The sequence below is a fragment of the Lineus longissimus genome, chromosome 6 (assembly GCF_910592395.1).
Source record: "Lineus longissimus chromosome 6, tnLinLong1.2, whole genome shotgun sequence".
NCBI classification, from domain to species: Eukaryota; Metazoa; Nemertea; class Pilidiophora; order Heteronemertea; family Lineidae; genus Lineus; species Lineus longissimus.
In genome coordinates this window covers 7,509,194-7,653,372 of record NC_088313.1, presented here as the reverse complement: position 1 = coordinate 7,653,372, position 144,179 = coordinate 7,509,194, and the positions used below count along the sequence as shown (strand labels likewise).

Sequence of the window (144,179 nt, the reverse complement as noted above, 5' to 3'; positions counted from 1 at the left end):
TGGGTATCTGCTGGCACTCCGTGAAAGACACTTGGCCAAAACGCCACGAGGGACAGTCGAAAGCAACAAGATTGCAGTAGGCGACATTGTGCTCGTGCATGATGACGACAGGAAACGATTGTTTCGCTGAAACAATATTGGCGAAAAAAGACATTTCAATTTCTTTTCAGGTTTAGTTTTGTTTGCGCCTTCTGCCATTGTATTCTCTAAGCCCTCGCGATTTCTCGTATGTTGAACGCATTTCTTCACTTTGCCGCGTCAGTTTTCTTCTGTGCCAAACCCCGGGCACAACAACGAGTAAAATGGCACTGGCAACTTGCAAAAGTTACCAATTTGGTTCGCGGAAACGGTGGACTGGTACGCAGTGCTCAAACCAAAACCAAATCCGGATCACACTCGAGGTACGCGCAGTGGAACCAGTCACTGATGCCGATGTTCCCGACGTAAATGATCAACCTGCCAACACGGACACTCAAACTCAAACTCAAGCTGACAATCCTCCAGTCAGGCCTACCCACCAGGCCGCCAAACTTGCTATGAGCATTATGAGAAACTGGATTCCCTTGCTACGACTTGAAATCTCATGTTATATTTTACATGTTTTTGCTTTGCAGTGAAAAAGACACTTTATGAAACGGAGTTTAGGCCAACTATAGGCTGATCGTTGACGTTTGCATTTAATTGGACTATGCAACTTATAATCGAACTTGACGTATTTAGTATTAGCATTCTATAGATTCGTACTATTTTCGTCGTTCTTTGCTCTAGATTTGATAAGAATAGGACGCTTGCAATAAGTGCCAGACTTGGCACCAGTTTGTTTACTCTTTGTATTTAGTTTGTGGAACAGTAACGGAGTTCTAATTGGAACAACACATTTATCAATGAGTAATCTTTTTCTGCGGCGCGGACAATGCCGGGATTCCCGAGCCACGTGCTTACAGGCTCCGCCTCCTTTGCCTTAGTAAACCAATCGTGTAACATCTTATATTGTAGCATGTGATATATGTTTTACCTCTTGTCAAAATAAAGTTAGTTCTACAGTTCTACATTACATTGTTTTCCGTGTTGCCCATTCCTAAGATCTCGATACGTTGAACGGAATATCTACATCGAACCTGAACTTCATGTGCAAATTAAGCCACAGTTCCGTTCCGTTTCTACTTTACTACATTCAGTGTTGTTCATGTAACCTATTGTACCTAATTGTAGCGCGTATGCGCATAAGCAGTAACATCATGAAAGAATAAACTAGTAAGGACTTTGAGACAGCGTCTCCCGTTTTCCTGCCCTTGCTCCGACTTCACGGTCTCCCTCCGTGTCTATATACGACATAAATGGCGACGAAGAACCAAAGAACGTAACTACGCAACGTGAGAACTTGAAACGCAAGTGTCCTCGAATGTACCCATGTCACGCCAAAGGTTCTATACGCACAAACCAAATAGTAGTGAGAACATTGACAGTTTTATAACACGCCTAAATACAGTAATCAAAGATTGTGAATTTACAGGAGATGAAATTGACAACCAAATCCGAGACCGTGTCCTGCTGTTTATCAGTGATAAAACAGTAAAAAGTTGACTCTAGCTCGCTTAATTGAAATGGTGCGATCCTATCATGACAAGGAAGCCCTAGTTTTATCGACTGATTCAGCCAGTGCAAGTGCAAAGTTTATCGAATGGAAGGGTGAAAGATCTAAGAAGTCACATGACACTCATCATTCGTTACATCATAGCCGATGTTATCGTTGTGATAAGCCGGGTCACATGGCCAAGAACTGTATATGTTCTAAGACCACATCTGCGGAAAATGTCTGGTGATTACTTTGGGTTTAACGTTGGTCACTCAACTGATTCTGTTCGTACTAACCAGCCAGAAACCTTCAACGTGCAGATGGAGAACTCTACTATTCCGATAATCGTCGATTCTGGTGCAACCTGCAATATTATGTCCGAACTTTCCAAAAGATCAGGATTGAGTGTAGTAAAGACTCGCTGATTCGCAAGTGCAGTGTGTATACATGTGTATACATATGGGTCAAAGGATCCACTGAAGATTTGGTGTAGAACTGCTCCGAGAGTTGAAGTTGGTGAAACAGAAAAAAACGGTCAAAATGACTTCTTTGTTGTGCCTAGGACAGACCAGCCAGTTTTGCTTGGAAAATCAACAGCTCTAGATTTGGATGTACTCAGAGTAGGCCCGCTCAAAAGCGAGGTGAATTCTTGCACATCAGTTGATTGCCAAGGTCAAGAAATCTTACGAAAACTCAAAGATGAATATCCTGAGGTGTTCAGTGGTGTAGGATAACTCAGGAATTATCACTTGAAGAAATTTAGGGAAAGAGATGCAAAAGCTAAATTCAAACAAAAAGAATATGCAGACAGACCAAGAGTTCCTGAGAATTCTTGTATTGGACTAGTAGACAATGACTTGTGGAAATAAAATTTCTTTCCAAATAAGTTGACACCTCGATTTGAACCAGAACCCTACACATAAGGAAAGAGGTTAGTAATGCAGTAAAGTAACAATATTAAAAAGGTGATATAAGATCAACAAGTCATATAAAGATCTCCTGTTACTGAGGTAATTTCTGGGAATACCAGGAGTAACTTGGAAACAGTCCCTGAGGACAATTTTGAGACAAATGTCGGCGAAATTTCAGATGTAATTGTAGATGAGAATCCTGAGCAAATTCCTGAACTTGTAGTTCATGGAGCCTCTCAGATACTCCTTCAGTAGCAGTTCCCCTTGTCATGCTTGTATACAGAGACCCTCCAACCATACTGCTTGGACAGAAGACGGTCAAGTAGAATAACTTCGAAGCCGACTTAGATCGATGGATAGATACCCTCTTTACATCGATGTAAGACCAGTTCATTAGGCTTAATGCATACGCCTACCGCGAGCACAGGGCACTATACCGTTTCACTCATTGGTCGAAAGTTGAATGAAGTAGGTGTATTACTAGTAGAAGGACAGATTGGCCTAACGAGACACATAGGATATGCAAAGCGCTCGCGTTTATTGAGGTTTGCGGTCTGAGTTAGCGGTTTCAGTGCGGTTTTGCGGTTTGGGTCTGTTTGATAGATCAACGTTAACCCTTTCTCACATAAAACGCGTTGGAGTGGGCATCACAGGCCTTTTGGGAGCTCTACCAGCATCGCTTCAAGACAGCGACGTTTCATGCATTCAGGTTTATTCAGATTGGCTTTCATCCAATCTTAATTCATCTTTTTTTGCCTTTATTCATTGTTTTTAATTTTTTATTTCTCATTTCTGTTTTTTTATTTTTTTATTCATTATTTTGGATTTTTATTCTGGTCCGGTTGCCGATTGTCTCTGTTGACCCGATTGCTTACTGCCCTGCTATCTCAGGCTCAAACACATCAGGCAGATTGAGGAATTCTACCCCCTGTTCGTCTTCATCGTCGTCATCTGGAACTGGGTGTGGAACTGCGTCTATGTTCTGTGGGCGTAACGCTTTCTCAAATCCATGCTCGACGACCTCTGGGCTGATCGCTTCCAAGGCACGGCTGACGATGTTGACAACATCTCTGAGTCCAATTGGATCACACTGACCTGCTTCGTTGGTGTTTTCGGTCTTCCATGACTTCCATGCTTGTCTGGCGTGACATTTGAATGATCTCATGACAGCCACATTCAGGGGTTGTGCCAAAGATGTGCATCCGGCCGGTACAAAGTTGAGTCTGCCCCCTTCTGCAGTGAGACGATTCCTGAAGTTCTCCGTTCGATGTACTCTGAACTGATCGTCCAAAGGTATGAACTGTTCAGCATGGGCCTCATGGACGTATGGGATGAAGATTTCGTCAAGCCAATGGTGAATCGTCTCCTGTCTGACCCATCCCGTGGCGGACGATGTGACCACAACGTTTTCGGGCAACTCGTCCTCTTCCAGAGCTCGAAGCGCGCGAAAAAATCCTCTTCTCGGAAAGGTGATGTGGGCTCGCATCTTATCGCCATTCGCCGCCACGCAAAGTGTAACAGAACATCACAGCTTTGCATTCTTCCTGGAGGTTCGTACATAACAGCCTTGCCGCCTTTCTCATTGAGGGCGTACATTAGGCGGAGGTCAACAAGGAGGAAAGTCTGGTCCATGTTGAAAAACAGGCGCATTGGTATACCAAAATTTTCGATGGTGTTGGTTATTTCATCGCGAAAGTTTCGAACCAAGACAACGGCGTTTTCTGGAATGGTGGTAGTGTTCTTCGTGACTTTTCGCAGGCTGATGTCCTTCCTCTTCATAAAAAGTTCCACCCAGCCGTTAGATACATGGACATCACGCATAAGTGGTTTTGCCTCTGTGGCGAGTTGTCGGCGCTCTTCTGGGAGGGCATCCCACCAGGTCTGGAATAGTTGCACGGCCTTCTCCTGGACATCCTGGATCACAACAGGTAGACGTCTTCGCCGAACATCCCGGAACCAAATTCCTAGTTGGTCTTCGACCTCAGGCCAGTAACCAATCAACCTCTGCTTCACCTTTCGGTCTTTGCCCCGGTTCTGCTCCTCCTTCAATTCCAGGTCATGACGGTTCCACCTGCGAAACGTCTCAAAAGGTATGTTGGGGTGGTTGGCAAATTCTGTCATCGTTCGCACAGTGCCATTTCCAATGGCAACCTTAAAGTCTCGCAGGTATCGCAGCTTCTCCGACACGGAATAACTACGCTTTCTTTTAGGCAGTGGCTCATCCATATTTCTACAAGTTGTAGGCAAGGCAAGAAGAGGTTTCCGACAGTACCCAAACTTTATATACGCCTGAAACCTGACTGATTACTCAATAGTTTTTGCCCTTTTAGGCCTACGTGATGTCCCAACTAAAATGCTAAGGTAATTCTCCCGGATTCCAAACTATGGACCAGACATTGTTGTTCGAAGTTCCTTTCTTTCAATCATCCATTACACTTAGCAAACAAGCCTTGATATGCCTTTTTCACGCTTTTTAAGGTACTCAAATTTTGAAATTAACCACCCCGTAAAAACCGCCTTGATATGCCTTTTTTACGCTTTTTAAGGTACTCAAATTTTGAAATTAACCACCCCGTAAAAACCGGTGGAGTATTTTGTGGGACACTCCGTATTATTCCGCCGCGGCACTCGTCCGTACAAATGACGCAACCCTATTAGGTCACCTGCGAAACATACAACAGCCCCTCTAAAACCTAGGCCTGCTGTCCAAGTTGACAGTCTGCTGCTATTGGTCGTTACCATGCGGGTATTGTGATCCTCTACTACGTACCATCATGAGGTGGGTTTGGCCTGAATATTAGGAACCAGTGGTTTGTCGATGAAAAGACAGTATATCAATAAGTTGAGATTGTTTTCCAATTTAAATAGTATCGTTTTAGTTAAAGTTGTCATGTTTCAATGATGTTAACGGTTAGAATTTGGTGTATAGAAACTCCCAAATTTCAGTCTAAGCTGAATAGATGAGGTGATGTTCCCTTCTAGTCAGGAAGCTGAAGCCTCAAAATGTTGGTCCGCTAAACATGTTTGTTAATGCAAAACTGCTATTCAAAACATAGTTGTCAAGAGTACGCGCATATGAATATGACTATTGACACCCCGATTCCTTCCGACAACCTTGCGAAAATGACCGTTTCCATGGTAACCACTCTCAAAAACGTACATCTTTGTCAATGTTAAAAACGAACCAAGCAGAAGAAGCATCAACTTGCTTTTAATGTCTATTCCTATGATACATTAGGTCGACTACCTATTAATCACCTTTTGAATTTTATTCGAGGTCAAGGTCAAGGTCGGGGTCAAAGGTCAAGGTCAACCTGAAATTATCTTTTTAAACTGAAATCAAGCAGTGTCAACAAAATGATAATGGACCCGGAACGTAAATCAGCGTTTAAAACCAAACTTTTTGACTTAAGAAAATATATTCACTAATTAGAATTTCAAAACCAAGCATAAAAAAATCCAGTAACTATTGCGCGTCCCTTTGTTCTAACCGTCTATTGTTGGGTGACACTACTTCACTACATTCAGTGTTGTTCATGTAACCAATCTATATATTAATACTAGAACTGGTAACAGAGTTCCCTTTGTAATCTATGCTGATTTCGAAGCGATAAGCACAACAGTCAACGTCAATGGTAATACAAATCGGACAGAGTTTAGAGAGCAGTGCTCAAATGATACTGATACCACTAAAAAACTATTCAAACAGATTGCTTCAGCAGTTGGAATTTACGTTCACTCTGACTATCCACAAATCTACGCCAGTGAGTATCTCTGTCACAGGGGTGCTGATGTAGTTGACGTTTCTGTAACTGGTTGCTCAGAATGGAAGAGACGTTCTCAACTCTACTGAACTGCAACATTCCTCTCATCATGACAGACGAAGATTTGGTGAGATATTCCAAAGAAACAAACTGTTACTACTGCAATAAATTTTTGGGTGAGGACAGAGTTCATGATCACAATCACTACAATGGAAAATACAGAGGTGCTGCTCACAACGCTTGCAACTTGAACGAGAATAAAGCCATGTTTGTCCCAGTGTTTTTTTCACAATCTCAGTAATTACGATGCTCACCTCTTCATCAGAGAATTGATGTCTAGATCACACAAGAAACTGAAGCTTCTTGCTAAAAACGCAGAAGAGTACATTTCATTTGAGTTAGGTTGTTTTAAATTTTTAGACTCTTACAGATTCTTACAGTCTGGATTGGACAACATCACCAAATCGATGGAAGATGGTGACTTTAAGATAACAAGACAGTCTTACCCAAATCCTGACGATTTTAAACTATTGAGGAAGAAAGGATCGGTGCCTTATTCATTTTACATGTCACATGAAAGTTACAGTGTTACTCACTTAGAGAAGTCTATGTTCTTTGATGAATTGAAGAATGAAATGGCGGATGATTCAGTTTACCTAAAAGCCAAAGACATATGGGATCATTTGAACTGGTGACAGATGGAGAAAGTGCCAAGAACTTCATGGCAAGTCCCAGGTTTTCATCGATTAACATCTTTGACGAAAGTAGCGCGGCAATTTGTATGAGGAAAACATCAATGAAGTTCAACAAGCCAATCTACATAGGAGCTGCAGTACTAGAGTTGTCCAAGCTGCTGATGTATGAATTCTACTACAACATACTTCAACCTTACTTTGGTGAGAAAAACCTAGAACTTCTTTATTTGGACACGGGTTCTTTCGTTTTGAAGATCAAAACTGACGATTTAACAGCAGACCTCAAAGGGTTAAAGGATCACTTCGACTTCAGTAATTACCAAAAGGATCATCCTCTTTACGACACTAGCAAGAAGAAAGTGCCAGGCCACTTTAAGGAGCTGGGAGGAGACGAAATGATAGAATTTATTGCCTTGAGAAGTAAGATGTATGCGTACAGAACCAAGACTACGTCTGGAGAGCAAGGCTCGACTAAAAATTCAGAATAAAAGAAATTGAAGGGAATCGCTAGTAATGTAGTGAAGAAGTCTATTACATTTGATGACTACGTTGATTGTCTTGAAAACACTAAGACTTTTAATCACAAAATGCGTCATCTGAGGTCAGAAAAGCATCAAATGTATCTGGAAGAGATGGACAAGAAAAGCTTAAGCCCTTTCGATGACAAGCGTTTCATCTTAGAGGATGGAATCTCTACATTGCCTTTCGGCATGTACTATGAAAAATACATTGATTACAGTGATTTAATGAATGTTTAACTAATGAATGTTTAACCTTAATGAATGTTTAACCTTAATGAATGTTTAACCTTAATTAAATCACTGTAATTAAATCACTTTAATTAAATCACTGTAATTAAATCACTTTAATTAAATCACATTAATTAAATAGAAAATGGACTTCATAATTTTTGAGAATGAATGCGATGAAGCCATATTTGAGCTTAACTTAACAGACCCATTGAACATAAAATCGATCACTTTAAAATCAATTTCATTCTTTAACTCTTGGTACACTGGTGATTTTCTAACTGGGTATGGTAACATATTAATGAATATTTACTTCAAAACTAAAACCATAAATACTACCAAGATAATGCATGATAGACATTACAGTTTAGCAGACTTCTGTAGTTCTATTCAAAGAACATTTCTAAAGAGAGGAATCAATCATGTTAATTTCTACTGCGACAAAAGCAATTACCTAATAATTGAACTAACGGAAGATAAGGTATTCAGATTAAGGGAAGAAGATGAAGGGTTCCAAATGGATTATCGAGTGTGAAATAAAAACTTAGGTTTCAAACAAACAAAATTTGAACAAAAAGGAAAATACTACTCCGCCAAGCCACTTAACTTTTACAGAAAAGAACTATTCTTAAGATCAAATTTGGTTGACAAAGCTAAGACCCTCTACAACAATAAACCTTCTGACATTTTATGTAATTTTCCTGTTGAAGATGGTGATCAGGTACAATACCAGAGATATGAACTCAATTGTAAGAAAATAGTGAACAAAAAATGTACAAATCAAGTCAAATTTTAAATCACTGATGAGAATGGTAAAATAGTTAATTTCAGAGGGAGCTCAGTTACTTTAAATTTTTCACTTGAAACTAAGAATAGTGTGTTTGAGTAATTCTACTCCATTAAACTAAGATTACATGTTTTAGGAGTTGTGTAACACCCTTCTGGTTTACTTCCTTCTGGTTTACTACCCTTTAATTTGTGTCCTTCTGGTTTACTACCTACTAGTACTTTCTTGTTAGTTTTAATCTTAGGATAGCAGTAAATGATGACTGCAAAACCAAATGCAGCTAAAATGACATACAGTGTTGTACTCCCGGAACTTCCAGTATTTTCAGGCTTATCGAGCTCTGGTTGATTATGAATTCAATGAAGTGAACTTTGTTCGGGTTCATCTTCTTTCCTGGGTTCATCTTCTTTCCTGGGTTCATCATCTTTCCCAGTAAACCTCTCCTTTTTTGACTTCTTGAATTCCTGAGATCTTTTACCTAATTCTCGAGACCATGCAATTTGTTTTTCTGATCATGCTCTCTTAAGGGGCTTTTCACTCTCCGTCACTCGTGCTATGCTCTCGATCTCTGCTCTCTGGACTTTGTCCTGTACTTTGTCCTGATCCACTTCCATTTAATCTTATGAAATTTTCATGTTCACTAGCAGATTTTGTTTCTTGACAATGTCCTGAAGTGATCAGTGTTGATGAGGCAAGAGCAGTTAGTGCACCCATTCTCAAACTCAACCATCCTAACCATCTGTCCAATTCATTGGTAACAATGTAATCATTTCTTAGGTCTTCGTACAGCTGGTCTTCGTCATCAACAGGCAAGAAAAACTTTGTTAATTTAGTGTAAGTTTTTAAGACTGTCTTACCCAATGAATCGTTAAGTCTGGCAGCCATCTTTGTCTGGTAGATTCTATGGTGTTTCAATACTTCCTTCTCATTCATTGCGTCTAAATCATTAAGTGTAAACTGTTTATTTAGGAAATCCTTGCTTTTACCTGTTGCCACCAGAGCTTCGAGGTCTTGTTTGGCTTTAAGGCCATTTTCAGTTAAATTAGCTTTAAGGCCATTTTCAGTTAAATTTTGTTGACAGTTAGTTGTCACTAGTTGAGAGCTAGGGTTAACTAGACCTTGACTAGTGTTAACTAGACCTTGACTAGAACTGACTAAATTTGAACTATTTAACGCCTTGTTAGAAGCTTGTTGCTTTGTTGTGTAATTCTGTTGGTAATTAGCAGTGTTCTGTTGAAAGTTAGCTGCATTATGTTGGTAATTATTTGAAATGGGATTAGCTGGATTTGAACTAGAACTAACTGGATTAATTACTCCGATTTGTTTCATTTGCTGCTCAATTATCGTTGATGTCTGATTATTCATTTATTTGAGCGGAAAATCCCTTCCAGGAAAATCCTTTACAGGTTATCTCGATCTTGCAAGGTCTAGACTGCATGGTAAAGGGTAACATTTACTGATATCTTGCGCCTCTAATGCCTTCAATAAAATTTCACTTTGTTTATCGATTGCTTGTTCATTTTCATATTCAAGCCTGTAATTTTTGAAGAAAATACTTCCTAAGAAACCAGACCATAGTGATCTCAAATCATCCAGTCTGGCCTTATCAGTTGGATTCGGTTTCAATACTACATAATCAATTTTCAATGCTTTAAATGCTTGGTGTAAAAACAGCTTGTAATTTATGTTAATTTTAACTCCCCTGTAATGAAGATATTTGAGGAATGCCAAAAAAACCATTCTGAGATCTGTGAAATTTTCTTTGGTCAACTGAGTTTTACCAATTGCTCTGTTAATGAATTCAATTTCTAAATAAGTGTCACACTCTAGACCAGGTAAGACATCATTGGGTTTGAGTTTAACAATACCAAATCACAAGGCACTCAGGACTATTTTTTCATAGCTGGCCGCACAGAGCCATTTTCTTGGACTTGAGAAGTAAACCTTAATCCTACTTTCAACAAAATGTTTCATATCATTTACGAATAAATCTGACAGACGTGTCTGGCCAAGGTTTATGATGATGTAGTCAAAGTAACGTGTTTTGTTCTCAATAGTGATTTCTGGATTCTTAAAGTCATCACTGTAAGTGGTCGAATTGCAATTCCTGCAGTACGTGTAAAGTTGCTTGGCGGGTCTGTCAAAATTCAGTTTTTTCTGGCATTCAAAAAGTGTCTATCGTTTGCAGTTACGGCACAATTGAGCATCACTTCCTGTGAATGTATCATACTGTTTCATAGGCGTTACCTGGTTCATAGGTGTTACCTGGTTCATAGGTGTTACCTGGTTCATAGGTGTTACTGTAAGATCGAGCTCTGATCTGTGCACTTTGTCCGGATCTTCTTCAGAGATTGTCATTAATGGTTCAACCCTTGGTCTAATGTAACCATTTTGTTTCATTTGACTGAAATACTGCATTTGACTGAAAACGAAGTTTTCATCACTATGACTGAAATACTTCTCTAAAGAGACATAACTGTACATTCTTTCACTCATGATTTAGAATAAAAAAAATCATTAAGTAGTAAAATTGCTTTTATTCTTGTGACATTTCGCGGACTTGACCAGTAGATATCTGTGTCCATTTGAAGTGATGTGATGAGTTAACTTACCCGAATTACCTGTAATTTCCTTACATCTAAGGCGATAAATCTTATTCATATTTAATTATCGAATTAATTAGGGATTATTGAGCCAATTTGTTTGTCACTGGATTACTTGAATTTCCCTTCGCGGTTAGGCCAAAAGTTAGCAGATGGCAGCACTGTTCACTTATTTGGTTAGGCCAAAAGTTAGCAGATGGCAGCACTGGCGCAATTACTGTTAAATAGGTGTTAAATAGGCATATCTGTCATTGATCAAGTAGAAAGTTCAATAGCCGAGTGGATAAAGCATGGAGCTTCCACACCTGAGGTTATGTGTATTGAGGTTATGTGTTGGCGTTTGTTCGTTTCCCGGTGAAGGCAACATCTGAAGACTGGTTTTAGTTGTGGATAATAGAGCGGGCTTAAACTTATCACGCCGTGATAAGTTTTTATCCCACTGGCATAAGTAAGTAATAGGGAAACTTGTCATTTTATCCATGTTACGTTTTTTGTATTGGTAGGTTTTGGCAAGATGGCATCAGCTTACCCCCTGTGTTTACAGAAATTATCCATGTTGGGTTTTTGGTAGTGTTTGTAGTGTAAAACTTAGTTTTCTTGCCAAATTTCCATGAATAATGATGAAAACGAAGTTTCTTTCCCAAATTCCCAGAAAGGTCGTAGGTAAGTCGTACATGCGTTTCCCTATTACTCCTATCGGCCGACAACTGATTTTTATCCACCGACAACACTTATCGACCGATAACCTTATCGGTGCTTTGAACAACCGGGCCCAGTTCTTCATCTTTCTAAGTGGCGGTGGAGGCGTTGGTAAAAGCCACACCATCAATGCGGTGTATCAAGGAGCAATACGTGCACTACGTTCCATCAATCAAGACCCAGCCAAACCAACAGTCCTCCTAACAGCATCAACAGGAAAAGCAGCAGCAAATATCGCAGGCACCACCCTCCACTCTGCATTCGCCCTTCCAGTACGTGAAAAGGGCAAGCAGTTCAACTACCAGAAGCCGTCTTCACAAAAACTCAACACGCTCAGATCACTCTATGCTCACCTAAAGATCATCATCATGGACGAAGTGTCCATGTTCGGCGGTCAAAACCTCCAACACATGTCAACAACTCTCCAACATATAAGTGGAGACAAAACCAAACCATTTGGTGGCATCTCCATCCTCGCCGTTGGCGATTTGCTTCAACTCAATCCAGTAGGTGATAGAGCCATATTTGCACCAGCCCTAAGCAGCCAATACGAAACACTCAAGAAGCCCCTGTGGAATATATTCTCGCTCCACGAACTCACAGAAATAGTACGACAATAAGGAGACCCCCACTTTGCCGAAATACTCTCCAGAATCCGCACTGGCGAGATGACAACTGCAGATGTCCGCACATTACAACAATGCCAAAACCAACAACAACACAACAACGATGTTGTCCACCTATTCCTGACCAACCAACAAGTACAAGACCACAACAACCACGTCTACGAGAGCCTCAAGAATACCAAGATCACCATCATGGCGCAAGACAGAAAAAAGGATTTGCACACCCAGGCCGTTCCAATATCAGTAACAGATCCAAATATATACCATACAGGCAATCTACCCAAAAGCCTCAATCTAGCAATCGGTGCCAAAGTTATCCTCACCAAGAACATTGACATTACCGACAACCTCGTCAATGGCGCCACAGGAACAATTACAACATTTGACATTGATCAATCTCGCCCGCTCGCTGGAACCATCTACGTCACCTTCGATGATCACCACATCGGCAAAGCCACCAAGGTCAATCCCAAAATACCATCAGCAGTGCCAATACAATCCACCACATCCAAATTTACTCTTACTGGCAAAGCCCCAGTACCAGTTGAACGCAAACAGTTCCCACTATCACTAGCTTATGCACTCACTGTCCATAAATCACAAGGCAGTACATACCAGAAAATGGTTGGAGACCTGACTACAATCAACCAAAGAGGCGTTCCACAAGGCCTTGTCTACACTATGCTCAGCAGAGTAAAAACAAGAGATGGATTAACCCTCGTCAACTTCACCAAAGACAAAATCAGAGTCAACGAAAGCACCCGAATCGAAATGACACGAATGCGTCAGGAAAATCCATTCATATGGACCCACCCTCTGGAAAACAGAACGCCAGATATGACAACTATCGCCCACCTCAACATCCGCAACCTCAATACGAACATCAACGCCCTCAAAGCCGAACTCCAACTCCACCCAGTACCAATCATCTGTATCACCGAATCTCACGTTCAACCGACTGCCACTGACGACCTTCACATCACCGGATACAACGATCATCACTTCTACACCACACATGGCATCTCAATCTATCTCTCTGCAACCCTCCACGGACAAACCACTCAACCTCCCAAGTCCAGGACTGGAAATCGCAACCATACAACTACAAGTCAAAAACGAACCAACACTACTCGTTGCATTATATAAACCACCGACTCAACCAATCCAGACTTTCCTACAACTACTTGAACTATACATCAATAGTCTACCCAAAGGACACCGTCTTTTCATCTTGGGAGACTTCAACATGGATCAACATTTGCCAACCCACGACATCCTCCCACACCTGATGCACAACTTTGGACTCCACCAAACTGTACCAGCCAAAACCCACTCGCAAGGAGGAATACTTGACCTTATATTCACCACCAACAGGCACCACGCAGCACAGTCATTCCCAGTACCCTACTCAGATCATCACATCATTATTCACAATGTGATCTTATTTCTGTTCCTGAAAAGTTGTTTTCAGTGTATTTTCTCCTTGAAATCGATCACTTCAGGTACTATTACTGTGCATACCTAGCTAAATTAGTGTCTAGTTTCGTCTCTGATGACATTTATTTCGTAAAAATCGCTGTTTTTTTCTAAAAAGGTGTTTTTGCGGTCATTTTGGCTGTTTATTTCGAGGGTACGGTAGGAGGTCATCGTTCACTCGATAACTCTTTTTAAAATGAAATAAAAGCGTTTTAAGATACATGATATGAATTGATATTAATATTCGTTAAGTGGGATTGTCGGTGGACGTTCATTGTTGAACAGTTGTGCTGGAATTACGAAAATATATCGATATCGTTGAGAGTTCATTCATTAGGGGCCTGTTCTCAATTTTCCTTACAACGCCTCTGGCACTGGGCAATTGCCACCATCTTGAAAAGCAGTGCCGCGGATGGCTATCGCATCGCCACTACGCATGAAAAAACACGATGGCTGCCCTGCGCTGCATTGATAGTTCGTAATAAATTCACATAAAAACACACCAGAAGATCTCCGATTTTATTTACAAAGATCATATTTTGTTATTTATTGATAAAACAAGCCATTTTACCACAGCAGGTGACACATATTAGGCCTGAATAAGACTTTAGAATTTGAAGTGGTGGTGACGATGCCGATATCCAAGATGGCGGAATTATACCAGTGGTCAAATCTCATCTATTTTGGGTAATTGCATCATTATTTCTTTTTGTGATTGGTGATTTTGGACGTTCATTGTTGAACAGTTGTGCTGGAATTACGAAAATATATCGATATCGTTGAGAGTTCATTCATTAGGGGCCTGTTCTCAATTTTCCTTACAACGCCTCTAGCACTGGGCAATTGCCACCATCTTGAAAAGCAGTGCCGCGGATGGCTATCGCATCGCCACTACGCATGAGAACACGATGGCTGCCCTGCGCTGCATTGATAGTTCGTAATAAATTCACATAAAAACACACCAGAAGATCTCCGATTTTATTTACAAAGATCATATTTTGTTATTTATTGATAAAACAAGCCATTTTACCACAGCAGGTGACACATATTAGGCCTGAATAAGACTTTAGAATTTGAAGTGGTGGTGGCGATGCCGATATCCAAGATGGCGGAATTATACCAGTGGTCAAATCTCATCTATTCTGGGTAATTGCATCATTATTTCTTTTTGTGATTGGTGATTTGTAAAATTGAGAATGATTGAAAAATCAGTATTTTTTCACCCAAAGGCATGAGTGAACATTTGATAAGTTTATTGTGATTTAATTGGTAATTTGGTCGACATTTTGACAATTATATTTAGCAATATTTCGATAAATGCGGACCTGCTTCTTCCTCTTTTCGTAGTGACGGTGTTTCGATAACTCAGGTCAGTTTCACGGCAAAAATAAGTGGTAGTTTTGAAATTCGAATGTGCATTTATTGATGTAACGATAAAGTACATTTCCGAGAATAATTAGTGAAAGTTTCAGTAGGTGTCGATTTTTGTAAAGTAGTGTATAGGCGATGGATTGGCTCAGCCATGTGCTCGTCGTGTCAGCGGGGCGCAAGCCGTCATGGGGGATGTAGGCTACACTACAATGCACGTGATTGATGGTTGAACATTCACTCTCGTTGACAGTGTATTATTGAAATATTTGATTGTGATGATGGTGTATTGTACTAGGCCTTGCATGCTCCCAACGTGTGGCATATTTCACATTGATACTACCAGTATCAATTACAAAAAAATAGATTGTGAGTAACAATAGGCCTACAATACAATCAATGCCACATGTCATGAGGGTGGGAACGGGGAGGGGGGGGGGTAACTGTCTCGACGTCCCGTTAGGAAAAAAGGCTTATCCCGTTTCCCAATATGCAATTTTAGCCGAATCATGACGCAAAACACAGCTTGTCTCGAATCCCGCTAAAATAAGGGTGTCTATCCCGAATCCCGACAGTTATTTTTGGCCCATCCCAGTGTCCCGAAAATACCCGTTCTCCCCCTCATAAATAGTAGACCATATTGTCACATTGATGTTTTCTTTCATTACAGTTAGACTTCGAGATCTACATTTTCGACAAAGGCCTGGGGCCGGTTGCACAAAAGAAAAAAATAGTTAAAAATCACTGTTAGTTTATCTTGGCGTTAACTTAACTCCAAAAAGTTAATTTGGGTTGCAAGAAAGAAAATTATTTAAAAGTAGCGTTAAGTTAACGCTAACTTTAACTGACCTCCTAACCCCAAGATAAATCCCTATTTTGGAGTTAGTTGAAACAAAATGGTGGACAACCAGGCCCTGTTTGTGGCTTTCCAGCCATTATTTCAAGCTCCACGGCATTTTAGAGAAAGAATCAACCACTTGGAGTTCTTCAATGACAAAAAACTTTTTAAAAGATACCGTTTTTGCAGAGAAACCATTGTTTTGATAGTTGATATGCTCAGGGAGGACATTGAAAGTGCGACCAACAGAAGCCATGCAATTTCGCCTGAGGTGCAAGTCTTGATTGCTCTCCGTTATGTTGCATCTGGAGCTTTCTTTGAAGTTATTGGGGACACTTTCGGTGTAGACAAAGCGAGTGTAAGTCGTGTGGTGCACAGGGTGGCTGGCCTGTTAGATGCTGCACGGGACGATTTTATTGTGTGGCCCCAGTCGGTGGAGGAGAGGCGTCGAATTCAAGCTGGATTCTATGCGATCGCACATTTTCCCAAAGTATTGGGATGCATCGACGGCACGCACATCAGAATAATATGCCCCAGTGAGCCACGTCCTGATGCTGATCACATCCCAGAACCAGCCAATGCTGCTGAGAATGACCAGGAGATGCGAGATGACCAGATAGGCCTACATGCTCCTGATCCTGCACATGCACCTGCACTGCCCATGCCTGCAGATCGCGAAGGCGAAGCCATGGAAGAAGCAGAACAACCCGCGCAAGTTCCTCCAGCTCCAGCCTACGAAGCATCTTTTGTAAACAGGAAGGGATATCACTCCATCAACGTGCAAGCAGTGGTTGACGATAAGGGTAATTACTTTTATAATTATACCTGAAAACATGCTAAATACTAGGGCCAATATCCATGATATCACAACAAGCGCCACATCCTCGACATCATGACATGCACCATGACTGACATGCCTTTTTTGGTAAACGAACGTTGACCAATTCCATGATTGCCTGACCAACAAAACATATGGAATGCCATTTATGCAAAAATTATCTCTTGTACACTGTTGCTCATAAAGATAGAATACGCATAGTTTTTGTATTTTTTCATCGTTAATTGCATAGATACTTGTTGATGCTGAAATATGTTGAATATAATAAAATACGGAGTGGTCGTGTAATAATGATCAATAGCCCTCCTAACTAAAATGATACATTTCCTTTTCAGGAAAATTCACCAATGTAGTTGCACGTTGGCCAGGGGCAACCCATGATGCCTTTATTTGGAGGAACAGTGACCTTAAAGAGCACCTGGAACTGACAAACCCCAGAGGTGAAGATGGACTGTTGCTAGGAGATAGTGGATACCCTTGTATGCCGTATCTCATCGTCCCGTACGGAGCACCCACAACAGAAGCCCAGCAGAGATTGAACACTTCCTTATGTGCCACAAGAGTGAGGATAGAACATGCCTTTGGAGTGTTAAAGAGGAGGTTCCATGTTCTCCATGGGGAGATTCGTATGCAGCCAGACCGTGTAGTTAAGATCATCTCTGCCTGTTTTGTCCTGCATAATATTGCAAAGATGAGAGGAGAACGTGACCCCCGGCCAGAAGACGACGACAGTGATGACGAAGAAGATGATGAAGATGATGATGAGGAGTATGCTGGCCCAAACTCTGGCAGTGTTTACAGGGACTACCTCGCCAATCGCTACTTTGCTTAATTGACTGTGATCCACTGCAACCTGAGTGAGGGGATATATCAAAACAGTGGAAGCTACAGCCAGTGAATTTTCCAATTTCAAACTTAAAAACTATAACTATATGTATTGCATAATCAACACTCGCGTAAGAAATATACCATAACATTTTCATCATGTCACTGACACTGTAGCTTCTAATTTTGATACATTCCCTTTGTGTTTTAAATAACTTGATATTTACTATATATTTACTATTTAATATATTTAATATTTAAAAAATTCAAATCCTATAAACAATAGATACTATTTACACATAAATTTACAGTTCAATGCCCGACAGACCCAAGAACTCCTTTTCCTTCAGCAGAGCAATCTCCAGCTGTAGCTTTTCTATTCGAAGGCCAGCCTCTTTCTGAAGAACTTCCTGAGTACGTGTTGTGGCCTTCTGCGTAACAAGAGTTGCCTCAAGGACCTCAAGCTGCATGTTAAATACATCCTGCTGAGTCTTCTGTCGGCACATGGCGTCTGTCAGCAGACCCTTCGCATGTGCTTTCCTGGCACCTAGGAGAGAATGAAACACATTATGACGGGTTAAATGGATCACACAGCACTTCAATTTTGTCACTTTGTGAACGGCCAGAGCTCATTTTAGCACATTTGATTGATTCATGTAGGGACTGCTTAAAATCAAGAAAGGCTTTCGCCATTCTAGAGTCCCAACTACTCACCAGTGACTTTGCACAGTTTGGCCTTCTTTTTGGCTGGAGATTTTGGGGCAGTCATTGCAGTGGCTGTCATCGTCTGTTGAGAATCTAGAATAAAAAATGACAGTTCGGCCTATATGATGATAAATATCAAATCACGAAAGGTCACAAAATGTTTTGCAACCAAAACTCTGGCAAATATAGATTCAAATATCCAAAATGCAAATGCCTTGATATATGAGGTGTGGGCCAGGCTATCAGCATCGATGCAGTATTAGACCCCGGGCCTAATAGCCTACTGAAAGACCGAACCTGTATCTAATAGCATACCAAGAATTATTGTGGCTCCCTCTATGTGTGTTTCGTGTGGTTGACGATCAAAGGTTGCCACAACCACTGCATCTGAGCAGTCGACATCAACATCTGCAGCTTGATTTACTGAAAAATTAAATGAAATTATCATAAAAAATAATTTTACTATTTCTAAATTAAAGACGCATGATGTCTAACCGGGTCACTACAGTCGCTTTCTGTTTCTCAGTAGGCCTACTTGTATTTCTTCCATTGTATACCGGTACCAATGTAATGTATCATAGTCTAAGAAATACTCGGCTCTTAATTGACATGGGCATATTTATCATCGAGCTTCCAGCACCTTTAAATTAAACTTACCAGGAGTCCAACCAGCCAGATCAGGTAATGTAACAGGGAGGGAGACTGCTGCTGTAGCCTTTATAGGTGTGGTTACTGAAAATATTAACAAATGAAAGTTTTAAAGTTTAAAGGGAATGAATCACATAAATTGGCGGGAAAAATCAATAAATTCTAATTAAATCCATTGAAAATCCAAATTTCTATGGATATTCCATTAAAACAGGGTGATGTCAGCTTAACAATAGGCCTAATGTGTACAATTGCGATCATTTTGTTAATTCTTTGAGGTAATTCACATGACTTATTGAATAAATTAAAAGTATTAACAAAATATTTATATTGGAACTTATTTCTGTTTCACCCTGTATAGTACTATTTGCAAACTTTGCGTTCCATACACTTACTGGGCATGCTCAGTGCGTTTAGAAATATGGAGTCGGGAAATTTGCAAGCGCGTATTTGGAGCAGCGAATAACCACATTTTCTGTACTTTTGTGCAGTTGAACTACCTTATCTGCTGATGAATTTGATTTATAGAGCTATGAGGTCAACTACTATGGTACTATTTCTAAGTGACGGTCATGAAAAGCTGTACTTTCGGCCGCTTGAAAAATGCATGCATGCACTGTCATGTCAGCATGTACACATGGTCGCTATACACACAGGAAGTCCAACAGAAATGGCTGGCAGAGTGCCAATATCGATGCAGGCACCAGACGACATACTTTGAACTTAGCCAGGGTAGGGCCGAGTTGAGCTTAATTCCACCAATGTTTTTGAAGATTGACATCAGGCAATGAAATCTAGACCTATGTAAGGCTTAGGCCTATGTTCAGAAATATATGCTGGTAGAAGTAGATAGCGTTTTATGGCCTAATTAGGCTAAATCGGAGCCTGGTGTACCTACCTGCAGACTCAAATCCACCAGTGATGCCTCTGAATGCTGCGTCTTTTTCGAATGTTTCTATTATTCTCTGCAGTGTAGGGTCGGCCTGTGGCATCTTTCCCCCTCCGCCAGTCCCTCTCTGGTGTTTTTGCTGCAGGGAATGGATCTCTTTCGCCTTTGAAAGCTGCTGGTTCCATTTTTCCCTGCAGTTATCCCCGGTCCTTGTGGCCACTCCCAAGGAACTAACCATTAGGGCAATTTCATCCCATTTGTTTTTTTTCATTTTGTTTGTCACATCTGACGAAAACTTGGATCGCAAGATCCCAAGTTCATTTATGACAACATCGGCTAAAACTTCGGCTTCTGAGTGTGAAAAATTTGGTTTTCTCTCCCTTTTTGTCTTTTGAGATGAATGATTCTCTATGGAGGCAGCCATCTTGCATGTCTTGCTTTCAATATGAGGACCAAATGCATTATGGGAAATGTCCCTAGCAACTAACATTGATTTACTTAAAAGTAGCGTTAGTTAACATTGGGCCTAACATTGATTTGTGAAACTCAATTTTAGCGTTATGTTAGCTAACGCTAAGTTAGGGACTTTAACATAAAAAGATAAACTAACATACTTTTATCACCATAACTTTTGTGCAACCGGCCCCTGGTGTATAAATATTACGTACTTGATGAAGGTAATATTAATTTCTTCAAATTTGAAGCATGACATTAATGGGGTACCAGCACAACTTCATTGACTGCTACGTGGCGCTGGTGGTAACTAAGGTATTGCATCGCTCATATCACTTGAAAAAAACATTTACCCTAGTTACGACCAAAGCTGTTTAGCAGAGGGCGATACCTCATCAGGAGCGCCACAATCATATCATTGGTGTGAAAGCATTTGTATGAAGTTTTTCAGTTCTCAATGTGTTCAAAACCTTAATTGTGAAATTGTGCACTTCGAATTCAAATTTACGTCACTACGTTAGTTTGACATCCATTGATGTCACGGTAATTTCACTGTTATGCTGTGCTGCTTTCAGGTTTAATGACACGAATGAGTACAAGTACATTACATATTTTCGACGAAGGCCTTCTGTAATTTCATACGCTTCTTACGGTTAGTATTGATTCATAATTTCTAGTAAATGAAACGGCCAGGGGCCATTGTGCTCACCGTATAGATATTTGGTGCTTTGTAATTCATCCAGATTAAGAAACATTGTACATGTATAGTATATAGGTCAAACCAAAGTCGGTATGACATGTGATGTATCGTTGCTTGGAGTAAGTACCATAATAATATCATCAAAAACAAGTCAATAATAAACGAGATATTGCACTTTTTACCTATTTTAGTTTTGGCCTCCTGGTGGCCGAGTTGAGTACCAGATCAGATCGAAATTCGGTGTCCCAGGTTACATGACGTAGGGAGTCATGTGTATCAAATTTCAAGTTCAAAGCTTTAGTGGTTAAGAAACGTGCCATAGTTACAATCAAACGACAAATTTACGCCATTTGACCTCTGTGACCTTGAAAAGCAGGTCAGATCAAAAACTCATATGATATGTGATGTATCCTTGCTAGGAGAACCTACCATAAAAATGTTATTGAAAACGAATCACTAAAAATAAGCAAGATATTGCACTTCTTACTTTTTCCATTATGGCCCCCTGGTGGCCGAATAAAGAATCAGATCGAGCCAAAATTTGGCATCAGAGGTTATCTGATGTAGGGGGTTATATGCACCAAGTTTCAAGTTCATAGCTTTACTGGTTAAGAATAAGAAACGTGCCATAGTTTACACTCTAACGGCCAATTTACGCCATATGACCTCTGTGACCTTGAAAAGTAGGTCAAATTGAAAACCCGTAAGATATGTGATGTATTCTTCCTAAGGTACCTACCATAAAAATTTTATCGAAAACAAGTCACTTATAAGCGAGATATCACACTTTTTAGATTTCCACTTTTGGCCCCCTGGTGGCAAAGTTGAGAATCAGATCAAACTGAAATTCAGCACCAGAGGCTATGTGATATAGGGGGTTATATGTACCAAGTTTCAAGTTCATGGCTTTAGTGGTTAAGAAACGTGCCATAGTTTACACTCTAACGGCCAATTTACGCCATATGACCTCTGTGACCTTGAAAAGTAGGTCAAATTGAAAACCCGTAAGATATGTGATGTATTCTTCCTAAGGGTACCTACCATAAAAATTTTATCGAAAACAAGTCACTTATAAGCGAGATATCACACTTTTTAGATTTCCACTTTTGGCCCCCTGGTGGCAAAGTTGAGAATCAGATCAAACTGAAATTCAGCACCAGAGGCTATGTGATATAGGGGGTTATATGTACCAAGTTTCAAGTTCATAGCTTTAGTGGTTAAGAAACGTGCCATAGTTTACACTCTAACGGCCAATTTACGCCATATGACCTCTGTGACCTTGAAAAGTAGGTCAAATTAAAAACCCGTATGATATAAGATGTATATTTGCTATGAGTACCTACAACAAAAGTTTCATCGAAAACAAGTCACTAAAAAGCGAGATATCACACTTTTTAGATATCCACATTTGGCCCCCTGGTGGCCAAGTAGAGAATCAGATCGGACAGAAATTTAGTGTCACGGGTCATCTGACCTAGGGGGTCATGTGTACAAAGTTTTAAGTTCATAGGCCTAGCGGTTAAGAAACGTGCCACTGTTTTTGAACTAGGATACGACGGACGACGACGACGACGACGACGACGACGACGGACGACGACGGACGACGGACACTGCGGTATTGTATAGACTCCCCTACAGTGAGCCAAAAAGTTAATTTTGAAAGTGAAAAATATGTTACAATACAATAGACCTGCAAATACCATATACGCAAGTTTTGAACAAATATCACACATATTCCCCAGTTGACTTGTGATGATATTGATAATGGTGGTGGTGGTGTTATCATGTACATGGCTTCTAACGTAGTAAATGTTTTCTTTTCAGCAACATTCAATAGATTTATTTACTGTATTATCATTTCGACCAAGGCGAATTCGACACTTCAATTACACAAGGTTAGTAACTTTTGTTCACAAAATCCAAATGGAGGCAAATACAGAACAATCAAACTTAGTCATTCAAGTCAGTTACTGAAGCACAGTGAAAACTGTCGGGAGCAGTGCAACTGATGGCATGTCAAACTTCCAGTGACTGTCCCTGTCCATATATTTCAAGACAGTACAAATCTTGTAATCATTTTGTTTATGCAATGTACGTTATTATGTATCATTTCAGCACAATCAAACTTAGTCATTCCAGTCAGTTACTGAAGCACAGCGAAAACTGTCTGAATTAGTGCTGCTGATGGCATGTAATTACTCTACTACCACTACCAGTGACAGTCAATGTCCAAATATTTTCAAGTGTGCGAAATTAGTACTCGTCTACTTCTTAGTGTTATTTGAATGCAATGTATGTTATAAAAATATTTTTTCAACACTATATCAACATTCTCATTCCTGTCAGTTTCTGAAAATCAGCTAAAGCAATCGCTACCAATGCAGCTGATAACAGCAATTCTTTTTGTTCCCAATGCCCATCCATGACAATATATTTCACGCATGTGACAATCATGTAATCATCCTGTTTTTTGTGTTCTATTCATGCAATAAATAAATTCAGTATTTTCAAATCATTGGTGCTACAAAACTATTCTCATTATAGATTATTCATATTTTATAAAATGCTGTCATGTCAAATTTTGTGTCATATAAATCATTATGAAGTCGGCATTTTATATACAACTTTTGTACTCCTCCTAAATAAACATACAAATCTTGTTTTATGTAAACTTTGTATATGTGACCCGTCACAGCAAAACCAGGCGCATGTCGCTCTGAGCTTGGCAGGTTGAGACGGACTGTTTGTTCATTTATCTATTGTCTGCCTTTTGTAAAATATGAGCACATCAATTTCTTCCATTATCTCCTGGTGTCATTTAGGCTCATCTTCTGTGCGACATGTACCTGGTTTTGCTGTGACGGGTCACATATTCTATAGATATACAACACTCTAATGTCACAATGCCTCTCTCACTCGCTTTTATATAGCAAGATGTATGAATAAACATGACACACCAACTATGTACAAAATTGCTAACAAACTGCACCATTTGTCAGTACACCACATGAAATACAGAGATATGTCTTAATTCTAATCTTTCATTAGCGACACCATTTCTTACCCGAGTGCCTCCTTCATTCATACATCTTGTACTTTAACTCAAGATACCCATCTTTGAATATTTTTAGTATACCAAGTACTACAATGTCAATGTATTGAAGTCATGTTCTTGTAGTGTTATTGGCTTTCTATTATCTTGTCAAAATACAACTTGGTTCTCGCAAAATCTCAATAAAAACAAATGCTATTGCATGTATTGCATATTCTAACAGCTATCCACTGTATCGATTTATCCATCATCTGTACTATTTGTCACAAAAATGTTATATTATGTAAATCATATTTCATTACATAATGCACACTGCCAATTACTGCTGAACCATTCATATGTCATTTAAATAAATAATTTTTAACTTTTTAAAACCGTCTTATAGTACTGTTCTTGTCACTTAGCTGAACCAATTGCTCTATAGCATGAAATTTCCAGAAATGCGCCAGGGACTGAAAAGTGCTGTTTTAACAGAGAGGTGTCCTAAACTGAGAAGTCGAGTTGAATGGAAACAACCAATTTGGAACCAAAAACTACTGTCCTTATTAAAGAGGTTGTCCTCAATAGAAAGGTGTCCACAAAAAGTAGGTCCACTGTATATGAAAGTACAAACCCTGGTACATGTAGTGACATCATCTACTCCTCGATGTGGACACCTGCAAATGCAGCGACAATGTCACATCAGTTATTTAATTCATCGTCCTTTGTGCAGATGGCACCACCCATCAAGCATGTTGGTGACGAATAGTGTCGCAGCATTTCGTCACCAAGCTTACACGAAAATGCACTGTCATTCATTCAGCCATAAGTGTAAGACTGTAGGGTTGTTTCCAACCAAAACATGTTCGAAATGTGTCAAGCATTCGGAACACCCAAAGACTGATTAGAGAAGTCAAAATTGAATGGAAACAACCAATTTGGGACCAAAACCAGTGTCCTTATTGGAAAGGTTGTCTTTAATAGAGAGGTGTCTACTAACGGAGGTTCCACTGTACAGAATGTAGGAACCCTGGTTGTGACATTGTCCACTCCTCCAGCTGCACACCACCAAATCCACAACAATGTCACACCAGTTATTTAGTTCATCATGCTTATGGTCATTGTACTTTCATCTTATGTAAAATGTAACTTTTTACACGGTTTCAATAAACGATTTGTAATTTGTAATTTGTAAATTATAAATTTCACTAATAATTTGACGCCGCCAATTCCACTGGTCTTCGAAATACGTAAGCTACACTGTTGACGACTATGACACTCCTCACAAACCACATTGTGAATCAGACGCCAATAGGCTTGTCTTCACTACAGTCTAATCGACCAACGTCCATCACCAGCCACTCCAGGTATATTATTATCATACTGTTATAGTAAATTCTGTATTACCACCATGATTTCACCACTTCATCAGTTCCATGCTCTCTAATCACCATTTCAGACCCAAGGACTTCCTTCCAAATTTCAGAAAGCCCATACATTCCATTTTCAGACCCCCAACTCGAAAACACCACCCTCCAACAAACCATCCCCTCAGCGGGGGACACCGCATCTACTGATGCCTTGTTTTGGACTTATAACGATTGATAACCAGCTATTTCCCCCTGACGACTGAAATATTACATTATTCTATTTCTATAAGGTGTTCTTGTGAGATATTGGAGTAATCCATCCCCATAAGCTATCGTCCTGCCACAAAATTATAAGAACATGCACATGAACAATCGTTGTGCAGTGGACATGTGGATGTGACGGTTTCTCCCCATCCCCCGGGATCCAAAGACAAGCCCAGTATTATCACCCAGCTTGATGTCCATAATATAAGGTCTCCTGTTATGTTGCACCATGGTGGAATTAAAGGTGGTCGCTTAGGGCATATCATAACTAGGAGGGGATGTTAGTGTCTCACCAAGCTTGATGTCCCTAATGTAAAGGTACTGTTATGTTGTACCATGATAGAATCCAAGGTGGTCGCTTAGGACAAGTCACAACTAGGAGGAGATGCAGTCTCACCAAGCTTGATGTCCCTAATGTAAAGGTCCTGTTATGTTGTACCATGGTGGGATTAAAGGTGGTCGCTGAGGGCATATCACAACTAGGAGGGGATGTTAGTGTCTCACCCAGTTTGATGGGATCCTAAGTGTTCGCTTAGGACATGCCACAACTACGAGCTGGAGGGGATGCCCAAGGGATGTACGTATAATGAAAAACTCAATATTTAATTTGATTGCTTATTCACATATATTTACAACAACATTCACAATACATCAATGATCTAGAAAATAATGACAAGGCCAGAAGCAAAGACAGGAATATACCACCAGAGATTCACAATGCTAATGCACGCTATAACACACTGATTGAATGTTAAAACTAGTCTTGTATTTGTCATAGGGATAAAAAGATAAATACTGGTACATAACAAATCATACAATATGTAGGCAACGAAATGTTAAAACTGTCACTACATAATATTAGTCGGTGCCCAAATAAATAAATGTATCTACATTTTCACTGAGTGCCCGGTAAAAATGAGTTGATTGAGCAATAAAGTTTGCCGGCATGGAGAACTCTGCGAAAGCAAGAGACAATGAAGTTCCTTAAGATTGCAGGGGTTGCAGGGGGTGTCAAAGGGATCCATCCGCATGAAAGATCCCAAACGCCCCTGAGCCCAGCTTAATGGAGTCGAGGTTAAGAAGTACATGTACTACAATAAACAGTAATGCTAACTTTATTGACGTCAATAAAGTTAGCATTAGCATTTATCGTAGGACTTCTTACCCTCTCTAATATAAATAGGAGTACAGTTACTGAAATACTCTGAAATAGAGCAAGGGAATAGCGGGAGAAATACACCATTCTGGATACATACAATGTTGATGTTAAAACACTTCATTTTGCACCAAACATACATGTACATCACAATCACAGACTGAACAAATGCTTATAGCAACTTTGACACATCCTTTCATTATTGTTAGCAGGACATTTTTTCAAACCAGCAGATAATTCTTTGCGACCATTCCAAAACCTTCTTGCACGTTCGCTCACTCTTTTTTAAATTGTCTGGTTTGACAGAAACAGAATCCCCCACATTGAATAAACAGGTATTGTCTGGCTTGGGGACAGATTGTCGTCCCTTCGATTTCCGACGTTATTTGCCACAATACCGTTTATGGCAGCCTGCACCGACTTTTGCACCCAACAGCTTCGGCTTTTTGTTAGGTGGGCTGTCATTAGAACACGGTGATGGCGTCTCCATTTCGTAGACAAAACAGGACCTGGAAATATAAATATACAGATTTGAATATCATGAGTGTGAGCAGAACTAAGTTTCTGATCCAGACGTACTTTTAATCATATTGATGCATGACTGTCGGTTTAAGAACTGCTTATTCCCCCCCCCCCCCCCCATTGCATTATTTGGCTGTCAGGATTATGGGCCAGACAAGTGACTTGCCCGACTGAAGGATTCACTGACATTTTTTTGCTCCAATAATGGCAGTGAATTCCTCTTTATTTTGACCGTCAAAATTAGGCCAACTACCTAGGCTTTCTCGCAAAAAGGCAGTTAATTGTCAAGTTTGACCAACGTTTCTGCAGTCACAGAGCAAACTAGTATTGGGCAATTCGCCTAACAGCAAATTGCAGACCATATCCCTGGTGAAAGTATTTTGTCATGTTGAGAAATTAGGTTTGCACCAGGATATAACCAGATAAATCCGAGGCAAATAACCCTGAATAACCAGCTGAATTAGGTTGTGACAGTAGGTGCATCATAAATACTAGAATTAGCGATGGTTCTGGGACTGCAACAACTCAGCATATGGATGGTCAGAATCCAGCAGACAACAAGCAAATGTAATCTGAATCTCAACATCTTTCGTATCTTTTGATGAGTTTTCTGGTCGAGTGAGGGAAACCAGTTGGCCATCTGATATGGCTGGTGGGGATGAAAGCTCCCAATGTTGGGACGACCAATAATATATTGCGTCTCCACAGTATTTATATTATAATACCTCCCTCCATGCACACATGGTTCTGCTGCCAATTTTTTCTTCAAATGATCTAGGTGTCAATCATGCACTTGTGGGTACTGGCACCACGCAGGTAACTTCTGATCTGATCTTAAGTGGCAGGTTTTTGGTGCTTTGTCCTGGTGCTCATTTTTAAGATGACAAAACACTATCACCAGGGATATGGTCTGCAATTGCTGTTAGGAAAGTCACAACCTGGGGACAAAAAATAAATGTGATTTAGACTTCGCATTCCTTTGAAGTGTAGGTTGCAACATCCCAGGTCATTGATGCATGCATGGTCACAACATAGGGGCAACCGGGAATCATGGCAAGGATTTTTACAACCATTCTTTTGAGGTGTAGATTGTGATGTGAGGGAAGTGTCTTGATCTCTACATAAAATTCCTTCGACATGGTGCAACAAACCAGTCCAGTAGATATATACATGGTCATAGCATACGGCATCGAGACAACCAGTATGCAAGGTTACGGCCAGGCCTAAGGGGTATGACCGATCAGCACTAAGAGTAAAAACGTAAAATGCAATAATATCTTTTTAAACTAACTGCCACAGTAGGTTTATTTATTCAGTCTTTTTGAAGTAAAAGTATTACAGTGAAAAGAACGAAATACGGCTGGAATATTATACTGGTTTGTCTTCGGACGGCAAATTCAGCACTGCACCGATGTCAAGGTTAAGACGGTTATACGACTTTGCCTCATCAGCTCCTCGTGGTCAAGGCTCCTATATCCGTGACTGATGCGGTCGCAGAACAGAACAGATGCTGATCATCCCCGTCACTGCGTCAGGCTGTAAAACAGAGCGAGGAAATATTTTAACTTCACCAGAAGTTTTATCATTCATTATTCAGACCAACAGACACTGACTACCTGCTAATAGTCTATGAATTTCATTGTCATAATTCAGAACAAACACTTATCACCTTTGCTGACAATATTTTCAGAAGGTGTGTACATTCGTGTGTCCATTTACACTGCACGTGTATACGTGCTTTACTGTACATTTCTACAGGAGTGAGCAGGATGTACAGAAAAACGATCTCCAAAACTGTTGCTTTCAGCACTCGCGACACGTTAAGCGAGGTTTTAGCAATTATTTTCAGTGAAGGTATATCTCATGTGTAGAGTCTGGGTGATTTTGAGACATTCTTAGGTGTTTAAGGCGCACAGTTTGATGAAACTTGCCCGAATTCGTAATTTTTTTGATGAATGTATGTATATCCGCCATTGCGGGGATCTGGAAACTTTCGGATGACAAGTTTGCCTCAAAAGATGGACGTGCTCCCTATAATCACCAAAACTAACAGCGAATATATATTCTTAAGATCCTTTTCTTGACCTCTGATGAGTTAATTTTGTCTGATGCAGTGTTTCAACACAAATTTGAGGGCGATTACATTCACGAAAAATCACACTCACCCAGTCTAGAATGCGTAGACGAAATGTCTGTTGGCTCTTCCATGTAGCGGGTATCCTCCCACCTGTTCAGGTCGGGACAGATCAACGTTGAGCAACTTGCCTAATTGGTAAAAACGCGGGAGGCAGTGCTATTACCGGAACGGTTCAGAACCGGCGATTTTCATCAAAAATCACCCGAAAACTAAAAAAGTAAGCAACAGCTGCAAAAATAAAGTACACGTTGTTCGTTAGCAGGTTATGAAACGTAACCTAACCAAATTTCAGGTCGTTCCGTGCGGCAGTTTCGGAGATACGTGTCGAAAACCACATCCCTCGGGTCCTGGCGATCGGCTCAGTAAAAACAATAGACCATATCCACGGAGTTGTGGATATGGTCTAAAAAGAACATGTACTAAATTTGTAGAACCATGCAGTCAACTTATACCAAAGACTACAGAGGCACTACTTTATCAACACCCTGTACAAAAAAATCAAAACAAGCCACACTAATGTGGGTCAATGGGCAGTTCCATTTGGAAAAAGGTGAATAAGCTAGTGTGCATGCAGAACACTGAAAGAAAATTATGTGTTTTGAGTGTATGAAGACTAAAATCATTAACAACAAACTGAATATGTTTTCCACAATAAAAAAACTAGAGTCAATTATTGATTATTAGAAAATGAAACGGCCAGGGGCCATTGTGCTCACCGTATACATCTTTTAGTAGGCAGGATCATGCTTAGTTTAGAGGTGAATATGGTGAACACAATCAGGCATGAAGACTTTTTTTAGATGTGTATTGATGTCAAGTAATAAGACAGGGCAGTATATATAAGTTTATGATCCAACCAATAATTGTCTATGACATCAACAAGATCAATATCGTGTGATTGCTAAGAGTCCCTGCAATAAAAAATTCATCGAAAAAAAGTCATTAATAAGCAAGATATTGCACGTCCTACTTTTTCAGTTTTGACCCCCTGGTGGCCAAATCAAGAATCAGATGAGGCCAAAATTCGGTGTCAGAGATTATCTGATGTAGGGGGTTACATGTACCAACTTTCAAGTTCATAGCTTCAGCAGTTAAGAAACGTGCCATAGTTACACTCTAATGGCCAATTTACGCCATTTGACCTCTGTGACCTAGAAAAGGAGGTCAAATCCAAAAATCGTAGGACATGTGGTGTATCCTTGCTAGAAGTCCCTGCCATAAAAATTTTATCGAAAACAATTCACTCAAATAAGCAAGATATTGCACTTCTTCCTTTTTCCATTATGGCCCCCTGGTGGCCGAATAAAGAATCAGATCAGGCCAAAATTCGGCATCAAAGGTTATCTGATGTAGGGGGTTATATGCACCAAGTTTCAAGTTCATAGCTTTACTGGTTAAGAAACGTGCCATAGTTTACACTCCAACGGCCAATTTACGCCATATGACCTCTGTGACCTTGAAAAGTAGGTCAAATTGAAAACCCGTAAGACATGTGATGTATTCTTCCTAAGAGTACCTACCATAAAAATTTTATCGAAAACAAGTCACTTATAAGCGAGATATCACACTTTTTAGATATCCACTTTTGGCCCCCTGGTGGCAAAGTTGAGAATCAGATCAAACTGAAATTCAGCACCAGAGGCTCTGTGATATAGGGGGTTATATGTACCAAGTTTCAAGTTCATAGCTTTAGTGGTTAAGAAACGTGCCATAGTTTACACTCTAACGGCCAATTTCGCCATATGACCTCTGTGAACTTGAAAAGTAGGTCAAATTAAAAACCCGTATGATATAAGATGTATATTTGCTATGAGTACCTACAACACAAGTTTCATCGAAAACAAGTCACTAATAAGCGAGATATCACACTTTTTAGATATCGACATTTGGCCCCCTGGTGGCCAAGTTGAGAATCAGATCGGACCGAAATTCAGTGTCAGAGGTCACCTGACCTAGGGGGTGCTGTGTACAAAGTTTTAAGTTCATAGCCCTAGCGGTTAAGAAACGTGCCACTGTTTTTTAAATAGGATACGACGACGGACGACGGACGACGACGACGGACGACGGACGACGACGACGGACGACGGACACTGCGGTATTACATAAGACTCCCCTACAGTGAGCCAAAAATCAAGAAAATGTAAGATACAAGTCAGAAAAGACAAAAGGGAAAAGATAAAAAATAATAAAATAAAAAAATATTTTTGGCCGTCCCTGACCGGGGTTTGAACTCACGACCTTTGGATTGCCACAACACGAAAAACACAAAACATGCAATTTCGGCCATATCTGTGTCTGCGTTGTGACCTCTGTGACCTCGACAAGTAGGTCAAATTATAAACCCATATGATATATGATGTATCCTTGCTATGAGTACCTACCACAAAAGTTTTATCGAAAACAAGTCATCAATAAGCGAGATATCACACTTTTTAGATATCCACATTCGACCCCCTGGTGGCCAAATTGAGAATCAGATCGGACCGATATTCAGCACAGGAGGTTATCTGATATAGGGGGTTATATGTACCAAGTTTCAAGTTCATAGCTGTGGCGGTTGAGAAACGTGCCATAGTTACGCTGAAACAGCCAATTTATGCCATTTGACCTCTGCAACCTTGAAAAGTAGGTCAAATTAAAAAATTGTAGGATATATGATGTATCCTTGCTATGAGTACCCACCACGAAAGTTTTATTGAAAACAAGTTATTGATAAGCGAATTATCACACTTTTTAGGTATCCACATTCGGCCCCCTGGTGGCCAAGTTGAGAATCAGATCAGACTGAAATTCAGCACCAGAGGTTATCTGGTATAGGGGGTTATATGTATTAAATTTCAAGTTCATAGCTGTGGAGGTTGAAAAACGTGCCATAGTTACACTGAAACAGCCAATTTATGCCATTTGACCTCTGTGACCTTTAAAAGTAGGTCAAATTAAAAACCCGTATGATATATGATGTATCCTTGCTATGAGTACCTACCACAAAAATTTTATTCCAAACAAGTCATTAATAAGCGAGATATCACACTTTTTAGATATCTACATTCGGCCCCCTGGTGGCCAAATTAAGAATCAGATCGGACCGAAATTTAGTGTCACAGGTCATCTGACCAAGGGAGTCCTGTGTACAAAGTTACAAGTTCATAGGCTTAGCGGTTAAGAAATGTGCCACTGTTTTTGAAACAGGATACGACGACGACGACGGACGACGACAGACGACGACGGACGACGGACACTGCGGTATTGTAAAGACTCCCCTACGGTGAGCCAAAAAGCATGACAATGTAGATGTCCAATCACACCGCCCCCCCCCCCCCTGTCAGCATAATAAACCCGACCAACTACCTTGAAATCGGGACGATTTTCGCGACCTCGGTTTCAAATGCATATTTCTGCATAAATATAGCAAATTAACTTTTCAAATTAGAAAATAATTGAGGTAGCGATATCTATTAATATTGAAAGTAACTCGTTTCACAATATAATAATCGAGGGAGTTCGATGTTGGACGATTAACTTGGTACCTCGCATTCATCGGCGTCTGCAAGCTGGCCATATTGTTTTTAACCGCTGCGAAGTTCCAGAAATTTCTGACTAAGCGCACGTTTTAAAAAAAAAACCTACATTGAGATATGTAAAACGGTTGGGGTATTTAGTATCTACAATAATATTCCTACCTTGTTATCTGGTATTGATGAAATTCGGAAATCTGCAACTTGTTAAAAATTCGATAAAAACCGGCAAATTGTCACCGTTCCGTCATTTCTGATCCGAATTTCGAGAACATTTCTAGCCGGGAGAGATGGCACGTGACCAACGTGGTGAGCCATTCTAAAAGGCCTTAGTCACAGTATATCATTGTTTCTAATACAAAATACATTACGCCTCGTTTTGATCGGAGCGGTCTTGGTATCGTAACCAATGACCGCCTGGGTAGGTATAAAATTCTTAATTTTAGCAGACGAATTATTTTCACCAAGAAGCAACGACTCAGCCCCACAAAACAATGTCAAGAACACGAGATTTTGAAGTATTCCCCGGTATATTGGGATTTGTGAAGTAGGGAGGATACCCGAGGACTCTTTCGAGGTCGTCAGTCAGGATTCAGAAGAGGTCAAAGACGAGGAAATGGTAGAAATCGAGCTAGCAGACTGGGAATTCCCTTGCTGCGTGACGTCATCTTCACAAGCAACAATATGGCGGAGTTCCGGACACCAGGCTGGATCATTCTTTGACGAAAACGGAACATATATACCTTTCAAATCGTATTTAATTTGTTTAATTTTGAAACCTTTTAGAATAGAAATTAATACCTCGCTGTCGGTCATTGGTTGTATAATCAAGACCGCTCGGGTAGACCTCAAATTACGTCCAAAACCCTCGGCGAAGCGCCTCGGGTTTTGGACTGCATTTTCGGTCTACCCGAGCGGTCTTGATTATACAACCAATGACCGCCAGCTCGGTATTAATTCCTTAAATCAAAACACACGTATCTGTTTGCAGCGCGTCTATGGGGGTGCGCTCGTGTTTGGAACGATTCCAACGCATTAACCCTTTACGCCGGATGTGTATTGCAACATGAGTATTGTTGGCAATGTTTACACAGTAGTAGATGAGCTTATCGAGCTGACCAATCGGTGGGCAGTAGGCCTCTAGCCAGGTAGGATCATTTCGATGTCATGTAAAGGCTTAGCTGAAACAGCTGTGAGCGTGTTCTTTTTTTATATTTCACCGTCTGAGTTTTTCTCGAGAATCCGCAATTGGCATGGCCTACACGGATGCGAGCCGAACATGAGGCGATAACTGACAACGAGCTGAATTATATGCTGATCAGATCATTAAAAATTTAAAGACTCAACATCATCACATTTTTGGCAATAGTGGCAATTGTTGGTCATTAATGGTTTTCTGCTTGCGACACCTTTCTTACAGAACTACTAGGCATCCCATTATCCAAAACCAAACACATGGTGAATAACTTGGCAAACTCTATCCAACTCGGGCGAGACGACATCACTCTGGTTTCTCTTCAATCCCACGCATAAATCTTTCGCCCTTTACTAAAGATTTCCGTGGAGAGGATTCGAAGATGTCATACTCTCATCGGGCCTTAGGATTTTACGAATCAAGGAGAGTACGAACGTAAAATCACGTGTGTTGGAGGATTCGTGTTTCGACAGCATCGTGCTTCTGCTTATGGACATAGGACTTGAGGATAATTCGCTAGTGGCTCTTTACCAAAGAGAATGATCTACGGTATATTACGTTGTGTTTTCCACCATAGAGGAAGCGGACATTTTTGGAGGACTCGGCACGCAGGTTTTTCAAAGAAAAACGTATGAATTCGCCTTAATTGCAGAGGAGAAAATAAACCTCCGAGTTCATTGGCTACCCTCGTTCATTAGCAATGACTTTTTATGGGAATTTTTTGGAGACTTTGGAAAGGTATTATCAGTCGTAAACGAAGAAGTATGTGTGGAGGATTTGAGAATCCGCTCAGGTCTCCGCACTGTGACAATGATTGTAAGCGACCGCTCGAAGGCCAGAATACCTCATAAAGTAAGAACCGAAGACAATTATGCAATGCTTATCACATGTAAAGGTAGACTACCCCTTTGTTTAAAGTGCGACACTATCGGACATACTAGACAAGAGTGCAAACAGACCTTAAGAGGCAAAATTGGAGCTACGCGAATGCCGTGAGAGAGGTCCCAAGACCGAAACCCCCTCTCCCACTATACGACCCAGACATTGAAGAAGGTGAAGAAGAAGACATCAATATGTCACAAAATAACCACAAGCAAAAAGAGGAAGAAGCTGTCGATGACCTCCTAGATTTGATCACAAATATACAACCCGTTGCAAGATCTGTATAACGGACCACTAAACGAGAAAAGGAATGCTCCAGATGAACCCCCCCCCCAAGAATGCCAAAAAAAGCAGCGTGCAACACCAATGAAAACGGCCGATTCCCTGGAACTACAGATACCAGAAACCATCCAGTGCGCCTCTCCGCAGGAGTGTGTGGTTCCAGAAGAAGAAATCAATTTAGTTACCAAGGTAATACCAAAGACAGACCGATTCACCCAACCTCATACCTCAAAGTGATCAACTAGTAATAGTCCCCTCACCCCCCCCCCCAAACACACACGCACACACGCGAGTAACCAAGACGTTCGGCACCAACCGCGCACCAAGCACATTTGTCTCAGACCTCGCATTTCAGGTGTATGGTCTCTTGAACAATAGTCTCTAGGAAGGGGTGGAGAACAAATGTAACGATAATTCCGACAGGTCTAACAAGGACAATCAAGTCGCATAGGTTGCACTACACAGTGGGTCGGGGTCCGTTTTGCACCCCAAGAGAAACGTAGTTCTTAAGACGCAGGCCGTTTCCATGTTCATGAATGTGTCCAACCGGTTCCAAATACTATTTACTTTGACGCCGTGGTCTTAGTTTCCATGTGCAGAGAGATCTTTGCCGATTTTATGAGCCTAAAATCTGTGCCATTTGAAGCGGGTCTCAATCCCCAGTTTGGCATCAATATGTAACATACCTTCCATCTGCCACGCGAGGTTGGGCGTAGTTGTGCGAGTGTCAACTATGCTCGTTAAAATTCTAGGCCATATAGCGAAAAAATAGCCGAGATGACCCCATGTTTTCACATTAAATAAAGAAATGATTAGGCCTCAGCAGGAACTGAAAGACTACCTCGTGTTGGTTGCCCGGGGCCTATTTGACGCTGCCCTTGGCGCCGACCTCCGCACTGTGTAGTGCCACCATATATATCCACAGGGCCGGGTATTTCACCGAATTCAGCCATGACTCAGGTGTAAATTAAATGTTCACACTTAGCTCGAGATGTTTAGTTGCAAAGCAAAGTAAATACACAGATGTCACTACTGACCATGATCCAAAATGTCGATCGGCTTGAAAACTAACACTGGTTACCATTTGGGAGTCTCGGAATCGTGCACAGTAAGCCAACTACTGTTAAAACGGCTGGATAATATACTGTGACAGGTATACTGTCGAAAATATAATTACGTCACAGGACTACTGTTATAATTAGCCGACCATATCACGTTGATTACACCGGTTCTCGTCCGATCACCGAAGTTAAGCAACGTCGAGCGTGGTTAGAAGTTCGAAAAAAGTATCAAAAGATTTTTGCACACGGCATGCACTTTCGCTCGTCTCCAAACCAAAAAGGCAACTCCTCCGAAAGGAAACAATTGGAAGATGGCTAGTTAAAACTCGAGTAGACGAGAAATTTCCTCGTTTTTGTGACGGAGGACTTACCAAGACCAATAACAATTATGATACATTAGGACGGAGAACATAAAAGTCTGGGCCCAATTCCATAAAATCATTCTAATGTTAATAACCCTTGGCAACATTCCAAATGCCTATAGCTAGTTGCTTGTTAGCAATCAACAATCTGACTTAGAACGGTGCTAATGATTAGGAAGGACCCAAGAGCATTGTCCGTTTAGCAAGCAACCTCACCCAAACCATTCTAACTTAGTACCAGTATGTTACTAGGACTTAACAGGATTTCAAATGCCTTAGTTGCTTACATGCTCTTGAAAACAATCAACTATATTACATTCAATAAAACCACTCTATGAATCATTCTTACTATTGGCTAGAACGTTGCGGCTATTGAACGATTATGTACCACAATATCAGTTAAACTCAACAATAGGGCAAGGTTTAAAATCGGGATATGCTGTGGAACGCATTGGTTAGCAATGAACTATCCCCATTCTATAAACCATTCTTTGGGATCCGCCTTGTAACCCTTTCAGTGTAACTTGCAGAGTTTGAATGACTAAAGCCCGCAGCACACTAGCCGCCAACTTTGGCGACAAGAAGCGTTCAGCTGACGCCTCTCGACGCCGAAGTTGGCGGCCAGTGGATCCCGGTCAGAGCACACCTGCCCCAGAATCAGCGTCCAGTAGCGTCTTTTCCGCAACTTTAGGCTGCCATTTTGAAATCATATGACATCAAGACGCATACTGATTGGCCATAGCCTCGCCGCCGACGCCAATTCAGGCGGCAATCCGTAGCACACCTGGCTTCTTCTTGCGTTCAAACGCGGCGACACGCGTCAAAAATCAAACATGTCAGATATTTGGCGTTTAGTTGCGGCAAGTCGCGTTCGCCGACGCCGTTCGTAGCAGACTAGGGATTTTTCAGGCGTTCAGGACTCTTGCGGCAAAAAACGCCAGTGAACGCCGAAGTTGGCGGCTAGTGTGCTGTGGGCTTTAGGGGCCTACCGCAGGGCCCATATTCATAAAAGTTCTTAAGTGTCAGCTCATGGTTGGACCATGCAAAAGGTGCTAAGGTAGGGGTCGGCCAAAATCAATATAATTTGGTGGATACATACATTTGGGTTAAACTCCAAAGAATATGCAATATTAGCCAATTCCATTCAGAGTACGTCCCAATATTTGGTCCAGGCCCCAGGATGTCCATTTTTGAAGGATTTAAAGGGGTCGTATTTGATTACCCTAGACAACAAGAGGCTCAAGGGCCTGGCGCTCAGCTGGATGACCTAATAACACAGGACTGAGGGTGTAAATACGTCCCAATATTTGGTCCAGGCCCCAGGATGTCCATTTTTGAAGGATTTAAAGGGGTCGTATTTGATTACCCTAGACAACAAGAGGCTCAAGGGCCTGGCGCTCAGCTAGATGACCTAATAACACAGGACTGAGGGTGTAAAGTAGTAAATATCGGCTCTATACTACTGTTTGAAGGTCAAGAGAACACGTTATACCACTAAAATTTCCAATGCAGAGCTGCCAGCTGGATGAAATATGATTGAACTAATCATCCATGGTATGTAAATATTACAGGAGACAACGGAAGATATCCCTAGTTCAGTATGTTATATCGGTAGCTTTACAGACAAGAAATGTCAGAGAGGATGTGACTTCTCCATGGACAACTGTAGTATGTCCAGGCTGGGTTGTACAGCACAAGGATACAAAATGCTGTCTGTAATTGAGAGGTATCCTGATTTAACAGAGGTCAAAATAAATAGAAATGACCAGTTTGGGACAAACACCATTGTCTTTTTTTTAAAAATAAGGTTGAGATAATACAGGAGTCAACAAAATTAATTTTATTGAGAGAAATTGACCTGTCCTGCAGGTGATTGGAATTTACAGTACAAAGGGTCGTTTTTCATGACATTGTGCTCTACTGCGTATCCCTAGTGAGTCGATCGGGAACCAATCTATTTTTACTAGCATTGTGCTCTACTGCGTATCCCTAGTGAGTCGATCGGGAACCAATCTATCCGTGGCTCAGACAGGTTCAAATTGGCTATATCTTGAATGGATTGAATTGCGATGAAAATCTATTGCAATAAAGGAGCAATGTCGAAAAGACAAATTAATCAAACCAATGTCCACAGATTCGGACCCTGCAATGGCGTGATGTATGCGTGCATATAAAAGTATATCAATTGGTCCGATAGAGATGATGAGGCAATGTCAATATGCCTCGTTCCTTAGTCAGCAATATGCCCCTTTTTATACGGAGAAGGAGAACCCAGATAGGCCTTCACATGTCGGCTTGGCTCGAACCAACTGTACTATCACTACTATAACTTTAAAATGCGTGCTCCTTCACATGTCGGCTTCCAAATGGCTCGAACCAACTGTGCTATCACTACTATGACTTTAAAATGCGTGCTCCTCCTACATGTAGCAATGTCTTGGGCAAGGCACTTAGTCGACAGGCAAGCTAGAAGTTCAGCACCGTGAGCAGGTCCTTGATAAGGCCATGTCAGGTTCAGCGCGCCTCTTCAGATACATCAAGTATTGAAAGCTGTGGTGAGCACATAAAAAGACCATGGTCACCTTAATTTGAAAATCCCTTCATAATCAAGGGCTAGCTCTGACTAAAACAGCACCCATAAACAATAGACCACCAATTTGACCCTAGCTCCTAACTGCGGGAAAACCCAAGTCCAGCAACCAAAAGTACCAAAAATACATTTTTGTTTACATTTGAACTGCACACATGCGTTTGTTTACAATTTCATTTCCCGCGAAATCTCGAAAATCAGATGAAGGAATGAATGAATGAATGAATGAATGCAATCAAACCAACAGATAGCGCAGAAAGATTTATTTACAGTTATTTACATATTTATACATACAAATACACCAGATCAAATGATTACAGGGAACTGAACAATACGGGTTACAAACAAGGCTGTCGCTCGTTCGGCTCTTACGCGTTTCTTTTGTCCAGGTTTACGTGCCGTCGTAGCCGTTCGCGGAATGCGTAATTTCCCATCAGTTGATGTTGTCATCGTTGTTTCTAGAGTTGTCTGTTGCTGTTTCGAAAACGTAACGAAACGTTTATATCTGCGGCTGCGTGCTTCTTCCGTAAGCGAGCCCCTGAATACTCATGACGCCATGCTGAAATTGGAAACCCATCTTGCCAGCTCGTAGTTTCCTTCTCCGTACATGGCACGTTTCTCATCGATAGTTTGTACCTTCACGATGTTGCGTACGTTATTCATCGACTCCGAATTGTTGTTGGTCCAGGACACCGGTATGCAGGAGTTTCTAATTCGTGGGATAACGACGTTGTCTTTGATGCGTTCGGCCATAGAGTCAAAATAATAGATGAACGATGGCACACTCTCATCAATTTCGGTTCGAATAGTTCCCAGGGCGTTGTCGAATTCGGGATTTCTAAGTCGGTCAGTTTTCGTTTGGTATTTTCCTGTAAGTGCCGAGTGCACAGTAGGAAAGTTAATACGGGGAATGTGTCTGTCAATGCTTTCGTAAGCGCCTTTTCTTCATCCGAGCCCATGATGATATTGGAGAAGTCCAGCGAAGAAGCATCCACGTTGCATTTTAGATTTGCTTGGAGATGTGAAAAAAACCGCTGGTGCGTGACGTAAGTGCAATCCCAGTGTAATTACATTGGTCCTAAGAAAATGGGCGGTGCTTGTGTTGACGCACGCAAAAGTTTCGTATTCTTGAACACTGTCGTCGTGAGATATGCGGGTCCCAAATTGAATGTCCGGTCAATACCAAGCACTGACCCCGATTTCAAAGCTGACATCATTTGTAGAAGTTGCTCTTCCGTGTAAAGGACGACGCCCGGTGGCTTCCCTTTCAGAGTGACGACCTCTTGTATCATCGGATGATCGTGTATCTGGCTCAGTATACAATAAGTTCGGATTTTATCGGTCTTGGGCCTAGTTTACAGCCAAAACCAAGCCCACAATAGAGTTGTCCTCTGAAGAGAACAGTTCTAAAATACAAAAATCCCAGATCACGGTATGCTGTAATAATGACACAAGTCATGTAATAGGTGTGATCAACATGATATAACTTGAATTAGGCATAATGTCGATTACATGTCAAAAGGGAATGAGTTAGGTGATGTTTTCAGTCCTGTTTATCGATTATGACCAAACATAGGCCTACACAAAATAATGAGTTTTCTGAATTGCAGATTAAACCAATAAGCGACCATGGCAGGTATTTATAAAACTCAAGCATTTGCTTTTACTTTGATTTTCAAGCATTTACTAGCCCCCGTATTCATAAAACCCAAGGAAAAGCTTTTACTTTTAAGCTTATGCTACAAGCAAAAGTATTTGCTTTTAAGTGTGCTAGCAAAAGCTTGAAGTCTAAGTGTTTGCTTCATTCTATATTTATAAACTTGAGCATAAAGCATATGCTGAGAAGTAAATCCTTAGAATTTTCAAGGTAGCTTCAGACCAAGCTTGGACCTTGAACTGATCAGATGTTTTGGAGATGGCAGCTTTTATGCAACTTGCGGGGAGGCGCCCAAAGGAGTACAACCCAAGAAAATCATGTCGCCCATCGTTCTATCGCCTATTCTATCGATTTGATGAGCAAAACGTGGAATGGATGGCTGATCATTTTTTAAATGATACTGGAGAAACGCGTGGTGGGGCACTCTCGGTGCAAACTCAAATGGAGACTTTCCTCCGATATATATCGGACCCTGGGTTCCAGTTGGGTGTTGCGGAGGATGTTGGAATTTCTCAACCCACTGTTTCGAGAACATTCCACAACGTACTTGATAAAATTATCGACAAATCAGGACTATGGATACATTTCCCGAGTACGGTGCAAGAGATGCAGTCGGCAATGGATACCTGGCAAACAAAGTACGAGATGCCGTTTGCGATAGGTGCTGTAGACTGTACCCACGTCAGAGTTCTGAAGCCACAGGGGCGCCATGCTCATGGCGACGAATACGTAGGCCGCAGTGGCAAGGCTACTTTAAATGTCCAGGGGACTTGTGATGCGAAAGAAATGTTCACAAGTGTTGTAGCCGAGTGGCCTGGATCTGTCCACGATAGTAGGATTTGGAGGAATTCTGAAATTTCTCATCGTTTGTCAACTATGAGGACGGAGGCATTACTGTTAGGAGTTAGTGGACATGGCATTGCCCCCTGGCTTCTTACGCCTTACGAGAATCCCCAGCAACCGGAGGAGCAAACGTACAATCGAATTCACAAGAAAGAATGTGTCATCATCGAACGGTGCTTTGGACAGGTGAAGAAACGATTCCCAATACTGCAGGAACAAGTGAGGATACGCCTTAATCGGGTTCCCAGATTAATCGTTGCTTGCTTTGTTTTGCACAATGTTGCCAAATACCTAGGGGACGGGGATGACGACTTTATGGATGCAAATGATGACTTAGCTGAAGGGAATGGCGATGGAGAAGATGAGAATGATGCACGCATCAGGCAACTCGGCCAGCAAAGGAGACGGGTTCTTTCCGGTATCCTCCATCAACAGAGATGAACTAGTGTGAATAAAATTGCATCAAGATAACCCGTTATGTACATGATCGTGTTCGAAATAAAGGTTTCCTGCTATTCTTCCACCATCCGCGTCCCTCGCAACCCGAAAAACCTTTTTTAAATACGCGATGTTTCGCGAGTCTTTATTATTCTCCAGAAAACCTTTATTTCATATGAGTGTAGCATAAATATATAAAGCCAGACTATGTAAGTGACTATTGGTCAATTTATTATTCATCATCACTAGCGTGTGACATTCGCTGAATCTGCATCCTTGCGACCTTCAGTTGCTGTAGTAAAACAAGACGCTGTAACTCAACATGCGAAAGATGCTCTGTTTCATTAGTTTCACCATCCAGTCGTTTTGCCTTTTTCTGTGGCCTTGGTGGGATGGCCGATTTCTGCTTCTCAGCTGCGCTGCTACTTTCTTGAGTCGTTGTGGTCGCACTTGGAGGTGTGGATTCAGCCGATCTTTTCTCCCCACGAGTTATTGCATTTTTTGTGTTTTCACATAGTGCCCCCTGGTGGCCTAACTGTAAATGAGAACATGCTAGATTTTGAATTCAAAATTACCAGTCATCTGTTCTTGCTACCAAAAAAATTCAGCACGCTGTGACCAATAATAAGTGAGATATCACACTCTTTGTGTTTTTGCATGACGCCCCCTGGTGACCAAACCAGTAACGTTACAAGGCTGAATGTCGGTTCATGAGTTACTGTCACCTAGGGTACACACGTACAGAGACTGGGATCAATACCTTCAGTGGTTACGGAATGTGAACAATTCGTCATTTTACGCGAACTTTGACCTCTGTGACCTTGAAGAGAAGTTCAAGGTCATAACCCGTACAACATATTATGTCCCCTCTCAAGAGGTATGTGGCGTAAAAATTTCAGCAAGCTGCGATCAAAATTGTTGGAATTATTGCATTTTTGTGTTTTCACATAATGCCCCCTGGTGGCCAAACCATGAGTGAGATAACGCCAGATATTGAATTCAAATTTGCAAATCCCCTGTTCATACAACCAAAAAAATGTCAGTGAGCTGTGACCAATATTAAGCGAGATGCGAGATATCACACTTTTTGTGTTTTCCCTAACGCCCCCTGGTTGCCAAACCAGTAATGATATGAGGTTGAAAGTTGGTTTATGAGTGACTGTCACCTAGAGGTATACACGTACAGAGACTGGTATCAATAGCTTCCATGGTCATGAAATGTGAACATTTCGTCATTTTACACAAACTTTGACCTCTGTAACCTTGAATAGAAGGTCAAGGTCAAAACCTGTAAAATGTATTATGTCTCCTCTCAAGAGGTATCTACAATAAAAATTTCAGCAGGCTGCAACCAATATTAACTGAGATATCACACTTTTTATGTTTTCACATAACGCCCCCTGGTGGCCAAACCAGTAATGATATAAGGTTGCAACTTGGTTTACGAGTTACTGTCACCTAGGGGTACACATATACCAAGACTGGTATCAATAGCTTCAGTGGTTACGAAATGTGAACATTTCGCCACTTTACAGTACACAAACTTTGACCTCTGTGACCTTGAAAAGAAGGTCAAGGTCAAAACCCGTACAATATATTATGTCCCCTCTCAATAGGTATCTACAATAAAAATTTCAGCAAGATGCGATCAAAATTTGCAGAGTTATTGCATTTTTTGTGTCTTCACATATCGCCCCCTAGTGGCCAGTCCGTAAGTCAAAATGGGATGAAACCTTGACGAGGCACGCCTACCCACCAGGGGGAGTCTACATATGAAATATGAACTTCCTAGCCCAAGCCGTTACTGAGAACAGCTCCGGACAAACTTGGCAGCCGCCCGACCGCCCACCCGCCAAGGGGACGACAATACCCCTCTGCCCAATTCGGGCTGAGGGGTAAAAAGACCTAAAATGCAGCGTAGCTGCAACCATGGAACCAATTGAATATTCAACATCAACCAGTCCAGAAAAAATGAAATGGCCAGGGCCATTGTGCTCACCTCATGTGGAGGAAAGATGGATAAAGAGCATGGTATTGTGTCATGTAGTGCTAGGTTTGATGTAGGTCCAAGCAATTACAATTTCCCCAAAATGGCCAATTTACAGTACATTCGACCTCTGTGACCTTGAAAAGTAGGTCAAATCGAAGAAGACCCGGGTGACACATTGAATGTTTGTAAGAATTAGATGTACCTATGATATAAAATTGGTGCCAATCGGGCAAGTCATTACTAGGAATAATGGCATTTTGATGAATTTAGGATTTGGCCCCCTCCCTGGAGGCCAAACAGCAAATCAGATCGCACCAAACTTCGGTACCTGAGATCACCTGACCAAGGGGTACATGTGTACTTAATTTGTGATCAATAGTCATTGCAGTTAAGAAACGTGACATAGTTACGGCCTGACGGCGAATTTACGTCATTTAACCTCTGTGACCTTGACAAGAAGGTCAAATTAAAAACCTGTGTGACATATACTGTATGGTGGTTAGATGTACCCATGATATCAAATTGGTGGCAATCGGGCAAGAAGTTAAGGAATAATCACATTTTTAAGGTTTTTGGATTTTGCCCCCTGGTGGTCAAGTGGTGAATCATATTGGACCAAACTTCGGTCCCTGAGATCACCTGACTAAGGGGTAAATGTGTACCAAATTTGGTATCAATAGCCATTGCAGTTTAGAAACGTGCCATCGTTACATCCTAACGGCCAATTTACACCATTTGACCTCTGTGACCTTGAAAAGGAGGTCAAATCAAAAACCCGGAGGATATATGATGCACCTTTGCTAGAAGTACCTACCATATTTTTTTCAAAATTTCCCGACTACTATTGAGGGAGATATTGCATATTTTCACTTTTAACGTTTGGCCCCCTGGTGGCCAAACCATGAAACGAATCGGACCGTCATTACATAAGGGTACATGTGTACCAAGTTTCAACTCAATAGCTCTAACAGTTACGAAACGTGCCCTGCTAACGGACGACGGACGACGACGGACGACGACGACGACGACGACGACGACGGACGCCACGGTATGGGATAAGCTCACCTCTGCTAAGAGGTGAGCTAAAAATTGAAAAAAGCTGTCGTTGTCGACAACACTGGTTTTTGCAAAATAATGGTCTATGCACTAGATCAGTTCTCAAAGATCACTACAGAGACATCATTGATCATAACAAATTTTCTTGCCAAAGACGATGAACTCGTCATCACTAAAATGTCCAGAGTTGCAAAGACAGCAAAAATGACCATACCTGCTGACCTTCTCACCCAGGCAAGGAATACCCTTCAACCCACCAACGTACCAGTCAGCCCAATAAAAACAGTACTAGGATCACCCAACAGGCAATTGCAATCAGTGACAGGTACAATTATACATGTAATATATCTCACTTATGTTATTAATTTGCTGCTCCTCTCATCACATACATTACACTTAAAAAGTATAAAACACCACCTATAAATTGTAAGTTGAAATTGGACTATACAAACATCATATTAAGTCAGTTTCCTTTACCATAATCCAATGCACAGCACTATAGATTGCTTCAGTGCATTACTGCACACACATCAAAGGAATACCTGACAACCATAGCAACTGACATCTAAACATGACAAAATAAGTAAACTTGTTTTCCTACAGCTGACCTCTCTCCACATTCCTAAAGCCCATTTCATGAATGTCATAATTTGTTCATAGTTCTTTTTTGCAAGCCCTGCACATTGTCAAAATGTGCAAGTATTATTGAACAATATGACACATACCATTTTGCTAGTTCATAAAGCCAATTTTTCTTCAGCAAAACCCAAAAAATATCATATCACATTGTGGCAGCCCTAATATTGGGACACATGTAGTAATTCTTCTTTTACTCTGTATGCATTGACAGCATTTTGAAAACATGGAGTTTGGGCAACATGTATCCCAACATTTGTCCTGAAATGTGTCCAGTGTATACAGACCTTTGTATGTGTACATTACACTTATGATGACAGTGCCAATTTTAACCTCTCAACTAAACACATTTTAACTTGTATTTTAGGATGAAGCTACACGAGAAATCAATGACTCCTTCAATAACATTGTTGCAGTACGAAATATCATCGTACAAGATGCAACAGGCAAAATTGATGTTGCCCAATGGAGACAGCAGGCGAATATAGATATTCACATTGGGGACGACATCACAGTCACGAATGCTAAAACATCTCTACGCAATGGCTGTATCAATTTGAATTGTAACACAATCACCACCATCAAAGTATGTATCCCCTTCTACCTTTCATCAACATAGTTTTGTACACTTAAATTAAAAATGTGCTAGAATGCAAGACTGCCCATGTGCATAAAATGAGATTGAATAAATAACACATTGAGAAACAAAGCACTTTTCATTTGATAACATGACATAACATTTCTGGCTATAACATTTACTATATAAAAAATATTTTCCCTGACATTATAATTGATAGGCACTGCAGACATATCTATTACTGCTTTAAAAACATTCAACCAGCACAGACACCACAAAGCACAAGCAGACCTACCAGGACATGCACCCCAGGCAACAGCAGAATTGCAAATGACCTTGAAAGGTCAAACTTCATGGAAGGTCATCATGTTGCATATCATTCAGGAAAGGAAAGGAAATTTTCTCTTCTACCCCTTGCTGTCATTCCATGAAAATCTTTCAGTAATGGGAATCAGAAAAAGTCAATGTAAAAAGTGAGTTGCCACGGAATGACCCATTTACACCAACGGTGAAAATCACCACAAATAATTACTTACTGCAACTAATTAATCTTATCTCTTTTCCAGAAAACCGACAAACCAGTCACACCTGTAGAAACCACATTCATCGCTGTAGAAAGTATTACAGCCGAAACAGCCACACTACTGGATGAGATGCTGACATCATACCAAATACCTACAACCATACTAAATGACTATATTCTACAACTGGACAACCCCACTCCAACAGAGTGCGAAACTGCTTTGTTGCCACTACTCCCGCTTAATCTACTGACCATCCGCCATGGCACAAATATCACACGTATTGTGGACAACTGACCATCCGCCATGGCACAAATATCACACGTATTGTGGACAACATGGACACTGAATAATCAAGCAATCATCACCATATTGATATCACTCAAGTGTTCTGACATCTACTACATCAAGCAATAGGATACCTCATTTCCACATATGAACAATAGGGAGCGCTGTGAACAACTGTACCAGAAATCCTATAACATTTCCATTTGGTATTTCAATTGTTGTTGCTTATTTCAATAATCATTCAATCAGTGCTGGTTTCGGCTGAAAAGTCTCATTAGTATAACCAAAAATAGATAAGAGGAAAAATGAGCAACTCAGAATTCGAGAAATCCCAACTTCACACCTTATCAAATTCTACATAACTGCCAATTTTTTATTAAAATCTGTTGAGTACTTGTTGTTTAAATGCAAAATTAGTCATTTGTTTCCTCAAAAATAGCTCGCGAACTGACTACGAGGTGTTTGCTCAACTACTTTTATCACCAAGAGAGGGCCAAAATAAACAATATCTGCTTATTTCTACTCAAAGGAGGGATTAAATACATGAATTTCTACATCAGCTCTCCATTAGAACAGGTTTAAGTAAAATACAATGTTTGAAACCTCTGTAGGTACCAGAAATCAGCAAATATTGTTTATTATGGCCCTCTATTGGCGATAAAAGTAGTTCAAAAACTACCTTCTAGTCAGTTCGCGAGCCATTTCAGAGAAAACAAATTCATGAAATACTAGTTTCGCATTTAAACAACAAGTACTCAACAGATTTTGATAAAAATTGGCAGTTATGTAGAATTTGATCTGCATTTAACTGGTGCACGCTAAAATATTACAGTTTATTTTGTTTTGAAGTTACGTGTAATCTAAGGTGTGAAGTTGGGATTTCTCGAATTCGGAGTTGTTCATTTTTCCTCTTATCTATTTTTGGTATAACATACATTCATTTATAACTGTCATAATACAAAGACAATCATTCACATATTATTTAAATAGAAAATGCATTTAAGGTACAACTGATCAAACTGTCCCCTGTAATAAAACTTGGAAATCAGCTTCCCAATAATTATACATATAGCGGTTACTTACCTGTCCATTCTGTATAATTTTGTCTTCCACTGGTTTGCCACATTTAAATGCTTACCACTATAACTGTTAAGCTGGTATTTAATTAGTCCCCCACCCTCACAGTAGGTGATTTTCCTACAGGACTGATCAACCTGCTTAATTCAAGTACATGTATAATCTTTCTTGTCCCACATTATTTCAGGAAGTATTTAATTTTTGTTGTTATTTTCTGAACTGTAAAGCAAGAACTTTTCGTAACAATAAATATTGTAATATTGCAACTATGCACAATTCGCAACATTCCAAATATATCTGCATATAATAAAACTATAATTTTACTAGACTAAAACTACATTTTACCTCCACGATAAGCTTCAAAAATATTGGTTTTCAAAGCAATTTCGACGAATCTCTCAAAAAATCCTTGCTGCAAATATTTACTGCTTTACAGTACATACATTATCATGCATAATACACAAACTTATATTATACATGCCAAACAGCACTTACATATTTGTATTTCTATTTCTTGCATGCCAATAATTACTGCCAAAATTTCTTAAATAATTCTTCATCATTGTACCTTGATTCTAATCACTTGCTGGCCAAGACGATCACAAATACAATAAATCTTTATTTTCTTACTCAACATCTTCATCTTAGACTCATTTTGTGGTCATCACCTATCCCAAATGTACATAAGTGCACGTACCTCCCTCAAAACCATGCCCCAAAAACTTCCTGTCAACATAGCAGGTACCCCCAGATATTAATTCGGCAGAGAGTTCGCTGGCAGTAGCCAGCTCTAGTTGACATTATTATGACAGCTGTCCTTTCCTACTTGCTTGCTTTGATTTCAGAATAAGACTAGATCAGCAGGCAGCAGCTGATTGGGGTGAATCATGAATAAAAGATAGGCCTAACACTGTGCCCTGGTCTTGGATGATATTAATAAGATGATTGGTAGGCCTACATCTAACATGTCCCGGGGTAATAACATGTGGACTGGAGTGGAGCCATGCCACTTGTTCCATTATTAATGTCCTGTCATTCCATTTCAGAACAAGCCAACCGGAACATGCTGCTGATCAAGATGCTGAAGGTCCTGCTCCCCCTCCACAGCCTGAGCCACCGGCAGAAGAAGTGCCCGCTACGGCTAAGACGAAGAACATGACTAGGCCTACTGCTAGTGCTAGCCTAAGGAAACAAGCAAAAGCCACCATAGTGAGAAGTTGGGGCATTGAGTGGGTTAAATTTGAGGAGGATGAGAGTGGATTGGTCAAAACTCTTTGGTGCGAGTTGTGCAGGAAATACTACAAGGAACAAGGTGGGAGTGAAGTCATCAACGATGGACAGCTGCAACTGACTAATGTTTTTGCCTTCTCACTGGGTACATCCAATGTGAAAAAGGATACGGTGCCCTTCACCGACTTAAAAGCATTAGTTCAAACTGAGAAAAAAAAAGTCATTATGGTATACAGTCCCTATGTCACTTCCAAGGCCTGTAGCAATTTTATTGCGGTAATAGGAGAGGGGATGGAGGAAGAACTCCTGAAGGCCCTGAACACCAAGCCCTGTTATTACTCCATGCTGTTTGATGGTTCGACAGACTCGGGGAACAACGAAAAGGAAGTTCTTGCCGTGAAATACTTGGATCCGAACGATTTCAAACCCAAGATGAGGGTACTAGGGTAAGTGTCATACAGTGAAGTGAATGCTCAATTGACCTGTCTACAAATGAAAAAATAGCTGTACTCAGTCAGACTGTGCTGCTACTAGGAGGTGCCATCTCTCTCCCATGGTAGTCTAAAGTAATTATTTAATTGAGCTAGACAAAGTTAAGTAAATTGTAATACTAAGTCTTCATAAAGATTTATGAGATCAGATGATGAGAAGTTATCATCTATCCTATCTTTTTTCAGTATTTGCCACCCAAGTGAGTGTGATGCGGAGGGACTTTTCACAAGTCTGATGAACAAGATGAAGGAAAAGGACTTGGATATCACTCAGTCGTTAGTAGCAACAGCAGCTGAAGGGGAGTCCGTGAATTTTGGCAAGGATGCCGGGGTGTTGGTCATGATTGAGGAGGAAGGGGTGCCATGGATGGTGAAAGTGCATTGCCTTGCACACCGCTTTGAGCTCTCGTTGAAAAGTGCCTTTGAGGGCAGCTACTTCACTACAAAGGAAAGAAAATAGAATACATGTAAACAGGAAAAAAGACTCAAGTTTTATTTCAGCAGCATAATCCTGCTGGAATACACATGAGAAACACTGTCACATGTACCATAGGTCTAGGATGCCAATCCCACAGGAGACGCATAACATTTCAATAAATTACATTGTATATGTATTTTTTGGAGGAGTGACCAAGTCGAACTTCATTCACCATGATTACTGGAGGACAGATAAAAAAACTCAGAAAACTTGAGAATATAATCTATACTGAATTTTCAGACATTTTTCTCTCTTTTGTTTTTGCAGATAGACGACTTGATGATGAACCTGTAATATCTATTTAAGAGGAGCTGGAAAAGATGGAGGAAATTTCGTGAGCTAGGTCACGTTCTTGGTAAAGCGGTGGTGAAACCTGTTTGTGCCCAAGGAACGAGGTGGGTGGATCATCGTAGGAAGGCGGCAGATGCTTTGAATCGCAATTATGACACTTTAGTGGCATTTTTTGAGGACATTGCATCAGATGAGAGGCAAACGAGGCAGCCAACCACCAAGAGGGCCAAGCGGCGAAAGTCAACAAAAAGGAGTGACATAACACCAGCAGACAGAGCAAAGTTCAAGGGGTATTTGAAATTGATGAAATCCAGGCGGTTTGTAGTGTCACTAGCCTTCTACAGAGACATTCTCTTGGACTTGTCTGAACTGTCGCGTAGTTTGCAAAGTACGACATTCCTATCACCGGTGTCCGGTCTCTTGTGGAAACCAACATAGCTCTTCTTGAACAGAAGAAAACCAAGATGGGTTTCAATTTGCACACAGTGCTGGGTTAGATAACTGCAGGCAACGGTTTGTTCAGAGGATACCAGTTGACAGGTGAGTATAGTGATGATGCTCTCAAAGAGATGCAGCTCACAACCCTCACAAAGGTTATAGAACATGTAGAGCTCAGATTTCAGGATTTTGTTGATACTCATGTGTTTCTTGCTTCCAGTATTCTGGATATTAAGAACATTCCTGTCCATAATGCGGATGTCGGTGAGTCAGAAAGAGCTCTAGCTGAACATGGGAACGAGCAGTGCAGTTATCTGCTCCAACACTTCACTGATATTCTAACTAAGCAAGGCTGTTGTCTTGAGAAGGTTCTACCAGATTGGATGCTCTTGAAGCACACCGTTGCTAGAAGTGATTCCTTGCGTTCCTTGTCATATCTTGATTTCTGGGCTAAGCTGTTCCAAGAACAACGTGCAGAATATGGCAACCTTCTTCATTTGGTACATATATTATTAGTGTGCCCTGTTGCTACTGCATTTGTGGAACGTCAGTTCAGTGGTATCAAGAGAATCATGAGGGACTGGCTTTCCACTCTCGGTTTGCGGACCATAGAGCACCTGCTAAGGATCAGCACCTCTGGTCCCAGTGTCGAGAAGTTTGATCCAAATCCGCATGTTGATAGGTGGTGGCAGGGAACAAAGGGTGGGAGGTCCCGTCGGCCTAATAGTAAACCCTATGGTCCAAGAAAGAGGAAGGTGAAGCAAACTTCATCAGTAGGACCCCGTGGTCCGTCAGTTCTCACTGTCACTGATGATGAAGAAGAAGATGATGAAGTGGCTGATACCAGCAGACTGACACATTCCTCTGCTGAGACAGAGGGTCTGGGTGATTTAAGGTTGTTATTTTCAACAAGCAATTCTGGTTCTGAACCTGAGTCAGAGGAGGAGCAGCAGCATGACTCAGAATCATCTGTTGAGTCTTCCAAGTCTGATTCGGATGATGATTGTACTGTTGTTACTGTTAGTACTGATGAATGAATGACATTAATTTGTGGCCTACATGCAATTGATAATTTGAATGTAAACATGGTAAATGGCCACCTAAGCCGGCCATTTATTTAATGACTCGGGACAAAATTTAACTGTCAAGTGTCCAGTCCTAGAATTATGTTCTTTTGTTATGTATTTAAATTTTAGTGGCAATGCCCACGCCTAATATAGTATCATTGCAAGGTAAGTGATACTGCCTTTGTGAAAGTATTTTGTTTGTAGTTAGCATAATTGATGATTGATAATCATTTGACAATATCGACTATTTGTGACTCGCTCTACCAAAACTAGGCGCTTGTCGCATCTGAACTTGCCAGGTTGATACGGACTTGTTGTTCATTTCCCTATTGTAGACCTTTTGTGAACAAAACATAGCTGACCGGTGTGACAGCGGATATAGTCCCCCTGGAGTCATAGTCCGGTAGCATTGTATTTGATCAATTAGGCAGCATGATCTATTGTACCGCTAACCCTAACCAAAACATTTAGCAATGCGGGCTATTGTTACACGGACTATCAGCCCTAGGACTGCTATCCCTTTCACACCGGTATTGAATTGTTCAAGTTTATCAAGGCTTTTGGCCTGGGTAGCATGTTGTTTTGGTAGAGCTGGTCACAATTGACCTGTTTGATTGTTTGAAGCAAGTTCTAATGAATTTTAAACTTTTACCTTTAGATTTATCCAACAGAGTCATTCCCTTGTCATAATGTTGAAGACGGATTTTACCATTCGGAACTTGTTACTGTTGCTGAAGCAATGCAGTCGCCCAAGAAACGTCGCTTGAGCATTTCTGGTACTGTCCAAAATGAACTGTTTTTGTGGAAGGAATGTATGGATCGAGGTACATGTAACATGTCACTTGAAGTTGAAGTGAAATCATTGCCGATTGGCCTAGTTGTTTTAATTTCTCATTTTAGCATGAATGGCCTATGGCAATGTTGGCAAAATGACTTCTGCATCTGATATAGAATGCTGGCATGGCAAGTAGGTTGCAAGTCTTTGGCAGCGGTCATCTACATTTCATGACTTAAAAAAACCCTTATTCTTTTTTGTACTAACAAGAACAATTAACATGAAAATGAAATTTCTTATATTAGCCTTCAACCTGCACTTTCATATTCATGTCAAGAAATTGAAAATTAAATAGTGTGACAGTCAGGAAAGAGCAACTAGAACTAGAATTTTGTTTCTGTACTAACATGCAAGAAAAGTAGAAGCATGAACTTTGATGCAATAGGTGTATGTACTTATTAATAAGTTTATTTACTATTCAGGTATCATCTCGATATGTCGGAAACAACTGGTCACGGCGTGATGTCACTATTGCTGATCAAACGGGCAGTGTGCTTTGCAAGCTTTGGAATACGTTTGACACTTTGTTCGAGATTATTGAGGCGAACTTCTCCAGCTCGGTTACTTTCAAGTCGACAAGTGGGGTCAAGATACCTCATTGAAAACCACACAGAAAACTGAATTGCAGGCAAGTTTGTAATGTTTGTCATGATATACCAATCAAGCACTTATCACAAAAGTAACAGATATGTCATTCATTTCAAACTTGTGAATGATAATTTAGTTGAGTTAATTCGAAGAGTTCCAGTAACTTCGTCTTAGTTCAGTGAATGAAGCAATAGCAAACATGATCAATGGCAATTGGAAAATCGCTATAGAGGTTCTTCATTGATGTCATATGAAGACTTTACCAATTGTTTTGCATTGCATTGCAATATTGAACTCCACGACGTAAGGGAAATGCATTAGCATGTGAAGAACCTCTATAGAAGGGTTACCACGGAGCAGTAGTCAAGAGCTTAGTAGCCTAGTGGTTAACACCGCTGGCTACCACGCAATAGAACCCAAGAGTGTTTATGCAAGGACAAGCAAAAGATCCCGCATGGTTGGACAGTAGCCGGTGGACAGTGGACTCTATAGTATCCGGCAAAGCCCAATGGGGTTACGACACTAGTAACTAGATATAACGCGATCGAGGCAGATCGCAATGTATGCCCCCGCTCCGTGAGCACCAATGTCCACAGGTCTGTCACTAAACTGGTTTTGAAGTTATGGGGTGTAAAGGAAAGATGGTAGCCTGGCAGTCATGTTGGATATTGTGTCAGGTCATACATCTATAGGAAAGCTCCCCTTCACTAGGCCATTACACCACAAAAGTTTCAGGCTTTCACTCGCTCAGTTCTGGAGTTATGGGGCAGAATGCGAAAAAACAAGATGGCGGCCTGGAAGCCATGATCGATTCTGGATCGGGTCCACAATTGATAGAGAACCTCCCCTACACTAGGTCATCACACCACATAAGTTTCATGTCTTTGAATCAACCGGTTCTTGAGTTGTGGGGGAATGCGAGAAAAAAAAGGTGGTGACCTGAGGCCACGATAGCCCAAATAGTAGAGAATCTCCCCTACACTAGGTCATCACACCACAGGAATTTCAGGTCTGTCACTTTCTTGGTTCTTGAGTTATGGGGTGGAATGCCAAAAACCAAGTTGGTGGCCTGGCGGCCATCTTGGATATCGGGTCATGTCAAAAATCGATAGGGAACCTCCTCTACCCTAGGACATCACACCACATAAGTTTCGGTCTGTCCCTCATTTGGTTCTTGAGTTATAGGGCAGAATGCAAAAACAAAGATGGTGGCCTAGCGGCCATCTTGAATTTTGGGTCGGGTCCAAAATCGATAGGGAACCTTTCTTTATCTACCCATTACACCATAGAAAATAGAGATCAGTCGGGCCACCTGTTCTTGAGTTATAGTCTGGACTGCAAAAACAAAGATGGCCTCCTGGTGGCCATATTGAATTTCGGAGCGCAACAAAATCAATATGGACCCTTTAGAGCAGGAGCCCAGGGGGGTCAGCCTAGCTGAAATTCGAACCAATTTTCCTGTGCGTGATATTGCTGTCAGCATATGACATTACATCAGAATGGAAGTCTGGAGGGCATCTGGTAGTGGGTGTGGCTGTGAGGGCTGATACAATGACTTAGTATTATTGAGCTAGATTAGCTCAAAAGTGTACCGAATGCGAATGATGTCTGAGTTTACCATATGCATCCAGGAGTTATTAGAAGGGATTACCAGACATTTTTGGTGGTGGGGTACCCCTGCCAGACTTATGTAACTGCCCCACCCAAATTGAGCTAGATCAGCTGAGATCCGAACCAAATAAAACTACTTGGAATTTGTTCATCATCACCCTAGGTATCATGAATGAGCATTGCCAGACAGTTTCTATGGTGGGTTACCCCTGACAGACACCCAAAGGGCCACACCCAAATATTGAGCTAGATCAGCTGAAATCCGAACCAAATAAAACTACTTGGAATTTGTTCATCATCACCCTAGGTATCATGAATGAGCATTGCTAGACAGTTTCTATGGTGGGTTACCCCTGACAAACACGCCCAAAGGGCCACACCCAAATATTGAGCTAGATCAGCTGAAATCCGAACCAAATAAAACTACTTGGAATTTGTTCATCATCACCCTAGGTATCATGAATGAGCATTGCCAGACAGTTTCTATGGTGGGTTACCCCTGACAGACACGCTCAAAGGGCCACACCCAAATATTGAGCTAGATCAGCTGAAATTCGAACCAAATAAAACTACTTGGAATTTGTTCATCATCACCCTTGGTATCATGAATGAGCATTGCCAGACAGTTTCTATGGTGGGTTACCCCTGACAGACACGCCCAAAGGGCCACACCCAAATATTGAGCTAGATCAGCTGAAATCCGAACCAAATAAAACTACTTGGAATTTGTTCATCATCACCCTAGGTATCATGAATGAGCATTGCCAGACAGTTTCTATGGTGGGCTACCCCTGACAGACACGCCCAAAGGGCCACACCCAAATATTGAGCTAGATCAGCTGAAATCCGAACCAAATAAAACTACTTGGAATTTGTTCATCATCACCCTAGGTATCATGAATGAGCATTGCCAGACAGTTTCTACGGTGGGTTACCCCTGACAGACACGCCTCAAGGGCCACACCCAAATATTGAGCTAGATCAGCTGAAATCCGAACCAAATAAAACTACTTGGAATTTGTTCATCATCACCCTAGGTACCATGAATGAGCATTGCCAGACAGTTTCTATGGTGGGTTACCCCTGACAGACACGCCCAAAGGGCCACACCCAAATATTGCGCTAGATTGGCGAACCAAATGAAACTAACTGGAATTTGTTCATTATAGAAGAAGATGAACTTGGCCAATGTTTTTATAGCAATTCCCTATTTACCTCTGTGCTGATCCTTTAAATTACCTTCTGGTATGTTACCAACAAACATTTCAATAGGCCTGTGTTCCTAACAGGAAGCTGAAACTGTAAGTAAGCAATAAAATTATTGAACTCAAAGCAAAAATTTCTTAGAAGCTAATCCAAAATAAAAACAATTCACAGATCAAAGCATTCTTTTGTGATTCATTCTGAAGAACATCTGGACTTATAACTTATACTTCCTGTGCTTTGGCAACCTCTTTGACTAATTGATATGTCAACATATTTGTATGTATATCCAAACGCTTTAACGGTTTGAGAACACATAAATCTTACTTACCTCTTAAAGGAGTCGATGTCCAAAGTATTCCATGTTTACGTCAAATTGGGAAATTTGGACTTCACAAAATAATCTGCAACTGATGAAAGTTTAAAACAGCCAAGTCTTGCCTTCATGAATTCTTCCTGTTATAATTTCATTTTTCAGCAATATTTTCCATACACATTAGATTTAATCTCAGCGACAGGTTTTCATTTTCGCATTTCTATTTTGAATATCAGCACATGACTCAAAACAGCTAATTGGTAGTCCCACTCCTTTAAATAAAGCTTCGTTCGTTTTTCCATGGGTAAACGCGGGAAAATGTTTTTAACATGCCAATCCTGTGATCCTATATATTTCAAACACGTGTCCCCCAACATAAAATTCGGGCGGTAATGCCGATACAATGTTGCTTACAGCATAAACATTGTTTCAGGTTCGCCTTCTTGGTAGCAATGGATCCGGACAAATCTTCTTCCCAATCGGGTGAAAGTCAAATTGCTGACCCTACTCTAAGCCGTGATACTAGTCCACCTGCAAGTGAAAATGTTCATGAAAGCAACATTGACGAGCCATTGCAGAAAGAAGATGATCGTTCATCTGAACCTATGCAGGAGGTATATATATATATCATAATACCATAATATCATAATACATCACAATAGTTTTACTATTCAAAGTGAACCATTGCCTTGGATTCCAAATCATGCCCTGTTCTTCTCAGGGTAATGAAACCCTTGCCTCCAAGTGTTTGATCTGCAATGAACCTACTGAAGATGACAACAAGTTAAAGACTTATAGTGATAAAACGGGACAATTATTAAAAACTGCGGCAGCTGTTCGAACCACCCATGTGAGTGACATATACGAAGAGGTCACCAAGATGATCATGAGCGGTGATGTGTACGGGAAAGTGTACCATCCCTCTTGCCATCGAAGCTACACCGCAGTGAAGAGAACAAACGATGGAGCCAGCACTGAATCTCAACCCAAGAAGCCGAGGAGGGAGATAAGAACAAGCAGCGCTTTGCCGGAGACAGGAGCTCGTGGCATCCTGAAAGTACAATGTACCTTTTGTGGGAAGCAGAGAAAAAAGAAAAAGGGAAAGGAGGAAGGGCTGACTTTAGCGGCAACTGGTGGAGGCTATGATACACTAGTCGAACGGGCTCCAAGGTCCACAAATGAACGTTTCAAGAGTTTGATAATGGGTGATGTTGATCTTGTTGCGAAGGAGGGTAAATATCACAAGTCATGCAGAGTTCAGTTCATGCACGAAACAGAAGTAGCTGGGCCTAGCGATGCAACATCCCATAAATTTCACAAGAGAGCGTTTTCATCGCTCTGTCAGTTCATTGATACGGAAGTTGTCACAAGTAAAAAATCATTGCTTGTGGCAAAATTGTTGCATAAGTATAAAGCAGATTATACCAACAACGGAGGCAATCTCCAGGACATTGAGGTAACACAAACCAGAATTTGATAAGAAAGGTTAAAGATAAGTTTGGAGACAAAGTCCGGGTTCAACTAGCCGACCAACGAAGGGGGAACTACATTTGTGCTTCGACACTCTCTGACGAAGAAGCAAGGATGCAAATATATGATGATGCTAAGGAGCATGAAGAAAATGAAAAGCTGCGATGGGCTGGCTCCCACCTCCGTTCACTCATAATGCAGCTACCCAAGTCAAAGACACCTGATCCTGCCACAATTCAGAATCTAAAAGAAAGCGCACCAGATATTCCGAAGCAGCTAGATGTGTTCTTCAGAAGCCTTTTAGGTGGTCAGACAGCCTCATTCCAAGGTGCACAGATTGGTGCCATTGACCGAAAGGTAACATCGATGGCATCAGATGCTGTGTTCAATGTAACACGCGGCTCAGTTAAACCCTGGAAACATGTTTCAATGGGACTTGGTTTGCAATCATTGACTGGATCTAAAGCTTGCAGCACACTGGACGCCAACTCCGGCGGCAAGGCGCATTTTTTGCCGCAGGAGTCCTGAACGCCTGAAAAATCCGTAGTGTGCTACGCATGGCCATATCGGCAGGGCATGGCTTCTGGCGCCCATGTGATGTGCACACCGTACTCTCTTCATGACTTGGGCTACTCACACATTCTGACTGTCATTGTTGTTGCCCTTACAATACATGCATAATATACATGCTATAGGCCTACTGGCATGGACGCCATGGTGCTGTACCCTGGTGGTTTATACTGGCTTGTTCATTGGTAGACTCGTTGGCGCGGCTACGGGTGCCCATTCATGGCCATGGGGCTAGCTGTGTGGTGAAGGTTTAGTGTAGTCATTGCCATTTATTTGAGCTGTTTAACTAACAATAGGGTGCTAGCTGTACAAATTAAATGTGTTCATCTTAGCCCTGCCATCATTTTGCTTGCCCCATGTAATGTACCCAACATTACAAAACTTCATACTAGTCTTTATAACCTGATAAGTTGACAGAAAACTATATACATGTATATGTCATTATTTCTATGTGAATTTACCTATGTTTCAGAGAAAGAAATCAAAAAGAAAATGAAGAGCTTGCGAAATCAATACAGCAAGGCAAAGAAGCCACAGCCAAGTGGGAGTGCTCCTCGGGTGAAATGGATTTTAGAGAAACTCAAATTCCTCGAAAGATTCATCGGGGTGAAAGTGACAACAACAAATTTGGATACAGTTTGTGTATTTTATTATCTAGAATTCCGAAAAAACAATTGATTTTATTTAAACACTACTAAGTGGTGACTATCGCGCAAAATCAATGCATCTGCTATCATAACTTTTCTGTGATGTATTCTAGGGCTAGGAGCATTGGGAGAACCAATACCCCAGTGTAGGAAAAAGAATGCGCTCAGATAACCATTTGCTAAGTGAAACTTAAGTCATCATGTACTAGTGCTTAGTGAATGTGGTTTTCTTGCCAAGCTACTTTCCCCGTCTCTGAATTAAAGAACTCTTTCAAGAACGATATTTGCTCCTTTGCTGTGGCTGTTGCATTTCTTGCTTGGGTGGGCTCTAAGTCAGTTAGTTCAGAAAGATTCCAGCATCACCACTTCTTCCAGTGGCCCCTACATTTACGTAAAGAAATCTGTAGTTTGCATCCAACAGTGCCATGAGAACAACACTGAAAAAGCCCTTATAGTTGAAATAGGTGGATCCACTGCATGTAGGATGAATTATAGCAATATGCTTGCCATCTAAGGCCCCTAAGCATAAGGGGTAGTTCCACTTTGCTTCATAATCCTTGGCCACAGCTTGCCACTCTTCGCTTGTTTTTGGAACCTGTAAAAACATGAAAATCAAGCTTATTTAATAAGCGTGTCGTATTCAATTTCAGGTGTCAAAAGCCAGTGCCGGAGATAGCGGAACAGATGAAGACCAACCAAACACGGGTGGTGAAATGCTTCAGAACAATAAAGATGATGATGCTGATGATGATTTCCCCCATGATTATGATTATGACTCCACTTTGGATGCAGAGGATGACGTACTAGTAGCTAAATCGAAGTCAACAAAGTGTCCAACCAAAATAAAACCCAGTCGGAGGGCAAAGAAAATAAAACGTGATGAGCAACAATTTGAGATCCTAAAAGGTTTGGCTCAGTCACTATCAGAACCTGATCCAAAGCCAGAAAATACTGAGAACAAGGCTGATGAAATCACAGCATTTTGTAGCTATGTTGAGCAAAGCTTGCGAAGCATGAGCAACAGAACACAAAATATTGTGAAGAATAATATCCAGAATACTATGTTTCAGGCTCAAATGGGCATGTTGCCAGGCCAACAAGTCCAGCAAATGCAACAAGGCCAGCAAGTCCAACAACAGAGTTTTACATCAATGCTCAATTCTGAACCAGGACCAAGCTACACAGAAATGCTTAGGCAGACAATGCCGAACCAGTCTAGTTTGGATGCATAGGTTACCTTAAGATAGACATCTTTAAGGTTCTCATAGATGGCCTGGCAGGTTTCTCTGACTATCCCTGAAATTGTCCTCTCTCCCACACGATATGCGAACATCAGGCTTCTGAAAGTTTCTCCTGTAAAAGTATAAAATAAGTGAATAGGTTCAGCTAAAAGCAATACAAATTCAAATTCTTCTGAGGCTACTAGAAGTTTATTTTATGTTCAGAGTTTTTAAAATTTTGGTTTATTGTTATTGTTATTGTTTAATAAAAACATTTGATATGTTTTTAACTGAAATATAGTTTGTCTGACATTCTTCATTCTTCTGGATTTGCAAAACATGCCCATGACTCATCAGAATTACATGTACATGTAAAATTATAATTTATTCGCTTCAATTTCAAAGCGTTTTATTCAGAATGCACCACTGCGCCATCTTGCGTAGAAAGGTAAAGTGAATGTATTGTGGGCTGACCACACCCATCACCACCACATCCCTGGTCCTCCTCGTACCTACCTGTCGCCAAAAACCGCAACGTAATGGCCAACCTCTCGGCTGGCGATATAGCATTTCTCAAACGTGTATTTTCTTTGATTATATCGGCCGTTACGAACTCCACTAGGGTTTGTAACACACATGATCTTCCATTTCTAGTTCCTTCACTAGGTTATTAAAAACACCCAGCCGGGATCTCCTGAGAATCCATCTTTTAGCCCACAATTTACGGAAGGAGGCCTTATATTTAGCTGCACGTCTCCGCCGCAATATCAGATAAACTGCCAAAATAAGGCGTATTTTCTGTCTTCTGTTTATCACTGCCATTGTTGCCGCCAAGATATCGATTGACTACCGCAAGATGGCAGCACTAGTTAGATGCAACCCCTAGGCTCGGCGGCCCCGGGGGTGTAACGGGAGTGTCGCCAAGGATGGGTTAAATGTAACGGGAGAGTCGCGCCGCATGGCCCAGGATGGGTTAAAGTGGCGGAAAAGACGCTACTTGACGCCGATTTTGGAGTAGGTGTGCTCTGAGCGCGATCCACTGGCCGCCAACTCTGGCGTCGAGAGGCGTTCAGTCGCGTTCAGTCTGACGCGCCTTGCCGCCGGAGTTGGCGTCCAGTGTGCTGCAAGCTTAAGTTAGCCCTACAAATTCTGAATAGATCCGGCCACGCCATCAGCTACACTGAAGTCAAGGGATTAGAAACAGAGTTTGCCTATTACGTGACGTCAGATGGTTGCGATACTCCTGATGGGATACGCCTTCTCCCAGATCGAGCAACAGCTTGTGTCTGGGACAACAATGTTGCTAACGTCGACACCACAGATGGAAAGCAAACGTTGCACGCAACTGTTGGGCACACCTACCAAAATTTGGGCACAGCTACCAAAATATCATGGGGCATGATAGCGAACAAGGTTCCAAGGACTTTCAATTCCGTGAAGGTCGAAACAGGAGGAGTTTTGTTGGAAGCCACGAAGACATTCCTGTTTTCCGAAAATCCCTGAAGGCAGCGAAGTTCACCAGTACCTCAACTGATAGATGTGATGCAAGTCCACGACCTACACTGAAACCTTTGGATTTGTTCTGGCTTTGTGAACTGAGAAGAGGTGACATACCACTGTATGCCGGCTTCATCAGCAGATTTGTACAGGACCCCCTTCCTCTTCAGCGGATCTGTTATATGGATCCTATCCCGAAGTCACCAACTGATAACGCAGTTGTCAAGAAGAGGATGATCCGAACCCTGAACGTAGCAAGAGAAACCGGGCAGGAGTATGCAGTTGTCACGTATGATTTGGCTGTCGCCCTCAAAGCGTTCTCAATCCAAGCACTTGAGGAGCCCACCTTTGATAAACTGCTAATCATGCTAGGGAACTTCCATACAGAGCTTGCCTTTTATGGTGCACTCGGAACGATGATAAGTGAGAGTGGCATCGAATTCGTCCTGACAGAGGCAGAGGTCTTGGCAGAGGGTTCTATGATGGGGTTCATGAAGGGGAAGTTTTACAATCGTTGCACAAGGATCCATGAGCTGCTCGCCAATGTGTTGGAACAGAAACTCTATGATTTGTTCCTACAAGAGCTTCCCCAGGAGGAATACGAACCCTTCAAAGAATTAATAACTACCATCACAACAGATCAAGTTGAGCGCCAACTTTTGGATCCCATCGTATATCAGCACCTTCAGAAATACAAAGCATACTTCCAGTCGATCTTAGAAGGAACCAAAGGCCCGATGGCACATTTCTGGGGAATATACGTATTCCTTGTTAACAGGCTTCACCGAGAGCTCCAGCGATGCGTCAAGATGAATGATGTCGACGGATACATTCAGGGCAAAGAAGACATCAAGAATGGCTGGAAACACGGCAATCGACCGAACTATGCCAGATGGGGTACGCTGTTTCTTCAGAAGCTTACTTCCTCAAACCTCCAACTAAGAGAAGTTCTTCAGAAGGGGGCATTTTCCATACGCAGAACTAAGAAGAACTACTGCAGGTCGGCCATTAATTTGTCCCTGGAACAAACTGTAAACCGAGATGCGACATCCAGCATGAAAGGAATAGTGGCCTTTCGTAATTCCGAAACTGCTATGCGAAGATGGTCTCTGACCATGACCCAGAGAGCCATGGCAGTTACAGAACTTCGGACATTTGCTGGGCTCGAGGTGGGAGAAAATGCCTCTGCACAGTGCCGTCCATCTAGAATTTGAAAGGACAACAGACAGATGAAGATTCTGAGTGAGAAAGTCGAAGAATTCTGCAATCCTTTCAAAGATGAAGCACCAACCACTTTGGTGAATTTCGCAACTGGTCGTGCTGCTACAAAGGAGACAGAGGCATACCTACTTCACACGCTCGAGAGGGGACAGACAGCAAGGCAGAAATTTGACAAAGAATGGAATGAAGACGAAGCTAGATTTCTAAAGGCGGTAAAAAGGATCAAGGTGAGCAACTTCACAGCTGAAAACGACAAGAAGAAGAAAAAGGGGAAGAATCCAGCTGTAGTGAATGCAAAGAAGAGCGCAGAAAGTCTCAGGGACTTCTTCATAAGAATAATCGTCGTTGCAGCTGAAAGTTCAATCCTTGACCTGAGGTATATCCTCCGATATCCGATAACAACATATCCTTTGTCGTTGGCACATGTTGATGGAGGACTCCTGAAGACAGCAAAGTCAGCACTACTTAACAAGATCGAAGGAAGTCAGACTGACTCACTGACAGAGGTTCCATGCGGTGCTGCGAGGATTTTTGACGGTGGACTTCTTATTCATGCTGTCCTGTCTGGCACTCATACCGGTGTGTCCTACGGATCTATAGCCAGGAGGATCGTATCAACTGTCTGTGGTGGAAATGGGGATGAAGTCCACGTCTGCCTGGACAAGTACATTGAAAATTCTATCAAAGATAGCGAAAGAAAGCTGTGCGGGGCAGAAGATTCCATGTACGTGATCACTGGCGCTGATCAGACGATGAGGCAGAAAGGGGAGAAGCTCTTTAACAATGGCGTTTTCAAGAATGAGCTCGGGAGGTTCCTTCTCAAGGAGTGGGGGAAGGACCACTATTGGGTCTATTTGAATGGAAAGACGCTGTACGCTTCATATGGTGGCGAATGCATCAAGTACATCCCAAATGATAGCGAAGAGATCACTGTCACATGCAGGCTGACCACGAGGTAGCAGACACGCTGATTGCCTTTCATCTGCGCAACGTCACTGCCAGTGCGGTCCTTGTGCGAGCTTCTGATACTGATGTTCTGGTCATCCTCATCGGAATGCTAGGCAAGCAACGACCTGAAGTAAGGTCCATGACTAAAGTTATCATGGATTGTGGAAGTGGCAAAAGCAGGCGGTATATCAATGTGACCAACATAGTAGACGTCCTTGAGGGAAGAAAAGCGGGAATCGCCAGAGCACTGCCAGGATATCATGCATTTTCTGGCTGCGATTTCACCTCAGCGTTTTACAGGTAGGATCATCTTTCTTCGCATCATACAATTTGATCAGAACAGCTGTCAGGCGGAGATACATGTATGATCAAGACGGTCATAAAAATACTTAAAAGAATGTCTTCGCACTGTAATAATCGAATACCATCTATATCATTTCAGGAAGGGCAAGGTCAAACCCCTGGATATTGTTGAGAAGGATGACAGTGGGCGTTTCCTACAACTTTTCACCAACATGGGCCAAGTTGATGGTGATATCGACTTCAGAGTGGCATCAGAATTTGTCTGCAGAGTGTATGGCCAAACCAAAGACCAAGATGTGGATACAGCACGCAACAATAAACTGATGCAAATGTCTGGCAAAGTAGATAAGGTATGTGTATATGTTGACGAAAAAATTATCACTCCATTGACTAACAAATAATGTTTGCTGTTGCCACCTTTGTATCAACATAATATTGTATAATTGCTTTTCATTTCAGGGAAACCCTTTGGTCAATGTCAAGAAGATTGACTGTGCGCTGTTGCCACCAACAAGTCAAACTCTCAGGAAAAAAGTGTTGAGAGCGCACTATGTCACTGTGTTGTGGAGCCATGCAGATACAGCATCACCTGACCAAGGCCTTTCTCCCACGGATTACGGTTGGTGTTGCAAGGAGGACTTGTTGCAACCAGCATGGTTTGATGGACCTTCAGCCCCTGGCTCTCTGTTTGAAAACCCTGTCAATGGTGAGGATATGAACACTGATAGTGTTGATGAACTCGGTGATGAGGATATGAACATTGAACATGCTGAACATGCTGATGAGCTCAGTGATGAGGATGTTGACCTCGCTAGTATGTCTGATGATTTAGCATTTCGTGTTGTATTAAAAAGATTTTTAGTAGTAGCTTAGCCAATTCATGTCATATCTGTTGCAAACTTGGCACCTTGAGTGTTTGCAGTGCGTGCAGTTTGGCAAATGTCAGCAGCCCCTTGTCTTATGAAATAAAAGTAGATATTCTGATGTTCATCAAAGTTCTTCTTATATTCATGGGTTGATGCTGAAACAGTTCCATTTTTGGGTGTGAGACTTTTGAAATGATATGGTGGGTACTGGGCAATCCATATGCACTTTTACCAGAGTTCTATTTATCATGGAGTGATAAAGATAAAAAGTCCAAAGGGGCGGTTCACGTAAGGGACAAAGTGATGCAATGGAAGAATTATTGTTTTGATTTCTCGACCCGAGACATGGCCAAAGATGCATAACTCCAGAAAATGGATTATCTTTATGTCAAACGCGTCAATGCCACACAGTCACAACTTCTTTGTCGATACTCTGTGTCAGGCTTGCCTCACCACTACTGGTTTTATTGTTGGTAAACTGTCCTACAGTAACGGTAACGGGTAATAAACGAATAAGAATATTTCGATTTATAGTGATGCCGATGAATTGACATCATGGCCCCTGACCATGCAGGTAAACTCTTGTAACCAATGAAAAAGGGAGACATTCAAATAGTCGCAGTAATAGTGTATGTACATGATGAGCAAAATACCTTGCGGGTGTGTGTAGGTACTGAGCACATCAAGCAAGTCTACACTATATACACGGTGCATTACACACGTTACATGTTTACCTTTAGGGCGAACCCGGAAATGAAAATCAGCGGAAAAGAGAGCTTACAAAAACACCGAATTCACAGTCAAAGAGTTTGTCTATTTGTATGAATGATATATTACATGATAAATCGACTAATTCAGCGCATATCGAGTCACTTCGTTGGTTATACAAAGATATAGCAGTGATTTCTTTGGGCCCGAAATAATCTTTTATTTCGATCGATTTGTTTACGTCACGTGACTGCACTGTTCAGCCGCGAGTTTCAGCAGCGGTTCTGTCACGTTTCATAAAACTTTCCTGAAAATAAGTCTTTGAAGATTACCCTCTGCAAAAATCGTATAATTCTGTTATCATAGTACTTATAAAGATATGTAGATTTTTCTAGTCGGACAACCATATCTATCATCTTCTTTTTAAGCAGGGAAGCGAGGATTTTCTCAAAATTTTGTCTTCAACCCATCTTAAAAAAATTATATTTTTTAGCGCATTGCCTGAGCAACAACGAGGTTTGGCAAAAACAGATATCAGAAAATGTTATTCTATATTTCGGAAACCTAAAATATTTGGTAGTAAATATTGATTCATCTATATATCATTTTTTTCCAGGTACAAAATTTCACTGGATTAAGATATTCGGGACCTGTCAGTCAGTAAATCTTCATGATCATTATCTTCCAGATAAAATGAAGCTCGCCGTTACCCTGCTGGTCATGGTTGTGGTCATTTGCAGTGTTTCTACTGAAAGCGCTGTCAAGAGAGAGGAGGATGTGACCCAAGAAGAGTTAGAGGAGGTCGCCGAGAGGTATTACCCTTGGAAATCAGAGTAAGCGGGAAAAAACCCTGACGAAATCCACGCATTGATAAAAGCAGCTGCCGGGCTGGAAAAAGCCGCCGAGCTGGAAAATGCTGCCGAGCTGGAAAAAGCCAAGGCGAAATCCAGCAATTGTTAAAATCATCTGCCGATCAAATTAATGGAAAGTCAAATTAGATATGAGAACATTGAGAGAATGTACTCCTTTTTCCCTTATAGTGGATACTACATTCCATCTAAAGAAATAAAATCATTATTGAGTTGACATAATCGTTTGCGTTAGCTGGTTTATTTTATTCAGTGATACATCTGGTGCAAGGGCTGTCCAGCAAGTTTCGTTATGGTCAGGATTCATCACCCAGTGTTCATGACGAAGAACTTGGTTATAATTTTAATACACCAAAACGGCTTATCTACGTCATTTTGCCATATATTGTTAGGTGCAGGCATGATGTAAATTGGTGGCAATTCGGAGTGAGGAAACATCGGATGCTTCCCTCCTATGGCCAAGTGTAATTAGACCCTTGAAATCCTGTATCAAATGGAATGAAATGGCCAGGGCCATTGTGCTCACCTCATGTGGAGGAAAGATGGATAAAGAGCATGGTATTGTGTCATGTAGTGTTAGGTTTGATGTAGGTCCAAGCAATTACAATTTCCCCAAAATGGCCAATTTACAGTACATTCGACCTCTGTGACCTTGACAAGTAGGTCAAATCAAAGAAGACCCGGGTGACACATTGAATGGTTGTTAGAATTAGATGTACCTATGATATAAAATTGGTGCCAATCGGGCAAGTCATTACTAGGAATAAAGGCATTTTGAAGAATTTAGGATTTGGCCCCCTCCCTGGAGGCCAAACGGCAAATCAGATCGCACCAAACTTCGGTACCTGAGATCACCTGACCAAGGGGTACATGTGTACTTAATTTGTGATCAATAGTCATTGCAGTTAAGAAACGTGCCATAGTTACGGCCTGACGGCCAATTTACGCCATTTGACCTCTGTGACCTTGACAAGAAAGTCAAATTAAAAACCTGTGTGACATATACTGTATGGTGGTTAGATGTACCCATGATATCAAATTGGTGGCAATCGGGCAAGAAGTTAAGGAATAATCACATTTTTAAGGTTTTTGGATTTTGCCCCCTGGTGGTCAAGTGGTGAATTATATTGGACTAAACTTCTGTCCCTGAGATCACCTGACTAAGGGGTAAATGCGTATTGAATTTGGTATCAATAGTCATTGCAGTTTAGAAACGTGCCATCGTTACATCCTAACGGCCAATTTACAACATTTGACCTCTGTGACCTTGAAAAGGAGGTCAAATCAAAAACCCGGAGGATATATGATGCACCTTTGCTAGAAGTACCTACCATATTTTTTTCAAAATTTCCCGACTACTATTAAGGGGCATATTTTCACTTTTAACGTTTGGCCCCCTGGTGGCCAAACCATGAAACGAATCGGACCGAAACTTGGTCTCCAAGGTGTCATTACATAAGGGTACATGTGTACCAAGTTTCAACTCAATAGCTCTAACAGTTACGAAACGTGCCCTGCTAACGGACGACGGGCGACGACGACGACGACGACAACGACGACGACGGACGACGGACGCCACGGTATGGGATAAGCTCACCTCTGCTAAGAGGTGAGCTAAAAAGCTAAGTTTCATCAAATCCTAAAATTTATCAATGAGAATTTTCAAAGAATAGCCAAAATGAAACAGCCAGAGGCCATTGTGCTCACCATATAGATATTTGGTGGTCAAAATGTTTCTTAACCAGGATGAATTCCTATTTAAATATACATAGGTATAGTATCTAATATATTATTACGGAGTTTTCGGAGCTTTGTCTCACATATCACGACTTTCCTTCTCGACCAACTGACATTAAATTTCACCATGACCTAACTTACATGTTTTCTATCCGGAAAGGGCACTTCACCACAGCAAAACTACCTCTGCATGGATGCATAGATGAACGTTGCCTATAATTTATTCAATGCTTGAGTAATTATAAGTGAGCTAAATTTAGAATAGTTGTAGAAAATATGACAAGCATTGCATAATGTAGAATAGTATGTATGTCACCAGGCTATGGTTCTCATTCAGTCTTGTATACCGCCTGATGAGGGTTCGAGCGAACCGAAATCGATCGTGGAATATGCATATAGTGTAAATAAACGTCCACATCATGAAGATGTTAGCAACTTCCATTGCGTATATATGGTTGTATCGCTATCTGGACTCCATCCCCAAGTTATATAATATTGTTACATATGAGCAGAACATCAGTTGTGACATGGATTGTCTTGTCATAATATTGTAATGGCTTGCCTTCTAGCTTGGATGCATCCTTTAACTGATCACTGACAAGAGATTCAGTGTATTCAGCAATGAGAACTGTATTGGTCACCAGGGTGTGGATGGAAAATGCTCACTTCCTGCACCTGTCGGTCATAAAGGGCTTAGAAAAAATTCATGGACACGAATGTGCATACCCCTTCCTCGGCCGGGTGTGCCCCCCCCCCACCAGGACAGAAGCGAAGAGAAGGCAATATTTATCGCTAGTTTTTAAAAATCACAGATCGTCTGAAAGATATGGAAAATAGGAATTATGATATTGTGGGTGTGATGCAATACTTGACTTGCCAAACTCAGAAATGTAGCGCCACTCGCGGACAAAGATAGAACAACTCTACATTTTTTTCACCGGTTTTCGCTGTGCATGCGTACCAGCCATCCGGAAACTAATAATGGCGGCAATCTGCACTTGTTTTGTGTAAGTTTTTGAGAGTTCAAAAAGTTCTTTAAGGCTCATGATTTAAGATAATTTAGCAATCTGATAACTATTACGTGTCAAGAAACAGACGTACCACAGTTATAACCAGTTTACCTGTGTGAATTTGCTTTCACTGCGTGTAGAACATTTGTTTTTCTCGTCCGTCGCCGCGAACTGTCACCGTCCACATAAATCATGTATGGACGTATCATGTACATCATGTATTATGGTGTGTGTTTACAGTGCCGGTGGCTGAACATGTAGGCTAGGACCTACCAAGTGATCAAAAACGGACAGTATGCCTTTAAAGCATGCTCATCATGCTCATCCATTCTATTAGGCCCCCTCTCTTGTAGCATGTAGTACCATGAGTACAGCACTACTATACACTAACAGCTACAGGGCCAGGGGCAAGGGCCTTAGGCTAGCCCTTATCGCTGTCAATCACTCAATGTCTGACTGGGTTTATCAGCATTATTTAACACAACAAGCAACGATGGACTCAAACTCAAAGGTCGAGATCAACAGACAACGAAGAGGATGCCTCCCTGGCACGGCTGCTATCACATGGATTGTGTTTATACATACTAGTATATCCAACTTAGTTTTCCAATTTCCGATTTCTATGTATCATCTTCCTGTTAAAACTATATGAAACAAAAAATGTTTTAAGCGTCTTTTTGTATTGCCGAATTGATAAACTCCACCAGAAGGATGTGCAGTACATGCATGTACCTGGTCCTGAGGAATCCACATATTTGATGAAAGGATGGATGATTAAAATCATCAATGGGGATGTTCTTGGGATGACAAAATGAAGGAAATCCAATGTGAATTGCTTAGGAGAAATCAATACTGCTTTCACTGTGGATGAGACCTTCCCCCTAATGTCTGCCTTGGCATCTTGAGGTTTACTATGTTCATAGCCTAGGTGTCTCCAGCATCATCCTGAGAACTCAAGTGTTCACCCCCCGGCATTGTCCGAGGGCAGGATGGCATGGATCGCGCTGATTTGTCAGGAAGCCAGCATTGGAATGTGCTAAAAAGAACCCATGTAAGAATTTCACCTGAAGCACATTCCTAGATCTGACCACATGATAATTTACCCTTCACCAAGGTGAAGTGTGTACGACATGTACAATGTTTCCTGACCCATCTGTGGAAAGAATTGTGTGACATTTAGTCTCTTCTAGAAATACTGTCCCATCCCAAAGCAAGAATGATGAGAGTATTCTGGTCATCTCATATTGGTTGATTTTAAGGTTTTTTACCCAGTTGCCAGCAGGACAAGTCTCAACAGATGTCTGGTTGTCTGTCCTGAATCTGAGGTTGTCCTGTATAACAGGCTGTGAATGAAAACTGGAGAATCTTCAGTTGTCCAAAAATCTGTAAATCACGTTGACCCGGACAAGTGCTCTCATGAAGGACCCCAATGCTGTAATGTCTTTCCTTCAGCTCCCTGCTGCCCTGGAACTGCTCCCCCCAAAAGCTGGTATTTAAATGAGAAGTCTTGAACTGGCTGTCTCTGAGTAAACATCCACACAGGCACCGGAGGAAATCAGTTAATTTGTTACATTTCTTGCAGGTCTTGATCAATATTTCACTTCCTGCAAAATGTGTAACAATGCTGTTTCGATAACCTGTGCCCTTATTTCTCATTTCAGTACCAGCAACTTAGGTACTATATGTGACAAGTAACTGAAGGTTGTCAATATTGTCCCAATTAGTCTAAACATGCCAGATGAACCCACTAGTGCTAGTATTTCTATGGACAGCCTTAGGCTATGGAACATCAAGGCATTAAAATCGTACCTGGCAGCCCGCAACCTGAAGCTCTCAGGTGTGAAGGACGATTTGGTTGCAAGGGTGTTTTTTGCGAAAGAATTGGGTCTACCGGAGGTTCCCCAGGCAGCTGAGAGACTCCGGCAGTCCCATGAAGAGTACAAGGCCCTCCTCACAATGCCAGATGTAATCACAATCCCGGACCCCCTTTGCCTGCAGACAGGATGGATTAAAGAGGACGAGGGCGTTGTGCTCTGGCCCCCTGTGTTTTATCAGGACATTAAGAAATACCTGATGTGCGAACACCCCAGCCTTCAGAAGGATCTCTCAGTAAGGATTCTGAATGTGTACAAAGAAAATAAAGCATTCAGCTTGTTCGATCGCGCATGGGTGAAGGAACTCCTGATAAACACAATCAGTGACTCTCACCCAATGTGCCTCTTGAAAAACAAATGCACGCCAACAGAGAAGATAGCCGGAGACAAGCTTTATGAAATCTGGGTGGCAGTAAAGAAGGTTGATGGGGAAATTCTGCGATCATACTGCTCATGTCCTGCTGGGTAAGTAAAAAAAATGACATAAAAAATGAAAACAAGTAGATTTTACAGGTAAATAATAATTTATTGGATGTGATAGCACTACATTGTCCACCACAGAACAGCTTTTCATACATAAAAGAAACTGATGGATGGGAGAGCATCATTTCAAAATGATGGTGATACAATGATAACACAGATGTACTAGTATTTTTTAAATGTCTACAAGAGCATGGGATGAAGCCCTCACACAGTAATGCAGTAGAGCCACCTATCAGTACGAATTGTAACTAAACGAAAATGAAGACAAGGTCTTAGGTTGTGACAACATTACTACAATATTACTCACAGTTCTTTTATTTTCCAGTTTGGGTGGCACATGCAACCATGTTGCAGGGCTACTCTTCAGATTGGAAGAAGCCAGTATGACTGGAGAGACAAACCCTGCATGCACCTCCAAGCCACGCAAGTGGGTGATACCGCCAGCCAGAACTTCGGTAAAGAATGTGCCCCTGCAAGACCTGATAGTTGATCGGAATAAGCCCAAACATGGAGTTAGAAGTAAGTAGGCCCACATGTACAGTCAATCTCGCCTAAGACATGCATTCTCATCATCAAAGTCGGACTTCGTCTAAGTCTAAGCAAAATCTCTGATCCCAACAGGTTGGACATAGATGCTAGTAGTAAGTCAACCTCGCCTATTTGAAAAACTGCAAGGCATACTTAGGACAACTCTTAATGATGCAAGCTGGATATCGATCAGTCTGCTTATTAACCCTTATCGATTCAAATATCCATACCTGCCATTGTTCTTGCTGGGACAGTAATGACAATGGGACATCACAGACGGATTTCTATTAAGTTTTTATTGATTTTAAAGATCCCGACCAGGATGAAATTCCAACATTTTGAGTTTTAACCCTCGATTGCGTAACTCGTGAAAATATTGGGCCAGCAAAAATTCTTGGTTTTCCATATTATCCCATATTGGAGTACAATGTAATGTAGTCTTACTCAATGACTGAATGTTCATTTCAGGTCAAAGACAGCCAATGTATGCCTCACAAAGGCAGAAATTTGATCCTCGGAAAACCAGAAAAGCACCCCCATCGCTACAGGATTTCGTAGATGTAATTCGGGTCAGCGCTCCAGGAGCTATGCTACTGACTGCTGTCGAAAAGGAGCAGTTTCCTGACGACGAGGCCGAGGGTGCCGACGTAACACAAGAGGATACAAACAGAGAGACCCCTACACTTCTTGATATGGCCAAGACCTACACGCAATCAACCACAAATGTTAATGAGGATGACTTTATTGATTCACTAATGGTCTTTTCGGAAAAGGACGCAACAAATTTGGAGGAGAACACAAGAGGACAATCAGATAATCCTCAGTGGGTCCGTCACAGAGCTGGCAGAATCACTGCATCTAATTTTAGAAAAGTGTACACCAGGTTCAAAACCCTGAGCAATGAAACAAGTCAGTGTACAGGTAATCAGAACCCAGAGCCAATCGTGAAAAATAGCATCGCAAAGCGAGCATAACCCCTCAGCCTATTAAGGTTGAAGGTGAGATAATGGTGAAGTTGGCTTAGTGGAGTGGCTAGTTTGCATATGGAAATTAAAATTGTGGAAACCTATTTTGAGGATGTGAGCGTGGCGGCCATATTGAATTTCGAATCGCGCTGATTTTCGAAAGGAACCTTCCCCTTACAAAACTGCATTAGGCCTACACTCACTAAAAATTGATTCCATCCTCCAAGCCGTTCTCCTCGAAATTGACGAAAACTGATTTCAAGCACGTTGCCCTGGTGACCATATTGAGAATCAGAACGAGCCTGTTTTCGAAAGGAACCTCGCTCTAGTCACCCCCAACGTACATACCAACAAGAGGCCCAAGGGCCTGGTGCTCAGCTGAGTTAATATCATTAATATCTTCCCGGTGTTTAGTTCATTATGCATGAAAATGGCATGCTCCATGGTATTTGATATCCTTTTGCGTTCACTACGGTACCAATGTTTTTGGTTGACATAATTATGCCACTGTTCATTCCTCAATCCTGACCATAATTCGGGTGAAATCATCGTATGAAAATATTTACCGAAACATGAAGTTTATGCCATTAATGAGGATACTCATTGTCATAGCCTCGTTTACAAGTACGAAGTATTTTCCCGCGAATATTCAAAACTGCTTGGCTCCTTGCCAGTTAAATAACATGTGACTATACACAAAATAGAAAACTTTGATGGAAATTGTAAATCATTTTTTTATCTATCAGGGGAAACAACCTGATGATGATCAAATAAATCATTCATGAGAAATCGTTTTGTTGCTGAAGCTTGCATGACGAAGTTAATGCTAAACCTTTTCTTGTGCTCTACTGCGCCACCGTAGTTTTCTATTTAGACCAGCGATGACGTCATTTCTGGTGATTCCCTACGTTGTCCAATGAGCGCTTTTTAAAATGTGCCATTTGGTATTGTACAGATATCATTTTCACAGAAATGTGGCCAAATTTTCAAGAACTAATTTCTGAATTTAGTTCCTAAAGACCTTATGACTACCACTGAAACGAACTAGTGATAATATCGCCTACCAGACTACTGAAAATTGGGTACTTGAGTGTCATTGAGCTCCAAGATTATTGCACATGGCGTAAACAACATGCCGCCATTTTGTCTCCGCTTCGGTATTTCATACGCCGCTTATAATGCACCTTCTCAATTAAAACCAACATAATAAGGCCTTACATCGTTGATTGAATAGGAACACCACACAAAACACAATAAAGTGGGGGTACAATCGATTACGAAGCTGAAGTGAACAGTGATTTATTCCTGGAGCTACTGCTTTTGTTGTGTAGCTGCCATGTTTTGAGAACTGGCAAATAGGAGACTTCATTGATGGCTGACGTCATCGGGCGGGAATATGAATCGGCAAAAATAATTAAAAGGCAGGTAGCGCCCTCTCCTGTTAAAATTTTGAACTTTTTCTCAATAAAATAGATTTTCAAGAATTTTATCTTAATATTAGAGCATATTTCGACTATTTCTGCTGCTCCTAGGCCGATATAGGCCAGTTTCCTTCATGCACTCTCGCTCGCAGGAAGTAGGTCGAATGGCGACAAATTTTGTTTTGAAAGTAGAGTTTGACCAGAAGTATCCAGAAATGCAAAATTGAAGTCTCTAGGTCTTACGGTTACAAAATGTGCACCATGGGTTTAACGGACGGATGGATGGATGGATGGATGGATGGATGGATGGATGGATGGATGGATGGATGGATGGATGGATGGACAGACGGACGCCACTGAACAACTTATTTGACAAGCTCGGCTGACTTAGTCAGCTGAGCTAAAAACAGAAGTTTAACAATCTTTCACCGACGAAGGATGAAAATGGAACTATTGTAGTAAAAGGACGTACTCGGCATTTGGTTTCGTACGACGTACACAGTCAACCCATATTACCGGCCACTGCGTGGCTGTCGACACTTATAGTCCGACATGTGCATGGTAACTGTGGACACCCTGGGATAGCAGCTTGTGCAGCCAAGGTGAGAAGGAAGCACTGGATATTGGGTGTGGCACGCCTTGCCAAAGCAGTGAAAAGAAGATGTGTATTTTGTCGTGAATGGGCAGGAAAGACGGAACTACAAGTCATGGCTGATCTGCCATTGTGTCGCCTACAGCCACACACTCCACCATTCCACTACACCTCAGTTGACCTGTTCGGGCCAATAAACGTACGGATAAGCCGCAACAAGACTGATAAAGCATAAGGTGTGCTATTTACCTGCCTTATGGTCAGAGCGGTTTACATTGATGTCGCCACTGACTACTCGACTGAAGGGTTTTTGATGGTGCTGAGAAGATTCTTTGCAGTAAGGGGATACCCAACAACCCTATGGAGCGATCGGGGAAGCCAGCTTGTAGGAGCAGATGCAGAGTTACGTCGTGCAGTTGAAAACTGGGAGCAAGCCGAATTGAAAAACTTCTGCCATGAAAGACAAATGGAGTGGAAGTTCTTCACGCCCACTGCAGCACATCAAAATGGCTGTGCAGAAAGTATGATAAAGACGACAAAGTTGGCGATCAAGCGGGCTATTGGAGAACAGACTCTTACAGCACTTGAACTACAAACGGTGCTCTTCGAAATAACGAATCTAATCAACTCGAGACCCATAGGACGATGTACTAATGATCCAGATGATGGTCCGTATCTGTCACCAAATGATCTGTTACTTGGTCGTGCCAGCTCCACAATTCCGCAGGGACCGTTCTTGGAGACCAAAAATCCACGCCATAGATATGAGTTCTGTAAAAAAGTAGTACAAAACTGGTGGGTGCGTTGGTACCGCGATGTTTTTCCTGAACTTGTGCCTCGCAAAAAGTAGCACAGCTGGGAGCGCAATGTCTCAGTGGGGGACTACGTCCTGGTGAAAGATCCTAATCCTATTCGGGGTCAATGGAACAAGGGGCTGATAATAGAAGTGTTCCCAGGAGACGATGGAAAGGTTCGAAATGTTCGTGTAAAAACCGCGCGCGGAAAGTATGAACGCCCAATCACGAGGATTGTCGTTTTGTATCCAGTTGAAGGTTATGAAGATTAGTCAAGACCGCAATACTTGACAAGTAGTTGTAAAATTAGGGACACTGAACTCTATAAGAGTATTCTGTTTGTTTCATTGAATACTTGGTATTCATATTCCAGTCATTAAGTTCACGTTTGAACTAGGTTCGTTCTGTTTGACATGTTTGAAATTTGCTAGTTTGTATCTTTGTAAAGTTGAATCATTATATTGTATTTCATGTTAAAGGTAAAGGTTACCCACAATTTCAAGTTTAAAGGGGAGTGTCCCAGAATGTCTTTGTTTCATACTCTAGGTGAATTCAATAGGAGTATCTTTATGTTTCATATCCACTGGACTCTGTCAGCGATGGGGAGGGTGGATTATTAGATGTGGATTATGGCGCGAAAGTTTGAATTCCCCGCACAGATTATTTGTAAGCGCATGCGCACTCGCCAAATTACGTGAAAACAACCGGAGTCGGGAAGAACGGAGTGGTCGGTGAAAAAGGGTCGATTTTCATATACTATATGGGCAAACTGGTAAGAAATCTATCTGTATTATAAGATCAATATGTATAGAAAGTGTACGCCCCTCAATATGTAAGAAAGACTCCTGGTAATAATAGTAATCGCCATTGGAATTGGCGAAGGTTCATTTCCATGTGGTCGCGCACTGTTCATCAATGCAGTGCTGCCCTCTTTTATTCAGCTTATAACTAAAGTAATAGTAAGAGTACTGTAAAATCGCACCTGAGACATCAGTTGGCTGGGAATTTCTAGTTATGGTCAATGTTAATGTCACATTCTGTTCACATTGTATCATTGTAGGTTTCAAATGACCTTTTGGACCTTTGTACGTTTAGAAGTCAAGAAAAATCGAGTCATAGTAAAAGTCTGCATTTCGTCCATTGATTGAATACAACTCCGACCCCCCACGCCTTCTCTCTCCAGGTCTGTTGGCCAATTGTTTTCCTGGCACTGGCACCTCTTTTGCCATGTCCGCCATTTTCCTTTCGCGCGTTCCTTCTGTACTCTCTGTAAAATTATATTTCTAATATTCTGCAGTATTATGATAATCTGATTTTCTTGAGAGAGGAATTTTTGAATTACATTAAAACTATAATGATCGACGTACAACACAATTTTATATGATATGGATACAGTGTAATTTGAAGTATTTTGTTAAAATATTTGGAGATTATACGCATGCGTAAACAAAACTAAGCGGGAGCAGACGAGACCCGGGCCTTTCAGTATTGAGATTTTATTTTTTCTCCTAAAATCGTATTCAAATATGCCTTTACCGAAGTTCGTATTTATTGTTTTTCATGATTTCCCAGCCACTACCACAGACGTTACAGAGAGTCGGGTGATCGATGGACATGATAATTTTGATAGCAGTGATTTCATCCGAAATGGAGAAAGCGTTCTCCGGAAAGTTAAAGTCTGCTGGCCCCTTGACCAAATGCCCAAGAAGGGTAGTAAGCCAGAGAGATGGTCTGCAACTGTTTATGACTTGAATGGTATGCATTCTGCTAGTACTAGGGCATCTAGAGGCCCGGCCCCCTTATGCCTAGGCTCCTAGGCCTATTACTAAACTAGACTCTCGCCCCCGGGGTCATTCACTCTCCGCAAAAAAATGGTTCCCGCATGTGCCTCCCAAAAAAGCCTGAAAAGCACCAGACCCTGGCCTATTCGAGCACTTGGCATTTGCGCCTCATTGCGCTTGGTCGTTCCCCTTCAATTCATGGTAAGACTCTCGTATTCTCTATTATTCCGATTTCTGCAGGCTCGGTGTTTGAGCGGGCTACGCCTTTTAGGCCTATATTCTTTAGGCAGGCGCTGTGCAATCTTCCTGTGCGTTTCGTTTCTAGTCTAGTCGGCGATGCCTATGTCGGTTCTTGTTGTCCAATTTGTCCATTTGTATATTTTCTCGTCTTTCCCGATTTTATTTGTATTTTCGTGGCATGTATATTTTGAATGTCTCTATGTGTCTTTCTGCCATGCGAGCCTTTGTGCTGGGGCAGTGTGTAGCCTTGCGAGCCTTGAGCTGGGGCCAGCCTTGCGAGCCTTCGGGCTGGGGCAATAGCCTTGCGAGCCTTCGGGCTGGGGCAATAGCCTTGCGAGCCTACGGGCTGGGGCAATAGCCTTGCGAGCCTTCGGGCTGGGGCAATAGCCTTGCGAGCCTACGGGCTGGGGCAGCATGATGGTTTGGGCTAGTGGCGTTTTGATGTATGCGTTGAGTGAAGTCTCTGGAAATTTACGTCGGGGGGTAGAAAGCGGTGCCTGTGCGCAGCGTTGCAGAATTGTTGTCTGCTATACCTTTATTTATGTTTATGTGTTTCTATCTTTAGATGGTGCAGCCGACGGTGTTGAAAAGAAAGCACTCCTTGGTGGGGAGAAACTTGCTCCCCTCATCAAAAAGTTAGCGGTAGTGGATCCGGCATGCCCGCCAAAAGAGTTTGCCCACGTCGCTGGTGAGCCGTTGTCTGCGCTTTCCCCATCGGAGATAGCAAGGGAGTTCAAGACAATAACGGGAGAGGATTCAGAGTCACTACTCAAACTCGTGAGTTGGGAAGCCGACTTCGAAACATTATGCCTACTTCTGCATCATACAATTATTGTGGCAAACGAGTTCGGTCAGCCTTCTGCTCAGGTTTTAAAGGTAAATGCTATTTTTAACGTATTATCTAATATCTATTCGTTCGTTATATGAAGTTTGAAGTTTTTATACCTATTGGAGTCTTCGTGCTAACATGAGAGTGTCTCTTGCATTTCTCACCCTAGTAAAATTGCAGTTTCCTCAGAGAAAACTTCATTTGCATATTTTGGGTTGTATGTACGTCTTGATTCCAGCATGGTTTGCTTAAAGTGTATAGGATAGTTCTCTCGTTTCGGTCAAGCTTTGTGTAAAAGGGTTTCAATACTAGTCTTTTCCTTTTTTCAGAAACCGGAGGTACTTACAGTCGAAGAGAGTGCTGAAAGCGCCCCAGCTTGTCCGCAACCTCCCAAGAAGCCTAGGATTGAAAACCGATCGGAAGTAGCAAGGGCGAGGGAAAAGGTGCGTTTGCTGGCCTCTCAGGACGAGCCCAATGAGAATTTGATTCTTTTGTATCTTGATGAGTTAGCTACTGAGGCAAACTCGGTTAATGACAAAGATGCGCCAATTTTCGACGATCTATACCGTCAGGCAAAAAGAAACCAAGGCAGAGTAGATTTGGCAGTCATACATACTCTCCCTGAAAACATAAAGATAGCTGTTACTCATGAGAGGGATTATGTGATGAGCGACTTGCCAATGGATCTCAACTGGTAACGCTTGGTGAAAAGGTTGTAAAGGAATTGCCGCGACAAGTGATGCGTGCAATGACAACATACATGTTAGAATTGGACAGCAGGTGCATATGGATTGTCGTCGAGATTACATTCGAGATGGTGAAAGGCGTAAACATAAATCAACTGACGACACACGTCTTAGCCTACGGTCTGGCGTTTTGCTATAAAGAACACTGCCTTTTCTGTGGAAACGGAGACAGGTACCAAGGGAGACAGAAACATCACGTCCTCATACCTGTTAGAACAATTGATTTCCAGGACGCAGTGAGAAAAGTGTGTGTAGAACGTGCTAACAATTGGGCAGAAACAGTCCTGTCTAGAATAGCCTTTGTCCCGGACTTGCATGCAGCTGATTCCGTGTACCATCGCTCGTGCGATATAAACTTTCGCACCCAAAAACAAATACCTGAATGTTTTCAAAGTGGCAGTAATTTCAGTACTAAGAGAAGAAGGTCTGGTCGACCTTGTGTCACAGAGAGAGAAGAGGCCTTCTTGACAGTTGCTGATAATTTTGAGGCTAATGATGAAGAGGTTACGACTGTGCATGATCTGATTACGCAAATGGCAAATGTCCTTCACAATTCAGAGAGTAAACCGTATGGACTAACTCACATGAAAGAAAAGCTCAAGGAACATTTTGGTGACAGAATAATCATCACCGAAATAAACGGAAAGAAGAATGCAGTGACCTTTCGGCAGACGGTGTCCTCGATTATCAGCGACTTTTATCATCATCCTAAGGAAACAGATCCCGAAGCTGAGAAACTGCGGTTGGTTGAGACAGCTGTAAAACTTATCAAGACAGACATTAAGACTATTGTTCAGAGTCGAGATGTTTACCCAACCACTCTTGAAATGGCTTCTGTTGAAATGACTCTTGCATTCTTACCTGACTCTTTGCGACATTTCTTGGACTGTCTATTTGTCGGAAAGGATAAAGATCTAAAAGCCCTTAGGGTATCTTCTGTTGGTCAGACCATCATGCAGGCAGCTAGGCCCAGGGTTCTTATAGCTCCGCTGCAGTTAGGCCTAGGTGTGCAAATGCACTCACACTTTGCTTCTCGTTTTCTTGTTGATACTCTATATAGGCACGGGTTTTGTAGTTCATACTTTGAAATTCAGAAGTTTGAGACGAACGCTGCTACCCAAAGTGGAACTGACATCCCAGGCTACATACCAGGTCATTTCATTCAATATGCTGCTGATAACGTTGACCACAATGTCCGAACATTGGATGGTAGCGGTACATTTAACGGGATGGGTATTATTGCAAACATCACACCAAAGGTAGCAAGCGCATCCGTTATCAAACGGGGGTTTGTAACCGCAAATGATATAGCCCAGGTCGGAAAGATCGATATTAGACATTACACTGCCCCAACCACCTGATTGAAAAAGCTTGAGTACAATACAATCGTGTTATCAGAGATACAGTCACCGGAAAAAATGATGAATGTTGACCTTTTGTGGAAAACAACATTTGCGGTTAGACCACAGAGACCAGCCTGGTCAGGTTTCATGCAATTGATCCCTGGAGCATCATCAGTGCGACTTCTACCCATGATAGACATGGACCCAGGTGATTTGACTTGCATATATTCTACGTTGTGTTTCGTGTTCGATCATTCCAGACGGTACAAGGCCACTCCTGTCATCACGTTCGACCAACCACTCTGGTGGAAGGCTACATCAATCCTGGAGAATGAAAGAGAGGGAAGTGAGCTCCAATCAATTGTAGTGGGGCAACGCTTTTCTCCACTATGGACGTCACGAGTGCGTACAATAATGTGCTCGTAAAAGAATCCGATATTCCGAAAACTGCCATATGCTCCAGATATGGGCTTTATGAGTTCCTGTATATGCCTTTTGGTAACGCTAACTCAGCTCAAACTTTCCAGAGACTAATTGAGATAGTTTTGGGGGCAATGCAGTGGATATCAGTGGTTTTGTATTTAGATGACATAATATGTCACGCTGACAATTTCAAGACGCATTTAGAAAGACTCCGTGAAGTCTTTCAACGATTGGGAGACGCAGGGCTTAAACTAAAGCCATCAAAATGTGCGCTTTTTCAAACCGAAGTGTTGTTCCTAGGACATCTAGTCGACAAATCTGGTATCAGGCCAAACCCCAATAATGTCATGAAACTAGTGAACTGGCCAACCCCTAAGAATCAGACTGATGTCCGTGGCGTGTTAGGTTTAGCTTCCTATTACCGTTGCCACATAAAAGGGTTTTCAGAAATAGCTAAACCACTCACTGAGGTGACTAAAAAGGACACAAAATTTGTATGGACTGAGAAGTGTCAGGAGGCCTTTGAGAACCTCAAACGCATCCTCACAAGTCCACCAGTTATGGCTTACCCTGTGTCAGGCTGTCCTTACGTGATACAATTGGTGGAGTTCTCTCTCAGATTCAAAATGGGGAGGAAAGGGTTATTGCCTATGGTTCTAGAACTCTGAACAAAGCAGAAAAGAATTACTGTGTGACAGATCGGGAGTTGTTGGCAGTGAAGTTCTTTATAGAACACTACAGGTTTTATCTATTAGGACAACCTACTTTCACTGTAAGAACAGACCACCAGGCTATCTTGTGGCTTTACTCTTTAAAGGAGCCGAAAGACCGCATAGCCAGATGGATTGAAACGTTGTCACAATATTCATTTGAGATACAGTATAGACCAGGAAAAAACCACCAAAATGCTGACAGTTTATCTAGGTGTCCAAACCCGCGTGACTGTCAATGTGACAATACTGATAACACCATACACTGTGGGCCTTGTAACAAGTGTCAAAAGAGGGCTGTTAATATCAGGGGTCGACAAATCCGCTCGCCAATTCGCCAAAGGCAAGTAGAAATACCGCACTGGCGCTTAGAATGAAAAAAGTACGCGTTTTCTGGCGATACAGATAATTTATGAAAAACCTGTTTACTCGCCACACCGTTTTTTGTCTGCCGCTAGCCGATCGTACAGGTGGGCTTTTGTCCACTCCCTTGACCTCGTTGCCAAGGCTACGGGTGATTGTTATTGGCCGACCGTCGTCTGCCGGAACATGTGGATAGTAATGGTAGTAGGCCTTACTGCTGTACCGGGTAATTTAGATGGCTGGCAGTCGTTTTGCGGTGGGATAATGATCGTTGAGTGACGGCGGAATGTTTATATGCGATACTTACGGCTGTGTTTGTGTAACTATTTGCTTGGATTTAAGCATGGCGGAGGTGAATTTAAAGAGGGCGGCTGCAAATTTAACAGGGCGGGCTAATTTTAGACGGGGCGCATTTTCACTGCTCAAATTTAAACGGGGCGCCTGCGCCCTGTTTAAATGGCCTGGCGAGAACACTGCCTTATGATTCGAAGAATACAAAGTGAGCTTGCATGGCCGTAATGATCAATATCTTGACACCTTAGGGCTCTCACTGAAAGACTAAAAAAGAGGCATGCTCTTGACGCATGTGCAAACTTTAGCAGACGATGCCGGATCATTAGAGCTGATTATTTGCCTAGTCGTCGTATCGCAGGGTCTGGTCTGGCGGGCGTGGGTCACTACCACATTTGCATTGTTAAGCCTAATTTCAGAAGGCCTAGGCCTATAGACTGCACTGAGCCAGATTAAGGTAGAGGTGGTTGCTGCCGCTTATGTTTTTTATCTCTTTTTAACAACAGGCGCAGGCAACGGATGCCAGAACGAGCTTCTAATATTTCTGAGCCAATCGAGTACAGCAGCTCCTCCTCCAGTCTGAATGATTTACCAGATGATGATGTTGTGGTACAAGATCCACCAAGCCAATCTCAAGCTGTAGCACAGGTTAGTCTAATCTGTCTGATCATATAATTATTTCATTAGTTTCATGACACGTGTTTTGTCAAATAAATAGAATTATTTCATTAGTTTCTTGACACGTGTTTTTTCAAATAAATAGATTTCATTTCATTTTATTTCAGGGTGGTACTGGGCCGCCTCGTGCCGTCTCTGATGAGTGGCTGCAGAAGCAGTTGAAGCAGAGGTCATGGATAATGTATGATGGTGTAAATGATGTCATCAAATGCAGACTGTGTCTGGAAGACCCTAAGAGACTGAAGACTAGTTCATATGTAGTGGGACTGGGTCGTAATAACTGGAAGGAAGATGGCTGCAAGAAGCATGAACACTCAACCAGGCACAGAAATATTGTGAGGGCAAAGTGGTGCAAACAAAACCTTAGTGCGACACCGCTAGCTCGAGCAGCGAAACATATGGATCAAGCTAGGCTTGCAAATATGCGGGTTCTTTTCAACACGGCTGCTTTTGTGGCTAAAACTGAAAAACCGTTCACTAATTTTCCTGAACTGTTAAAGCTACAGCGAAAGAATGGTGTTAAGATTGGGGAGGAATACTCTAATGACAAACAATGTCAACGAGTTATCCATGTTATTGCCAAAGAACTGCAGGGGGAGCTTGACAAGTCTGTCAAGAACTCGCCATTCTTGGCCGTGCTCTTGGACAGTAGTGCGGACATATCACAGAGAGAGAACTGTAATCTTTATTGTCGTTTCATAGATGGTGGTGTGGCAAAGACAGAATTTTTTGCTGTAGTGCATATGCCAGCTGGCGATGCAGCTACATACTATAACAAAGTCAAAGAAGTGTTAGGTGCCCGTTGTACTGACTGGCAACAAAAAACTGTGGGCATCGGTACTGACGGAGCTTCTGTAATGCGAGGGCGTAAAACAGGGCTGGTAACCAGATTGCAAAATGATAACATGCCAACACTTGTGCCTATCCACTGTATTGCACACAATTTACAATTGGCAATTGCTGATGTTTTTGGAGAATTCCAATACATAAAAGATGTTTTCAACCCAACAGTAAAAAATCTGTGCAACTTCTACGCAGCCTCTCCTAGGAGAATTGAACAGCTTGCAACTCTTGGAAATGTTTTAGATGAGGCTGTGGTAAGGCTTGGGTCTGTGCATGGGGTACGATGGGCTGCCAGTGAAGCTTCTACCTCGAAACACTTAAGTTCCTGTCTCTTCAATTCCAGAAGAATGATCTGTACATCTGTGACGTTCCTTCACTTGTTGAGAACTGTAAGGCCAAAATGCAGGACCTGCAAAATGCTGCTGGCAAGTATTCCAAGAAGTTTGACAATGATTTAGCTACGAACCTCGAATTCAGAGGTGTCAAACTTACTGCGGATACTTCTCGTAGCAGGGGTGCACCAGCCGAAGAGTCATTTGAGGTTTTTAAAGAAAGTTTGATAGCTAGTACCCTTTCTTACATTGATGATCGGTTTGACAACTTGCTGTCAGAAGATTCCCTCTTGAATGCTACTTCAGTATTTGACCCACTGTCTTGGCCAAGCAATCCAGAGCAAACCCAATCTTTCCTGAAAACCTTTGGTAACAAACAAGTTAAACAACTAGCTGAACATTTCTCTGTAAACATAATCCGGGCACAGTATGGTTCAGGTCATGAGGATGACACTACAGAGGAAGAGATAATTGCAGCCATTTTGGTTGAATGGATGGTTCTGAAGAGAAAAACTGTTGGTGGTGTTCTAGGAAACTTTATCACACTGGCTAAGAGGGTAAACGCTCAACAAAAGAGGTTTCCTTGGTTATCTTTATTGATACAAATAATCCTTGTCCTCCCTTCTAACACCGCATGCTGCGAGAGAGGATTCTCTAGTTTGAACAGAATTAAAACTAAGCTGAGGTCACGAATGTCAGAGTCTAGTCTTGCCGACTCTATGGTGGTCAGTGAGCTGATGCCATCACATGAAAGTTACAACCCTGACAGGGCCATTGATATCTGGTTCTTTGAGACAGCTGGGACAAGGCATGTTGGTCCTCAGAAAAAGAGGAAATTGTGTAAAAGGCGTAAGGTAGACGACATAGCTGTCCTAGACCCAAATGTAAAGGAGGTAGTCCGTCAGCAGGATGACGAGGGTAGTCTAACTGAGGGTTTTAGTGATCATGGTGACGGGGACAATAATTCAGCAGTATCATCTGAGTACTGAGAGTAAGATGACGTTATCTTCAGCTCTACTACTAAAAGTTGGAAGTTGGAAGTGACTAGCTTTACATGTACTTCATTGATGGTCTTATTGTAAATCATCTATATTCTGTAAAGTTCTCCAAGCAGGAGTTCTAACATGAAAGGTTTGTAATTAAATAGCCTTCTTTGGAAGGCAACTTTAGTAATTTAACAGTTTTTTTTAAATTTCCAGCATACATAAAAGTTAGTTTGTTGCACTTGCTTATACATGGTTGCACTTGCTTATACATGTAACATTTTGACTGTAGTAAACGGACAAATAAATGTTGTTTTTGAGAATTCGGTTCTTCTTTTAGTTCTAATATTGTAGAGAAATGAAAAAGATCTTTACTAGAGGCCAACCTGAACGTAAAGCCATCAAATTTCAATTGGGAAAATTGTTCCACTTGTGTAATTATGCCATCCCTCTTCTTCTAGACTTTAGACTAGCTTCCTTTTCTTATAAAACTGGTGGCATGCTCAGTTTTAATGGCCTTGTCGTTTTAATGTTGTGGGTGCAGTTAGAGAAAAAGAGGTTGGGTGGTGAGGAAGGCATAAAGGGTGTATGCTACCAGCAAATGAGAAAAGGAAGGTGAGGTTACATAACTACATGGAGAGATACACTACTAAAACAAGACTAAAGGAAGAAAGCTATATGTACATGTAAATACTAGCTAGAAAAGCTTTTTTGCTTTCATAAAGACAATAAGTGCAGAAAAAAGGAGACTACATACAAAATGTGCATTTTATTTATTCCTAAAATGACCTTCACTTTAAAGTGATATCAAGTTATGGTTGGCCCCTGAACTTTCTTGAAAATCGGAGCCATGGCGACTAAAATATTTATAACATGGTTGGCCCCAAACATTTTAAAGTTTGGAAGCCAATGGCTCCTATCCTCTTATTGGATTTGTCTAACACTGAATATGCTGAGTGATTGGTACCAATACACCGAGGTCAAACGTGTGACCTTGAGGTCAGAAAATGCGCGGCCTGTTTCAGTGCCTGTAGGTGAAAATTTGGAAGAACTTCGCCTTAAACAGCTCGGTGACCCAGATTTTGCACCTCTCATCAAATGGCAGGAGAATGGTGTCCGCCCTTATGGTGATGAAGTCTGTGAATCTAGTCCAACCACTCGTCATTATTGGAACTACTAGAACAGCCTATGCTTGCGAAATGGTGTTCTGTTCAAAAGGTTCACAAAAAGAGACGGCACAGACAATTATTTGCAATTTCTAGTGCCCCGGAGCATGAGGTCAGAAGTATTGCGAATGAACCATTCAGCCTTGCTAAGTGGGGGACATCTTGGGAAGAAAAAGACAGTAAATAAATTACTCCGTCATTTCTATTGGTTTGGTGTCCGCGAAGATGTGACAATTCATATTGCGAGATGCGACGAATGTGCATCCATTAAACCATCACACAAGCCACCGCGCGCACCACTAGGTTCTATGCCTGCAGGGGGGGGGGGGGGGGGGGTGTTAGACCGATGGTCAACAGACATTCTGGGGCCGTTCCCTATCTCAGAAAAAGGCAATCGCTATGTGTTGTCTGTGTGTGACTATTGGACCAAGTGGGTCGAATTGTTCGCCGTGCCAGACCAGACCAAACTGCGGTCACTTGCGCTGACAAAATAGTAAATGAGGTCATTGCCAGGTTTGGTTGCCCGTTGAAGCGTTCGACTATCCCATTGCAAGCTGCATGTCCACTTGCAGTTCGGGTTTTTCTGATTTCAAGCAATTTGCATATTTCTGCAAATATTTTGCTTTCATAATTTCTCCCCTGGTCGCTATGGAGATCTAATCAATAAAACATTGGTCTGAATGATCAAAGCCTATATGAAGGGACAACAAAATAAACGGGACGAGAACTTAGGGTGCATGGCCGCCGCTTATAGGGCCACCCCGCACGAATCTACCGGTTTGTCGCCAAACATGTTAATGCTAGGGGGAGAAGTCAGACTTCCGGCAGAAGTTATGTTTGGCACAGGCAAATCACACCCAGACGAAAATATCGCGTCATATGGTGAATATGTATCAGAACTCCGTGACCGGTTTCTAAGAGCTAATGACGTAGCGCGCAAGAACCTCAAAAAGTCCGCTGTTAGGCGAAAAGAATACTATGATGCAAAAACGGTTTTGACTAAGTATAAGAGGGGTAGTCTGGTGTGGATTCTGTCAGACATAACACAGCACCACATCACCCCAAAATTGCTTTGTGCATATGAGGGCCCGTATTTAGTTCTGTACAAGATCAAGATTTAGATTACCGGGTTCAGCTCAATGAGCAGGGTAAAAACAAGACTGTACACCATAATCGTCTAAAACCATACTCTGGTAGCGTGTATCTGCAGTGGGCTAAAAAAGCACTTAAGGAATCAAGGAACTACCCAAAATATACCCAGCAACAGGCACTAGGCTTGGGGCAATTTTAGGGATAGGCTAGATCTTGAGCAAAGTATTTGCACAGGTATTGTAAGTTCTCTCTGCACAGTAATACCCCGTGAGCCAAAACTTATATCTCACTTTTATATTACAGCAACCATGTCCTCCGGTTTCCGATGCAACGAGTGTGATGGTGACTTCAAAGAGTATCACCAGGCAGTTGCCCACGTAATGAAGACCCACTTACCAACGTCACAGGTGCCGTGGTATTGTCTCATTTGTCACGCACGCATGAAAACAAACTTTGTTGCGGCACGTCATTTTTATGCTAAGCATCAGTGAGAAGCGGCCAGGGGCGCGGACTTTTATCGAAGTATGGCGGGAATGCGACGTGATTGGAGAAAAGGAGACTTTCTAGGCTGGATTCATCCTCAGCCAACCATTCCAACCATGTCTAGTTATACAATAACGCCACGCATTGGCAGCATTGTACGTGTACCTAATGCCACCATTGTATGCCCAGTAGTGGAATGTGTGATGAGACGACCGTTATTAGGGAGTTCAGTGAGGCCCAAAATGGCGTCACGCCAAGAGGTGATCATCTTAGGTTTTCCAGAAAATTCACATATTTTCAGTTCATTTATTTTCACAGAAAAACACCATAAAATATCTAACCTTCAAGAAATAAAGCGTAGATATATCATATCTCTCACCTTCATGTGTCATAAATTCATTTCTTGGCGATTAACAAACAAAATTATTCAATTCTGACAGATGATAACAACATGTTTTCCATCCACGTTTAATTGCCGGTAGTGACAAAAATACATTACCGGGAAATTCGTGACCTCAAATGAACTGGTGCCCGATTGGCTATCACAGCAAATGACGGCTCATTTTGCTGGGAATTCCCTAGTCTTTCCCGGTATCCAAGTGGAATTTTTCAAGAAACAACAACCTTGTCCTAGGTACCATATTTTACACACATCACATGGCAACGACCCGGAAACTTACCGTGCATAATGCCGACATCCAGACTGGAAACGAGGTTGCCGATACCGCTGTTCACGGCGCTCAAAACAGTGAATTCGTCGTGATTTTATCGGGGTTTTCGTGAGTAACTTTTTATTACACTTTAACATCTATGAGGATTAATATCTTGTCCATCTATTTAAACCCATTTCACTGATGATAGCGGCCAGGAACCGAGACATTTTGACAATTTTATCTGGCATGACAAGCGCTTCTCGCTTCCGCGATTTAAAAATGGCGGACGGTTGGTGAAGTTGAAGCGAGAGGGCAGAACGATCGTTCTAACTGCCGTTTCCCCCAAGATTGAACACACAAAATACCTGCATCAACATTTGGAGTAGTTTTAGCGATCAAAACATCATGATATGTGTGCAATGTGATCGGAGAAACGGCACACAGACGGTGAATGTGTAGTGGGGAGTGAGTGCGAATATGTAAATAGCAGTGTACACGGCACACAGTAATAGAATTGCATCTTCATTTTCTACGGTTCGCGCATGCGCATGAGTGCCTTTTTCGTGCCATTAATTGGTTTTCCCCCCTCTGTTATGTGGTACTGCAGGGGTTGAAAAAAAATTTGTTATGAAATGAGCTTGATACTACAGGTAGTCTTCTTTTTTTCAGTTGAGACATGGCCACCAAAGATGAGCTTCTTGCATTGTCTGGATGGCAGTTGCAGGTTATTGAAGATTTGGCACACCAGAAGCCCGTCGAAGGTATGCAGACAATGAGACATGACTGAGTAGGCGTGTGAATTATGTATTGGTGAAACTTGCGCGTCTCATGTTCAGGGAGCTAGAAAATAAATGAATATTACATGTACATGTATAAGAAATGAAAAGTCAGAAAACAGATTTGTTCAAAAATTTATTTCTCACTTTAATGTAAATAAGGAATACAGGAAAAATACTATAGTAGGTCTAATAGTAATACTTTCCACAAGATAAGATGTTTTTCGCTCTCAATGTCAATCTCACAGTTGATTTGTTTCTTTACAGGTTCATCTCTGGCTGGTCTCGTGCCGAACAATGCCTTCTTCTCATTGCTGATAGAGACAATTGAAGAATCAGCAGATCTTTCATTCAAAGACAGCCTTCCATCTGTAATTAAAAGACTGGGTTTGACAATACCCCGAAATATCTCGTCATTTATCCGGTCAGTGAGACGCTGTGCAGCTCGTTCTGTTCAACTGTCTATCATTCCCAGAGGTTTGAACATTGAGAACATTGACACCTCACCACTGTGTACGCAAGCAGGAATCACCATTCCTTGGTTGTTGGAATGTGCAGACAATTTGAAACCATCAACGTCACTTACTTACAGTATGCTCTGGGAGCTAAGTACAATTCGGGATAGACAGAAGAGGACTTTCTTCGAGCTAGCAAAGTGGATTCAGAGAATTCTGAACTCCACTGCTCCGCCCAGTGGTAACTCAGTTAAAAGAAAGCTCAAGTTCATTTCCAAGGAAAGATATCGTTTAAGGTTTAGTCGAGATAAAGTGTCCGAGTTTATGTCAACTGAGTACAAGATGCCTGCAGTTTCTGCAGACTCTGCTAGTGCTACTGCTAGTGTGCCTTTAGAACAAGCCTTTGTTGATAATAGAAATGTCTCTACTGAGAATGTTGTTACTTTCCCAACTCTTGCTATGCTTGCTGCAAATGCACTTGGCATACATGCTGATCGGGTCTTGCAGGATAATCTCTCGCGCTTACAATCACTTACCAATTCTGTTGAGCAGGCAAGTAATGAACTGGCTAATTCTGAAAAAGAGAAGCAGAGTTTGGAAGAACATCATACATGTCAAAGGAAAGTGTTGTTAGAATTGCAAACAGATATCGAACTTAACCATGTTAAACTCAATGAATTGAAACAGAAGGTGGGTACATATGGGTACCACAACGTTTACAGACGAGACAAACGGGCAAATGAGGCAAGACAGAAATTAAAGGGAGCTGAGAAAGATATATCTGAGCTGAAAGATACTGTTGCTCAACTCAGGAGAGAACTTTCCACTGCTTTGAAATTGAAGTCAAAGCAAACTGTTAAGCTGAATAATTTGGAAAAGGGGAATTGTTCCAAGTGTGAACAAAATAAAGCTGTGATCGAATCACTGAAAGCAAGGCAGATTGCCTTGGAATTTGAGAATGTTTCTTTGTTAGATGAAGTAGCTGAGCTGAAAAATCAGGATTTGGAAACTTGTGATTTGAATAACAATCTCAAAAAGAATGTGATTCATACTAAGGTGGGAAAGACGTACAGAGCAGAAATTCGTGCCATTTCCATGCAGCTCATATCTTTGGGTGTAGCAGTTGGTAAAGTGAGTGAAGTTGTTCGTTCAGTAATTGAAGGCCTAACTGGTATGAAAATAGGTAGGCTACCTTCAAAGGGGACCATGAGTCAATTACAGACTAGGTGAAGCAATGCTTAAAAATAGGAACAACACAGTACACCTTGATGGAACAAAAAAACGCTTTAAGGAGTATGGGAGCTTTCAGATATCAATGAATAGGGAAGAGACATACTCAATGGGCATTGAAGAAATGGTTAGTGGGCATGCAGAACAGTACCTTGAGACGCTTTCTGAAGTCTTCGACGACATTGCCTCAGTAATGGCTTCAGATTCACAGTCTGAAAGGGAAATTAAGATGATACATGCTGACATGTCATCCAGGGTAAAAAACCTAATGACCGACAGACACATTGTAAACAAATCGCTCAAAGAACGGTTTGAAGTTGCCAGAAAGGAATTATTCACTACATACTTGGACGGATTTTCAGAAATGACACCAGATGCTCAGCATGCAGTGACAAGTATTCATGGGTTATTCTGTGGGCTACATGTTTTTGCAAATATGGGGACAGCTGTGGCGAAAGAACTGAAATTGTTTGAGGAGATTGCCCTCCCAGATGATACCAAGATCACGTAGCTGTCCTTTCAAAAGGGAAATGCTCGATCATTTGATCTCGTGTTTGAGATCTCGCAGGCCTGCACGTACACAGGTAACCAGAGATCTGGATGCGCAGCCAACTGGGAGGATTATTTGCTTGGGTTAGGACATAAAAACAAAATAATCACATTTCTGCATCATAGGTTTAATATTTTATTTGTAGACGGGGGAGCCATATACTATCACAGAGAGCACTTGAAAAATTTCTTTGATGGGTACAATCTGAATGACAACAGATTATTGCGTTGCATCAGAGAAAGCATCGTTTCTCCAATTTGCCTTGCTGCAGGCCGGGCACTTGGGATCTTTGGCGCTTTAGTAAGTACTCCACTGTGGCAACTGATAGACCGTAAGGATGAACATATACTCCATCACAATGAAAATGGCAACACCTTCTACTGTCTCTGAAAAACTTTGCAGAAGATTCTACTCCGTTGATACGTGGCGTACAAGTCTTTGATCAAATTCCAGTTCCAAATGATCCCATCACTGCAGAACTTTTCAGCAACTGTGACCCACTCGTACAGCAACTTACAAAGGAATGTCTTGAGCTGCTTTCATTTGAGGTTTCAGGTATCGTATCAAAGCAGCTGCTTGATCAATTACCAGGGGGAACATATCATATGCCAAGTCCCACTGTGTTGCAAGAAACTGCTTCCTGTCCATCTACAAACAAGGTGTCGGAGAAGGACTTTAGCGATGTTGACAGACTCGTGAATCGTGCACCCCAGAAATCTACTCTCCATATTGCTGCCAACGTCACATTTAGAAATAATCGTACAGCAGATAATCTGAAATCCCTACCTCATGACAAGTTTGTGAATGTTATTGAAAAATCACGACTTCTTGCTCAGAAGAGACGGCAGAAAAAACGGGAGAGGATTGCAGGAATTAGGAAGGAAAGACAACAACTCATGGAGCAAAACAAAGCAAAAAAGGAGGAGAAGAAACGTCGAGACGGTGAAAAAAACAGTAAACTTAAATGAAATGGCCAGGGCCATTGTGCTCACCTCATGTGGAGGAAAGATGGATAAAGAGCATGGTATTGTGTCATGTAGTGTTAGGTTTGATGTAGGTCCAAGCAATTACAATTTCCCCAATATGGCCAATTTACAGTACATTCGACCTCTGTGACCTTGAAAAGTAGGTCAAATCAAAGAAGACTCGGGTGACACATTGAATGGTTGTTAGAATTAGATGTACCTATGATATAAAATTGGTGCCAATCGGGCAAGTCATTACTAGGAATAATGGCATTTTGATGAATTTAGGATTTGGCCCCCTCCCTGGAGGCCAAACGGAAAATCAGATCGCACCAAACTTCGGTACCTGAGATCACCTGACCAAGGGGTACATGTGTACTTAATTTGTGATCAATAGTCATTGCAGTTAAGAAACGTGCCATAGTTACGGCCTGACGGCGAATTTACGTCATTTGACCTCTGTGACCTTGACAAGAAGGTCAAATTGAAAACCTGTGTGACATATACTGTATGGTGGTTAGATGTACCCATGATATCAAATTGGTGGCAATCGGGCAAGAAGTTAAGGAATAATCACATTTTTAAGGTTTTTGGATTTTGCCCCCTGGTGGTCAAGTGGTGAATCATATTGGACCAAACTTTGGTCCCTAAGATCACCTGACTAAGGGGTAAATGTGTACCAAATTTGGTATCAATAGTCATTGCAGTTTAGAAACGTGCCATCGTTACATCCTAACGGCCAATTTACACCATTTGACCTCTGTGACCTTGAAAAGGAGGTCAAATCAAAAACCCGGAGGATATATGATGCACCTTTGCTAGAAGTACCTACCATATTTTTTTCAAAATTTCCCGACTACTATTAAGGGAGATATTGCACATTTTCACTTTTAACGTTTGGCCCCCTGGTGGCCAAACCATGAAACGAATTGGACCGAAACTTAGTTTCCAAGGTGTCATTACATAAGGGTACATGTGTACCAAGTTTCAACTCAATAGCTCTAACAGTTACGAAACGTGCCCTGCTAACGGACGACGGACGACGACGACGACGACGACGGACGCCACGGTATGGGATAAGCTCACCTCTGCTAAGAGGTGAGCTAAAAACGAGTAGCAGACCTTGGAGGAGTGTGGAGTGTGAAGTCAATAGCAGATATTGACCAGAAATTGAAATCTCTCAAACAGTCCAGTGTTGCCAATCGCCGACAGGCATTGAAGGACCAGATCCAATACGTGGGTCTGGCAAAGAAGGCCAAACGTGGATTGACTTCCTTTTCTAAAGGTGGCAAACAACTCACCATTCCTGAACTGAGTGGAAACTTGCTTTCACTCTCGTCACTCCCTGGTACTGTTCCTCCTCCAGATGTCTTTCAAATTGAACATGTCATGCCTGAGCATCCGGTCCGCCCTGTAGAGGAAAGAAGGACATTAATTTCTGCACACTGCAAGCCTTGTAAGCAAAATGTCACAACCTCTCTAGCAAGAAAGTCTGTGAAAAGGGCAATGAAGCGCAAGGCTACTCCTGCACCTCGCATCACAGTAGCTGTTAAGAAAACTTGCTCTGTTACTGTGGGGTCGGTCAGTGATGATGGTAGACAGACAAGTCCATTTGTATTTTCTGAAAATGTTGTTGGGAGAATGGTGTGTGTGGCATATGAGGACACATGGCACTTAGATCAAATAGTTGATTTCAAATCTGAATCCGCAGCCAATATAAGATATATGAAACGGTCAGGGGGAAATACTTTTCATGGTTAGAAGAGGTCAGACAAACTAACTCTGTATTTGTGATCAGCGGTCCACACGACATCAGACCCAGGGATTCGAGTCTGAGGTTTTTTCTTCTTGAGGACTGTACTGCCATTTCACGCCAAGAGATTTATGACACCTTTAGAAATAAGATGGGATGGGTTTAAGTGACCATGCATGTTTAATGTACCGAGCACAATGTCTCATAATAATATTGACAATGTCTTATATTGACAATTCACCACTTTTGAAATGAAAATTTCAAATCACTCAGACACACAGTCATGGTCATGGTCATAAGTGTGGGATCTTTTTGAAAGTAACAAGACATATACTGTACCTGACTATGCTAATGGCTGGTGTTCTTCACTCTAAATGGAAATTAGCTTCTGTGAAAACTTCTGGGGAGTCTTGCATTTTAGAGAGTAGGTATTAAAAACACTGTTTTTTTCCAGAATATGTGGTCTTTATTTTGATACCATACATGCAGTGGTTGGTGTAAAATCTGATTTTAACAGTGCTTGCCCACAATCAAGGCGGCTGACAAAATATAATGTGACCACAAATGTCTTGCCATAGTCTTGGACTCTGTCAGCCATCTTGAATACCTTTAAAAGCTGTAGATTCTTTATATACAAAGTGAGACCTTCATTTTGATACCATACATGCCACGGTTAATGTAAAATCTCATTTCGACACTGCTCGTCTGAAATCAAGATGGCCGCCAAAATCCAATATGGCTTTGTAAACATCAATACTAAAACACCAGATTCCTGTTAGAGCCCACAGGGACAAACGCAAGAGGAACTACGTGCTTCTTGCGACTCCACATGCGAAGTGATCTTTATTACAACATCATTATAAGGGTGAACATATAAACCACGTGACTCCATAAATGCATGTCATATTTCACTACAGTGAATTTGTCTACGGTGGCCTGTAAACCTAGTTTACACATCCTCCGCCCCGGCCAACTGCGCTGCAATTTTGCTTCTCGTCGCTGCCACCGAAGGGCGCTTGCTACATCTTAGCTCAGGTTCCCCGGGATCATCACATGACTTTAATTCACTTAACACAGTTTGTCTAACAGATTCTGATCTGACTTCTAACGGATACAACTTCGAAATTGCTCTGCTAGTAAAACAATTCCCACTTTTTACTTTGGCTGCTCTGACTCTACTGTCAGAGCCGAACAATAGCTCAGTTACAAGGCCTAGTTTCCAACGTGTACCGGGTATATTGTCCTCATGAACCTGTACCTCGTCACCTACACTAATGATATCATCACTTGGACAATGTTTACGCACTTGGTAAGCGTGTCTCTCACGTAAGCAGCTTAGGTATTCATTCCTGAACCTTGTCACAAAATGAGTGTGCAATTGAGCGCGCCTACGTTCTGCCCTCGTAATGAAGTCAGCAGTCCCAACTTGTGACCAATCAGGGTCAGTTTCATCAAACAACTCATGTGGCAACTCATCAGTCTCGTAGCCAAACAATAGCATTGACGGTGTCAGAGGTTTGGGATCTTCTATTGATCCACTTGCATACGTCAATGGCCTATTGTTTAGGACGGACTGAACCTCTTTGATCAATGTGTACATTTCTTCAAAACTAATCAATGCCCGGCCTAACACTTTCCTAAGTACTGACTTCATTACGCCTATGAGACGTTCCAAAGAACCTCCCCACCAGGGGGACTGTACCGGTATGAAATCAAATCTAATGCGCTTTGCAATAAAATGCTCTTGCACTTCTGAACTTGCCACACGCCTTAGTAACTTTTCGATTTCACAACTTCCCGACTTGAAATTGGTTGCATTGTCAGAGAAACACCTATCTGGAACAACATAAGTGCCACAATGCCTTCTGAATGCTTTGATGAACGAATCGGCGCTCAAATCATTGACCAGTTCAAGGTTTACACCTCTAGTGCCTAAACATGTAAATAAACACACGTAAACTTTGAACACATGTCCATCGCCATTTTTCCCTAGAAGATGTCCCGTGAAGTCCATACCAATGTTACTAAATGCTTTGGTCGCATCAATACGGTATTCGGGTAGATCAGGGCTCTGTGGTAACCGGTACGCAGTGCCGGTAACACGTTTACAGATTACACATGATTTCAACACTGACCTAACCTCTGCCCGCGTTGCAGTAATCCAATACCGTTTTCGCACAGCAACTACGGTTGAACCTAATCCAGCATGAAGAACGCGCGCATGCGCTCTTTTGATCACAAGTCTAATAAAGTGGCATTTCCAAGGTAACAACACAGGTTTACGCGCATTACTGTCTAGTGACACAGCATTACCTAATCTCCCCGCGCCACGAAGAACACCTTTTGTGTCTAACACAACATTCAACTGTGGTCACGGCACCATTTGTAAACATCAATACTAAAACACCAGATTCATGTTAGAGCCCACAGGGACAAACGCAAGAGGAACTACGTGCTTCTTGTGACTCCACATGCGAAGTGATCTTTATTACAACATTATTATAAGGGTGAACATATAAACCACGTGACTCCGTAAATGCATGTCATATTTCACTACAGTGAATTTGTCTATGGTGGCCTGTAAACCTAGTTTACACAATGGCTGCCAAAATCCAATATGGCCGCCTGCATGTGACATAATGCCATGAACATTGCTTATTACTTCCAACAACCACTCATAATTGTTAAAAGTATGATCATGGTATGGTGCAAATTGCCCATTTCCTTACAAGAAATGGCTATTTTGTTAGTTCATACTTACCTATGGAACACTTTTGCATGTTACTCCATTTGGGCTCAAACACAAGAGTATCCCTTTAATTTTCTAAAGGGAGAACTGAGTTAACAGCTCGGCCGCCAGGCGGCGCCCTGACCGATCCCGCGAGATCGCGCCGATCTCATGCCGCCATATTTAGTCTTTACTCTTGAGCGTTAATAAAGAGTATGTCCCGTTTGTGGGGACGACGGGAGGGCCGTGTTCCATAGGTAAGTATGAACTAACAAAATGGCCATTTCTTGTAAGGAAATGGGCATTTTGTGTCATTCAAACTTACCTATGGAACACTTTTGCATCGAATCCCAGCAACCTATTGGAGGTGGGGAACGAGGACTTACCTAAGGCTGAGCTGTTGTTCCATCCAGGAGGCACCACTGGCATATTAGCTAAGGAGGACCGCCAGGGGAAAGAAATGGGGAGAACCGGAGGACCGGTATTTTGATCTCGGTATTACCAGAGTCTTTCTATACAAGGGTCTGGTCACTGGTTTCAACATCAAAGACACCGCCCGTCTCGAACGACGTGCGGTGGGACAGCGCTCTCTCGGATCACGTGGTACACCCAAGCCAACTTTTTACGCCATATCCGCCATTTTGGTTCACTCGGAAAGTCATCGTTTCAATCTCTCTCACAAAAACATGTTTTTACTGCCTGAAGGATATCAAGAATCGCTTTGAGTTGTTAAAATCAAGATAGACTTTTATCTCACGGACAGTTAGGTATGTTTCAATTTGCGATATATGTTATTAGTTTTGCACCAATTGGTCATCTTTGTAGACTGTAGTTTTGACGGCGATTTGAAAAATGTCCAAATAGTTTTTTTTCTTCTCGCAGTTTTCCACTTTTTTGTTGTTAGGCGTTCAGTATGATGTCGTTGTTGATTTGACTTTTTAAAAGATTCACATTGTTCTTTATGGTTTGATCTAACTTAATAATCGCGTGTGGTTAAAATTGAACGGAACAAACTGACGTTAGGGCGGGTTTTATTCGAGTCTCTGAAAAAAAACCTAAAAAACGCCTGAAGAAAACGAAAAATTCTCGGATAGACGAAAAGTTGTTGTTAGCAGTTAGCATGTTTATCGTGCAAATTTCATTATCATAGTACATTTGCTAATTAGATATAACTGTCTTCTTACTAAATAATCAACTCTTGTACCTTTTTAAGTTTTTAATCTTGAGTTATTATTATTACAAATTGGTCCCGTTTTCCTCAAATTGGTTCTGTCATTCAGCGGTTCAGTGTGTAGAGTACCCGGATGTATATGGCTTCATGCACATATCATGACAAATACTAGAAAAGGTTCGATGACAGGTTGAAATAAAATGTCATGCAAAGCATCATACTCAAAAGTACTCAAATCCACTGTTGTGTTATGTGTGTGGTTTACATTACCTGCATTACTCATTATTTCTCGGCTCCCTGCAATGTATGCCATGTGTTGATAACTTTTGTAAACAATATCACAACAGCTTGTGTTGTATTTTTATTTGTTAATTTGTTTTTTAACCTAACTTAAGTAGGCCTGGGCCTTATAATTGTAATTCCTGATTTGAGTCACCTGATGAAATGAACTTATTCACTCTGTTGTTTTATTAACCAGTTGTAATTTTTGTTGTTTTATTTACCAGTTATAAATTATGCTGTTTCACTTCTTCACTTTAGGTCTGATTCCATCATGCCGAATAAGAAAAAGGGTTCAAGGTCCAGGTTTACACGTACCAAGAGCAAGAAAGATGATAGATTACCGAAGGCGTCAGTGTTAGATCAGTTAGCGTGTTAGATCCAGTTCTGGAAAATTTCTGCAACACAGTTATGACTATGAGCACAAGGCTAGAACCGGTCGATCGACCTGCTGAAGTTATATTGACAGTGCCGACTTTTTTCGAGGCTATTTCTGTTGCTGATAGTGTCCCGCTTCCATGTGATTGGGTCAGGTTGAACGGGGATGATTCTGTCATTTTCTGTCAGCACTTTGTGATCGCTAATAGTGTGCCAGTTGTGCAGAAAAGTCTGGTCATTCAAAATGATGGATCTTTCCAGATTTTGGTGATGTCGAAACCGTTGCCAGCCAGTCACATGCTGTACAAGACATTTTGTGGACCCTTTTCAGACTTTTACAGTGTGCATAAACTTTTGTCATTTCTTGATGCTATGAAAGTGTGTGCAGGGAATCCTGATGCGGAATACGTAACGCTTGTGCAGAAAAGATCATCTGGAGCGGGATATATAGATGGAGATTGTGGTCGTGGATATCCAGAAACTGTTCGTTCTAGAGAGTGTGAAGTATTAGTGTATAATTTCCGGTGCGGACGTTGTTGTGTCTATAGGGGAGCACTTAGAAAAGCGTCAACTGCGAAAAACAATTCTTCTCATCAGACTCATGCCCTCTCAATCTCATCAGCCAGTTCTAGTGTCAACCTCAAACACCTAACTAAGGAACAATTGATAGCGCGCGTTAGAAACATAAACACTGACAAACGTCGCATCGTTAAAAGCAACGTTAGGCTACGGGACAGAATCCAGGAATCGATCAAGACACAAGCAGAATGCCACGATACTGGTGTTAGCCGTGGATTGTCGCAGATAATGGGAAATCATACTGAAAGTGTCCGTTCGGAATTCCCTGAGGGCTCTTTCCAGCGTTTGTTCTGGGATGAACAGCTCAAGTCTTCTCAATGCAAGGACCCTCGTGCAATGCGCTGGCATCCAATGATGGTTAGGTGGTGCCTGCATCTTCGCATGAAATCGCCCACCTGTTACAGCACACTGAGGAGGTCGGGATTCATCACATTGCCAGGGGAAAGAACTCTTCGAGACTACTCAAATGTATTCAAGGTCAAGACCGGATTCCAGCCAGAAGTACTCGGACAGCTTCTGAAGGATAATCCTACTAGTAGCAGCAGTGAATACAAAAAATTTGTTGCACTGCTATTTGATGAAGTGAAAGTTCAGAGCGACCTCGTCTATAGCAAACACTCTGGTGAACTTGTCGGCTTCGTAGATCTTGACAATGTTGGGAATAAGATGTTAGATTTCGAATCCTCCTTGAAAAGTGACACTGACAGTAAAAACAATGTTCGCCCACTAGCCTCACATATGTTGGTACTTATGGTACGGGGACTATGTGATCGTTTCACCTTTCCTTTTGCGCATTTTGCCACTGTTGGGATAAACTCCGAATTCATTTTTCCAATTGTTTGGAAAGCCGTACGATATTTAGAAGTGAGTGGGTTCAGGGTGCTTGCCTTGACATGTGATGGTGCGACACCAAACCGGAAATTCTTCAAGTTGCATAGAATTCACATGGATGATGACGATAACAGTGTTGTGTATAAGGTCTATCACCCGTACTCTGCAGATCCTGACTGTTTCCTTTATTTCATTTCGGACGCGCCGCACTTGTTAAAAACTGCGCGGAACTGCTTATCGAATTCAGAAGGACATAAGAGAAGTCGTGTTATGTGGCGCAGGGGTAAAACCTTGTCATGGGGTCACATTATGCGTTTGTACAATGCTGAAATATTCGCGCAGTTGAAAATGGGACATAAACTTACAAGGACGCATGTTGAATTGACGTCTTTTTCTTTAATGAAGGTCCGTCTTGCTGCACAGGTCATGAGTTCTACAACGGCTGTCTTGCTGCAACAGGTGATAGGAGGCGAAGCGGAGGAGACTGCACACTTCATACAAATGATTGACAGTTTCTTCGACTGTTTAAACGTGTGTTCACTAAATGAGTGCAAGAGAACATTGAAAAAGAACACTGCGCCATACTATAGTGCTGATGACCATCGATTCGATTGGCTTATAAATACATTCTTGGAAGATATGAGGCAGTGGCGAGCAGAGATCGAGGAGCGCCCAGGCAACTTCTCAAAAAGTGATCGCGCAAAAATGTTCATAAGTCGAGAAACAATGGAAGGATTCGAAATCACTTGTAATTCGTTTGTAGAATGTGCAAAATATATGTTGAACAACGGTGCAAAATTTGTGTTGTCTGAGAAATTCAACCAGGACCCACTAGAGCAGTTGTTTGGGAACATACGTTCACGCGGTGGTTATGTCACCAATCCAACAGTTGAAGCTGTCAACTATCAAGTCGGCAACATCAGGCTCCAGAGATCCCAGGCTCTTGCTCCAGTACGAGGAAACACCACCCCTGCAGTTCAAGAGCAAATCATTGACAATACTCCTCTGCCGCATCGTAAGCGACCACGTCTAGTTTGATCTAAGTGCATAAGGATTTATAACTAGACAATGATGTAATGTCTGTTCTGAGACAGAAATGATGTACATGTACATCTGCATGTCATGATGTATATGGCAATTGTAATATATGTAATAGACAACATTGAAGGTCCTTGATAGAATGGTTTTACTTCACTTTATGTTTCTGGTACCCGGTAATAAAATGTTTTTATGTAAATCAAATTGTATTGATTTTTTTACTGGCTCTGGTAATGGTACACCCGTATTGCTTTTGGATGGCAGATGAACTCGGCAACAAACAGGACGACAACTTTAGTACTCCCTACCAGAAGATGTAAATTCTGTATGACCGGTTGTTGCTGAGGAGACGGTCACAACCGTGATACTTGGTATTCTGTTGCCTATGATCCCTCCCAGATATACCTGAAGGTTGTTCAATGACCTCGCGAGACAAAGACCAGTATCATGGTATGTTTGTGTAGAAAGACATTGCCAAAACAGACCTGAGCACAACTCGATTTAGCCAGATGCTTGGCCTCCCAACAACTGCAAGACTAAACTATGGCACAGCATGTGTTGTCCCATGTTTATCCTGTCCCTCCAATGGAATTAAGAACCACTTGCTATGGGGACAGTCACAACCACGTCTCATTACTTCAGAAAATATGCCCTTGTCTTCACTAGACATCTAAGGACATCCAATCAGAAGACAGTCACAACCATGATGTGCTGTCTATCTCCTACGGTACGGAGACGTCTACCACAGTGTTACTTTGAGAATCCGCAGTTTTGGGGGGGGGGGGGGGTTAACAAGAAAAAGTCAAGAATGAGTTAATACGCTTTCATTTAATACTTATGTACTCAAAGATTGGTTGCTTTACAACATGTCAAGGACGGTTGACATTAACACTTGATCTATATTGACATCACTGATCTGGTTTGATAACACACACACAGGATTCATCAGGGCAATGTCTTACTTTCCTTCAGTCCCTTTCTCAACGCTTTTTGACCTTTCAACACCTGCTTGGTTTTTTCCTGAATAGTGTCCTTTACCGATCGCGCCAGCGAAAAACCCCTCAAGACCAGATACAACTTCACTACTTTCCTGAATAAATTCAGTTGTTGGTCATGCTCAGGAAGCAGACTTGAAAGATCGTCCCAGTATTTGAGCGTAATCGGTTTTGACATTATTTTGTCCTCGACACCATCTCGAATGTCCCCGCCATGATACGATGAAAGACTGGATACTCGATAGATTTCTCTTACAGTATCTTCAACACTCCGCAAAAACAGGTAGAATGTGTCTGAAATGTTGATCAGTCCCCCACGATTAAGAGCACGAGTCAAATCTGCCGTTTTTTCCAAGAATGAATGTGTATGGGGGATCACATTACTGCTGCCAAATTTCTTTACACAGTCAATATAATCTGCACTGTTTTTACTACGAGCAAACTTCTTGTTCAGTATTCGCACCATAGCACCACCAACATAGCGCAGCGCTTTCTGCTCATTTTCACTGATTTTGTCAATCTTGCTAATGTCAGAAGCAGGACAGTCGATTGTATCATGATGTACAATGACTTCCTCTATCAAGTCTTGAAGGAAGTTTGAAAACAACATTTTAGAAATGACGGTGTCACTATATCCGGATAGTTCAGCAAATGTGTCGGCACATTTGGTTACAAATATTCGATCGAACATTGCTCCAGAAGACTTGTTCCACACTTTTAACCGGCATGCACTTGGTAACAGCTCGCTATCCCCAGCTGTGACAATACTCCAAACCGTTTCCAACAGAAGCTGTTCAATTGTTTCAATGTTCTGAGCTTCACTTAACGATGATTTCAACAGAGTTGCCATTTGGATTATCTTACTACCGTAGATGCTCCCCTGGACTGCAAACATTGCGTCACCCGTAAATTTCGATAAGCATTTCTTCACGAATTCTGGAAATTCTTCAACATACTTTTCCTTTGAATACAGGCTAACCGGCCGGGGATATCCTAAAAAAAGTGAAAATTTTATAAGCATTAGATAGAGAAAACACATAGAATAGGATTATTATTCATCAGATCAGGCTGTATTTTTTGCCTCTCACTTAGTCTTAAACAATAACATAAAAGTTCTTTGATTCCTCATCATGACAATTTTGATGTCTGAGAATGACTGAAACAAGGCAAAAGTAGAGTGAACTTACCACGACTTTTCTTTGATGACTTGGATTCTTTATTAGACTGGTCAACCTCAAGTTTGCATTTCTTGTTCTTTGACGCACCAGTAGCTTCAACTTCAACCAATACAAGACATGCTGATGCTGGAATAACGATTATTTTTCATTAGGACTAGGTCATGATGTCAGACCACATGGGTGTTGCATACAGTACAGCAGTACACAATGCAGCATGTGCAGTACAGTGCCCATAATTAGTGGCATATTAGGCCATTAGGACAAGGCCTGGTGGGGGATTTAGGCTCAGGCCAAGGGTCTTGTTGAAAATGGGAATTATGATGTGCAAGGGCAAGCCTACCTTTCACTTTCATTTTGGGGTCATGTTTTTTTACATGACTTCTCAAACCGGATACACTGCCGAATGTTTTTTCACACACTGGACACTTCCACGATGACTTCTTCGGCTGAATGTTCTCTTCATCATGTTCTTCAACACATTCCGTATCAGAAAAAACATAATCAAAGTCATTTTGACCAAGATTATCGTGCATATCGTCTAAATTAACCGGAAAATCTTGAAAGACAACTCCCTCGTCCGCCATTTTTGTTGTTAGTGTCTTCCTCATTCGGAACGGTTCGGAGAAACTCGGTGGGCTTCGGCGAAAAAGCGCGCCACCATCGGAAGTTGATAGAACTGACTTACGACGTTTGCGCAAAATTTAAGAAAAAATAAATGGCTTCATCTGGCTCCAGTTAATTGCCCGAGAGAGCCGTGTGATCAAAGGAAAGTTGCCGGTGACCAGACCCTTGTATAGAAAGACTCTGGTATTACAATCATATTATAGAGAGTAATAGACCCATTCTCCGGAAAGCGCTAGAATTGCGTAATAAAACCATCTTCTTTCCAGCAACAGAGCTTAGAGCAAGTAAGGCATGTTCAAGGGTGTAGATGAGTTATTGCTAAACAACAATAAGAAATTGCGTCCTTTCTAGTCTACTAGGGGTTGCCTGGATTGTTGAAGATAGGGCATATCAAAAATGGCGCAAGATGCGCGTTTGACTCTTCAATCGGGCAACCCCCCTTTTCCTTTTTTTTTTTTTTTTTTTTTTGATCTAGCCAGGATCAAACAACATGCCCCGCAGACACAATCGGGCCGATTGTGTGCATGCCATCTACGAGGGAAGAAACGTCACGTAGGTAGAAACGAGAGAATGTGGAGTGATTACTCAAACATGCAGCGGAAACGACTTCTTGAAGAGCAACTCCTCGGTAGTTAGCCCAGGAGGTGGCTAGTGCTCTAACTTCGTGCGCTGAGATGTTAGCTAGCGCACGAAGATCAGAGGAAGTCTTCAAGGTGTTGTAGGAAAGACGAATAGTCTCCACAATCCACTTTGAAATAGTGGCGGCCGCTATCTCTCGTTTATTTCCCTCCTTATAGGACAAAAACAAACGCTCTCTCCCCTGGCGGATACCGGGAGGTTTTGTCCTATTTATGTAGAACTTTAGGGCCCTGACGGGACATAAAGTTCTGTCAGGAAGATCATAAGAGATCGTTCCTGACAGAGAGGGAATAGTAACCGGGGGCCGAGAGGCGGCCGGTCCCTGGTTCTTCGCCAGAAAGCCTGGTATGAAAGCCAGGATAACCTCCCCTCCCTTTCTAAAAGCCAGCTTCTTAAAAGAAAGTGCATGGAGCTCTGATCTCCGTTGGGCGGTAGCCAAGGCTACTAGAAAGACCGTTTTGAGTGTCAGATATTTCATGTATGAAATAGACATGGGTTCAAAAGGATGCCTCATGAGCACCTTAAGGACAACAGAAAGGTCCCATTTAGGGGTGTTGTGAACCGGTCTAGGACGCTCTAATAACATTCCTCTGAAAAGAGGGGTTATTTGGTCCTCCCAACGAAGATCCCAGGTGCTTAAAACACGGAGGGTAGAAGCGATGGCGGACTTGTACCCTTTTATAGCCGTGACAGATAGTTGTCTTTCCGTGAATAATTCAATAAGGAAATCAACTAATCTGTATATAGAGGGAGAGATCGGATTAACTCCGTTCTCCCTGCACCAGGAAGTGAAGGTAGACCACTTTCCTTGATACACATCAAGGGCAGACCCCCTTTGAGGTGCGGACATGCGCTTGACAGCGATGTCCGAAAAGCCTCTCTGGTGGAGATGCAACTGGATAAGTTCCAGGCGTGAAACTTGAAAAATCCAGGGTTCTGGTGGTAGCATCTCCCCAGGGGGTACCACAGGAGGTGCTTCCAAGTAGGAAGACTCCTGGGGTGGTCTATCAGGAGCTCCAGCAAGGCTGGGAACCAGGCCTGATTTGGCCAGCAAGGTGCGATGAGAGTTATTTTCACCGGGTGGCTGGTCAAGATCTTGTTCAGGACTGGTTGGATGAGAGGGAGGGGTGGAAACGCATATGCGTTCAGCCCGACCCAAGAGGCTGTAAGGCTGTCGACTTCCAGGGCCTCTTCGTCCGGAAGTGGAGAGTAATAGATGGGAAGGCGATTGTTCAGCCTGGTGGCGAACAGATCTACCTTCGGAGATTGTCTGATTCTTCAGGTGAAGGGAAAGAGCCCTCACGGCAAGAAGGACAGCCTTCATTTCCAATATATTTATTGAAAGAATGGTCTCCTCCCTTGTCCATAGACCCCTTATGGACATGTCCCCGTTGTTCAGATGTGCTCCCCACCCTAGTAGAGAAGCATCTGTGAACAGGGACACTTCTGGGGCCGGTGGAGCAAGATCTACACCGCTTTGGAGACGAGTCTCCAACTCCCAGAAGTTCCAGACGTTCTTGAGTAGGTATTGAGGTATCAATACCAACTTGTCTAATGGGTCCCTGTGGGGTTTCCATAGAGACATTAGAAACATCTGGATGGGATGCATATATAGACGGCCAAGGGGGATTTTGTCTGCTGCCGAATTCAGAAGTCCCAAAAGGCTCAAGCATCGCCTTGCGGGAGCTTGAGTCCTTCCTCTGAATTCTGCGACGAGATGAAGAATTTTCTTTATCCTGTCTAGGGGGGGGCAGCATTTTCCCTGTGGCCGTAAGGAACCGAACTCCAACGTAAACGAAGTCTTGGGATGGTATGAATTCTGACTTTGTTTCGTTGATAATCCAACCTGCGGAAACTACTTTTTGCTTTAGAACCTGAAGTTGTTGCAGTAGTAGTTCCCGCGATTTGCAACGGAGTAGCCAATCGTCTAGGTAGTGATGGAGCTTGAACCCCATCACGTGAAAGGGAGCGACGAAGGCTGTGACTATCATCGTAAAAATTAGGGGTGCCGATGCCAGACCGAAAGGCAGGGCCCTGAATTGATACGTCTTTCCTTCGTAATGGAATCGAAGGAAGTGTTGATACTCTGGATGGATCGGTACATGTAAGTACGCATCTGTTAAATCCATCGATACCGCCCAATCGTTGGGCTGTATCGCCGTTGCTATAGACCTGGTGGTTTCCATCTTGAAATGAGGAACATTCAAGAAGGTGTTTAACCTGGAAAGGTCTATGATCAGCCTCCATGTCCCTGCTTTCTTGGGAACCAAGAAAACGTGGCTGTAAAAGCCGGGGGAGCATGGATCTTGAAGGACCTGGATAGCTTGCTTCTCCAGCAATGCCGCGACCTCTGCTTGGAGGGCAGAGGCCTTGACTGGGTCCTTCGGTGGCTGAACTGGGGTTGGATATATGGTAGTCGGGGGGGGGGGGGGGGGGGGTACAGTTGAAATCTAGTTTCACTCCGTACCTCAACATGTTTGGGACTGGGGACCCCTTTGGGCACCAATCATCCCAAATGTCTGCAAATTTTTGCAGACGGCCCCCGACTACCGAAGTCGGCTCCTTTTTGCGTCCGGGAGGAGAAAGGAGGGGGGAGTCACCTCTTCCGGCCAGCACCCCTTGGACGAAAGGAGTGCTTAGTCGGACCGGATCCACCCTGGTTAGAGGAAGTATTTTTCCTCTTTCCAGTCCGGCGACCCTCCGCTTCCCGTCGGAAGGATCCAGCAGGAGCAGGCTGACCAGGCGGGGTAGGCCTAGGCAGGACCTGCCTGGCGTACGGGATTGAACCCGATGCCTGCTGGGGCCTCTCTATCTTTCTAGCGTTAGGTAGAGAGGTCTTGGCCCTCTGTGTCGCAGTGGGGGCATATAATTTGTCCGAATCTTTCTGTGCTTGAGCCGCCTCTTGTACAGAATCTGCGAATAGGAAAGAACCGTCCATAGGAGCGGTTCTTAAGGCCCCTTCCAGCTGGAGGGATCTGATGACATTGAGAGAGCCCAGTGCGGCGTCTCTACGGAGTAGGACGCTATTTGCTGCGGTCTTGGCGGACAGAGCAATAGCGTGCCTAATCGAATGTGACAAGGATGTCACAAGCGATTTTGTGTCATCAGATAGTGACTCATTATCTTTTAGGGATCTAGCTAGGGCCAGGTTAGTGTGCTCTGCATAGGAGAGCACCGCTAACGTGTTTTTGGCAAGACCCTCTTGTGCTCTAAGGTCTCGGTAAGTCGAGGAGGAGGTCACCCTAGGCACGAGTTGGTCCAGCTGTACATCGTCCTTTAATATGGAAGTCGATGCTGCAGCTGGACAGCCGGCCGAGCTGACTCGATAATAGTCAGCGCGGTACTGCCTTAGGGAGGAAGTTGTGCCGTGAACAACTTCCCCGGTTTACACCAAGCTTCCGGTCCGACTGCCGGAAGGACAGGGATGGAAGTACGTTGGTGGGCGCCTTGTGAGTCTCTGATTGTACGCTCCAAAAGTTCAGAGACCGCTACCACCGACGGGGAGGGAGGAAGGAATTCAAGTGCCCGAGTGGAGCCTTGAGAAACCTGTGGATTGGGATCCACTTCCTGTCCCCAGAGTGAAAAGGTCGGTGTTGACAAGGCTGGCAGTTCCGGCGGGGTAGGGCACAGATCCTGCGGGAGGTACGCTCTGATCAAGGATCTGAGTGTCCTCATATCCGACAAGATACTGGCCTCCTCTGGTGACAGCTCCTCCTGATTGGGGGAGCGGTAGCCTGGCTGAGAACTCTCGTTCTCAGAAAATTCCTCTAAAATAGAGGAGTCGGATGGTGGGTATCCGATGGGACCCGGCGCACCAGAGGAACAGGAACCCTGCTCCAGATGGCTGAGTCTATCAGTAAGACCTGCTACCATCTGGATGAGCTGGGACAGTTGCTGTCCCGACTCGGGTTCCGGACCCGACGTGCGGCTTCTCTCAACGACGGGCGGTTGAGGCGAGGGTGAGCGCATAAGCGAACCCTGGAAGCCGTATGTACGGGCGAATGGGTCTTCCGGAAGCGGAAGATGCCCATATTCTGAACCAGAGTTCAGATGTCCTCTCTGCGTAGGTCGTTCCATGGGAACGACGCCTCTGCTACGAGGAGGGGGTGGCACTTCCGGTTGGTTCCACCCAAGAGGTTGGCCAACGTAGGAAGGTGCCTGCATTTCCGGTAGGACGAAGTCCGAAACCGGAAATGCCCGTAACTCCTTCGCCGGTATGGAGCTACCGGATGCCCTTTTAGAAGGAGGTACGGAGGGCGGAAACGCTGTTACCGAAGACGCATGGCGTTTCGGAGGTGGCGTTATAAAGTCCGGCCCTACTCTACTGTGTCCATGAGGACTGGGGTTATTTCGCAGTAAAGACTGAGAAAAACCCCCAGTAGAGTCTTCGGTTACTGAAAAACGGGAACCCGCGTCAGTAACCGGAACTGCAATCGGCGGACTGGAAGCAGGGTGCTCCCGCGGGTACAAAGGGCTTGTACTCGGGGGAGCGGACGACAGAGGAACCGGAAGGTTCCCTGAGGTCCGGGGTATATTAAACCCTTGGAGACTTATTGGATGTAAGTCTCCCTTGGGACCACAGACATTAATAATGTCAGATCCCGCATCCTTCGCAGCCGCGGCCGGAACCGGAATTCGGCTGACGGAAGGGGTGGTGGCGGGAGGTTTGCTAGACCTCCGGGTTATATGCCCGGAAACGGAACCGGAAGAGGGTTTAGGCGTCTTCGCGGTCCGTTTCCCGCCACCAGAGGCATTCCTTTGTGGTGAGACAAAGGATGCCGTCGGAGGGGTACGCCATATAAAAAATGGTACCAATGACAATAAAAACACTGGAAACCCCAAGTAGGCCAGAAAGGACGCAATAATTAATGGAAAGGAAAACATGCCTACTTGAATTAAACACTATTGCAATGGATCTGAGTCTTGTTCATTACAATAGAGCGGAGAATAGCCTACTTAACTCTACCCTACCAAGATCAAAATAATGGAGCCGGGTCGACTAAGCTAGCTAAGAACATGTCTATAATTAAATAGACTGGACAATACTAATGCCAAGATTAGTTTGGCGGTCTACCCCGTAGGTGAATGAACCCAAAAATCGTCTAGACTTGGCTGGTTGAATTTGGTTTTAAATCGAATTCACGGCAGCTTCGTAGAAGCACAAGAGTAAAGACTGAATATGGCGGCATAAGATCGGCGCGATCTCGCGGGATCGGTCAGGGCGCCGCCTGGCGGCCGAGCTGTTAACTCAGTTCTCCCTTTAGAAAATTAAAGGGATACTCTTGTGTTTGAGCCCAAATGGAGTAACATGCAAAAGTGTTCCATAGGTAAGTTTGAATGACACAATATGATACTTACGTGCCTTGAAAGGAGCAATGGCAGCCATCTTGGATTTGGGCGGCCATCTTTGATTTTGTCACCCATTTTGTATACTTGAAACTTTTGAAGCAAAGAATTGATACAAAAAACTGAAATTGCACTTTAGTTTGTCAGATATGCTTCCCTAGTTGACATGGTTACATAGTGCTAATTGTGAAGTAACATGTTGTGTCGGCCATCTTGGATTTTATCGGCCATATTGAATCTAGCAGAACTATTTCAAATGCGGGTTTTTGTTCGGTAGGTCACTCTGAGGTTGTGTACCAAATTTGGTGGTAATCTGTCAAGGCTTTTAGAAAATACAGCATTTTAAACATGTTTAAACAGTGTTTTTTGGCTAAAAACCTTACCATCACATGCCTAGAGATAGAATGCTATGTATTGTATTATGTACAGTGAGATAATGACTGCCTTTGTCTCAAGCCAATTATCGGTGACGTGAAATTGACCGTAGAATCCTAAATAATCAACCGATTTTCAAAACTTTTGCAGCGTTTTCTTTCTTTTGCTCAGCTCTTTCTGGAAATACACTGTATTTCTCTATATACTCAAGTTTAAATTTCTCAGTCACTGAACTCCCTACCGTTATGGATCAGAACATGCCTAGTGCAGCAAGCACAACGCTGCCGACTGATATTTACGGCTCTGGAGAGCACTTTAGACGAGATATGTTTGAAATGGTTAAGGATGCCATAGCTGAATTCGAAACTAACAAGACCGGTGCGCCAGATAATTTGACACTTACGTGTATTCAAGAGCAACTAACGAAGCAAACCGCACTACTGGAAGAACTGTCCAAACGCAACTGCGTGTGTACCTGTGCTGGAGTCCCAAGTGTCAATCCTGATCCGCGGCCTACAGAAGAAGATGAGGAGTGTAGTGATCGATTCTCCAAGTTTCTTAACGAACGAGACGATGTCGAGCTGTCACTGTCAGTGTTTGACTTTTAGAGATTGCAATAGATAACTTCTATTCTAGGACATTGTGTGGTGCTTATTCGACTGTTTAGTGCACATTTCAGGGTAGTGAGATTTAAGTAGGTGCTGGGTAGGCACATGCCCAAGATTTTGCTCAAATTAATTGGTGTAACAGCTGCTGTATGAATTCTGGTGTTTGGAGTACATTGGTATAATGTAAACATGTTGAAGGTGTGGTGTCCTTTTGACACGGTAACATTTGAAGTGACTTATGCGGTTCTAGATTAACATTACATTGTCGGGTTCATATGCATTTCTGATAGAGTATTTTGATCTGCGTATATATTTGTGTTATAATGAGCGTGTCAACAAACCTGCCATTTGAGATTGAGTCCTGAAACAACTGTTTTGGTTCGCTTTATTTTAACTTGTTGAATGTTGTGCAGGCATTTGTAGAAGTGCATTGTTTGGATATATATCACGGTGCTGATTGTTGGGTACTACCTCAGGTATAGAAATCACTTGAGCTATCTCTGTTTGAGTGGTTAAAAAAGTGATAAGTGATTCGCATAATGAATACAGTACTTTACAGTAGCCTAAAAACTCATCTTGCCAAATTATTGTGGTCTTGTTTAAAACGTTATGCATCAAGGGCGCCATCTGTGAACACTGAATGTAACAAATTTGTATTTTTAGGTCAGTTATATTCTTGTGCAACTAACTGCTGGTTAACATTCCAAGTCTGTTTATATGTACACTGGTTGCCATGGCGCTGAGTAATTTAGCCTAATCCATGCGTCTAAATGTGAATTGTTAAACTTCAGATTTTATTTTGCAATTTGTTTGTCTAGTATCAAGTAGTTTTAGTAATTGAAACCATTTCTGTTGTATGTAAATTTATGCTTGGTCACTGTTTAGATATTTTAATGTTGCAGTGTTTTACTGTACATTGGGTTGGTTAGTGCCACTGTCACTGGATAAGCACTAATAATCAATGGTTTGATGGTGTGTCAATGCTGGTTGAGTATGGAGTTAGGTCAAACTGGTTGTTTGCAAAATGAAATTGAGAATCTGGATTTAGTCCTGGTACTCATGGGGTAACAAACTTATAATATTTAGCTTTTTGGCCGGAAGTTTATGTATTGTGAAGTTGAAACACTTGTTGGCAGACAGCAAGACTAAGTAGTGGGAGTGACGACTGTGATGCTGGGAATGTTCTAGTTTGGTTTTGTAGTGTCAGGTGGATGGTTGAGTTGTGACATGAATTTGGGTTGTGTACATAGCATTTTCCTTGTGATTGTATTTGTACCTGCATGTGTTGTCCTGTTAATTTGTTTTAGTAGTTTGCTTTGTACATATTCATATTATATTTAGGGGAACTTTTATATTACTAAGGTTGCTCTCGATTCTGGCGTAAGTTTATTTTTGATGAGGGTGTCAATCTTTCCACCGGGGGGGGGGGGGGGGGGGGTAATGTAACAATATTAGCTTTTCACCTTTCGTTTCATCTGGGGACAACTCCTGGGTTCATATTTTACATACACCCGCTGTGTAACAAGTACCTGTTTTCCAGGTTGGGATTTTAGATGTAACCGTATGAATTTTACTGGATCAAATTTTCGTGTTTGAAGGCCATTTTTATCAAAACTGTGCTAAGTTGGACCTTCAAACTTTAGGGATACATTTGTCCTTGGGGAATCTAGTGATTGAGAGCCTCCTGGTAAGTTGACAAGTAGGTGAACGCTTGTATTTCACCATTTTTATGCTGCGATTTGTGACTTTTTGTAAACTGTCCTCCATGTTGGATGACATCAGACTTATGTATTGTTTTGATGAGTGAGCGGTGAACTTTCAGATTGCAACTTTTCAAAGTAGTTTAATTCAGGTAAATATGTGTATGAAAGTAATTTCAAAGGTACCATTTAGTTTAGGAATATCTATAGAATCTTTTGGTGTTATTTTCAAAGTTGTGACTTGGGGGAATTAGTTGTATTTTGTGCCTGAAGTTTGCACATGTTTGTTTTGCTTAGCATTTCGAGGGTCTGTAGCCCGTGGGTGACCCCCGTGGATGCTGTATAAAACCCTGATTAGCCTGGTTAGCCTCAGATTGCCTGGACACATGGCCTAATTAACAGCTCTCAAAGAGACAACCATATTTTTAGCAGTAAATCTGCTGTGCAAGCACCAGTGCGCACTACATTGGTAGATGCAAGCCTGATCTTAGTGCTTTGCTACTGTTTCTGGCTAATAGGTTAGGTGGCAGAATTTGCCATTTTCAAGTTGACATTTTGACTTAGAGTAACTAGGGCCGACTTCGATTGCTTACTCGAGTTCTCCCCGAGTGACTCGGGGAGCAATCGAACATAGAATTTTGCTCGGGTGACTACCCGAGTGACGTCATATTTGACCTACTTAGTTTCTCGATGACTACCCTGGACCGCACAGGAGTGGGTTTTGAATTACCCGCAGAACACGTGATTAATCATGGCTGCCAGCAACTTGTAAGCACGTTTTCTGATGAAAAAAACCCCTGTTTTTGGCCGTATTTCTTCTGTTCGTTACCAAATATCCCTAAATGAAGTAGAACTAGAACAATAGTTATCGGATTGCTAGCTGACATCGGTTGTAATGCATTCTCAGACACTGAAAGGGCCTAAACAACACAGTTTGTACAAAGTAGGCCTGCACCGTCCATGTACATGATCAGCCTACTACACTGAACACTGAAGTACATGTAGCCTATGTACATCATCATCATCATGCACTGCATCAGCATCATGATCATGTTGGCCTGGGCCTTCATACATGTAATTGACTCAGTAGACTAGCGGGGCCTAAAGTACTAAGTACGTCATTCAGATATCCATTGATTCAATTCTGTAGCTAGCTAGCTAGGGCCAGTTGCGTTTGTGTTCAGGGTTCAGTTCAGCAGCAGGCCTCTCTTGAATTGTAGGCCTTTCTTTTATTTAAGTGGCCTGCCCATCGCCCCCCCCATATGCCTGATTTGAGGCATTGAGTGTGTCGTCGTGGATCGATAATATGCTGTATTCTTTTAGTCATTTTCTGTCTTTACCTTTTCAGGGTGAAGATAAAAGTGGGCGATGTTGATGCTATGGTATCGCCCGATATTTTGCAGATTCTGCAGAGTCCGGATTCAGGTATGTTCTTACTAAAAGTTGTCTTGGCCCAGGCCAGATGGCTAGTACCTAGCATGCCTAGCTAATAATCGAGACCTATTTTGGCAAATAGGTGATATGATGGCTATGCCTTGTTTGTTCAGTTGTCGACAGCACGTGCCACCACATTCCAACTCATGATCAAACCAGTCACTGTGACTGAGTTGGTGACCAGATGTTTTTTTGGAGTAAGATGTTTTTTGGGAATCCTTCGTCAGGCCCTACAGTGTCACCCCTCTGTTTCACCAACAAGTCTAATGGGATCCATTTCAATTTCAGCTCCAGCATTAAAAAGCAACATCATACAACAGATACTGAGTCAGAAAGCAAGACTAAGTGCTCAATCACAGGCAGCTCCTCCAAGACCAAGACCAGCCCCAGCAGCTGCTGGAGCTCCACCTGCTCATGCAGCTGATGCTCCACACCACCAAATAGACCAAGCAGCAGATACTCCACAAGACCCACCAGCATATTATGATCCTGCTGATGATGCTCCACCACTTGAAGCTGAGCCTGTGGCACCCATGCCCGTTGCCCATATTATTTGGTTACCAAATGAACAGGCCAAGCTGGTAGAATTACGGTTGGAACAGGAAGACAAGTTTCGTGCTGCCAACAGGCATGACCTGCTGTGGACGAGTATCGCCAAGGAAATTAACCCAGAAATTAGCGGAACACAGTGTCTGAACAAATGGAAGTACATCAAGTCTAAGTATACGAAGCATTTGGATGGCCAGAATTCCACTGGGAATGCCCGGTTACCTGCTCCAATGTTTTTTGAACAATTGGACAGGGTTTACGGAACCCGGGCAGTGAACCGTCCAAAAAAACTCATGGACTCTATGCGGCCCAAAGAGGCTGTAGACATGGTAGATGCAGTTGAGGTTGTTGGGGGTAATGATGATAATGGGGCTGGGCCTGGGGTAGCTAAAGTTGGTGAACCGCGTCCGAAAAAGCAGAAACTTTCAGACCGGGTCTCTCCGCAAGACAAGGTTGTGATTCAAATCCAAGAGATGCAGGAAGGTCAGATCCGTGTTGAAAATATGATGGAAAGGCATCATGGTGAGAGGTTGACATGTATGAACCGCTTTTTGGATTTGTTCGAAAAGTCAGTCAACCATCACACTTAATAGACTATAGGCCTTATAGTCCATGTACATTGTAGAGCCAGGCAAAGAAAAGGCCTGCATGGGTAATACATGTATGATCACAAGTTTACAGTGTGCCAGTAATTTGTACAGCCATTGCCTTCCAATTGTTATGGTTATTGTGCGTAATTTTGAAGGAAGATTTCCTTTTGATTGACAAATATTTGTTAGTATTTGATAATCGTGTATTATTTTGTGCAATCATATGTTCTTGTGGATCATACATCTAGTGCTGTACCGAGTACCAGTATTTTAGATATTTTTGTTCCTATGGGAATTTTGATAGTAGATGTTATTTTTGATCAGAGTCAGACTGTATTTTTGTGCTGTCTATCATTTTGTGCAGTCATATGTTCAAGTGGAACAAGATGCTGTACTGAGTACCAATGATCATGTTACGGATATATTTTTAGTCATATTTTGGATATTTTTGTCCCTATGGGAATTTTTGATTGAAAATGAAATGTAATTTGTTGACGATTTGTTGATGTAATTTGTTGATTAAACTTTTGCTGTTGGATTTTTATGTTTATAAAAATTGGTGTTATTGTCATTGTCTTTTTCTCATCCTTCACCTTGATTGCATCCTCTGACTTGGACATTCTGGCTCTGTGAAGAGGAACTAGTGAGCAAAGCATGCAAGGATGTGCCCATCATCTGGTCCTTTCAAAGTGAATGCCCATTTCCTTACAAGAAATGGCCATTTTGTTAGTTCATACTTACCTATGGAACACTTTTGCATGTTACTCCATTTGGGCTCAAACACAAGAGTATCCCTTTAATTTTCTAAAGGGAGAACTGAGTTAACAGCTCGGCCGCCAGGCGGCGCCCTGACCGATCCCGCGAGATCGCGCCGATCTCATGCCGCCATATTTAGTCTTTACTCTTGAGCGTTAATAAAGAGTATGTCCCGTTTGTGGGGACGGCGGGAGGGCCGTGTTCCATAGGTAAGTATGAACTAACAAAATGGCCATTTCTTGTAAGGAAATGGGCATTTTGTGTCATTCAAACTTACCTATGGAACACTTTTGCATCGAATCCCAGCAACCTATTGGAGGTGGGAAACGAGGACTTACCTAAGGCTGAGCTGTTGTTCCATCCAGGAGGCACCACCGGCATATTAGCTAAGGAGGACCGCCAGGGGAAAGAAATGGGGAGAACCGGAGGACCGGTATTTTGATCTCGGTATTACAATCATATTATAGAGAGTAATAGACCCATTCTCCGGAAAGCGCTAGAATTGCGTAATAAAACCATCTTCTTTCCGGCAACAGAGCTTAGAGCAAGTAAGGCATGTTGAAGGGTGTAGAATGAGTTATTGCTAAACAACAATAAGAAATTGCGTCCTTTCTAGTCTACTAGGGGTTGCCTGGATGTTGAAGATAGGGCATATCAAAAATGGCGCAAGATGCGCGTTTGACTCTTCAATCGGGCTTCCCCCCCCCTTTTTTGATCTAGCCAGGATCAAACAACATGCCCCGCAGACACAATCGGGCCGATTGTGTGCATGCCATCTACGAGGGAAGAAACGTCTCGTAGGTAGAAACGAGAGAATGTGGAGTGATTACTCCAACATGCAGCGGAAACGACTTCTTGAAGAGCAACTCCTCGGTAGTTAGCCCAGGAGGTGGCTAGTGCTCTAACTTCGTGCGCTGAGATGTTAGCTAGCGCACGAAGATCAGAGGAAGTCTTCAAGGTGTTGTAGGAAAGACGAATAGTCTCCACAATCCACCTTGAAATAGTGGCGGCCGCTATCTCTCGTTTATTTCCCTCCTTATAGGACAAAAACAAACGCTCTCTCCCCTGGCGGATACCGGGAGGTTTTGTCCTATTTATGTAGAACTTTAGGGCCCTGACGGGACATAAAGTTCTGTCAGGAAGATCATAAGAGATCGTTCTTGACAGAGAGGGAATAGTAACCGGGGGCCGAGAGGCAGCCGGTCCCTGGTTCTTCGCCAGAAATCCTGGTATAAAAGCCAGGATAACCTCCCCTCCCTCTCTAAAAGCCAGCTTCTTAAAAGAAAGTGCATGGAGCTCTGATCTCCGTTGGGCGGTAGCCAAGGCTACTAGAAAGACCGTTTTGAGTGTCAGATATTTCATGGATGAAATAGACATGGGTTCAAAAGGATGCCTCATGAGCACCTTAAGGACAACAGAGAGGTCCCATTTAGGGGTGTTGTGAACCGGTCTAGGACGCTCTAATAACATTCCTCTGAAAAGAGGGGTTATTTGGTCCTCCCAACGAAGATCCCAGGTGCTTAAAACACGGAGGGTAGAAGCGATGGCGGACTTGTACCCTTTTATAGCCGTGACAGATAGTTGTCTTTCCGTGAATAATTCAATAAGGAAATCAACTAATCTGTATATAGAGGGAGAGATCGGATTAACTCCGTTCTCCCTGCACCAGGAAGTGAAGGTAGACCACTTTCCTTGATACACATCAAGGGTAGACCCCCTTTGAGGTGCGGACATGCGCTTGACAGCGATGTCCGAAAAGCCTCTCTGGTGGAGATGCAACTGGATAAGTTCCAGGCGTGAAACTTGAAAAATCCAGGGTTCTGGTGGTAGCATCTCCCCAGGGGGTGCCACAGGAGGTGCTTCCAAGTAGGAAGACTCCTGGGGTGATCTATCAGGAGCTCCAGCAAGGCTGGGAACCAGGCCTGATTTGGCCAGCAAGGTGCGATGAGAGTTATTCTCACCGGATGGCTGGTCAAGATCTTGTTCAGGACTGGTTGGATGAGAGGGAGGGGTGGAAACGCATATGCGTTCAGCCCGACCCAAGAGGCTGTAAGGCTGTCGACTTCCAGGGCCTCTTCGTCCGGAAGTGGAGAGTAATAGATGGGAAGGCGATTGTTCAGCCTGGTGGCGAACAGATCTACCTTCGGAGATTGCCAAAGGCGACAAAGGTCGTCTACAATCTCCTGATGGAGTGTCCACTCTGTCTGAACTAGCTTGTTCTGACGGGACAGGGCGTCGGCAAGGATGTTGCGATTGCCCGGTATGTGTCTGGCACATATCGATACTCCAAGGTCGGCACAAAGATGGTAAAGCTCCCAAGTTAGCTGGCAAAGAATGCCGGACTTTGTGCCTCCCTGTCTCCTGACATATGCTACTACTGTAGAATTGTCGGAGAACAGGGTTACTCTCCGATTCTTCAGGCGAAGGGAAAGAGCCCTCACGGCAAGAAGGACAGCCTTCATTTCCAATATATTTATTGGAAGAATGGTCTCCTCCCTTGTCCATAGACCTCTTATGGACATGTCCCCGTTGTTCAGATGTGCTCCCCACCCTAGTAGGGAAGCATCTGTGAACAGGGACACTTCTGGGGGCGGTGGAGCAAGATCTACACCGCTTTGGAGACGAGTCTCCGACTCCCAGAAGTTCCAGACGTTCTTGAGTAGGTATTGAGGTATCAATACCAACTTGTCTAATGGGTCCCTGTGGGGTTTCCATAGAGACATTAGAAACATCTGGATGGGACGCATATATAGACGGCCAAGGGGGATTTGGTCTGCTGCCGAATTCAGAAGTCCCAAAAGGCTCAAGCATCGCCTTGCGGGAGCTTGAGTCCTTCCTCTGAATTCTGCGACGAGATGAAGAATTTTCTTTATCCTGTCTAGGGGGGGCAGCATTTTCCCTATGGCCGTAAGGAACCGAACTCCAACGTAAACGAAGTCTTGGGATGGTATGAATTCTGACTTTGTTTCGTTGATAATCCAACCTGCGGAAACTACTTTTTGCTTTAGAACCTGAAGTTGTTGCAGTAGTAGTTCCCGCGATTTGCAACGGAGTAGCCAATCGTCTAGGTAGTGATGGAGCTTGAACCCCATCACGTGAAAGGGAGCGACGAAGGCTGTGACTATCATCGTAAAAATTAGGGGTGCCGATGCCAGACCGAACGGCAGGGCCCTGAATTGATACGTCTTTCCTTCGTAATGGAATCGAAGGAAGTGTTGATAGTCTGGATGGATCGGTACATGTAAGTACGCATCCATTAAATCCATCGATACCGCCCAATCGTTGGGCTGTATCGCCGTTGCTATAGACCTGGTGGTTTCCATCTTGAAATGAGGAACATTCAAGAAGGTGTTTAACCTGGAAAGGTCTATGATCAGCCTCCATGTCCCTGCTTTCTTGGGAACCAAGAAAACGTGGCTGTAAAAGCCGGGGGAGCATGGATCTTGAAGGACCTGGATAGCTTGCTTCTCCAGTAATGTCGCGACCTCTGCTTGGAGGGCAGAGGCCTTGACTGGGTCCTTCGGTGGCTGAACTGGGGTTGGATATATGGTAGTCGGGGGGGTACGGTTGAAATCTAGTTTCACTCCGTACCTCAACATGTTTGGGACTGGGGACCCCTTTGGGCACCAATCGTCCCAAATGTCTGCAAATTTTTGCAGACGGCCCCCGACTACCGGAGTCGGCTCCTTTTTGCGTCCGGGAGGAGAAAGGAGGGGGGAGTCACCTCTTCCGGCCAGCACCCCTTGGGCGAAAGGAGTGCTTAGTCGGACCGGATCCACCCTGGTTAGAGGAAGTATTTTTCCTCTTTCCAGTCCGGCGACCCTCCGCTTCCCGTCGGAAGGATCCAGCAGGAGCAGGCTGACTAGGCGGGGTAGGCCTAGGCAGGACCTGCCTGGCGTACGGGATTGAACCCGATGCCTGCTGGGGCCTCTCTATCTTTCTAGCGTTAGGTAGAGAGGTCTTGGCCCTCTGTGTCGCAGTGGGGGCATATAATTTGTCCCAATCTTTCTGTGCTTGAGCCGCCTCTTGTACAGAATCTGCGAACAGGAAAGAACCGTCCATAGGAGCGGTTCTTAAGGCCCCTTCCAGCTGGAGGGATCTGATGACATTGAGAGAGCCCAGTGCGGCGTCTCTACGGAGTAGGACGCTATTTGCTGCGGTCTTGGCGGACAGCGCAATAGCGTGCCTAATCGAATGTGACAAGGATGTCACAAGCGATTTTGTGTCATCAGATAGTGACTCATTATCTTTTAGGGATCTGGCTAGGGCCAGGTTAGTGTGCTCTGCGTAGGAGAGCACCGCTAACGTGTTTTTGGCCAGACCCTCTTGTGCTCTAAGGTCTCGGTAAGCCGAGGAGGAGGTCACCCTAGGCACGAGTTGGTCCAGCTGTACATCGTCCTTTAATATGGAAGTCGATGCTGCAGCTGGACAGCCGGCCGAGCTGACTCGATAATAGTCAGCGCGGTACTGCCTAACGGGAGGAAGTTGTGCCGTGAACAACTTCCCCGGTTTACACCAAGCTTCCGGTCCGACTGCCGGAAGGACAGGGATGGAAGTACGTTGGTGGGCGCCTTGTGAGTCTCTGATTGTACGCTCCAAAAGTTCAGAGACTGCTAACACCGACGGGGAGGGAGGAAGGAATTCAAGTGCCCGAGTGGAGCCTTGAGAAACCTGTGGATTGGGATCCACTTCCTGTCCCCAGAGTGAAAAGGTCGGTGTTGACAAGGCTGGCAGTTCCGGCGGGGTAGGGCACAGATCCTGCGGGAGGTACGCTCTGATCAAGGATCTGAGTGTCCTCATATCCGACAGGATACTGGCCTCCTCTGGTGACAGCTCCTCCTGATTGGGGGAGCGGTAGCCTGGCTGAGAACTCTCGTTCTCAGAATATTCCTCTAAAATAGAGGAGTCGGATGGTGGGTATCCGATGGGACCAGGCGCACCAGAGGAACCGGAACCCTGCTCCAGATGGCTGAGTCTATCAGAAAGGCCTGCTACCATCTGGATGAGCTGGGACAGTTGCTGTCCCGACTCGGGTTCCGGACCCGACGTGCGGCTTCTCTCAACGACGGGCGGTTGAGGCGAGGGTGAGCGCATAAGCGAACCCTGGAAGCCGTATGTGCGGGCGAATGGGTCTTCCGGAAGCGGAAGTTGCCCATATTCTGAACTAGAGTTCAGATGTCCTCTCTGCGTAGCTCGTTCCATGGGAACGACGCCTCTGCTACGAGGAGGGGGTGGCACTTCCGGTTGGTTCCACCCAAGAGGTTGGCCAACGTAGGAAGGTGCCTGCATTTCCGGTAGGACGAAGTCCGAAACCGGAAATGCCCGTAACTCCTTCGCCGGTATGGAGCTACCGGAAGCCCTTTTAGAAGGAGGTACGGAGGGCGGAAACGCTGTTACCGAAGACGCATGGCGTTTCAGAGGTGGCGTTATAAGGTCCGGCCCTACTCTACTGTGTCCGTGAGGACTGGGGTTATTTCGCAGTAAAGACTGAGAAAAACCCCCAGTAGAGTCTTCGGTTACTGAAAAACGGGAACCCGCGTCAGTAACCGGAACTGCAATCGGCGGACCGGAAGCAGGGTGCTCCCGCGGGTACAAAGGGCTTGTACTCGGGGGAGCGGACGACAGGGGAACCGGAAGGTTCCCTGAGGTCCGGGGTATATTAAACCCTTGGAGACTTATTGGATGTAAGTCTCCCTTGGGACCACATACATTAATAATGTCAGATCCCGCATCCTTCGCAGCCGCGGCCGGAACCGGAACTCGGCTGACGGAAGGGGTGGTGGCGGGAGGTTTGCTAGACCTCCGGGTTATATGCCCGGAAACGGAACCGGAAGAGGGTTTAGGCGTCTTCGCGGCCCGTTTCCCGCCACCAGACGCATTCCTTTGTGGTGAGACAAAGGATGCCGTCGGAGGGGTACGCCATATAAAAAATGGTACCAATGACAATAAAAACACTGGGAACCCCAAGTAGGCCAGAAAGGACGCAATAATTAATGGAAAGGAAAACATGCCTACTTGAATTAAACACTATTGCAATAGATCTGAGTCTTGTTTATTACAATAGAGCGGAGAATAGCCTACTTAACTCTACCCTACCAAGATCAAAATAATGGAGCCGGGTCGACTAAGCTAGCTAAGAAAATGTCTATAATTAAATAGACTGGACAATACTAATGCCAAGATTAGTTTGGCGGTCTACTCCGTAGGTGAATGAACCCAAAAATCGTCTAGACTTGGCTGGTTGAATTTGGTTTTAAATCGAATTCACGGCAGCTTTGAAAAAACGATGTGCTTCGTAGAAGCACAAGAGTAAAGACTGAATATGGCGGCATGAGATCGGCGCGATCTCGCGGGATCGGTCAGGGCGCCGCCTGGCGGCCGAGCTGTTAACTCAGTTCTCCCTTTAGAAAATTAAAGGGATACTCTTGTGTTTGAGCCCAAATGGAGTAACATGCAAAAGTGTTCCATAGGTAAGTTTGAATGACACAAAATGACTCCATCCTGAAGAAAAGGCATCCGAGGACCATTAAGTGTGTCGTATGGCTGATAGGGAATCTCCAGTGGACTCCCAACTTACATCCTTTGCCTGGAAAGCGGGGTCGGCAAAATAAAGGTGCACTGAGCTGGACACCCCTCTTCGGATTGAAAAACATCATCCCCCTAGATGTTGGACAATTTGTCCCCTGAAAAGTAGTCCCATCAGGATATGTTATCCCCTGGAATAATCCGTCCTCAGGTTGTCCCACAAGATCCTCCCAGGACAAATTGTGCAAAGAGATTTGCCCGACCCCCCCTTCAATTATAGAGGATTTTAACAGTTGTATGAGATGGGATATTTCCACAGTTGGGGACAAATTTTCCAGGGACGAATTACCCTGTAAAACCCCTATGCAGCTGTTGTGTCTTTGTCTTCTGCGTGTAGGGAGTAGAGAGTATCAATGGTGGGAACTCCTACTTTAGGAAAGACATCTCTTGTAGGACCAGGTCGTCTTTGGACATATTGGAGGACTGGGTAACATCCATCCTGGGAAATGAACATTGTCCTCACTTTCTTCCTAGGACATGATAACAAGACCTCATTGTTGTCTAAGGAGTCAATGGATAGGGACATCATTGAGGGCAGAGTGATTTGGGAATCTGTGGTTTACTCAAACATTCACTGGGAAGTTGCTCCAGGGACCATGGGAGCAGGGACAAATCTTGTGCTCCAGTGGTGGATCCCAAGTGGCAGCCAGGAAGACAGGCTACCTGTTTGCACATACATGTACATGGTCATGCATCACATCCTTCAATTTTTGCCAGACTAATTGCAATCCAGTATCAGAGTTTTGAAAAGAAAAGGGGTGTTGCCTTCATTTAAAAACCTCTGATGGACCAGAATGACTGAAATGAATGTACAGGAAACTAATTTGCTCAACATATTTATCAAAGTACGTTTTACAAACATAGCACATTTTACCATGTGGACAGACTCACTGAATGAACAGAATCATACCTTAGTATGATTTGAGTACAATGGTTACCGGTATTACACTGGGACAAAATACATACTAGTACTGTCCATATCTATGAGATATACTCATGTCAGGATGTGGGTACAATTGACACTTTTGGGTGCAAGAATTACCATCCTAAAGTTCATCCTTTGGAGAAAGAATGGGTCAAAGACAAACCAAATGTATAAGAAATGCAACAATTTTGAATTACATATGCAGTCAGAAATGTATGGATCATTTTACATAGTCCTTGCAAAATAAATGGTTTAGACCGCATCTCTCAGCTGATTGATTTCGTGCATCACTTGTTGTCGACGCACCACTCCGTCACAAGCATTTCGGATCATATTTGGTAAACGATTTGGATGAGGTGGCAGGTCCATATCAATATAATGATCAATGTCATCATCCTCAATGATGCAAAGATTGTGCAGGATGCATGCTGCCATGATGAGTTCCTCGACCTCATCAGCATCATGCCCCATGACCTCTTTCAACCTCCTCATCCGTCCCTTCAGATGACCAATGGCCCTTTCAACACTTTGTCGGCACCCTGATATCCTGCGGTTGAAATTTCGCTGCTCTCTTGTCAAATTTCCATTGTTCTGGAATGGTGTAATCAGCCAACGCTTCAGCGGATAGGCAGAATCTGCCAAGATTATGTTGCCATCTGCCACTGCCTGACCAGCCTCAGCACGTTCGAACAGAGCACTATTGCAAAGCACCCTGGCGTCATGGGCACATCCAGGCCAACCTGTAGTTGCATTTCTAATCATTAATTTGTGGTCTACCACAAGCTGAAAACAAACCATCAAAACATGAGAAGACAAATGGTGGGAAAGATAAAACGTTGGATTCAACATTCTAGTTCAATGTGGCCTTAACTTGATGTGAGTTTTTATTCATTTTACTCTATTAATTGAATTGATGTCTCACAACCTTCAAAAATCATTGTAGATTTCAGGGCCATTCTATCCAACTGAAGACAATTAACCTGCAAGGGTGACTGCATGGATCTTCATCTTTAACACTTTCAGCGCCATCTGACGTAATTTTACGTCTTGCAAGTTCACACGGTTGAGCCATCCGACGTAATATTACGTCGCGTTTTTAAATTTCCCGCTTTGTCTTCGAGGCGACTAGCAGCGCAGTATAGGGGAAAACAATTTAACTATACAGCGCTTGAAGTGATAGTATGATGTTCAGCCAATGTGCTATTTATAGCCAAGATTGTCTGCATTCGAATAGGCGCAATGGCGGGTCGAAGATTGATGACGGGGGCAGATGTAGCCGAGAGTATGCCAAAAAGTGGGTATTCGGAAAGACACCAGATATTACTGTTCTATGTGTGGGGTACCATTGTGCAAAATCAAGTGCTTTGCTGACTATCATTCCAAATTAGCATTGTAAAGAGATCTAACAAAGAAGAACCAACACAGAAAATTTCATGTAATTATCTTTATTCCTTCTATTGTTTTCATAATTTTGAAAAAGGGTAAAAAGGGGCGTAACCTTGGCCCCTGGGGGAAGTACGCTAAATATGGCTGGGCGCTGAAAGTGTTAAGATTGACACATAAAATCAGTGATTATGACATTATACCTGCAACTGCATTGATGGATATCTGGATCTGTTGATGTAGTCCTGATCCCTTCCAATACAGCCAGTCAGCTCAATGTGCGTCCCATCGAGTAACCCAATGACACCCTGTAGCTGGTTGGTTGCCTCAAACGCTGCTGATATCTGGGCCTGTTCTTGTACGGTCAGCCAATTGATAACCTGAAATTAAAAAGGACAAGGTTTTGAATAAGCCAAGCTCAAAGCTGTCTCTGTTGGGCCTGGCTAGTCGTTGCTAGGCTAGGCTGATTTTTCTTAAGATTTTCCATACGATTTTGGCCAGTGTTCATTCGTTTCAAAACACAGCCAGCCAGCCAGCCAGCAGCATGAGCAACACTCGGCAACCAACGAACGAATTTTATTCAGCAATGAATTTGTCGTTGTTGTAAAGGAAGAAAAAGCCTGGACCTACACAGGGCAAATACTACACTGTACACACACCTGAATAAATCTGCGGATGATGGCTCGGGCTACTTTCTTGAATTTCAAGCACACGGTCGATATGGACAAGTCAAACTGGAGAGCTATTTGCCTCATAGATTCTTGGTTGACTATGTACCACATGAATACAAGTAACTGCTTCTCGGGGCTGACAGGATCCCTGCCTACAAAGTGGTTGCTAACCAAGTCTTCCTGAATTTCATTCAGAACAGAGACAAATATGCCCTAGCTGAATCGAAAATGCATTGAAAAGTCACGCAGGCTGAACATGGGCACAACATCTTCGCAGAATCCTTGGATCTTTGGGACTTTAGACCTTCGCATGCATAATGTCAGAGCAGCAGCGATCATGAACAATGTTTTGCCAAGGAATTGACCGTCTGGGGGCTGGAGTAACTCGTCAAATTGGAAAAAAACTTATCACAAACTCACGATTTAAGTTTGGCGCCGCCATGATTATTCGCTACTCCATTCTCGCGGGCCGTTCGATTGTTCCCCTCACTCGACATGTGCAGAGCACGCATTACCTCATCGGTGACGTCACGCTCGGGCACTCGCACTCTACCCTAGAGTAAGCAATCGAAGTCGGCCAAGCAATCGAAGTCGGCCTAAGTGTTTTGACTTAGAGTAACTAAGTGCAACCCATATTTCATTTATCATCCCAGCATTTTATATATAACAATGCCGCAGCAGTTTGTGCCATTGGAGGCACCTAGTGTGCATATATATGCAGATGATATTGTAGTAATTGGCACCTTTCTTGAATTGGAGGATTTGATTGCCTTCTTACAAGAGCTATTAGATTTACTCTATCGCTTGATAAATGGGGAGGATATCGACAAGGGGTTGTATCCAGCCATAAATCACCTGTTGTAACTTTTGGGAGTTATTGGGGGAAATAGCCATGCAGTCTTTTTACCAAACTGGTATAAAACCCTTGATTGAATGCTTGCGCCACTGTAGAATCTGTAACCGATGTATTTTATGCCTGTTGATAGTCTGAAGGGAAATTAAATGATTTAAAAGAGAACCAGAGTTTGTCTTTTGTGGTTTGCCATGGTCAGATTGTTCAATTCTCAAGACTCATAATATCACATCCCCTGGTATTGGAAAAGGAACACCAGAGTTGGTGTTGTAGCTAAAAAGGTCCTAGCGTCGCAATAGTCCTGAGACTATTATCGACCATAAGTATTGTTCTGGTTGTGACATTGTTGTGACATTGTGTTGGTCCTCAGTTTAAGACGTCCTTATCGCTCTGGCCAGGCTTTTCCGCTACACTCGCTACAGGTGAGCTCGCCGTGGCGTTATAAATAGCATCAATGATAGTTTGTGAAGTGGCCGCGGGATGGCGATAGCAAGCACCTTGTTCCCGGTCGGGGTGGAATTGATCAAATTGTGTGATGAGAAGAAAAAAGAAAACACGGAAATGTCAGAAAATGAAAGTTAAAAAGCCATTATTGCTGCATTTTGTGAAGAGATTACAACGCGGGAACAGAAGATTTGACTCGCTAAATGATGGTGTTAGGACCAGTTCACCTCATCAAGCAAGAATGCTTGCACAATACTGCGTTGTGCGGAAGAGAAGGCAGCGGAATATGATATTTCTGCTGTTGCTATTGTCTGCATACTGCTGTGGTGGGGGTGAAGCAGGGAACACCGGAAGTTATAATCAGAGGAGATTCTGGACGAAGCCACGCTCGTCTCACTTCTGGAATAACATCGTTCTTGTCCATTGGACACATGAAGATTGGTTGGTGAACTTTCGTATGGGTCCAGATTCATTCAAGGTAAGCCCCCTAGACTATCATGGTATGATTATGAAATGCCTCTTTGAAGCTCTTCTAGTCCTTCAGGCTACAACTATGTGGGCCTAACTACAGTGAGGCTTACAAAAACCGAAATATTTTATGATGATGATTACAGGCCCATAGCAAAGGGGTGGTGGCCGGGGAGGGGGAGTTGCCCCTGTCGTGTACCCCTGCCCCTGCCCTGGTAAAGAGGATATTTCTTTCACTTGTCAAAAATAAAGAAATGAGTTGTGAAAATGAGAGACAGGATCGACCGCAGAGCTGGGCCGCATAGATACCCTTAAATGAGCAGTCTCGGCACTGTCCCTAAATATTTTTCTCACGCCTTCGCGTCGATTGGCCTTCGGTCCTCATATACTATAACCTCTGGCAGGCAGGCCCACCCAACATAGGCTACCAAGGCTAAGGGGCCAGACCCTCCCTGAGGCAATGAACTCATGAATATTTCTTAAGTGATGGTATTCCTGAATTCTTGGAAGACTGCAATACATGTAGTGGGACCAAAAAAGCTTTTACCCATATTATTGAGCATGTTTAGTGCTTTTTTAATTTTTAACTAAATTTTTTTTTTTTTAGTTTATTTGCAGTGCCCTTGAAGAAAGATTGGAGAAGATGAATACTCATTTCCGTCAAGCCATAACAGTGAAGAAACAAGTAGCTGTCACTTTGTGGAGACTGGCCACAACAGTGGAATACCATACGATTGGACACCTTCTTGGGATCTCGCGATCATCCGTCTGTATAATCGTAAATGAAACATGTCGCGAAATAGTGAATTTGCTATTTCCAAGGTACGTGTTCATGCCGGATGCAGAGGAATTGCTTAAAATCATGGAAGTCTTCGAGGCCAAATGGGGTGTTCCACAGTGTGCTGGGGCTATCGATGGTTCACACATTCCGATTATTGCCCCCTCTAAGAACAAAAATAACTTTTTTAACAGAAAACAGTATTACAGCTCAGTACTTCAGGCACTCGTGGATTCCCAGTACCGTTTTTTGGACATCTGTGTTGGTTGGCCTGGCAGTATCCATGATGCACGTGTGTTTGCCTTGTCCGATTTATACACAAAAGGAAATGAAGGGACTTTGCTTGCTAACTGGATGCGAAACATTGAGGGTGTTGAAATTGCACCAGTCATCCTTGGGGATTCTGCATACCCCCTACTGCCTTGGCTAATGAAACCATTTATTGACAATGGCAATCTTCGTCGTGAGCAAACACGCTTCAATTATCGCTTAAGTCGAGCAAGAATGGTGGTAGAAAATGCATTTGGTAGACTAAAAGGAAGGTGGAGAATCTTATTGAAACGAAATGATGCCAATTTGAAAAATATCAATAATGTGGTAATTGCGTGTGTTACTCTGCATAACATATTGGAGTCTGTTGGAGAACAATTTCAGGCAAACTGGTTGAAGAAGTTAAAAGAAGAGGAATTTTATTCCGTCAGTATTAAAATCTAAAATCGATGCAAAACCATAACAATGTAAAATGACAGCGTGCTGTGCGATTCTATCTCCACAGGAGGAGAGTTCCAACAAGCGCCATCTGTAGCCGTACTCAGTAGACGTTACAAACCGGTATTTTCTGTCCACGCCATTCGCAATGCCGTTCTAAATTCTGAGCCGGCTCAAAAGGCAGTCCTGACCCGCCAATGATTGCCGGTTTAAGATAGAACGGCAATTGGCGTTCTAAACTAAGCCGGATCAATTTTTCAATGGTGTAAACACAAAAAAGGCGATCTAGAACCAGCATTTTCGTATGGTGTGAACGCCACTGTTGACTCATGCGATATAGTAACGATGACTCTGTGGCGGGACAGTTTTTATTGGGAAACAGATAGGCGCAGTGCATCTTGGGAAATCTACTACGGAGTACAGCGATAGTGTTTGGCTAGTGTTTGACATGATGATGTGTGGCGTGTGCATTTCTATGAATTCGGGTGGCGGGATTTACTAGTAGTTTCAGGATTTCTTCGTGTTATGTTCAATAAATTACATGGAATACTAGTAAGTGATTTGTTCTTCATTCGAGGATATAATTCTTGTCATTGTCTGCATGGAACAGGCCTACTAAGTACTAGAGCTTACTAGTAGCTGTCTCTCAATGCCTTTTACGCGGTGGAGTGACTGGTGACAGGATCAGACTTTGCGTTAGTCGCTACCGTAAGTAATTTTTACACTCGACATTGATTTTTGAGCAGTGTCAACCGCGAAATTTATTCGTCGCGAATTTCTGGGTGGTCCTATTGGCGAAAATTTAGCGTCGTGAAAATTTAGACCCAATTGATTTTGAGGCCAAGATGGCTGCCCCCATGACAGACGTTTCTGATCCGGATCCTGTACTTTCTGATCAATTTATTCCATATCTGAGTGAGTAAAGTTCTTTTTACGAATGGGATATCATCTTATATGTACATAAAATATGTTAGTGTGGAGATTTTTTGAAATCCTGCAGTAGAAATTAATACTTTGAACCCCAATTGATCGAGTCACTCGAAAATGACTTGGTGAATTGGCACTTCAGACTTCGGGCAGATCTTTATTTAATATTCGGCCTCGGTTTTAAAAATGAACACTTATAATACATTCTTCGTATGTAAGTTAAGACTCCTGCTTGGTATGGAACTATTTAAGAGTGTTTAATGGAGAAATCTTGCTTTTAGAAAACTATGTCATCTTGAGCCGATTCCAACGATGTTTTCAACGTTGTTGATACGTTATTCAGTGACGCGTTGATGTGGTCACGTGACCAAATCGCACTCCGTGATTGGTCCAATAAGTAAACAAAAGAACATGGCAATGTTTATGAGTCATTGCCAACTCTTTATTTTTCTTTATTAAAAATGAATATACAGCCATTTTTTTAAAACCACCTACATTAGGACATTCAACATAAATTACTTGTTTATCATCACCGCCCGCCCCGACATTTAGGTCCCGTGCCGATTATTTTGATATTCGATATATCAAATATCAAGGTACCGTCCGCTCCATGTTGTGCCCTCAACTTCCAACTCAGATTCAAACAACCTACCGCCCTAATTTTACCTGACCCGGTGGCCTGTTGATAATTGATATCCATTTCCCCGTTCTGGCCATCACACATGTGGTATTAGTTACGACTAAACAAATCCAGAGACGCAGCATGCAGCCAGCCGATGCTGAAAAAATGTCTCAATACCTCAGTACAGTGACACCAGTCTCGCTCAACGGCAATGAATTATTTTCATTCAAAGTGAATTGTCAGCACACAAAAGAATTATTGACTCAGTGAGACTACACTCGGGGAGATTTTGGAACCAATACTTTCTCAACCTCATACCTGCGTGGGCAAATGCGTATAGGCCTACCAGTTATTTTTATATTGCCGATGAGCCTGGAATCGAGATGAATAAACGCATGTGTTTTTATTTCTTGCTCAACGCATGAATGTTTGACCAAAGCTTACACACTATGTGGTGTATGAGGAGAATGTTTTCAATGGGCGAGACTTGGGGCCATGCTGCTTGCTGTCACTTTGCATGCTTGTGTCAGATATACATGGATTTGTACGGTACATGTAAAATGTCAGGGGAATAAATCATCAGCAGATCATGGTGCTCCTCGTGGTAAAAATCTCGTCGGGTGCCAAATGCGTGAAGGACTGGTATGGTGTAGATGTTATTGAGACTTGGTCTTTATCTGAACTATACAATGCCTTTGCCAACGGTGAGTTTGACAGTGTGTCAATTGATAGAGAATTCAACACTGCACGTGTTCAGGCATCAGTTGGCAGTTCTCAACAGAAACTGATGCGGATGAGTTGTGGACTTAACGTCAGTCATGGATACATTTGTAGAAATATTCAAGTTTGAAGTAGACCAGGATATAAAAAAGAAACAGCTGTTGATGTCCATACAAGTTTTGTAATTAAACTTTAATTTGTATTCTCCTGTCCTTATTTTATCTATCCATTTTGGAATTTGATCACTGTATACATTTTTAGGCCTCCCTGACACATCTGTACTGATTATAACTTGACATGGCTTATACATACATTTGTAATATGTCAGTCCAAAAATTATCAAATATCGAATATCAAAGCCCCTCCCAATGGAATACATTGCCAAGTTCATGACCGAAAAATATCAAATACCAAATATCAAAGGCCCTCCCCATCAGACATTGGCGCCAAACAAAATATCAAATATCAATATCAAAGGGCCTCCCCTCCAAATATCGTGAGGTGGAGTGATGATAAACAAGTAACTTATTTTGAATGGCCTTATTTGATCCTTTATGTCATAAATACATTCAAGACCAACATTCATCTCTAAAATAGGAATAGTTATTCTTCTTTCCCCTTTTTTCCAGTTAATGAAGATTATTCAACGGAAACGGATCCTAGAGTTCAGCGGAAAGGGGCGGAGACCCAATCTTCCATCCCTGGAATGCACCATTAGAACCATCCTCCAGTTTGTACTTCTCCAGAATGAAACGAAGAAAATGTTGGTGGCAACAGAGGCTCTTTTTGACAGAGTTTTTCCGGGCCAGAAAAGCAAGTTGTCTGCAATGCGAAGAAAGTATTGTAAACAGGCGTGGGAGTTGACATCATCATCAAGGGAACACGAGGCATTTCCAATGGAGGCATTTCTATGAACAGTTGTGTGCTTTCATTCCGCTCGTGAAGAACTAGATGCCATTGCCACCAGGCAGGAATTACTAAGTAGCATATTCCATCTCATCTCAACCAGTCGTGCCACCTGTCCGACTCAGATTTTAAGCGTACTTATGCTGTAGGTAGGCTTCCATGTGAAACTCAAAAAGCCCAAATATTTCTCGCCAACTCCTACTACGAAGGGAGTTATGGCCCCTTGTTGCCAATGGCAACGAAAGTGCCACGCCCACCTTAAAAAACACAAAAATCGTTATTACTCCGCAACTAAAAACGCTACAAAATCCCAAATTGGTGTCCTGGAGTATTTTTTCATGCAGATTCTAAATCTGCAAACAGAATTTTTCTGTCATTAATATTTTCGGATGAAGTGATGATGTGGCCATGCTCTCCTTGATCCGTTGACCCTTTTTAAGTGGGCTGATGAAAACATAGCAGGGATAAAAATGTTGTATGTTTCAAAGAAGGATATTGCAGCACATGGACTGTTGCTGAAGACAAGGATGACATCAGCTAAAACTGTGGCCGGCACTAGGAGCCATCACAGATTTGTCCCTGTGTCACACTACGAATTAAAGATGTCACGATTATCTGAGGATAGTTCTAGTCTTAACACCCGTGTGAAAGTTGGGTCAAGTACTGAACGCAGTAGCAATCCAGATCCGAATGATTTGACACCAGGGCAATATGTTGCATCTGTGTTTGATGTCAAGTGGTTTGTTGGGTGCATTTTGGCTAGGTCAGATGAATACTGTGATGTAAGAGTTAATTTCATGCATAAACAGAAAGGTTCCAATAGTATTCTGTATTGGCCACGTGCCTTGTATGAAGTTGACGTTCCAGTTGTGAATATACTTTGTGTTGTTCCTGATCCAACCCCAACCACAGCGGCTAAACTGTGGTACAGACTGAGTGATGAAACACTTTCAAAGATTGGTCAGTGTTTTAATGAGTTCGTCGAGAGGAATCTGAACTGAACAGGCAAAATGCAAACCTCTTATGCCTAGTTATTTTCCATGCATTTCACATCTAGAAATACTGTAGACACCTGTAAATTAGGGCTTCTAACTTGAATTGTTAGCATCTGGAGTACAGGTTGAGGTTTCTGTGGCTCGCTCTTTATATTCTCTGTCAGGCAGAATGTGTAATCGAACTTATACATACCGGTATGTATATGTAGGTGATTAGTACATGTATATGCACTACGATATACAAGACTCTACAAATGACATAATATCTCAGAAATAAAGAAAAACACCTAGCCTATTTTTTGATGTGATTAAGTCTATGCAAAAAGACATCTACACACCAAAAATGAAAAAAAAATATTTTGACCCTCATTGACTTCAAAGGGTCTTAAAAAGGGCCTAAAATAAAGGGTTACTGACAGATAATTCCGAAAATATTAATGACAGAAAAATTCTGTTTGCAGATTTAGAATCTGCATGAAAAAATACTCCAGGACACCAATTTGGGATGTTGTAGCGTTTCTAGTTGCGGAGTAATAACGATTTTTGTGTTTTTCAAGGTGGGCGTGGCACTTTCGTTGCCATTGGCAACAAGGGGCCATAACTCCCTTCGTAGTAGGAGTTGGCGAGAAATATTTGGGCTTTTTGAGTTTCACATGGAAGCCTACCTACAGCATAAGTACGCTTAAAATCTGAGTCGGACAGGTGGCACGACTGGTTGAGATGAGATGGAATATGCCCTCTGGTTCCTTTCACACTGACATTCCATTGACCAATGGAAAGGTTGCAGATCTGGTTGCAGATCTGGAAAAGTTCCGTAGGAGGGAGGGCCTGCCGTGGAAGTCGTTGTTCAAGTGGGCTTCTTGTTTAGGTCCTGAGGCAGTTTCTGAAAAGATAATGAAGAAAGTTGTGAAAGATACTATGAATACCTTTGATCGTCATAGAAAGAACAACACTCGTGGTACAAAATGTGAGGGTTACATAAATTTCTGTTCTGAACCATTTCTATGGATCAAGACTGCAAGTGTAGATACTAGTACTACTAGGTACTGGCAGTCAGAGCTTATGACCCCGGAAACAATAGAGCTCCTGCTGATTACGCGTAGTAATTAGCGAAAACATGCCAACATCCACCTGCACCAGCATCTCAAGTACTTTAAATAAAGTTTTTATTGATATATTGGGATATTTTTTTGATAAATACCTTTTGTTTTGCGTTTGAATCATTCCATTCGATGGACATTTACTCTACTTTTTACTCTACTAGCTTTTATGTAGCCAAAATTCGCAAATTCCGCCCACAGGAACCAGTTCGGGGCAATCAGCTGCATGCAAATAAAAATCTGTTTGGTTGCTCTTCTTGTAAAACTTCCTGGCGCTGTGTTGGAATCGGGTCAACATAATTATAAATTTACCCCATTCAAGAATGTCCAATGACCTTTCTGTACATACCCAATATGCTAATATTTTACCCAATAAAAACTGTTAACCACTTAACTGTGCAGGACGAGATATCTCGTCATGCACGTGTGCACCGCTACTGGGTACGACGAGATATCTCGTCATACTGTTATACCTTGTTTTCTAGTAGTCATATCAGTTCTATGCAATACCATGATCGTCAATGGGGATTCCCCGAAGTTCGTCGATGTTTAGTCTCAAGTTTTATTGAGGTGTGGCAGCACTGTCGGCGATTTCTCGGAAATGGCAGCACCAAAAAAGGTGAGGCGTGTTCTGGATGACAATCTTTTGGAACAGATTCTTGATTCTGACAATGAATTGTCCGATTATGTATCTTCTAACGATGATGATGAACCTTATGCCCAGAATGCTTCCGATTTAGATGCAACAAGTCAGAGTGGGGATGATATGCCTGACAATGCAAGCTCTGACAGTGGCAGTGATGGTAATATCGGGCATGTGTTAGGTGTTCGCCGTGGCAACCAAGTTCAAGCGCGGGTAATTCAAAATCAACCTCCTTGGACAGAAAATGGACAGCGTCGTGACAGGTTTCAGTTACTGCTGTACCAGGGTTGAAGGCTAATGTTGCTGATAAGGATGATCCAGTGCAGTACTTTGAACTGTTTTTTGATGATGACATTTTAGCAGTTATTGTGGAGCAGACCAACCTCTATGCTGCACAGTTCATTGATGAGCACAGAGGTCAGGAGAAACGTAGGTCACGTTATAAGCAATGGCAGGACACAAACTCTGATGAAATACGGGTTTTACTGGCTCTCCTTTTTCTACAAGGGATTATTCAGAAGCCAGATAACCAGATGTACTTCAGCAAGCGGCAATCCATTGCAACGCCATTCTTCAGCGATATAATGCCATGTGATCGCTTTCTTCTGTTGTGCAAATTTTTACACTTTGCAGACAACACCATGATGGATCCTGGCATTCCAAATGTGTCCAGGAAGCTCTACAAGCTGTACCCTATCCTAAACCATCTGCGCCAGAAATTCAAGTCTGTGTACCAGCCAGAGCAGGAGATTGCAATAGATGAATCGCTCATGATGTGGAAAGGCCGCCTTGGCTGGAAACAGTACATTCCATCAAAGCGAGCACGCTTTGGCATCAAGTCCTACGAGTTGTGCGAATCCCAATCTGGCTATATTTGGGATTTCTTCATCTACACCGGGCAAGACACCGAATACCGTGCTGAGTACCGTGATAACCCATCAATGGGAGCCAAGGTCGTCCTCTCGCTTGCACATCCTCTCCTCGATCAAGGATATGGGATAAACATGGACAACTTCTTCAGTTCTCCAGTCCTGTTTGACTTCCTGTGTCAGCATGAAACAGATGCTGTAGGTACAATCAGATCCAACAGAAAAGGCCTACCTGTCCAGATGAAGCAGAAGCGGTTGAAAAAGGGGGAAAGTTGTGAATACTACCGTGGTAAGTTGATGGCTCTCAAATGGAGAGATAAGAAAGATGTCCATATGCTCTCCACTTACCACAATGGTACCAAAGTAGATGTTAGACAGAGAGGGGATAAGGTGGTGTCGAAACCCCAAGTCTGCCTTGACTACAACGATACAATGGGTGGCGTTGACTTGAGTGATGCCTATCTGGTGTGCTATCCCTCAGCCAGGAAGAGGCTCAAAAAGTACTACCAGAAGCAATTCAGACATCTAGTAGACATGTCTGCTCTCAACGCCTACTTGCTGTACAAGAAACAGGGGGGAAAGATGGACAGGCTGACCTTTCACTTGGATCTGATTGAGGGCATTCTGGCAAAGTACAAGCAAGGGGCACCTGCCAAGCCTAGACGAGGTAGACCTCCTCATGGTGAAATGCCGCAGCGACTAAGTGAGCGTCACTTCCCCAGTCACATTCCTCCCACTCCCAAGAAAGACAAACCTACACGTAGGTGTGTTGTTTGTCAATCTAGGAAGAAGAGGAAGGAGTCAAGTTACTACTGCAGAAAGTGTGACAAAGCCTTGTGTGCTGCCCCTTGCTTTGAGCTTTACCACACTTTGGTGATGAGCAGACCGCATGCAATGGGCGATACTGCAGCGCCGTCTATAAATTCGCGTTGAGCAGTTCTGGAACTAAATAATCAATAATGAGTTTAGTGAATTTAGTGAATTTAGTGAGGCCACACCCAAGGCTCAAAGGCAGAAGAGCAAATTCTCTCCTTCAGCTCAACATGCTCAAAACACTGATGCCATGGTACAATGTGCTGAATGTGACAAGTGGAGACTGGTATTCGCCAAATATAATCTCTACAAGAACCAGATTGAGCAACTCAACAAAGTCTTGGAAGATATTGAGTATACATGTGGGCTGATGCTTGGAAGGCGGGATTCCATATTCCATTTTTTCCATATACTAGTATCACAACATGTTTTAATTTTTATCAAGTATTTCTTCTTCTTCAGATGACATTGACATTCCACAAGGCCTCAAAACAAAGATTCTGTTCATGAAAGACCACAATTGTGTCGACAACATTGAGAAGCTCTACTTCTCTGTTGGCTACGAGGCAATCTGCATCTTCTGTGGCAGGGCCAGGGATGAGGTCGAGGACACCGAAGATGACTGCTTCCCCTACTGTGCAAACTGCTCTCACAAGCAGCCTCTGAGGCGCTGAAGCAATTACTAGTACCTGTATTTTCTCAGAAAAATAAATAATGAATAATGAAAAATGAAAAAAAGCCTCATTATCTTTTTAAATCACTCGGACGGTAAACCGTATTATTCATTCCCATGGCCTTAACAAACTCATGGGCGGAAAAGATTACTACCAGACGCTTCGTGCCCATACACTGGCTGAAAATGCAATTTATTTGCTGCTGTGGAATGCCTTTGAAGATTGGTTGCTTAACCAGGGTCGTGATGTTGATGAACTTTCAGCACTGTCAAAAAACCTGAGTACTTTCTGTAAAGCAGTGAATGAAGTCTCAGCGGAAACTGCAATGCGAGAGGATATTGAAAGAGCCCAGGATATTGCTCAGGAAAACATGGGTGTGTTGAAAGAAATGCTTAAGGAGTTTCTGGGTGAAGCCTCCAACAATCCTACTTTCAAGATTTGGGTTATGTATCTTGACATGGTTGCGATCCTCAGGAAATACATTCATGCTGAGCGGACCGGAAACTGGGACATGCATGTCAAAATGTGCAAAGAAATGTTGCCGTATTTGGTCGCTGCAGGACATCACAAATATGTTTCATGTCTACCCCACTATATACAAGCAATGGAAGAGCTGCCAGAAACTGTCAGATCTCAGTTTGAAATGGGAAAGTTCACTGTTTGACAAACGCGTGGTAAATACAACGGAGTGTGGACTGACATGACATTGGAGAAAACGTACAATAAAGATGCTAAGACGAAGTTGTTCTCCGATGTCTCACAAAACCAAGCAACGATCAGCAAGTATCTGAAGGCATTGCCTGAACTTACTTCAATCTCACAACAAACCCTTGAAATGGTCCACATGATGAAGGATGACGTTCTACCGAGAAATGCTTCATCAGTGAAGGAGGACAACTGCGTCTCCAACATAATCAAGGTCATTAGTGAGAAGACCAACAACAATGGCAGCCAAAAGGACAAGTTGAGTTCATTGATGTCCCCAATTTAATTGACTTTCTCTGCCTTTCAAGACTCTCTTTTACACTCAATTCATCACAGGAGGTCTATCAAACCGTCCTGGTGGTATGTAGATTCTCGAAAGTGGATTCTGGCTACTTGAACTTGATTTTTTGTGGAGTTAAACGTTGACTTTGGTCATACATGTGAGTTTTGATTGGTGAGGGGTCGTCTCAGAAGTAATGGATAAGCTAGGCAGCGATGATTTGGATACTCAGACCCCGAAAGGTAAAGGGATAACAAGGAAGTTTGCTGACCTGTCCCCGGACCCGGAGGTGGAATCCCCGGAACACAAACGTGGTTATGATCTAAAAGCCGAGCTTACTCGTCTTCTCTCCGAGAAACTTGATGAACTCAAGGCTGATCTAAGAGCCGACTACAGCGAGCTACGTAAGGAGATACTCGAGCTAAGGACCGATATCGGTAAGAAGGATCAGTTAATCATTACTATTGAGGGGAACCTCGAAGTCATGTCGTCCAGACTCGAGGATGCCCACCGTGATACAGCTATGATGGGCGATAAGGTCGAGGAACTAAGGCAAGCTGTCGATGAGTTGGAGCAGTATTCTCGTAGGGCCTCGTTGCGTCTGTCGGGGCTTGCACTTCGTGGAGTTGAGGACTACAAGGCTTTGGTTCTTGCAGTAGCTAACGACATGGGATGTACCCTATCCCCACTTGAGATAGATCGTGCGCATCCGGTTGGCCCAGTAGGTAAGCAGCAGCTCATGGTCAAATTCGGCAGCTACACCTCCAGGGCGAAGTTCTTCGAAAGTAAACGAAAGCTAAAGGGGAAGCGCCCTAATGTGTTCATAAATGAGGACTTAACAGTCAGACGATATAAATTGCTCCTCCGCCTACTGACTTTGAAGAGGGAGAAGGTTGTCGACAACGCATGGTCGAAGGATGGTCGCTTGTTTGCCTGGTGCAAGAGCAAGAAGCACCTGGTTAAAAATGACTTTGACTTTGAGCGCCTGGTTGTTTTTGCGAGTTAGATGTGATCGTCAACGGAGGTTCAGTTATAGTCTTATGAGTTTCAGCCAACACCGGACATTTATTGCTCTATGACATCTGCTAGCTGCAGGTGACTGTTGACTTTTCTGACATTTTGAGCATAGTTATTCATGGTCAGTCATTGCGTTACCTGTTATATGGTCCCTCTAAAGTGCTTCACATGTCTAACATTGTGCCAGTAATCTCAGCCAACAGTTTTGACATGGGTGTGTAGGTAACTTGCAGATTAGTCGCGCATGTGGTTGTGAGTTCAATTTTCCAACCAAACCTGTTACTCAGGCTGAGATCAAATGTTATGCGATATGATTGTACACAACTTGTTGAGCCACAATAGCACTGATGACTGTATCAATATCTTGTTTTCGGTTGTTAATAGGTTTAAAAAATAACAACCTACTATAAGCGTTGCAAGTAAATCTGTTCATTACACTCCAACAACATAATTATTTTCATTTGTGGCAAGCCAATCCACTTAATCCTGTATCTACTGTGGTACTTGTACTAATTTCAATTCCTCCTAAAATGTTCACCTTATTCTTCATTATGTACTTGTTTTACTGTATGTTTCTAGCTTGGCAGCTTCCCAGGATCCTATTGTTGTATTCTATTGTACTTAATGGCGATTGAGTTAGCCCTTTGGAGGGCGAGAGTTGGTGAGTTTAACGGTGGAACTACATTCCGCTTTAGGGGCGGTGGGTCATCTTTTATGCACAAGGTTAATGTGCCATTACTATTAATCCAAAGAGATGCCTTTCTTGGTGGCACTGCTCTTCTACTCTGTATGCTTTTTATGTTAATTAACCAAAAACTTGGTTTGGTCCTTATCTACTGTTGCCTCTTCTCAGTGATAAGACTTGTACTTCTCGTGGTGCCGTTTGGTGTATTTCTGATTGTCAAAAACTTATTGTCGCATCCTTTAGCTCCACGTGGTATTGTCTACTATGCTTCAACAGTTTTCATCTTATTGTTATTGGTTCCTGGGCTGTGGGATTTGACCATTTTTGTTGTTAATCCTGACTTTACGAGTAAACTTATTCTCCTGGCTGGTGATGTTGAATGTAATCCAGGGCCTAATATTAATGCTTTTAATGTATTGTTCACAAACATAAACAGTCTCTCCGCTGAAAAAGGTCAGCGACTCAATGCTCTAAGCGTGCGTCTAAAAACGGACAATATTCACATTGCTTGCCTAAGTGAAACGGGGTGTAATTTGAACCCAAGTGATTGTACAATTAGTGGATACCACAACATTGACCAGTCTGTTTACAAGGCAAGTGCCCGTGGTCTAATGGTCTATGTTCATGATTCTCTTGTTGTCGATAGGCGATTTGACCTGGAGACACATGAAGGTTGTATGTGGTTGGATGTAAAGATAGGGCGGCGAACACTTCTCTTAGGGGTGTTTTATCGTTCACCTTCGCAGGATAAAGCGACAAGGGACGCTTACTTTGCTGAGTTTGACAGGAGTTGTACCCTGGCTTCTAAATCAAAAGTAGATGTTACATTAATTGGAGGTGACTTTAATGCTAGGAATAAACTATGGTGGGACGGGGATGTTAATACGTGTGAAGGCTCTCAGTTGTTTGATTTATCTGTTAAACATCAACTGTCCCAGTTTATTCATGAACCTACCAGGATCACTGACAGTTCCAAATCTTGTATTGATCTGGTTTTCAGTAATGCTCCTGGGTATGTGCTGGACGCAACGGTTGAAGCCCCAATTGCCATGTCAGATCATAGTTCTACTATTGTTTCCTTGGACTTCTCTAAACCAGTGACTGACACTCCTACAACCAAAACAATCTGGAGCTATTCGAGGGTAGACAGTGATACCCTAAATGCTGCTGTCGCTGACAATGATTGGGAAAGAGTGTTTATTGGCAACAATGTAAATGACATCACTTCCTCTTTTGTTGAGGCGTTATCCAGTATATTCAATGAGCAGATACCGCATCATGACAAAGTTATCAGAGCTAAGGACATGCCGTGGTTCTCCAGTAGGATTAAGAAAGCTGTAAATAAACGGGACAAAATGTATAGGAAACTTGTAAGGAACAATAGTATTGGCAATTTTGCTCGATACAAAGATTGTGCTAAGTGTGTGTCTGACCTAGTTACTTCAGCTAAGAAGACATTTCATGAAAATGTATGTAAGTCTCTTGATACCAGTTCGTCCAGCAGCAAAAACTATTGGCATATTATTAAGCAACTGCTCGGTAAAAAGTTTGCCTCTGGTATCCCATGTATTGTTCACAATGATAATATGTATGTTTCCCAGCAGGAAAAGTGCCAGCTATTCTTGGAACAGTTTATGGTCAAATTTCATCATGACCACAATGAGGTCTTGTCCCCTGTTTTCCCTGCAAGGACAATGGCATCAATTAGTGACCTGAGGACCACTGAACTCGAGGTCAGAAAACTTCTATTGGACTTGGACGTCTCAAAACAAGGCGGCGTCGATGGTGTAACAAATAAAATGCTCAAACTTGTAGCTTCTTCTCTTGCAAAACCACTGTCTGAGTTATTTACTGTCCTCCTACAGCATGGCAGTTTTCCTGATTGTTGGAAATTAGGCATCATAGTGCCGATCTATAAGAATAAAGGGAGTAAGTCATGTCCTTCTAATTACCGTCCTGTTACCCTGCTAAACTCCATGTCTAAGTTGTTTGAAAAGGTTGTGTACTCATCTATGTATGATCATTTGCAGCTCAATGAGCTTTTATTCAAACGTCAATCTGGCTTTCTTCCTGGTCATAGTACTGATAAGCAGCTTCTAAGTATTGTAAATATGATTCTTTCAAATTCTGAAAATGGTATGGAAACTAGAGGGGTTTTTCTTGATATTGCGGGGGCCTTTGATGCTGTTCCGCATTTTCTTCTCCTTCAAAAGCTTAAGGCCTATGGTATAAGGGGAAAACTTCTTGAACTGCTCAGGTCGTACCTTTCAAACCGCAAGATTAAGGTAAAGATCGAAAGTTCTTCTTCGGATCTGAGCCCGACAGGTTATATTAATAGTGGTGTTCCACAGGGTTCTATACTTGGCCCGCTCCTCTTCTTATTGTATATTAATGATCTAAGTGATGTTGTTAAAAATTGTATCTTGTATCTTTATGCTGATGACAGTTCTTTATTTCTCCCGGCCTTGCCGAATTCCACTGACGAAACCCATACTCTTATTCAAAATGACCTTCACAATTTGTCAGTTTGGTCGGATGTGTGGAAACTTGATTTTAAAGCGTCAAAAAGCAAAGAGGTCATATTTCACTCTCCTCGTAAAACTATCAATAACCATCCACCTCTGTCTTTGGGTACGGGAGTTATTCCAAGGGGCGCATTCCATAAGCACCTTGGTGTTACACTTGATGAGTGTTTGACTTTTAGCATGCATATCAACAATATTGTAGTAAAATGTAACAACATGTTAAATCCACTGAATGCTTTGAAGTTTACGGTTCAATCAAGGCATCTTGAACGCATGTATCTATCATTTATATTACCTCATCTTGAATATGGATCTATTATATTTGACTTTACCAATCAGGGTCTACTTTCTCAATTAGATAAAATCCATTATAGGGGTGCCATTATAGTCAGTGGTTGTATTCATGGGACTAACACCCAAAAGGTTTTAAAATGTTTGGATTGGATGTCACTTTCTGCTCGGCGTAGGGAAAAAAGATTGGTGCTTATGTATGAGGTACAACACAATTTGGTACCATGTTATGTCAATG

General features: G+C 42.5%; 5 protein-coding genes, 1 long non-coding RNA gene and 1 other non-coding gene across 7 annotated transcripts; 4 read left to right on the top strand and 3 right to left on the bottom strand.

Annotated features, from left to right (window-relative positions):
• Positions 1–18,012: 18,012 nt before the first annotated feature.
• On the bottom strand, positions 18,013–20,642 carry LOC135489696 (uncharacterized). Its single transcript, XM_064775183.1, has 5 exons — positions 20,007–20,642; positions 19,118–19,192; positions 18,776–18,883; positions 18,470–18,553; positions 18,013–18,302 (listed from the first exon to the last, which is right to left on the bottom strand). Exons 1-5 carry the CDS (start codon positions 20,485–20,487, stop codon positions 18,061–18,063), a joined length of 990 nt encoding a protein of 329 aa, XP_064631253.1. The 5' UTR covers positions 20,488–20,642; the 3' UTR covers positions 18,013–18,060.
• Positions 20,643–34,646: 14,004 nt separating this feature from the next.
• LOC135490540 (U5 spliceosomal RNA) lies at positions 34,647–34,769 on the top strand. The gene has a single exon (XR_010447731.1). It is a non-coding gene; the product is annotated as a U5 spliceosomal RNA (small nuclear RNA).
• A 25,168-nt stretch (positions 34,770–59,937) lies between these two features.
• LOC135489006 (uncharacterized) lies at positions 59,938–89,641 on the bottom strand. Its single transcript, XR_010447087.1, has 3 exons — positions 89,554–89,641; positions 61,073–61,188; positions 59,938–60,430 (listed from the first exon to the last, which is right to left on the bottom strand). It is a non-coding gene; the product is annotated as an uncharacterized LOC135489006 (long non-coding RNA).
• A 243-nt stretch (positions 89,642–89,884) lies between these two features.
• Positions 89,885–94,684, top strand: LOC135489002 (uncharacterized). Its single transcript, XM_064774065.1, has 3 exons — positions 89,885–89,953; positions 90,497–90,588; positions 90,871–94,684. The coding sequence occupies exons 2-3, from the start codon at positions 90,504–90,506 to the stop codon at positions 92,286–92,288; spliced, it is 1,503 nt and encodes a 500-aa protein (XP_064630135.1). The 5' UTR covers positions 89,885–89,953; positions 90,497–90,503; the 3' UTR covers positions 92,289–94,684.
• Positions 94,685–114,733: 20,049 nt separating this feature from the next.
• LOC135489579 (uncharacterized) lies at positions 114,734–116,696 on the top strand. The gene is made up of 2 exons (XM_064774981.1): positions 114,734–115,450; positions 115,748–116,696. The coding sequence occupies exons 1-2, from the start codon at positions 115,405–115,407 to the stop codon at positions 116,596–116,598; spliced, it is 897 nt and encodes a 298-aa protein (XP_064631051.1). The 5' UTR covers positions 114,734–115,404; the 3' UTR covers positions 116,599–116,696.
• Positions 116,697–125,116: 8,420 nt separating this feature from the next.
• LOC135489384 (uncharacterized) lies at positions 125,117–127,360 on the bottom strand. The gene is made up of 4 exons (XM_064774722.1): positions 127,339–127,360; positions 126,907–127,070; positions 126,451–126,627; positions 125,117–125,647 (listed from the first exon to the last, which is right to left on the bottom strand). The coding sequence occupies exons 1-4, from the start codon at positions 127,358–127,360 to the stop codon at positions 125,117–125,119; spliced, it is 894 nt and encodes a 297-aa protein (XP_064630792.1).
• Positions 127,361–136,620: 9,260 nt separating this feature from the next.
• Positions 136,621–138,443, top strand: LOC135489802 (piggyBac transposable element-derived protein 4-like). The gene is made up of 2 exons (XM_064775357.1): positions 136,621–137,240; positions 138,227–138,443. Exons 1-2 carry the CDS (start codon positions 136,667–136,669, stop codon positions 138,436–138,438), a joined length of 786 nt encoding a protein of 261 aa, XP_064631427.1. The 5' UTR covers positions 136,621–136,666; the 3' UTR covers positions 138,439–138,443.
• Positions 138,444–144,179: the final 5,736 nt, after the last annotated feature.

Bases quoted from the DNA above. Each gene is read 5' to 3' on its own strand.
- LOC135489579 (XM_064774981.1), top strand. From the start codon at position 115,405: ATGGTATCGCCCGATATTTTGCAGATTCTGCAGAGTCCGGATTCAG. The intron at 115,451-115,747 runs GTATGTTCTTAC...TTTCAATTTCAG, and splicing joins TCTGCAGAGTCCGGATTCAG to CTCCAGCATTAAAAAGCAAC.
- LOC135489002 (XM_064774065.1), top strand. From the start codon at position 90,504: ATGGCCACCAAAGATGAGCTTCTTGCATTGTCTGGATGGCAGTTGCAG. The intron at 90,589-90,870 runs GTATGCAGACAA...GTTTCTTTACAG, and splicing joins ACACCAGAAGCCCGTCGAAG to GTTCATCTCTGGCTGGTCTC.
- LOC135489384 (XM_064774722.1), bottom strand. From the start codon at position 127,360: ATGGCGGCGCCAAACTTAAATC. The intron at 127,071-127,338 runs GTGAGTTTGTGA...ACCACTTTGTAG, and splicing joins GGCGGCGCCAAACTTAAATC to GCAGGGATCCTGTCAGCCCC. The intron at 125,648-126,450 runs GTATAATGTCAT...GTTTGTTTTCAG, and splicing joins ATCCATCAATGCAGTTGCAG to CTTGTGGTAGACCACAAATT.
- LOC135489802 (XM_064775357.1), top strand. From the start codon at position 136,667: ATGCCATGTGATCGCTTTCTTCTGTTGTGCAAATTTTTACACTTTGCA. The intron at 137,241-138,226 runs GTAAGTTGATGG...CTTCTTCTTCAG, and splicing joins AAGTTGTGAATACTACCGTG to ATGACATTGACATTCCACAA.
- LOC135489696 (XM_064775183.1), bottom strand. From the start codon at position 20,487: ATGTTAGTTGCTAGGGACATTTCCCATAATGCATTTGGTCCTCATATT. The intron at 18,554-18,775 runs GTATGCTATTAG...TTTTTATTCTAG, and splicing joins GGGAGCCACAATAATTCTTG to ATTCTCAACAGACGATGACA. The intron at 18,303-18,469 runs GTGAGTAGTTGG...ATTCTCTCCTAG, and splicing joins CAAACTGTGCAAAGTCACTG to GTGCCAGGAAAGCACATGCG.